Source organism: Tenrec ecaudatus, chromosome 1 (assembly GCF_050624435.1).
Source record: "Tenrec ecaudatus isolate mTenEca1 chromosome 1, mTenEca1.hap1, whole genome shotgun sequence".
In the NCBI taxonomy this organism is placed as follows: Eukaryota; Metazoa; Chordata; class Mammalia; order Afrosoricida; family Tenrecidae; genus Tenrec; species Tenrec ecaudatus.
In genome coordinates this window covers 313,759,153-313,892,716 of record NC_134530.1, presented here as the reverse complement: position 1 = coordinate 313,892,716, position 133,564 = coordinate 313,759,153, and the positions used below count along the sequence as shown (strand labels likewise).

The window sequence follows — 133,564 nt, the reverse complement described above, 5'->3', positions numbered from 1 at the left end:
GAAAAGCAGGTCTATAAAGGGTCAGTGAAGAAAGCATAATGCTGGGAAGGAGTGTACAACTCTGCTTGATACAAGTGAAGTTCTGAATCATATGACATGTGGATGATGTGCCAATAAAACTGTTAAAAAGCATAACGTTGCCCAGAAATATCTCATCATATTTAGATAGCATACAGTCATCTAAAACTACCCTAAAAAGGAAGCAAGATCAGTAATGAAGTAACATTAAATTTCAATTTTTCATTATATATTCGTGGGTTCTAACCTTTATGGCAACTTAATTTCATCAGTTTAAGGATCTATGATTTTAAAATGATGAACATAATAAAATAGTCAAAGGAGGAGGGAAGGATTGGCTCAGAGAGGTAGGACAGTGCCTTGGTTATGAGCATGAGCAATATTGCCTGAATTTCATATGAAGTTTGTATTACTTTTGTAACTATGACAATGTTGATGGTAGGGGATTTTATTTTCATTTTTTATTCATTTTATTGGGGACTCATACAACTCTCATCCATTGTGCTAAGCACATTTGTACATTTGTTGCCATCATCATTCTCAAAACATTTGCTTTCCAGATGGACATTGGGCCTCCACTCGAGCACTTACTCAATGCAAGTACACATTGTTCTATTAAATTGGCATCCCATGATGCACACCTTCCCAACATGATTGCGGAAGACAAAGCGGATGCATAAGGAAATGTGGTGAAGAAAGCTGATGGTGCCGCCTAACAAAAGATATAGCATCTGGGGTTTTAAAGGCTTGAAGATAAACAAGTGGCCATCTAGCTGAGAAGCATCAAAGCCCGCATGGAAGAAGCACACCAGCCTGTCTGAACATGAAGTATAGAAGGGACCAGTTATAAGACATCAAAGAACAAAAAGTTGTATCAGTGGGTGCCCACCTTCCTGATACAATCACTGAAGACAAACGTGTGCATAAGCAAATGTGAAGAAAGCGATGGTTCCCAGCTATCAAAAGATAGAGCATCTGGGGTCTTAAAAGCTTGAAGGTAAACAAGCAGCTCAGAAGCAACAAAGCCCACATGGAAGAAGCACATCAGCCTGTGTGACCATGAGCTGTCGAAGGGATCAGGTATCAAGCATCAAAGAACAAAAATAAATATATCATTGTAAATGAGGGTGAATGCAGAGTGGAGACTCAAAGCCCATCGGTAGGCAACTGGACACCCCCTTACTGAAGGGTTGTGGGGAGGAGATGAGCCAGTCAGGGTGCAGAGTAACAATGAATAAACATAATTTTCCTCCAGTTCTTAAATGTTTCTTCCCCCCCACTATCATGATCCAAATTCTACCTTACAAATCTGGCTAGACCAGAGGATGTACGTTGGTACAGATAAAAATTGGGAACACAGGGAATCCAGGACAGATGACCCCTTCAGGACCAGTGGTGAGAGTGGCTATGCCCGAATGGTGGAGGGAATGTGGGGTAGAAAGGGGGAACCACTTACAAAAATCTACATATAGTCTCTTCCTTGGGGGATGGACAGCAGAGAAGAGGGCAGGGAGGATATATCAAACAGTGTAACATATAACAAAATAATAGTAATTTATGAATTATGAAGGATTCATGAGATAGGGAGGTGGGAAGGAAGGGGAAAAATGAGGAACCGATATTACGGGCTCAAGTAGAAGGCACAAGTTTTGAGAATGATGATGGCAACAAATGTACATATGTGTTTGGCACAATGGATGTATATGTATGGATTGTGATAAGAATTGTACGAGCTCCCAATAAAATGATTTTTTTTAAACCCAAAACATTTTCTTTCTACTTAAGCCCTTGGTATCAGCTGCTCATTTTTCTTTTTTTTTCTTTTTTTACATTTTATTAGGGACCCATACAACTCTTATCACCATCCATACATATACATACATCAATTGTATAAAGCACATCCATACATTCCCTGCCCCAATCATTCTCAAAGCATTTGCTCTCCACTTAAGCCCCTTGCATCAGGTCCTCTTTTTTTTCCCCCCTCCCTCCCCTTTCCCCCTCCCTCATGTGCCCTTGGTAATTTATACCTCGTTATTTTGTCATATCTTGCCCTATCCGGAGTCTCCCTTCCCCCCTTCTCTGCTGTCCCTCTCCCAGGGAAGAGGTCACATGTGGATCCTTGTAATCAGTTCCCCCTTTCCAACCCACTCACCCTCCACTCTCCCAGCATCGCCCCTCACACCCTTGGTCCTGAAGGTATCATCCACCCTGGATTCCCTGTACCTCCAGCCCTCATATGTACCACAGCTGCTCATTTTTCACCTCCCTCCTCACCCTCTCCCTCATGAACCCTTGATAATTTATAAATTATTTTTATTTTGTCATGTCTTACTCTATCTGATGTCTCCCTTCACCCACTTTCCTGTTGTCCATCCCCCAGGGAGGGGGTTATATGTAGATCCTTGTGATCGGTTCCCCCTTTCCACCCCACCCTCCCTCCATCCTCCCAGTATCACCACTCGGACTACTGTTCCTGAGTGGATCATCTGTCCTGGAGTCCCTGTGTTCCCAGTTCCTATCTGTACCAGTGTGCATCCTCTGTCTAGCCGGATTTTTAAGGTAGAATTGGGATCATGATAGTGAGAGGGAGGAAGCATTAAAGAACTTAGAGGAAAGTTGAATGTTTCATCATTGCAATACTGCACCCTGACTGGCTTGTCTCTTCCCCACAACCCTTCTGAAAGGGGATGTCCAGTTGCCTAGAGATGGGCTTTGGGTTTCCTCTCATTCACACTGATATGATTTTTTGCTCTTTGATGCCTGATACCCGATCCCTTCCACAGGTCATGGTCACACAGGCTGGTGTGCTACCTCCATGTGGGTTTTGTTGCTTCTGAGCTAGATGACTGCTTGCTGATCTTCAAGGCTTTAAGACCCCAGACGCTCTATCTTTTGATAGCCAGGCGCCATCAGCTTTCTTCACCACATTTATTTATACACCCACGTTGTCTTCTGTAATCGTTTTGGGAAGGTGAGCATCATAGAATGCCAGTTTAATAAAATAAAATGTTCTTGCATTGAGGGAGTACTTGAGTGGAGGCTCAATGTCTATCTGCTGAAGGTAGGGGTTTTTTAATGCATGTTAAAATATACCTCACACCATTGCACAGATTATGATGAAAATGTGACCAATCACAAATGAATAGAAATATTTTTCATTCCACCCCAACCTTCACTTTCCTAACACACGTAGCTTCATTAGAAATGAGGCAGACAGCATGACTGGGAGGCTCCCAGGAAACAGAAAAATAAGTTAAGATGTTCACATGAAGAAGGAGGGAGGGATGTGGGCTGCCGAGCCAGAGAGCTTGTTTCCATTCCTCTTCTGCTGTCTTCTATCTCTACTGTGGGGTGAGTTTCTAACTGTCTCTATGGCCCAATTTCCTTATAAAATAAGGAAAATAGCACCCTCTATCTTTACAGAGAAGGAATAATACTGGGATAGTAATAATTCCCAACTTACAAGGTTGTTGGGGGCCCCTAGTGGTGCAGTGGTCACGCATTGGGGTGTGACCCACATGGTCGGCAGTTCGAAAAACCACCAGCAGCTCTGCAGGAGCTTCCTACTCTGGTAAGCAGTTAAAGTCTCAGAAACCCACAGCGGGTCACTAGGAGCAGTGAGTTTGCATTGACTGGATTGCAGTGTGTAAGCAATAAAGTTGCTTGTTATAAGGATCAAATGTAAAGTGCTTCCTTTAGAACACAAAGCATGCAACAAAACCATTCTTCCCTTTCCCCATAGAACTCCATTAAGTAATTATCTTCCTTATTGAACTTAAAAACAATTCGGGAATTTCCTTTACACTCAGGTATTCAGCAGCACGTCTTTGATCACATTTTAAAAATGAGGATTGTGTTACTCTGGGTAGACTAGAGAAACAAACCCATGGACACACATATGTGTATAAGAAAGAGTTATATACCAGAGCAATTGAACATTGAGAAAACATCCCAGCCCTGTCCAGATCAAGTCATAAGTCCAATATCAGCCCATATGTCCAATATTGATCTATGAAGTCCTCTTCAGACTCATGAAACACATGCAATGAAGCCAAATGCAGGACGATCACAAGCTAGTGGGTAGAAAATCTTTGGGTCCAGTGGTGTTGTAAGCATCTCAGCACTGGGAGGGGTCTCTCTGTGGCTTCTCCGGCTTCAGAGGTCCGGTTGCATCCATGTGGCTTGTCTTCTGCAGTGTCAACCAGGGAGTAGCAGAGAGAGAGAGAGAGAGAGAGGTGTCTTCCGCCTACAAGGAGGAAAAATCAGATTTCCCAGAATTCTCAGGAGAAGGCCATGCTCCCAGAAGTCTCATTGGCTATCTCCAGATTGACAGCCTAGGCTCCACCCCTACACTCTTAATCCTTAAATTGACACCAGATTAGGTGACTAACACAAGGATATAACAAGGTTTGATCACTACCATTGAGTCTATTTTGATATGACTGCCCCTGTGGTTTCCAAGACTATGACTCTGTACGGAATAAGAAGCTTCATCTTTCTCCTATAAAGCGGCTGGTGATTTTGAAGTGCTGACCTTTCAGTTTACAGTCCAACACCTAACCCACTATGCCACCAGGGCTCCTCATAGCAAGCTTAGGTGGGGCTTTTTAAGTGTTGAGGAACTTATGCCGATAAATAAAATACAATGTACATCTATAGAGATAGTAACTGGATTAAGGATCCCTTGGGGGTATAGCAGCAGAGGTTGGGGGGAAATGGGGAGCTGATAACAATGAATGCAGAAAGAAGGAAATGTTTATAGAGGTCTAAATACAGGTATGTACACATGTAAATGTACTTATCTATAAAGAGAGGGAAATAGATCTATGTACTTATGTTAAGAATTAAGGTTGCAGATTGACATTGGGCCTCAACTCAAGTACTCTCTCAATACAAGAGCACTCTGTTCTACTAATCCAGCATTCTGTGATGCTCACCTTCCCCACAAGATCACTGAAGACAAATGAGTGCAAAAGCAAACGTGAAGAAAGCTGATGGTGCCCGGCTATCAAAAGATGTAGCATCTGGGGTCTTAAAAGCTTGAAGATAAACAAGCAGCCATCTAGCTGAGAAGCAACAAGGCCCACATGGAAGAAGCACACCAGCCTGTGTGATCATGAGGTGTCGATGTGATCAGGTATCAGGCATCTAAGACCCAGAATAAAACCATACCCAAGATAAATTGGGGGTAGGGAGGCGGATGGAGTGGAGAGCCAAAGTCCATCTGTAGGCAATTGGACATCCCCTCACAGAAGGGTCACGAGGAAGAGATGAGCCAGGCAGGGTGCAGTGTAACACTGATGAAACACACAACTTTCCTCTAGCTCTTTGATGCTTCCTTCACCCCCACTATCATGATCTCAATTCTACCTTACAAATTGGATTAGATCAGAACATATACACTGCTCCAGATAAGAGCCAAAAATACAGGGAATCCAGGATAGATAAACTCCTCAGGACTAACAATGAGAATAGAGATACCAGGAGGATAAGGGGAAGGTGGGGGAGGAAGAGGGAATTCATCACAAGGATCAACATATAATCCCTTCCCAGGGGGACGAACAACAGAAAAGTGGGTGAAGGGCAACAGAGGATGACGTAAAATGAAAATAGTACTCTATAACCTATCAAGGGTTCATGAGAGAGAGTGGGCAGGGGAGGGAGGGGGAAATGAGGAGTTGATATAAAGGGCTCAAGTAGAAAGAAAATGTTTTGAGAATGATGGCAGCATGTGTACAAATGTGCTTGACACATTGGAGATATGTATGGATTGTGATAAGAGATGTAAGAGCACCCAATAAAAGTATTTAATTAAAAATTTTTTTAAATAGAAGGAAAGGTTCTGAAACTGATTGTAGTGATGATCGTACAACTTGATGTGATTGAACTATTGAATTGTATGATATATAAATTATATACCAATAAAACTGTTGGGGGAAAAAACAGAGAAAAAATACATGGAAGTGCTCAGGATAAAGCCAGAGTAAAGGAAAAAATTAGAAGTTGTCCCTGTTGGCTGCAGGTCTTATCCTTGCAGACCTCTGTGTGTTTTGATGGCCAACAGAGCCAAGAATTAACTCAGGATCCAGGGAGGAATCAGGACGTGGAGAGCACACAAAGAAGTGTGGGCCAAAGTTGTGAATTTCCTAGGTTCCAAGCATTTTTCCTTTGTTGGCCCCTACCTGTATTAAAATTTCTTTCAATAATATTTTGCATATGTTTTGGTAGATATATTGAAATTTGTCCTAAATGTTTAGATTTTCTTGTGCTGTTAGACAAAATAAAATACTTTTTATGAACTGCTAAAAGTACCATGGGCCCTACACATCATACCTATTATGGTTAACAGATGTGGTGTAGGGAATTGCTTAATGTGGCTCTTGTAGCCACAGTCTTGGTATCTCCCACCAAACTACTTTTTCTTGAAGGGTCTAGGTAAGAGAAGGTGTGGGAAGATGGTGATGGATGTTAGGATCCAGTTGTGATTTGTTAGCAGGGTTAATTGTGATTATAAAAACTTGCAATTCTAACATGGAGGTTAACCAGTTTTGCCATCCTGCTGGGTATAGAATGTGTCATCTTAGAAGCAAAAGGGGGGATGTCCCCTCACTGCCATCAAGAAAAAGCAGGAGTGAAGCACTTCCTTCGGACCCCAAGATTCCTGCATGCTGAACCTCATAGACATAGGCACTGAGAGCTGTGACACTGAGCCACAAAGAACCAAGAGCCAGAGAGTGAGACAGAGTGGACTTCCCAGCCCAAGGAGTGAGTCAAGCTCAGGACTTCCATCCGGAGGCTTTTGGGATGAGGTTCCTCTAGGAACTCAATTGGGAAATTAGGTTTTCTGACCCATGGAGCTGGAATTGAATCCCTTTGGCCTGAGGCTCATGGCTGGGTGACATGCCCTTTGGTTGTTTACTGAGGTTGCTAAGAGTTCTGAACACTGCCCAAACAGGGCAGAGACCTGGGGATCAAGACCAGAGGAGGTGTGCTTATGGGCACAGATGAGAAGAATTGTGACCGGGACATTTCTGATGCTGATTTGTAATCTGTTAACTTCCCTAATGAACCCCACAATTTTTTTATAACATGTTATTAGGGACTCATACAACTCTTGTCACAATCCATACATACATCAGTTGTGTAAAGCACATCTGTACATTCTTTGTCCTCATCATTTTCAAAGCATTTGCTCTCTACTTAAGCTCTTTGCATCAGGGCCTCTTTTTTCCCCCGCTTTTTTCCCTCCCCGCTTCCCCCTCCCTCATGAGCCCTTGATAATTTATAAATTACTATTTTGTCATATCTTGCCCTGTCCGACATCTCCCTTCAACCTCTTTTCTGTTGTCCTTCCCCCAGGGAGGAGGTCACATATAGATCTTTGTTATCGGTTCCCTCTTTCCAACCCACTCTCCCTCTACCCTCCCAGTATCACCACTCACACCCCTGGTCCTGAAGGTATCATCCGCCCTGGATTCCCTGTGACTCCAGCTCCTATCTGCACAGTGTACATCCTCTGGTCTAGCCAGACTTGCAAGGTAGAATTCGCATCCTGATAGTTGGGGGCGGGGGGGAACCCCGCAACTTTAAGTATGGTCTGTGAGTTCCGTGTGGCCTTTGCAATGAATCATTACATCCCACACAAAAGTAAAGTGTGCTGTGGGAGGGACACCGATATCAGAATTGGTAAAGGAAGTTGGAGGGCGGAGGTACCTCTAAGCTCTGCCTCACAGGACTCAGCCTTGGGCTGACACTAATGGGGATTCTCCTCCTTCCCCTTACATTGTCCTCCTCACCTTCTTACAAAGGCTAAGTCAGCCAGGAAGAGGAGTGAAGCTCATTATTTGAGATGGAAATTTTAAAGAAGTTAGAATAATCTCTGAGCCATGAGAACCACGGTTGGCTGAACCTTTCTGGGTCTTAGTTTCCTTCCCCATGTCGGTGGAAATCAGATACCAGTAGGACTTTGCTGCTCTTAACAGAGGTCAATGTATCAGCTCCCTACTTCAGTGTGTGATGACCAATGACAGCATCACTTTCAGGACATTCCCACCCTTTCTTTTCTCCCCAATTCCTTCACACACAAAAATCAGGAACCCAAGCAAAATGAAGCCCTGTTGTTTTCACTTCTCCCAGCTGTGAATATAACTCAAGGCTGGCTGGATCTGACTCAACAAAACAAGATCAAAAATTAAATTGCTGTCTTGGGATCTTGCAGTTTAAGAATCCAGTGCCCTTGAAGAAGGCCCTACAGGGGTCAAAATAGTCACCCCAAAGTACTTCATACTGTATAAATGGAGATAGTGAAATATGTTGGCAGTAAAATCCTGGAGTCCTCCAGTGGGTTCTGAATTACTGGGCCAGAGTAGAGCTGTACTCCCCTGCTCGGTTTTCTTTCTTTTTTTGATTTTTTTGTTTTAATTAATAAATCTTTTTATTGGGGCTCATACAACTCTTATCACAATCCATACATACATCAATTGAGCAAAGCACCCTTATACATTCGTTGCACTCGTCATTCTCAAAATCACCTTCCACTTGGGTTCCTGGAATCAGCTCAGTTTCCCTTTTTTCTCCCTCCGCTTCCCTCCCTGCTCCCCCCTTCCCCCTGGTCCCTTGATAGTTTATAAATAATTATTATATCTCATTTTACACTGCCCGGCGCAGTTTTCTCTCTTTTATTATCATTTTATTGGGGACTCGTACAACTCTTATTATAATTCACACAAACATCCGTTGTGTCAGGCACATTTGTACATATGTTGTCATCATTTTCAAAACTTTCTACTTGAACTGTTGGTATTGAGAGGTAAAAAACAGAGACACAGAAAGGAGATAGAATTCAGCCAGGAATGAGAAGGTGAGAAAGATTTTATTGAGAGAAAGAGCTCCCGGGAGGGAAGGGAGAGCACAGAAAGGGACTGGGGCATCTTGAGCCCCCAGGTGGATTCCAAAACCCAACAAGTTAGTCAGGGAAATCGCTCCTGGCAGCGAGGCAGTGGGACATATAGAGGGCTTGAGCCGAGGACGTATGTACTGATAAGGGGAAGGAGGCTTTCTGATGCTGTAGTTGCAGGACCCGAGTCAGGATATGGTCTTATTAATAAATCATCTTGTTTTTCACAGACTTGCTTCCTGGAATGTTGAGGGAAGGTGCTGTAAAGACTCGGCCGAGAGAGATAATCTTCCTGGCATGCTGGAGGCAGGGACTGCACAGTCCAGACATGGCTTTGAGAGGCAGGGGGAAGGGACCGCACAGTCCAGCAGGCTATCTTTCAGGAGAGCTGGGGGAAGCGGTTTCATGGTCCGGACCTGGCCCAATCATTCCAGATTCTTAGTGGTAATGTGGGCCAGGTTCTTGTCTTTAACTACTTCCTGCAGAGATAGGGCGATGAGGGGAGGAGTTAAGGGTTGGAAGGTTCAGGGCTTGGATCAGTTGGTAGCGGACTGTAGGGATGAAGCAAAAACTGGTTGACGGTCAGACTGGAAATGTCTTTCATCTGTTTCTGTAGCAATTTAAACACACAGGGAGCCAAAAGTAATAGATTATTTTCAGGGGCCTGACTAGGGGCATAATCCAGGCTATAATAGGATTTTGAAACCACAATGGAGCTCCATTGATCTTTTTAAATTTCATCAGCCATGATGTAGATGTGGGCATGTGGATGCATGAATGCAAGTGAACAAGTTGTTGTGTGAGTGGGAGAAACAATGTGTAAACTCCATGCAGAGAAAAGCCATCTTCATCCTGATTTGTGAAGTAACACAGATTAGCTGTGGTCAGGCATTGGGCAGTGACAAGGAGAGGATGGGATAGGCTGGTTTGAATTAATTAGGCTGCGGGCAACCTTGTCTGCTCTGTCACTTCCAGGTGTTCCTGAGGAACTATCAGCTTGATGTCCTTCACACTTCTCACACTGTAATCTTTCTTACCATGAACACATTCACTTCTTTCTCATCAACTTCTCGGCATACAGGTTTCCGTAACTTTCAAATTTCTTCACATTCTGGCACAGCCAGACATTCTATAATAAGTTATTCTTTTTCTGATTGTTTGCAACTTAGTCTGACCTTCTAAAACTTAACTGTTTCCATCTAGACTTAAAGATTCACCAAAATGAAAATTGTATTAACTAAGTGTCAGCAAAGGGTTAAAGGTATGTTGGGAGTCGCTTCTGCTGCTTTGCATAAATGCTTCTGCGACCACTCTCAGGGAGTTTAATAGCTTCTGGTGTCTTTTAGAGTTAAACTCTGAGTGGTGCGGGGTGGGCACAGGCCTAAAGAGATAGCAGCTGAAGGAGACAAGTGTGCTTTGGAGGGAGAAAGGTTAAAGAGTTGGTCTGTGTTTGCCTTAGAACTGTTTTTAAAGGCAAACGAATGCTGACAAGCTGGGTTAAGGGGATGGTGAAAAAGGCTTCATTAAATTAATGGTGGGGTGACTAAAGGTCTGGAGGGACGACCATCCATTCCCATAACCAAGATGGGGAAGGGGAAGTTGGGCCTGAGAAGGAGGGGAGGACTGAAAAGGCAGCTCTCTCGAGTCCACCACAAAGGAAGCAGGCTTACCAGCCGCCTTGATCACTACCCCAGGCTCAGCAAGAGTGGAGTGTGTGTGTCAGTCGTTGTTGGTGGCCAGGCTGAGAAGTGTTAATAGCGGTTCAAGGTTTGGAGGGACTGACCTTCCTCGGCTAGGTGCCAATGGGCAGTTGCTACCCCAGTGGCCCTGCTGACCGCACAATGGGTGGTTGGGGATGTGAGCAATGCTTATCCCAGTGTCCTTCCTGGTTGTATGTGAAGCAAGGTCCTGGTGGTGGGTGGTCAGTCGCTGTTGAAGTTCCTGCTTCCTGAAGTCTTCTGACTCCTCCCTCCAGTCGGCCTCAGGGCAGTAACCAAGGCTTGGGATTCGTAAACTGCCTCAGCCTGTTCCTCTCGGGTGTTAAAAACTTTAAATGCCATCTTTTATCAGGTCATGGATGGGGGGGCTGAGGGCCATCCTCAGTCTTTTTAGGTTTCTTTTTAATGTCGGTGTCTGACTGTGTTATAAAATGAGTAGCTAGCACAGTATCTCCTGCTGGAGAGGTAGGGTCTTGCCTACTGGCTCTTCCCTAGGAACTGCCTGAGGACCCGCGGGCATGGCAACATCTGTGAGATGGATCTGATCTGCATGTTGCTGAGCGGCTGTAAAAACTCCTTCTCACTTATCAGGCATGAGGTGGAAATGAGGGCTATAGATAGGTCATCCCAGGTTAAGTCATAAGCCTGGGTGAGATATCGGAACACTTTAATATATATAATATATATAGTGCAGTTGTTAGAAAACATTCCTAAGCATTTTTCTATTTGGGAGAGATCTGTGAGGGAAAATGGTGTATGGACCCTGATGGGGCCTTCAGTTCCAGCTACTTCACAGAGAGGACAAATGCGATGTGATCTGGTATGAGAAGAGACAAAGGAAGGGGGTTGAGGAGTCTAACTAGGTTCCGGTCTGAAGGGGGTGGAAAGGAGTAGGTGGAGGATGGGTTGGTGGGAAGGACAATGCTTCCAGGGAGTCAGAAGCGGTGAGATCGGGTTGCATGGTAGCAGGAGGTAATGGGAGTTTAGCAGGAGAGGCCTTGCGATGGACTTGAACCACCCTTTTGGTCAGCAGTCAATTGAATTAACCATTTGCACCTACCAAAGAATTTCAAGCTGAAATTACCATTGCCTTAGAGTCCATTCAAAGTAATATTTATTGATCCTGTAGGTTAGAGTAGAACTTTCCCATTGGGTTTCCAAGATTGTGATATCTTTTTTTTATTTAAAAATTTTTTTTACATTTTATTAGGGGCTCATACAACTCTTATCACAATCCATACATATACATACATCAATTGTATAAAGCACATCCATACATTCTTTTCCCTAATCATTTTCAAAGCATTTGCTCGCCACTGATTGTGATATCTTTGAGAGTAGTCTGCCACATCTTTCTCTGGCAGAGTGGCTAATGAAGTTACCAGTGGAATGATTAACCACCATTTTACTTTTCATGTTCATGAAAATTCAAGATTCCCTGCTATTTCTGAAGTTTTAGGACGAGTCTAAAGTCTGACACGATGAGGAGTGGTTATGAACAGTGATGTTGCTGTTCAGTGCCCTCCTCACAAGCATTGCTATAGTTGACCCCATTGTCCCAGCCACTGCATCTATCCGTCTGCTGAGTGTTCCTTTTGTTGTTGTCATTGACCCTCCAACTTGACTAAGCATGATGCCCTTCTCTAGGACTGGTCCCTTCTCTCCACCCTTGCTTTGAAGGAGCACTCTGGTGGTACTTCTCCCAAAGCAGATTAGTTGGCTCCTCTGGCAGCCCATGGTGTACTTGATATCCTTTGCGAACAACAAGATCCGAAGGCACTTATTCCTCTCTGGTCTTATTTATTGCCCAATTTTCACATGCATATGAGATCATTGAAAATACCATAGCCCAGGTGAGGTAGTTAGTTTTGTCAACCTGGCTGATACACCTGGGTTGATTGAAGGGCAGAGGGATAAATGCCGCAGTGAGCCTCATCACCTTTCTAGTTCTCAAGTCTCTTGCTTTCTGATGGTTAGACTTGATGACTGCTTTCTGATGGTTGCAGCTGCCTTAGCCAGTTCCCTGCTTCAGCTGGCAAGGCTCACTTCCTGCAAGACATCCCTGAGGAGAACCCATATGGACCTATCCTGATGCAGCCCTGGTGCTGGAGCACCCATGTGGAGACCCCCTGCCAGCGCTGAGATGCTTACACATTCACGGACTCAGCTTTCCTTCTGCAGTCTGCATCATTGCGTCTGTTTTGTGAGATGGAGGAGGACTTTGTGGATTGATGTTGGATAGATGGGTTAATGTTGGCCTTGTGGGCTTGGGCAGCACGGGGTTGGGATGTTTTCTTGATGCGCACTTAACCTTTCTCTCTCTCATACCTGAGTTTTTGTGGCTTTGTTTCTCTAAAGTACCCTGACTAACACACCAGGTCAAGTGAACCTTATTCCTCCAAGTGACATCATTGCTTTGTAACACTTTACAGAGGTCTTTTGCAGCAGTTTAGTCCGATGCACTACATCATTTGATTTCGTGACTGCTGCTTCCATGGGCCTTAATTATGGATCCCAGTCGAGTGATGAATTCTGCTCTGACTGTGTCTGTCTTTGCTTTGTCATGATGCTGCTTACCGGTCTATACAGCAGGCTGTTGTCTTTCATCCCCATCAGCAAGTGAGTGCTTCAAATCCTCTCTGCTTTCAGTAAGCGAGCTTATGTCACATATACATCATAAGCGGTAAGGAGTCTTATCCACTCCTGATGTGTTTTTCATGAATCCAGTTTCTCTTATTATTTGAAGCAAGCGGCATTAGTATTCACAGTCCCACACTTCAATTGATTCCATTTTGACAAATGGGCCCATTTGCTATTTGGCAACCTAACTTTTAATTTTCTCAGCGGCTGGACCAGGGCAGGTACTGTGACTGAACACGGCACTGAATTCAATGCAGGAACTGTAGGACACATCCATCACAGCAAATCTAGAGGACAACATGGCTGCATTTGACAAATGAGAGGATTGATTTGGCAAGGGGGGTGACTCATTGGATTGCTAACCACAGGATTCAAGGTTCAAATCCACCAGCTGCTCCAAAGGAGCAGGGTGGGGATTTCAGCTCTGGTAGATTTACAACCTCAAAAAAAACCCCACAGGGTGTGTTGTTCTCTGTCCTGTAAGGTCTCTGTCCATTGGAATGAACTCGAGGCAGTGAGTTACTATGCCTAAGGTCACACAGGTTGTCAGCAACAAGTAGTGGCTTTGGCTCCTAGGAGTTTTGTCTCTAAAACCCACTATTACATATCAGGAGCACCGCACTCAGAGCTAATGGAGAGATGAAATACCTAGACATACACTCAAAACACTTCCTGGAAGCAGAATGCAGAGAATCTTCACCTCAAATCCTGCAGCTGCAGCAATGGATGGAGAAAGGTCACCATGCCCTTGGAAGACTCGAGGGAGGAAGTGGGGAGGGGGTTAGTGTCAGCGCATCTACAGCCCAAGCACGGAGTCTTAGGGGGTGGGGGATGGTGTCGACTTTGGGGGGCCGGGTTTCCCAATCCCGTCCGCCCAGGTTGGGGGTAAGGAATAGTTACAGACCAATGAGCGGCCTCAGGTTGGTGAAGGAAGAAATGACCGCTGATCGCAAGTGCATCTCCCAGCGAGTCTGTCCCAGCATCTTGTCCCAAAACTACCCCTGATAAAGTCGTCCCACGATGCTTAAGAAGGTCCAAAGCCTGGGGAGGCCATGCAGCGCGAAGGCCGCGGGAGAAGGCGCTGCGATTTTCAGCGCCCGTCCTCCACCGCCCTCTCGCCTCCTCCCTCTTCCCTCCTCCCTGCGGCGCCGCGGACCCTGCGCTCGCGTGCGCGCGCTCACTTGCCTGCTTCCTGCCGCCGCCTCCACTGGCGCCCGGGCCATGGCGACCTGCCTTCGGCTTCGAACTTACGGCGCCCCGCGCCTTCTACCGGCGCCTCCCGGCCGCGGTCCCCGCCCCGGCCGCCTGGGGCCCTGCGCGCCACCCGCCCCGGGCCCGGGCCCGCGCCGCCACTATGCCGGGGGCCTGGCGGGCCTTCCCCAGGCGCTGCTGCGCACCGAGGGCTTCGTGGCTGGCCGCTGGCTCCCGGCCGCCGCCACCTTTCCCGTGCACGACCCGGCCAGCGGCGCCGCGCTGGGCAAAGTGGCCGACTGCGGGGCGCCCGAGGCCCGCGCCGCCGTGCGCGCTGCCTACGAGGCCTTCTGCAGCTGGAGGCGGGTCTCGGCCAAGGTGAGCGCTCTCGGGTGGGGAGGTGGGGCAGGCTGGCGGGGGGCTAAGTCAAACCAAGCGCACTGCTGCTCCCCATGTCTCCCGTACACGGTGCGACGTCGTGGACGCAAGGGAGGGGGAGACCAACGAATGAACCCATGGAGAGCTTCGGCTTTGAGCCAGTATTTGCGCCGGGCCCTGGGGCCATGCATGGCCTTTGCCCCCCAGCCTCGGGAGGCCTGCAGTCCAGTCTGGGACTCTGAACGGAAGCACGGATTTGCACGGGAGCCGAGAGTTACAGTGAGCAAAGTGGAAGAGCCAAGGCCGTGTGTGGGGTGGGAAGAAGACGTCTCCTAGGTTGTCCGGGGACCGAGCCCGAAGCTCCTCCGGGGGTCCTGAAAACCGCCGCCAGGGCTCTGGGCTAAACCGATGAATGAGAAAGCGGGTGGGACTGTAGAAAGAACCGGGTTTGTGATTGGCTGTGGAAGGGAAGCCAGGCCTCCAGGGTGGAACTCCCAGGCTTCAATAGGAATGGATAAACCAGGAGCCTAACTGGCACAGGGTTCAGTGTTAGGCAGCAAGCGGAGGAGAAAGTGGTTTTTATGTTTCTGAAGGATTATTCGTGGGAACCCCGTGCGGCAGGTCTACTCTGCACGATACAGCCCCAGTGAGCCGGAATCGACTCCCCGCAGTGGTTTTGATTTGAGTTTGGGAGAACCAAAAAACCCAAGTTCATGGCCACCCCACGTGCGCAGATTAGAACTGCACCCGCTTAGGTTTTCAAGGCCATGGTCTTTTGGAAACGGAGTGCCTCATCCGGGCCTTTCTCCCAACGTGCTACTGGGTATGTCCAAAGTGCCCACCTTCGGGTTAACAATCAAGCTCTTAACTATTTGTGCCACCCAACAACAACAGAAAAACAATACCACAGAGTCTATTCCAACTCATAATGTCCTTGTCATCCGCCCGCCCGCCCTGAGATTGACTTTAAGCCGTCGCATGAAATCATTTCCCACAGTCTCAAAGTGCTCCCTCTGAAGATAGCCCGATATTTATTCGCTCGTCACATTTACTGAGAACACTCACCACCATTGAGCCAATACCAATTTATACCGACTCTATATAGTGTTTCCAAGACTATAAATCTTCAGGAAAACGGACAGTCTCGCCTTTCTCTCTGGGAGAGGCTGGTGGAGCAGCTGGTGGGTTTGAATTGGCCTGCTATATGGAAGTCAATTTACAAAACACAACTTCCTGTCCTGTGGAGCTCTCTTGAGGGGGTAATGGGAGGTGAAGAAATAAAGACATGCAAACAGCTGTGTTGAAAGTAGTGAATGTTGTGAGAGAAAGAAGCTGAGCAAGAAAGGGGGCTAATGGGCCAGAGGGCAGGACAAGCGTTCAACATAGCAAAGAACTCATCATTCGTCTTGAGAAAAAGGTGATGGGTTGAATTATAGTTCTCAGAATTATGTATTCTAAATCTCAATCTCTGCCCAGAGTGAGTTATCCTATTTGGGAATGAGTTGTCTGTTAAGTTAATGAAGCAGGATTCCTGTAGGGTTTGTTGTGAGTCCGTCTTAAGATGTAAAGGCAACAAACAGGAGCAGAGCCAAGATGTGGGAGATGCCACAGCAGGTGACCATGGCTCTGGAGCTTTAGCACCAGGGGGATAAAGTCTTTCCAGAGCCAATGGAGAGAGCAAGCCTTCCTCCAGAACTAGCTTCCTGCCTTCAGACATCCAGCCTCCTAACCTGTGAGAAAACAAAGTTCTGTTTCTCAAAGCCATCAGGCTTGGGTGTGTTCATCTTTGGAAGGCCATTATTACACCTCCCACACGCGAGTACAGTACCTTGGGCTTTGCCAACTCATGGCCACCCAGTGTGTGTCAGAGTAGAACTGTGCCTCACAGGGTTCCCCACGGCTGGGTTGTATTTTTTGTGGTTTTTTTTTCTACGCTGGTTTTTCAAAGTTGATCAGCAGGATTTTCTCCTGAGACACTTCTGGGTAGGTTTGAACCAGCAACCATGACCATTAGCCTTTTGCATCACCCAGGGACGTCTTCTCGTATTTTGTGTGTGTCTTATTGAGCATGCACCAATCATCACGCCTGGTCAAGTGGAGCAGCTGAGGTTTGAACCCGGGACCCCCTCTACTGGGCAGCCTACCTACCAGGAACCCTCACATAGCCGCTCACATGGGCCTTGCACACCAAAGCTGATTTGGGAGCCTCCACGGGTTCCCGTGTGCGGCTTGGACATTGTGTTGTCTTTCTTCTCACCGCTCTCCTGCCGCTTCCTGCCCTTTTCTCATTTTCAAACTAAGTATGGTGCGACACAAGATTTGTTGAAATCCTAAACCCTGTTGCCATGAATGTGAGCTTGTTTGGAAATAGAATCTTTACAAATGTGATTAGTGAAGAGGAAGTTGTAGTAGATTAGGGCGGGCCCCAATCCAATGAATGGACCCAGTGCATTGAGAAAGATCAATGCTTCATTACTTACTGAAAGGATGACAGTTTGGACCCACCCAGAAGACAGGCCTGACGTTCCTGAAAGTGCATAGTTAAGAGAAAGAACCCTGAGAATGTGGTTCTTCCTTTCTATACAGATGGGGTCACCTGGAGCTGAATTGACTCAGTGGTACCTGCCTTGATTTTTTTTTCTTTTTTTTTTAATCCAATACGAGCGTTGAGTTTATGCAGAGAGGAGAAGAGACACGTGTGATACAGCAGCGCTGCCAGTCACAGAATGCCTGGGAACACCAGTAGCTAGAAGAGGCAAGGGTCCTCCGCTAGACCCTCAAAAAGACCATGGCCCTACTGACACCAGGCATTTAGACTTCCGGCCTCCAGAGCTATGAGTCAGAAGTTTGGGTGCAAAGCCACCTAGTTCGTGGTTCTGGTCCAGGAACCCCAGGAAAGGAGCACAGATGATCTCCCCAGGGCAGCCCACTCACTCGGATGTGTGATTTCTTTCTCCCTGCAAGGCCTTTAAGGTCTTAGTTCTTCCATCTTACACCAGAGGAACCCAAAAGGCACTAGCCTGTCATCCTCATATTCTGAACTGGCTTAGCTCAGGGCAAGGGTAAACAAAAAATGTTTACTATAAAGTGTTTGAAGGTACTAAAGAGATCCCATCTCAAGTAGAACTTAAGGAGAACATTTATTAAGCCTTAAAAGAGTCCAAGACAACATCCAGACAGACTCCCATCATCTGGATGAGGGAGGGTGTTAGCATGAAGTCCAAAAATGGTGTCCGAAGAGTCGTAGTCAGGAAGCCAGGTCAATGCAGCACGGGACAAAGGGAGCAGTCACAAATTCACGACTATACGTGGCAGATCTATACATCGCAGTTGAGCATGGATCTTCAAAAGCAGGAACAGAGTCATGGTTGGGATTCACATAGTTAAATAAAAGAGCTTACAGGATTGGTCCAGGGCCTTCCAATCAGCATAGTCAGAGTGAAACTGGGAGGCCATCACTCAGTACTATGTGGTCCCTTGTATTGTCCCAAGTACAGTAGCCTCCATCAAGTACAAACCCAGGCAAGCCCCTCAGAGACTGCCCCTCCTTGGGCTGGTTGGAGAGGGGTGGAGATCATTAACTTTGCAAGGCACTCTGCTGAGGGCAAGATGATCTACTTCCTAGGTTAAAGACCCCAAAGAATTCAGTGGAGGCTTCATCTCTGAGGGGGATCCTGCAAATGGATTGGGGGCTGTCCTTCCATCCACAGCCTTTTTTAACCTGGGGTGCTCAGAACTTCAGCTCTACTCCCAAAGATACCGAAATCACTTCCCTGGGGTTTGAGATTTAGAGGCCTTAGTAACAACAAGGCCTTGAGAGACTAGGACACACAGCTTGTTACCTGGAAGGAGAAGGAGAAATAATTAAACTCTCAAGGTCTGCTGAAGGAGAACAAGACAGGCGTGCACAAGTGTGGAAGCAGACACTCATTTGGACAGAACCGTATCTTTGTAATGAGATGAATCATGTGGCTCGGATTTATAGCCTGGTGCCTGAATGCACGTGAGCGTGAGTGGAGCAAAGAGTTCATGTTCTTGGCTGCTAGCCCCAAACTTGGTGGTTCCAGGACGCCTCAGAAGAAAGACTTGGTGACCTACTTTCAAAAAATGAGTCATTGAAAATCCTATGGAGTACGCTTGTTCTCCGACACACCTGGCGTCCCTAGGAGCCAACTGGACAGCACCAACAGGCCTGTAGGTGCAACTGAATGTGGGTCTTTTTGTCACTATTCCTCAAAGAGGTACTAAGGCATTTCCGCCCCAGAGTGAGGCCTTGCAACTAATAGTCAGTCTTACACTGAAGGAGCCCTCGTGGCATTGGGCTGCTAACCACAAGGTCGGAGGTTCAAACCCACCAGCCGCACCTCAAGAGAAAGATGAGACTGTCTGCTCTCTTAAAGATCCACAGCTTCGGAACCCTTTATCTGGTCGCTCTGAATCAGAATCGACTCAATGGCAATGAATGTGGGCTGGGTCTAACACTTGGTATTTTGTTCTTCTGCCCCTTTATGTCTGTTTCAGGAGAGAAGCTCGTTGCTACGGAGATGGTATGACTTAATGATGCAAAATAAAGACGACCTTGCCAAGATAATCACAGCTGAGAATGTACGTGCAGGAGCCTGGTTTGTAACCCTGAGCAAACTACCCAGGGATTCTTTGTCCAACGTCCGGCCAGATGTGCAGTTCCCTTGCCGAAGGCACTTTGGCTCCCATGTGTTCATGTAGCCGAACCCACACCTGAGCCTAGTGAGTGGGTGGACCAGATCAGGAGGGACTGAGGGCTGCACTCAGCCATTTCACGCTTCACCCTATTTGTCTCTTTCTACCCCTTTTGGTTTAACTAGAGCAGTCGCTGTAAGAAAGACACCGTGGTGGTGTGATGTTAAGTATAGGGCTGCTAGCCTTGAGGTTGGCAGTTCTAACCTACCAGCCACTTGTCAGGAGACAGATGAGCCAGTCGGTGCCTGTCAAGATTAACAAGCAGCCTTGGAAACACTAAGAGCAATTCTATACTCTTGTCTTTCAGGGTCACTGTGTGTTAGAATTGACTTTGATGGCAGGGCATGGTGGAGTGGGTGGGATAGTATTTTTTTTTAACACTTTAAAGTAGTATATCATTCTATACAGTTAATTCTTTATATTATCATTTTATTGGGGGGCTCATACAGCTCTTAGTATGATATGCTCTCTGTGATCTCCCCATGGATTAATGAACGCTCAGGAGCAGTGAGAGTGAACAGGCTGGTGTCTGCCTACTTGGCAGTCTGAAAGAAGGTGTCCCTGTCCCATGGGAACTCTGATCCAGCCTACAGTGGCTAGGGCTGAGAAACAGTGTCCAGTCATGCAGCTCTGTATGGCTGAGGCTGAGCAAGGATATGTCAGGGAACGCTTGGCTGCTAGACTGGTGAAGCGGAAAGCAAGGACTGACTCCATGTCCACCCTCAGAATAGGGCCCATGCCACCCCTTACTTGGCAGTGCAAGTAGGAGTTACCCACAGTGCCCAGGGCTTGGCACAGTTTCTTTCAGTGCTGCTCTGTGGCTACAGAAAATGAGTCTGGCTTGCCTGCAGGCTTGGATTTAAATGTGAACATCATTTTGAATTTAGACATTCACATCATCTGATATCATAATCAGCAGCCCCTTTGTAAATGTTTTCTTTCTGTGCGTGAAACATTTTTTCCTAAGTAACTGAGCCCAACCCTCAATCTTAACTAAAACAAAATCTATATGTTATAGTTTATTTAATAATGTAAAGAAAATAGGAGGGACCGTGTGACTGCTGTCATTTTACTTTTTTAATAAATAGTTTATTTATTCAAATTAGCTTTCTTACCTTATTCACAGTTGTGAGTTTAAAAAGAACTAAATAAAAAGGGTAGTACCGATTCTTGATCGACTGTCCCTTCAATAAAATCAGAGAGCCAACCTCTTGGGAACACAGGCCAGGTCCAGAAATTGCCTGGACCTGGCACACAGTGGGCAGAGTGCCTGGGGGTGTGGGCCCCGGAGGGGCTCTGCAGTTGGCAGGAGCACTGGAAGCCTCTGGAGACAGTGAAATCACTGCATCAACAGTCTCCTGGCGCTGCTATTTTAATGTTCCGGTTTTTCCCCTACATGATTGTTTGGGTTCATTTTTTATTGCCCCATTGACTCTTTCACATCAGTAATAAGGTTCATTGTACCATGGTCGCAGCGTGTAGAAGATACTGAAAGGAGAAAGATGTAGAAGGGCAGTTTGAGGTGTCTCCTTTTATTCTGTAAGCGTGTTGACATACAAGTCATTCTGTGGCACCAGGTAGTAATCACTCTCTGGGATGTCAGGTAGTAACCCCTGTGTCTCTCTGCCATCAAGTTGATGGCACCCTGTAGCACAGACAGAATGGTCCTGTGTAGATCTGCGCAGTCCTAAGCAAAGTCCAACATTGCTCAACAACCCCGTGGGTTTTCTCATGCTCTCCTCAGGAGTTGGGAGACTTTTCGACGCTGCTTGCAACCTTGAAGCATGTAGACAGCCAAGCCATGCTTTCTTTTCGTATTAAAAACCAAGCCGGTTGCCCCCAAGTCAGCGCCAATTCACGGTGACCCAGTGCGTGGCGGAAGAGAACTGTGCCCTGCAGGATTTCCAGGGATCGATTTTTCAGAAGTAGAACTCGGGCCTTTCTTCCAAGGTGCCTCTGGGTAGACTCACTCCCCTATTCTTTGAGTTAGGAGCCATGTGTGTCTCCCAGGGACTCCATTCGCTAGGTAATAAGATGATTTACAAGCACGTGCCCTGCTCTGATTTAATGTAGGGGAAGCCGCTCAAGGAAGCCCAGGGAGAAGTCCTGTATTCCGCCATGTTCCTTGAGTGGTTCTCCGAGGAAGCCCGTCGCATCTACGGAGACATCATCTATACGGCCGCGAAAGACAAGAGGGGGCTGGTCCTCAAGCAGCCTGTGGGCGTGGCTGCAGTCATCACTCCGGTGCGTGGCAGGATCTCCTGGCGGAGCAGATGCGGCTGCGACACAGGAAGCCCTCGTTCCTCCTTGTGAAGATATGTGTGCGCCTCCTGTTATCTCTGTCACCTGTTGCTGGGTTCCTGATTCCTTTGCTGGGCACAGCTGAGTTCCCTGGTCCTTTGGGATAATGAATGTTAGGTGTGGTGGCAGCAACTGGGCGTAAGAATTTCCAGTGGCTGCGGATGTGTGGTCACCCCACTTCTGGGCTTATCTGACTGGCACTACCCAACCCGTCTACGAAGATTCTCTAGTATTTATTGTTTTTCTAATGAGACTTAGATGTGATGATTGTTTTCATTCCAGAGCCTACTTTTCTAATTGTTTTGTTTATCTAGAGAGAGGAAATCCGTTGCCAAGGATTTTTACATGTACATGTCAGTGCCCTTAATGATATTTCCTATGGTATACAACCATCCCCATTGCTCATTTCCAAACGTCCCCACTGCCTTGAACAGAAACCCAGTGCCTCCCCACGCAAAGACTCCTTCTCTCTACCTAAGCAAGGGCACCAAGTATCTCTCTACCTCGCCTCCAAACAACTCTGTAAATGTGCATCTCTCTGCATGTACCTGTTCTGGCTAGGCATTTCATATTAGTGAGAACATAGACTATTGCCCTTTCAAGTCAGGCTTATTTCCCACATTTATCTTGGAGATCTATATATATATATATTTAATGGGAGGTAATCTGTAAGAGTGTATGCTTAATGTGTGGCCATCACCAATAGTTAAGCCAGGGGTCCTCAAACTACGGCCCGCGGGCCACATGCACCACCACTGAGGACATTTATCCAGCCTGCCAGGTGTTTTGCCACCGCTGCCTGTCCTACTTAGCAGCCGACTCATCTAGTGTGCATAGGAATTTGTTCATAGTTTTTTTTAAAAACTATAGTCCAGCCCTCCAATGATCTGAGGGACAGTGAACTGGCCCCCTGTTTAAAAAGTTTGAGGATCCCTGAGCTAAGCATTGGTACTCTGACCCAGCAGGCACTGGGCTGGGTTCTGTAGGTGGAATGAGCTGAGAGATAAGATCTTGGTTCGACAGGGAAGTACACTTCCAGTTCACTTGTGGGGAGCAGCTTGCTCTTTGACCACCCTCCTTGTACCTACCTGCCACTTGGTCTCATATTAACATCTCTGCATTCTCTGGCAGCTGGTCACTTGTCTTCCCCTTCTCAGGGTAGTTAGAAATGCCCTCCTTCCTCCCCCTTAGATGGACTAGGTGTGATTCAGAACTTTGGTTCTGGGGTCTCTGGCAAGTTACTGAACCAGCCTCAGTTTTCCCTAATCTGCGAATGAAAATGCACTTACCAAACTCATTGGCTTGTGATGAGGATTTTATTCATTACTGTTTTCAAGTGCTTAGAATGGTGCCCCAAACAGAATCAGCACTAAGTATTTGTTGTAATAAAATATTATTCATGTATATAAGAATATATACAAAATGTTTATATGATAGAGCATCAACAAGTTCGTGGGAAATTATCTTTTCATTCCATTTTGAAGCTCTCTCTCTCTCTCTCTCTCTCTCTCTCTCTCTATATATATATATATATATATATATATATATATATACACACACACACACATACACACAGACACACACATAGTAGAGAGGGAGCTCGTGCTATTTTTAGGATCGCCTTTGCCGTTTTGTTCTCCCAAGTACACAGCTCAGGTGACATCACGACGAGACAGCCCCCTGTCTGTTCAAATCCAGTCTGTTGCCTGTTTGTGCAAATACAGTTTCATCGGGATGTCGCCCGACCCATTTGTGTCTACTCCCACAGAATTTGAATCGTTGTGGCAGATACTGTGTACCCTAATGCTTTGGATATTTGCTCTCTGGCTCTTTCCAGAAGTTTTCTGATTCCCGGTAGAGATAACTTTGTACTGTGATAAGGTTTGAAAATATCTCCTGCCCTGATGAGCCTTTGTCTCCTAAGCCGCTCAACATGGCAGGAGGCAGGTGCTCAGAGAGCTCACTTGTACAAGAGCCAGAGGAGAGCTTTGCCAGTCAATTGGGCAGTGACTGTCTTGGCTGACTTCCTCCAGACTAGTGGGACAACCCTTCCTCTCTCAGTTTTCTCTGTCTATACCCCCAGTGGAATTTCCCCAGCGCCATGATCACGCGGAAGGTGGGGGCCGCCCTGGCAGCCGGCTGCACGGTTGTGGTGAAACCTGCCGAGGACACACCCCTCTCTGCCCTGGCCCTGGCTGAGGTGAGTCTTCCTCCCTGTTTGTGCAGGGATGGCAAAGTCTAAAGTTGGATATTTATTTGGTCAGCAAGAAGCCTTTTTGCTGCCTCCTGTTCTGTCTGCTTCTCAGACTGCATGGTCTTTTGTTTGCATACACTGAGGCGTTTTTCAGTCACACGTTGCTCCTTTGGGAGAAAGAGGTGCGGGGGAGTGTGCCTTGACAGCTGTAAGTAGCGTATGTTTAGGCCGAACAAGACAAGACCCCAGTAAGACGTCGGCCACAATGGATTCAAACAAGAGCAGTTGGTGAGGATGGCACCTGAATGGGCAGCGTTTTGTTCTTTTGTACGTTATAAGGGTCACTGTGAGCCAGCACCGAAACACCCTCCAGTGGCCTTCAATCTGCCTGCTCTAGTTCGGTGGAGATAGGGGCTTTTGTCTGCTTCTTTTTTTTTTCTTCACATTTCCATCTTTTTTTAAAAATCATTTTATTAGGGCCTCATACAACTCTTATCACAATCCATACATACATCAATTCTGTAAAGCACATTTGTACATTCACTGCCCTCATCATTCTCAAAACATTTGCTCTCCACCTAAGCTCCTGGCATCAGCTCCTCATTTTCCCCCATCCCTCCCCACCCCCCTCCCTCATGAATCCTTGATAATCTATAAATTATTACTTTGTCATATCTTGCACTGTTCAACGTCTCCCTTAACTCACTTTTCTGTTGTCTGTCCCCCAGGGAGGAGGTCCCATGTAGATCTTTATAATCCATAAAACAACAACAGCAAACCAATGACAAAAAAAAAAAATAACACAGCAAGAGAGAAAAGCTTGTAGTTAGTTCCAGGATTGTTTGTTGGCCTTTAGGAGGGTTTTCCAGTCCCGTCTGTTGGGGCACCACGCCCTGGCCCCAAAGTCCACCTTCGGCACTCGCTGGGGACCTCGCCGCTCCATTCCCTTGCTGTTCTGTTGCTCCCCCTTAGTGTTTTGCCTCGGTGTGGCGGGATCCGATCGGGTGCAGTTCCCACACCGTGTCTCCGGTGTGGTGCCCTGTAGGGCTCTGGGTCAGTGAGGGGCGTCATGAGACAGGGGGTTTCATCTGTTTTGTTCACTGCTGCCTTCCAGTGCCTCTCAAATAATGGCCACGCAGCGGATCCTTCCGCAGAGAATTTTTAGAAGTAAGGAGAGAAAACAGCTGACTACATGAAGAAAAGGAAGGGAGAAGAGACTCACAGTTGCAACCGACAGCCACTCATCAGATTGGGTACCGGTCTCTTGCTTCATGACCTCAGTCTTTGCTGTGTGAAGACCCTTTTCCACTATGCGCTCTCTGGGCTGCTGCGCTTCCTTTTGTTCTCTGCGATCAGATGCAGGAGCTGCCACACCATTAGTGGGACAGCTGTGGGAATCACTGCCATTGTTCTGCCCTGCTCTTGGGGACTTGGTGCAGCTCCAGACTTGGTGACTAGAAGTGTTTGTCCTTAAGAGGCACATCACTGAAAGACACCTTGTTTCAGAGGTCCATCATTCCTTCGAGTCATTCGGTAACATAAACGGAACGGAGGGGTGTTTTGTTTTGGTTTTCAGGTAAGCTGTGTAATGCTATGTGCACTGGTGATGTAGTTGGTTACCCATTGGACTGCTAACTGCAAGGTTGGCAGTTTGAAACCACCAGTCACTCCAAGGGAGAAAGATGAGACTTTCTACTCCCGTTCAGATTTATAGTCTTGGAAACCCACAGGGGCAGTTGGACTCTGTCCTATAGGGTCGATCTGACTCAGTGGCAGTACGTTTCAGTTCACATGAATGAAAAAGCAGGACAGCGGATCAGAAAGACCAGAGGAGACTTGATGCATTTGAATATGGTGTTGACTGCCAGAGGAACAAACAAATCTGTCTTGTAAGAACTACAGCTAGAACGAATGCTTCTTAGAAGCAGGATGGTGAGACTTTGTCTCATGTGTTTGACAGGTTAGCCACAGGGACCAATGCCTGGAGAAGACCATCACGATTATATAGAGGGCTAGTGAAAAAGAGGAAGCGCTTCCATTAGATGGATAGACATAGTGGCTGCAACAGTTGGCTCATGCAGAGTCAAGGTCAGGAGGAGGGGCAGAACCAAGCAGGGGTTTGTCTGTAGTATATACGGGAGGGTCACTGTAAGCCGGACCCCACTCAACAGCACCTAACAACCTCACCTGGCCCAGTCCGGTGGTCACTTTGAACCAGGCTGTTTCACTTTCTTCCTTCATCTTCTGAATAATCATAAGGTAGTTAGATTTTAACTAGTAATGCTTCTTTTTCCTTTTTGGAAATTGTAAATTAAAATAGGTACAGCAAAACCACATAAAACAAATTTCTAATTAAATTTTAATTTCTTGAGTAGTTTTGATTTTTTAAAAATAATTTTAAGTTAAACACTCTTGTAACTAATCAAGAAGTGTCATTTTGTTGTGGAGAAACTATGAACCCTGTTATCTCTACCCTCAGAAAGTAACCTCTGCCCTACTTTATTTATGAATCATTTCTTTTTTATAGTTTAAGTCTTTTTGTGGTAAAATATAGATATATATAATGGCATTTGCTATTTCAACTATTTTTAACTGTGGCAGTAATTACATCAATCAAGTTGATTAATTAATCAATCTTTCCTACTATCTGCTTCCAAACTTTCTTATCATCCTTGATTAAAAGTCTTTCAATCTGCAGTTTTCACTCCTTTCTTTTGCTCAGAGTTTCCTTTTGAGAAAACTGGAAATGATGCCGTAGGGTTTCCCACTGTCTGCAGGAGGGCTACCCGCTTGGTGCAATGTTCATTCTTTTTTTAATCCGTTTTTCAAAATAGTGAATCTAGTCCCATTATCTGTCGAAGGTTACCGGTGGACATCTCTTTGAACGCACAGATTTTAACATACTTGATGAATTCAATTCATTACAATGATTACCCTAAAACCCACAGTCACGGAGTCAACTCTGACTCATACTGACACTTTATAGAGTTCGCAAGATTATCAATCTTTATGGCAACAGACAGGCTCATTTTTCTCCCAGCAAGAGAATTTGAAAGTCAGATTTCCCCCTTTTCATCAATGGCAGCTCTTCAAGATCTCTCCAAAGGCTTTGAACATGACAGTAGTAGTTTTAGGAAGGAGCATGGTGGCATAATAGATTATACCTTGGGCTACTAACTGCAAAGGCAGCAGTTCAAAACCACCAGCCCACTCCTTGGGAGAAAGATGAGGCTTTCTGATCCCATGAAGATTTACAGTCTTGCAAACCACATGAGCAGTTTCACTCTGTGCTCTGGGGTTGCTATGAGTTAGAATCAACTCAGTGGCAGAGACTTTGGCTTAAGTCATTGTAGGTGGTCCTGGAAAGATGGAAATACCTTGCACGCTACTGCCAGCCTGAAGGTTGGTGGTTCCAATCCACGCAGCAGTCGAAAACACAAGAAAGGCTTGACACTCTGCTTCTGCAAAGACACTGGCAAGAAAACCCAGGGGAGCAGTTGTACTTTGTAACACACGGGGTTGCCACGAGCTGGGGTCAACTCAACAGCCACCAGTCGGTTTATTGTTATTTTTGTGTTGGATGAAGTGGTCATTGAGAATTTTCTTTTCAGCTGATAAGACAAATGTTCCCAACGTATATTTCCAGAAGTATCCATTTCTGTTAAAATCTCTAGTTTCCTTTTTTCCCCCCTATTGTAACACATTTTAATGGTTTGATTACAATTTGTGGAAACCTAGACTGAGATGACAGTATTAAGCTTAGTTTAAGGAGTCTTTTTTTAAAAATCATTTTACTGGGGGCTCATACAACTCTTATCACAATCCATAGATCCATCCATTGTGTCAAGCACATTTGTACATGTGTTGCCATCATCATTCGCAAAACATTTTCTTTTTGAGCCCTTGGTATCAGCTCCTCATTTTTCCCCTCCCTCCTTGCTCCCCACTAACCCCTTTCCTAGGAAATATTTTAAGACTACATTCAGGGGACTAGAGATGCTCATTGCTACTGGCTGGCCTTTGTTGCTAGGTCTTTCCATACAGACACGTACACAAAGTACTGCGTACAATCACACAGAAACTCCAGACTCTGATTTATTACAGGGTTTTATTTATCCCCTTCGATATTATATTTGCATCGCCTTCTTTCTTCATTCTTCAGGGGAGAATTGAATGGGAATATACCCCTCATCACTCCTTTGCTTTGCCCCACATTAGATGCAAAACAGTTTGGGGACATGCGTACAAATAATATCAACAGTACACTTACAGAAAATAGTTTAGTTGGTTGGTTTGGGCGCAGATAGCCCCATTCCCCTCATGTTTCTAAGTGTTCGCATTGTTTTTAATGTTAGAGTCATTTTAAATTTTCAGGAAAAAAAATTAAGGATGATACAGGGATTCTCCATCTGCCCAACACTCTCGGCCCTCTATTGTTAGCCCCTTGCACTAGGATGGTACATTTACTAGAATGAATGAGCTCATTCATAGCCCCACTGGGCCACCAGGTCCCTGCCTGATTCTGTAGGTGAACAAAATAACTTTTCTTTTTCCCAAGATTTCCTGTCCTTCTACTTGGGGAAGAAATCCAAGGGGTTAATCTTTTTTCGTTTTTTTTCCCCTTTTCTTCTTACTGGTAGTGTATAGGTTTGGGGCTTTTGCTTCAGGTTCTATCGTGATTCCATTGTGCTTTTAAATAAATGCCCACACACATAGCTCACAAACCCTTTGCCATTTTAACTATGTGAAGGGTACAATTTAGTGACATTAATTGCATCCACATGTTTTGCAATCATTACCTCAATCCACTTCCAAATATTTGCCCCCACCCCACACTGAACACTGATGCTGCCTGAGCAATCCGTCCCTCCTCCTCCTCTATCTAGCTTCTGGGAGCCACTAGTAAACGTTAGTCTCTCTGTACGGGCCGAGTCTCAATATTTCACTTAAGTAGCGTCCTGCAATATATGTCCGTTTGCGACTGACTTGGCTCACTCGGTATGTTTTCAAGGTTTATCCTTTCCAGCATAACATGTATCAGAATGTCATTTCTCTCTGTGGATGAATATTTAAATTTGTGCGTGTACCATATTTTGTAAGCATCTACTTTTCTGTTGGTGGACATTTGGACTGGTTCACCTTTGTATTGTTATGAAAAATGCCGCCGGGAGCATTCATCTAAAAGTATATTTGAGTTCCTGCTCTCACCTCTTTGGAGCATGTATCTCAGAGTAGAATTTCTGGGTCCTACGGTAACTGTAGGTTTTGTTCTCGACACTTCCCCCACGGAAGCTTGGTCTACTCTGACCGTAGGCTTAAAGGCACTTACTCTCCATTTCTCTGCTAATAGCCATCTCCATGGGGATGAAGTGGTATCTGTGGAGTTTTCGTTGTTGCTGATGTTTTACCTGAAGTGACATAGGAACTCACACTGTAAGAAATGTTATTTTAATACCGTCAACACAGAAATATTCATTTCTCTGTATTGCACATAGCAATCTTATTTCAGTCCCCTATTTCTGCCCACACCAGGTCAGCATAAAGTTTTCCCCATGACTTTTTTTTAATGTAAGTAATTTATGTATTTGAAGAGTTCTCTTGGCACTTCATCCACACGTCATACCATTCAAAAGTTCAATCACATAGGCATGGGTTGTACAATCTGTACCACAATCGATTTTAGAACATTTTCTTCTTCCTTGTGTCCATTGTTATTCATGCTTAATTTTCTTCTTTTTTTCCATTACTTTTTAGATCCACACTTCCATGTCTTCTTCCCCCTTTTGTGTTTAGTTTGATCATTTGCTGCCATGTATTTTCTGTGTCTCCTTCTAGCTTGCCAAGCAGGCTGGAATTCCTCCAGGTGTGTACAATGTCGTTCCCTGCTCTCAAAAGAAGGCCAAAGAGGTCGGGGAAGCTCTTTGTACTGATCCTCTGGTATCCAAAATTTCCTTCACCGGCTCAACAGCTACTGGGAAGGTATGTTACTTAAGTCTCAAAGGAAAATAAAAGTCCTCCGCATGATTCCTCTTTATACACCCCACTAAGAGCACACTACCATTGAGTCGTTTCTGACTCCGAGGGTTTCTCGGACTGTCAGTCTTTATGGGAGCAGACAGCCTCATCTGTCTCTTGTGGAGCAGATGGTGGGTTTGAACTGCCGATCTTGCAGTGAGTCCACTGCCTAACCTACAGTGCCAGTCGGACTCATTATAGGGTATAAACATGCGATTTCATGTTGACCACCCCTTTTAGCAAGCACAGTGTTAAGTGCTCGGTCCAGTAAATCCATGTACGGTCATCCCCTGGAGATGTTTTTTATGTGATTCCTCATTCTGACCAGACGTAGATTCTTATTTAAGGATTTTGTGGGAGGGGGAGGGTGGCTTGAGGGGCTGGAGGAAGGCTATGTTATGTGTTCTGTGTGAAGTGACTAAAAGCTAGCCATCGCATTTCGTTGACTGTGGAATGAACCCAGTGCTTTTCTTCTTGAATTTGCCATTCACAGCACTGTAAGCCGTACGACCGTCTGCCGCAGGTGGCCAATTCCAGGCCATTTCAGCTCACGATGCCTGGGATATCAATCTCCATGTATTCCGTTTCATTTTTCGCGGCTTCCAATTTTCCTAAATTTATCCCACAGCCCAATTACTAATAGATATTTGTCGCTTTTTCTTCTCATTTTTAGCCTTGCCCCTTCAGCAAATGAAGGTTCTGAAAACTAGTCTCCATCTATTTTGTTATGGTCAACTCTACTCAGAGAAAGCAGCTCTGCCTCCGTTGAATTTTGAGTACTATCCGACCTGCGGGACTCATCTTGCAGAAAAACTGTAACTCACCCTGCTTCACTTAGAATTCACAAGGTTTTTTATAGTATATCTGACAATGTTCTGCTGGTTTCTGTAAGGTTTTTCAATGACTGACACCTCAGAAATGGATAGGTTATTCCTTCTTCCTAGTCTGTTTAAAGAATTTTTTGATGAAACGTTGGGTGACACTGCTGGTATTTCAAATACTGGTCACATAGCATCCAGCATCACAGCGATACACAAGTCACCACAGAATGACAAATTGGAGACACGCGGTGGAAATCCAGCTTGGTATAACTATTCAAATGTACTCACCAACCACTAAAGCTAAAAATGAAGAAATTGAAGAATTCTACCAATTTGTGCAGTCTGAAATTGATTATACATGAAGGTACATTGATAATTATTGGCAATTAGAATGTGAAAGAGGAAGCAACAGTAATTGCAAAAATACGACCTTGCTGATAGAAACAAACGTGGAGATCATGTGAAAGAATTTTTCAAGACCAGCAACTTTTTCATTTCAAACATCTTTTTTTTCAGCAGCATAAACCAAAACTACCCACTTGGGCTTCACCCGATAGAGAACACAGAAATTAAATTTCTTTCTGTGGGAAAGAAATGATGAAGAAGCTAAAGAGCAGCAACCAAAATGTGGCCAGAGGTCAACTGTAAAATCAATCACTCATATGTAAGTTCAGAATAAAGTTGAAAAACATTTAAACAAGTCCACTGGAGCCAGAGTACCACCTGGACGATATCCCACCTGAATTTTGAGAACGTCTTAAGAGCAGATTTGACTCGTTGAATACCAATGACAGAAGACCTGCTGAGCTGTGGGATGCAATCAAGCACGTCATGCAGGAAAGCAACGGGTCATTGAAAAGACAGGAAAGAAAAATCAAGGTGGATGTCAGAAGAGATCCTGAAACTTGCTCTTGATCATTGAGTAACTAAAGCAAATGGAAGAAATAGTGAAATAAAAAAAAGCTGAACAGAACATTTCTGTTCAAGAAGACAAATTCTGGTTAAGAAGACAAAGTTCTATAATGTCCGCCCAAAGACTGGGAGCTAGCAAACCAAAAAAGGAAGACCATGTTCAGTATGTACCAAGGTGAAAGAATCGAAGAAAATATACAAGCTTTCATTTGCAATACTGAAACATTTGCTAGGCAAAGCATTGAACAGCGCAGAGAGTATCCAAAGAAGGTAAAAGGAACACACTGTACTAAAAGGCAGCATAAAGAAGAACCAATGGTATGAAGGAAGTAGACCGAGCTGCAATGAAGATATTAGTGAAAAATAAAGCCCCAGAAATGGACAGAGTACCAACGGAAATATTTCAGTTAGCTGATGAAACAATGGGAGTACTCACCCATGCATGCCAAGAAATTTAGTAGGCAGCTACCTGGCCAATTATGGGAAAGATCTGTACTTGTTCATGTTGCCACAGAAAGGTGAATGGGGAAATCATCCTCAACAGAATGGGGGAAATTATCTAACAATATCATTAATACCACATGCAAGTACGATTCTGCTGAAGAGAATTTAAAAACAAATGCAGCAGTGCATCCAAGGAAGCTACCAGGAATTCAAGCTGGATCCTGAGAAGGATGTGGCAAGAAGGATATCATTGCGGCATCCCGTGATCTGAGCTGAAAGCAGTGAATACCAGAAAGGTGTTTACTGGTGTTTTATTGACGCTGTAAAAGGCATTTGACTGTGTGGATCATCACAAACTCTGAATACCACTGAGGAGAAGGAGAATTCCAAAACATTCCAGGGTGCACATGTGGAACTGGAACACGGACCAGGAGGCAGTTATTCAAACAGAAGTAGAGGTTGCTGCGTGGTTTAAATCCTCCCTTCACCATATTTCTTCAGTCTGCTTGCATACGTGCAATTGTGAAGACGGCTCAGGACAGGGCAGTGTTTGTTCTGCTGTGGGTTGGAACCAACTCGATGGTACTGAACATCAATAATAACATACTGAACACCTAAGTCAAGAGGCTGGACTGTGTGAAGAAGATGGACGTACCAGGATCGGAGGAAGGCTTATTAACGACCTGAGCTATGCAGATGACACCACTTTACTTGCTTGAGGACTTGAACCACATGCTGATGAAAAGCGAGGATTGCCACCCTCAATATGGATTACCAGTCAATGTAATGAAATCCCAAATCCTCACAACTGGACCGATAGACAATCTCATGATAACCCAAGACAAGATTGTAATTGTCAAGGACTTCATTTTGTTCGGATCCACAATCCATGCTCTTGGAAGCCGCAGTTAGGAGATCAAATGGCACATTGTATTGGGCAAAGGTCCTGCACAAGATACTGTAAAGTGTTGAGCAGGGATGTCACTCGGAGGACTAAAAGTTTGCCTCACCCAAGGCAGGGTCTTTTCAATGCCCTCCTACTCATGTGAAAGTTGGACGTGGAATAAGGCAAAGCAAAGAATAGCCAACGCATTTGAATTACAGTGCGAGCAAAAACTACTGAAAAAGAACTAACCAGAATGCTTCTTAGAAGCTAGGATGGCTAGACCTCATGTCATGTACTTTGGACGTATCATTAGGAGAGGCCAGTCCCTGGAAAAGGACATCATGCTTGGTAAAGGAGAAAGTCGGCTGAGTAAAGGGAGACCCTTTGGATGGATGGATGGATGGAGGGAGGGAGTAGCTGCAGCAGTGACGGCCCACATAACAGTTTGTGGGTGGCCCAGGACCAGGCAGTGCTTCCTTCTGGCCTACAGAGGGTTGCTGTGAGCGAACCCATTCAACAACAACACCCTCACCTTTATCCCTGGCTCCCTCCTCCTCACCTTCTGAGGAATTCTTTTTGGCTCCTCGGGCTCCCTTTACACAAATACTAAGCCAACATGAATACACGGGGGCTTCAAACTTTTAGAAAAATTCCATAATTTTTTAATCCATTTTCTATGAATATTTTGAATCCCTGTGTGCATATATATGTTTTTTTAAAGAAGCTATGAATGTTTGAATGTTACTGCGACCCTAATAGCAACTTTTTCACCTATGCTTATGTGTGTATATTTACCGTCATGTGCATGTGTGTGCATACGCACACAAACAATGGTAAATTAAAAAGTATTCCAGTTCATACATGCACAGGGTCATTCCAAACAAAACATGTCTAAATATGTACATACAAGAGGCCCTCAAAAAGTCCCTGAGAAAATGGAATTAGTCCATGTAATTGAGCAGCCCCTCTGCTGGGTTTATATCCTAGAGAAGAATCATAACACGAACAGACTGTGCACACCTGTTCTCTGCAGCACTGTGCACAGTACAAGAAGATGGAAACAACCTAAATGGCCATCGGGAGGGAAACTTTGGCACGTACACACGATGAAATTCTATGCATCGCCAAACAATGGTGAAACCACGAAGCTCCTCATGACATGGTTGGACCTGGAGAACGTGATGCTGAGTGAAATTAGCCGATCATGAAAGGACAAGTCTTATGTGTCACTAATAGAAGGGGGACAGGGAGCAACAAAATAAAAGAACTTCCATACCAGTCTTTGGAAATTGCGGGGAAGGTGGGGAGGGGGGCGCTGCTGTAAGGTTGACAAAGAAGGATAAGTTAAAACAACTAGAGTATTAAAACAGGTGTTAACTTGGGTGAAATGGAAGATAGTCGTCCATGAGAGGGAGAAATCAGGGATCGGGTGAGGAGTAAATGATTGGGGCTTTGATTAGTAATTTAAATTGCTGAATACGAAATTGATGATATGAAATTAAACCCTCATTCACAATAAAAACATTTTTTAAAAAACCTATAAATCTATAAGAAAAAGACAGATGCTATAGTTTAAAAATGGACAAGAAGAAGACTAGGAAAATATGGACACAGGATTTGATAAATGTTTAACTAGAGAAGAAAAAATTATCAATAAACATTTGAAAGGGCGCTTGCAAACAAAATGGAACGAAAAGATACTGGAATTTTCCACGAATTTTAAAATGCTTCCTTGTGTTCTTATATCCTTTTCTTTTGTTGTTGTTTTCTGGTGTGTTTTTTTCCTGTTTACTGGAGGGTTTTTTTTGTTTTTGTTTTTACAGTTTATTGGCACTTAATTTACATATCATAAGACTGAATCGTTCAAACACGCCAAGGGGGAGTTGTACAATCACCCTCACATCCGTCCTAGGGGTACATTCCCTCCCCCACATGGTTGATTAGCCCGCCCTTCATGCCTTCGTTATTTACTCCACACTCCCCTTTCCCTGCCTTTACCCTTTTCTTAAGAAAGAATCCTTTTATATGTGGTTCTACGCCTGCTCTTTTCCCTGGGAATAAAATGTCAACACAAAGGTGCCGTCGTCCTACGTCCTTCGTTCCAGCGCTCACGGCATCCTCTCCTCCGTTCATAGATCCTGCTGCGCTACGCTGCGGACTCGGTGAAGCGAGTCTCCATGGAGCTTGGCGGCCATGCCCCTTTCATTGTGTTCGACAGTGCCAACGTGGACAGGGCTGTCGCCGGCGCCATGGCATCCAAATTTAGGAACTCTGGCCAGGTGAGTCAGCGAGGGTGTTCCATGAGCTGGGTGTCTGTGCGCATGTGTGTGTTTTTACAAAAATTCTCCCACTTCCAATCCTCACTCGTCTTCTAGAAGGATACTCTAGGTTGGATTCATGTCACCGTGAATTCCTTTTTTTTTTTCTAATTGTGCATTAAAAAAGAAAAACAAACGCACTGCCATCACATTAATTCTGACATAAAGAGACCCTAATACAGTGGTTCTCAACCTCCCTAATGAGGCGATGCTTTCATACAGTTCCCTATGCTGTGGTGACCCCCCAACCATAACATTATTTGCGTTGTTACTTCATAACTGTGATTTTTCCACTGTTATGAATCGGATGACCCCTGTGAAAGGGTCATTTGACCCCTCAAAAGGGTCGTGACCCACAGGTTGAGAACTGCTTCCCTAATAGGGTGGGGTAGAATTGCCCCTTTAGGTTTCTAAGACATTAAATCATTACAGGGACTAGACAGCCTCAGTTTTTCGACTTAGAGTGACTAGTAGATTCGAAATGCTGGTCCTGTGATTAGCAGCTTCACCCACGAGAGCTCCTTAGTGTAATAGTTGAAGGTTTACAGAGCAGATCAGTTGCACGTTCAATTCATGCACATAGTGTTTCATCTCATTGATGGCCATCCCACAATGTAACTTCAGTTCTCATTTATCCCACTTCCTCCCAGTGTTTCTTGTTTCCATTCCCCCATTTCTTCACTCTCTCAGGAAATATTTAGCAAGGCTTTCTTGGGAGACTATGCTAGACTCTAAGGAGCTAAAGAAAAGTAAGGTGAACTCCTTGGCTGTGAGGAGGTTTCTAAGTAGCCAATACCTGTTAGTCCACTGTTGACTCTTCTTTCTCCTGCCCTTTGAACCTGTTATTTTCTGTTTTGCTTCCTTGAGCATTTCTCCATTGAACAAGTCTAGCCATTCTCTTGACACAGCACCCCCTTGACCAGGTAAAGTCTGAGACCCACAGTCTGGAAGGAAGGGAAACCTTGAGGTTGACTCTTTGGAAAACTGAAAACCCTATTCCCTCCCAAGACCTACCTGGGTGTCCTTCCTCCCGAGGTTGGAGATGCACTGAAGGTGCACACCCAAGTGTGTGAAGTATTCCAGGTTGTCCCCAGGGAAAAGCTGGCCTAAGTCAAGATCTTAGAAAACCTTGGAATATTCTATATGGCAGGGAGGCTTAAGTTTATTCAATGCAACCTCGCATTTTACAAATGAGGAAAAGAAACTCTAGACAGGGTCATTGGTTTACTTAAGGTTATATATCTCTGGGTCACAGTCTTCTCGCTGCTGAGGAACTTGGGCTGTGAGCCAAGGGCCCTGCTTCCTGGCTTCTCTCCAAGCTGCTGCTGGAATCCTGGCTTATTCACAGGCACTTCATCCTAATGTGCCGTCAATAAGCCAAAAGGAAACCCATTGCTATCAAGTGGATTCCAATGCATGGCAGCCTCACATTTGTTCAGAGTAGCTCTGTGCTCTACGGAGTTTTCGATGCCTCTACTTTGGTGGAAAAGCGCCCTGGTGGTGGAGTGGGTAAGTGGTTAGTTGCTAAGCAGAACAGGTCAGCAGTTCAAACATACCCCTATTCCACAGGAAGAGATGTGGCAGCCTCGCTCTGATAAGATTTAGAGCCTTGGAAGCCCTGTGGGCATCTCTGCTCTGTCCTACAGGGTTGGCTAAGAGTTGTGATCACCTCAACTGAAGAGGGGTTTTTGTGTGGGCAGGGGCTAATCTTGTGGAAGTAGATTGCTAGGCCCTTCTTCTGAACTGCTAACCTTTTGTTTAACAAACAAGAAACAAACCCACTGCCGTTGAGTCCATTCCAAATCATAGCAACCTTGCCTAGGACAGAGTAGCACTGCTCCTTGTGGTTTCCGAGATGGTAAATCTTTATGAGAGCGGACAGTCTCAGAGCTGCAAATGGGTTTGAACCACCTACCTTGAACTTGGTAGCCCCAAACAACCCACTGTACTACCATGGTTCTTTGTGGTTAGAACCAGAGTGCAAATTATTTGTGCCACCCCCAAAACTCCAAATTTTCTGCCGGCAAGGCAATTTCGACTCAGGTTGACCCAGTGTTTCTGAATCTCTAATTCTTCACAATAGTGGAAAGCGTCATGTTTCGCCCATAGGGCAGTTGGTGGTGTTGGCATGCTGACCTTGTGATTAGTAGCTCCACGTGGGACCCATTCTGCTCCTTGGGCTCCTTTTGTGCCACCCGAGACCTCTAGATGTACTCCAGAGCAGATTAATACTATCATTGCTTTACCCCTATGGGGCCCAAATAAGGCTCTTTTATTTTATTTATTTCAGAAATAAATGTATTTCCTTTTACAAACACAAAACATTTCAGGATCACACTATAAAATTCTAGTTTTGGTGCATATTTCTTTAAGGCAATAAAGCCATACATTGAAATGTATAGAGCACAAAATGGTATGTAGACTTGTTTTCAGCTAGGAAGATATGTAATTAAGGAAGAAGGAAAAAATGTATCAGCAATAACCACACTTCCTGTGATGTGGTTTTCTTTTATAATTGAAAATAGGTCTAATTTTAAAAACACAAGCAGATGTTCCTAAATGATTCTTCCCCCTCCCCCTCAGTACCCCTCCCCCCCACCCCACACTCTCATGATCTGAATCCTACCTTGCAATCCTGGCTAGACCAGAGGATGTACACTGGTACAGATAGGGACTGGAAACATGGGAATCCAGGGCGCATGATCCCTTCAGGACCAGTGGTGTGAGTGGTGATACTGGTAAAGTAGAGGGAGGGTGGGTTGGAAAGGGGAAACCGATTACAAGGATCTACATGTGACCTCCTCCCTGGGGGACAGACAACAGAAAAGTGGGTGAAGGGAGACACCGGACAGGGCAAGATATGACAAAATAATAATTTATTAATTATCAGGGTTTCGTGAGGGAGGGGGGAGCGGGAAGGAAGGGGAAAAAATGAGGACCTGACGCCAGGGGCTTAAGTGGAGAGCAAATGTTTTGAGAATGTTGAGGGCAATGAATGTACATATGTGCTTTACACAACTGATGTGTGTATGGATTGTGATATGAGTTGTATGAGCCCCTAATAAAATGATTTAAAGAAATACAAGCAGAAATATTTTGAATAATATTGGTTCAAATGGAACAGTCATCTTGTGCCCATTTTCAAAATGTCAGCATCAGCTCAGAAGGTTTAACTTAAGCTAAGGACATACATTAGCATGTGACCTCATTCCTTGTAACCTCTTTCCCTGATGTCACAGCATTGCTGTCTCGGGGTTTATAGTTTTGGTCTGTTTTGACTTATAATGGTTTGTCCAAAGACTGAAGGAAAACAATACCAAGAAATCTGATTCCATGGCCCTTTGTTCTTCATTCACAGATATTCACAGTTGCTAATTGTGTAACCACTGAGGTGTAAGAGCTGCCACAGGGGGGGTTGGCGGGGAATGGGCTCTCTTTTGGTGCAGATATCGTTCAGATCAAGCCCACATGGGGGAAAAAGAGATAGCATGTCAGAAGCATGGTGAGAACCACCTGGGTCTAAGTCTTCATGCTTCGGAAGGGAATGGCGGTCACAAATGTTTTGATTGATACTCAGTGACCCGGAACTACCATATCCTTAATGTTGGAATGCCCTCCTTGCTTTATTATGACAGGTATTAATCTGCTAGCCATGGTTGTGACTTTTTTTGGTGGGGGGGAGGTGTGACTTTGTGAATGAATGTTATTGAAAGTTTTGCCCTACCACCAACCCCCACTGTTTGTGTAAACAGTGTCCAGTCACTTAAGAGTTGAACTTGTCCAAGTCAACAGTTCATGTATTGTGGTCCATAACTGGCCTATACTCATGTAATTTCATTTTCAATGAGTGTTTTAAATTCTATGTCATTGGCTAAACTAACAACACTCTTAGTGCGTAGTGCTTAAGCATGGGGCTGCTAACCGAACGACGATGCTTTAAAACCGCCAGCCAAAAACAAACAAACAAATAAATTTTTTAAAAGAAAGAAAGATACATAAATAGACCGCCAGCCCACTCTGGGATAAAGATGAGGCTTCTGCTGTCCTGTACAGATTCCAGTCACCCTGTCCTATAAAGTAAGTGGCTGTGAGTCAGCATTGACTTGAAGCTCCCGGGGGGTGATTGACAGTGTTCTCTAACATAAAATGACAATGGTTTCTCTAAGGTGAACCAGAGACATATCTACGCCTGAGATATGTTCCTGAATTGGGGGCTTGCCCTTAATTCTAGCCCCAGTCTGAGAGCAATTCGTTCTTACGACATGGCCCTGCTTGGTGCTCACCCTCATGAAGAGATCCCCGAAGGGAGGTGTGGTAGCAAAGTGTGGTGAAGGAACTAGATGGTGCCCGGCTATGAGAAGGAAGTGTCTGGGGGGCTTCAAGATTTGTCTGCAAACAAGCAGCCATCTAAGGGAGGCATCAACTAAGCCCACATGGAAGAAGCAGCCTGTGTGACGCAAGGATTGTAAATAATTAAATCTAAATCTGAAGGCAGGCATGGCTTTCAGCAGGCTGTGGATGACAGTGGATGCCCCAGATCCAGTTTCAGGGTCCACACCTGGATTAAACTTCCTGTAAATCCCCTCTGATCATAGTTGAGGAATGTGGATAGACATGGAAAATTGTAAAGCCTATGATGGCAGGCATAATTAGGTTAAGATGTAACAGCTGATCATTTGATCTCACGTTTGACACATTTTAAAGTTGCTTCCGTTTGTTTATTTTAATGTGAAGGAGAAATACACGTGAATTATGGTTCTAGTGACTAGACATGGGGTGTGAAGAGCCTTGCTATCATGGAGAAGCATTGGAAAGAGGATTACTACAGATGCAGCTACATTAAAATTTAACAACTTATTGTTTGATCTTTTTGATCTGTTTAAAATTTATTCTGGTTTTTAATATTTTTGGCTTTTTTTTCTATTGAAGTTTGTATCTATTTTATTTTGTTATTGTTAAGTTTTTTTTGTTTATTGATTTCTGTATATGAAATCCAGTACAGGTAAATCTATAGCAACAGTAACTGGATGGGTGATTCCTTAGAAGTGTAGCAGGGTGGAGACCCAGGGCCTATTTGTTGGCCACTGGAGATCCCCTCACACAGGGGTCTAGGGGAGGAGATGAGTCAGTCAGGGTGCGACGTAGCACCGATGAAGAATACAGCTTTCCTCCAGTTCCTAAATGCTCCCCCCCCCCCCTACACACACACCATGATCCGAATTCTACCTTGCAAGACTGGATAGAGTAGAGGTTGTGCACTGGTGCAGATAGGAGCTGGAGGCACAGGGAATCCAGGGTGGATGATACCTTCAGGACCAGGGGTGTGAGTGGCGATACTGGTACGGTAGAGGGAGGGTGGGTTGGAAAGGGGAAACCGATTACAAGGATCTACATGTGACCTCCTCCCTGGGGGACAGACAACAGAAAAGGGGGTGAAGGGAGATGCCGGATAGGGCAAGATATGACAAAATAATAGTTTATAAATTATCAAGGGCTCATGAGAGAGGGGGGAGCAGGGAGGGAGGGGGAAAAAGAGGACTTGATGCCAAGGGCTTAAGTGGAGAGCAAATGCTTTGAAAATGATTAGGGCAAAGAATGTACAGATGTGCTTTATACAATGGATGGATGTATATATATGGATTGTGATCAGAGTTGTATGAGTCCCTAATAAAATGTTAAAAGAAAAAAGAATAAGAGACCAAGCGGGGCGTGTGGGGAAGAAGTGTAGCAGGGGGGTTGGGGGTAGTGGGGAACTAGTAATGACGAGTAATGAACAAGCAAAATGTTCTGAAACTGATTGTGGTGATGATTGCCCAACTTTTACTGGCGTGATTGAACTGTTGAATCGTATGACATGCGAATTACACGCTAATAGAACTTTATAAAAATGTATTGGTTGAGATGCACGCTTTTGGCCAGCTATGTGAGTTCTTTGTTGTTTTTGTTTTCTCCTTGTATCTAGACCTGTGTCTGCTCAAACCGTTTCTTGGTGCAAAAAGGCATCCACGATTCCTTTGTGAGAAAATTTGTGGAAGCAATCAAGAGAGACCTGCGTGTAGGCAATGGTTTCGAGGAGGGAACCACTCAAGGCCCGTTAATTAATGAAAAAGCCATCGAAAAGGTAAGTTAGTTGCATTATCTGATTGAGTAAGCTTCATGGTTTTGAAATCAAAACTTAACTAGCCAAAAAAAAAAACCCAACAAGTTTGCTGAGATGCCCAGCAAGGTGATTTGGGAAGCCATAGAGAGAGCTGAAAAAGTGAATGTCTGTCGATTTGAATGAATTGAGGGACATCATGTGGTCCTAGACTTTTCCAGGTGCTGTTACTCACAGTCTGTGAGGTTTGTCCCTGTAGGCCTCCTACCTCCTCCCGTCCTCCCTGTTCTCCTGGTGATCACTGGGCGTCTGTCTCTCTCTGCCGCAGAAAGTAAGTTCTTGGAATACAGTGTTTTTAGATACAGTCCTTTTTGGGGGGATGGTGGGTGGACATCCAAAAGGAAAGGAAACCTGACTTGTTTTTCAGATAGTTGATATTTCGGTGGACATACTACCTTGGATTTGTTGCTTCTGTGCTTCCCCACAAAACATTCGTCCAAACAATCTTCCAAGAACACGTCCCAGCAGAAAGATATGTCATCACGTATTCCGTGCTCAGGATTAAGGGATGGCAGGAAGGGCTCTTAGGATCAGGAAGAAATTCTTTGTCCCCAAAATATCACAATTTAGATTTCTAGGTAGGATGTCTCTCTCTGCTCTACTATTAAAAACAAAACTATTTTAGTAATGTATACAAAGACTTTTCTTATAAGACTGAACATCCAGTATAGACCTTGGGTAAGACTCTACAGATAGAAAGGATTTTAGTGGAGTGAGTTAAGTCTGGCAGAACATGGAGACTGGGGGGTGAGTGTTGGAATGAAGAAAGGACAGAGGAACCAAGACACCTCTCAAGTGGCAACCACAGCCTGACCCCTGTTCAGTGACCCTGGAGAGCCTGGGATCAGACCTTGGGATGGCTTCCCTGACACAGTGGACGGTCAGTGCAGCAGACTGCGCATTCCTTACTTCACCCAGGGAAGCCAGGTGATGCTTCGGAGGCTGACGGAACTCTGATCAACTTCTAGTTACTGCCCTGAGGCTCCTATTTTAAGAACACTGCCATCAAGTTGATTCCAACTCAGAGTGACCCCACAGGACAGAGTAGAACTCACCCTGTGGATTTCTAAGACCAAATCTGTACATTGGCAGACCCCCTCATCTTTCTTCCGAGGAGCGACAAGTGGTGTGGGGCCGCTGACCTTCCCATCAGTAATCCGACACTAGCCCCATGGAGCCACCAGGGCTTCATGTAGATAGATCCAATATCTTAATGTCTACCCTGATGCTTGCCAGCATTCTTAGGGTGACTTTGCACCCTGGGAAGAGTCTAGCTCGCTCGCTCTGTATTTTGGGTTTGTTTCAGCTACAGTTCAAGACCAGAGTGTTGGTTGTTAAACTGTTCTGAGCAGATTGTCTAGCCTGGGGCAGGCCATTGCTGCTTTGAAGCCTCCCAGATGATGCTGGTGTGCAGCCAGGTTGGGAAACTACTGTTCTAGGAGATTGTTGTTTTAAGCCCAAATAAAGGTGAGACCACTGCTATGTAGGCGGCACTGTTTGCTGGGCCTTCAAGCTCCTACCATAAGGTAGGATTTATTTATTCATTTATTTTTGTTAGGTAGAGAAAGCTTTCTGATACGGGCACTAAAACAAAGTGTGATGAAGAAATGAGGTGGTACACAACTATCAGGAAGAATAGCATCTGGGGTCTTAAAACAAGGGGCCATCCAAGTGGGGTGTCAGTTTAGTACACATGAAAGGAACACACCAGCCTGTATGATCCATGGCTTATAAATAATAAAATTCAAAATTAGCGGAGGGAATTGTATTGGAGCATAAATTCTGAGCATCCAGTTTGCAGAAGGTGATGGATAAAGACAGTGAAAACCTAAAATCCACTTGGAGGGTCTCCTTTGTGATAAAGCCTCCATTGAATTCTTTTGGACCATTGATTGACCAGGGATGTGAATAATCTTGCCCTCAGAGTACTTCCAAAAGTGAATGAATACAAATATAGATAGTCCCCCCCCCTTTTTTTAACCCATTTTTAATTTGTACTGTGTTTTATTATTTTCGGCTTTCTTTTGGATTGAAGTTTTTCTGTGTTTGACTTTGCTATTGTTGGGGTTTTATTTATATGGGTTTTTACAGGGAATCCAGATAGGTAAATCTGTTGATATAGTAAGTGGATTAATAGTTTATAAGGATTGTGGCATAGAAGGGAAATAGGGAGCTAATAACAATGAGTACAAAAATGTTCTAAATTGATTGTGGTGTTCCCACATTCCAACCTTCCGTGGGTAGCATATGGTCTAAAACACATGGCATTGGAGGAAGAGGTCCAAGCAATTCTGAAGGCATTGGCCAAGAACACAAGGCTCCTGGAATTGATGCAATGCCAATTGAGATGTTTCCACATACTGACACAAGGCTGGAAGTGCTCAGTCTTCAATCTGGAAGATAAAGGTCAGGACAACAGACCGGAAGAGATTCATGTTGGTATATGTCCCATAGAAAGATGAGCCGAGAGTGCAGAAATTATCAACAATATCATTAATATCATATCCAGACAAGATGTTCTTGAAGATACTTCAAAAATGGTTGCAGCAGTACATCAACTAGTATTGCCAGATGCAGTATAGCACCGATGAAACATAACTTTCTTCTAGTTCTTTTTTAAAATTGTTTTATTAGGGGCTCAGACAACTCTTATCACAATCCCTACATACATTAATAGTGTAAAGCCCATTTGTACATTCATTGTCCTCATCATTCTCAAAACATTTGCTCTCCACCTAAGCTCCTGGCATCAGCTCCTCATTTCTTTCTACTTCTTCCCTGCTCCCCCCTCCTTAATGAACCCTGATAATTTATAAATTATTATTTTGTCATACCTTGTCCTGTTCGACGTCTCCCTTCACCCACTTTTCTGTTGTCCGTCTCCCAGGGAGGAGGTCACATGTAGATTCTTGTAATCAGTTCCCCCTTGCCAACCCACCCTCCCTCTACCCTCCCAGTATTGCCACTCACACCACTGGTCTTGAAGGAATCATCCACCCTAGATTCGCTGTGTTTCTGGTTCCCATCTGTACCAGTGTACATCCTCTGGTCTAGCCAGATTTGTAAGGTAGAATTGAGATCTTGATAGTGTGGGAGGAGAACGCATTTAGGAACTAGATGAAAGTTGCATGTTTCATAGTTGCTACATTACACCCTGAATGGCTCGACTCCTCCCCGAGACCCTTCTGTAAGGGGATGACCAGTGGCCTGCAAATGGGCTTTGTGTCTCCACTCCACACTCCCCACCTCATTCACTGTGATAAGATTTTTTGTTCTGATGATGCCTGATACTTGATCCCTTCGACACCACATGATCGCATAGGCTGGTGTGCTTCTTCCATGTGGGCTTTGTTGAGCTAGATGGCTGCTTGTTTGCCTTTCTTCTAGTTCTTTAATGCTTCCTCCCCCCACTATCATGACCCCAATCTTACCTTACAAATCTGGCTAGATCAGAGCATGTACACTGGAACAGATAAGAGCTGGAAACACAGGGGATCCAGGACAGATACCCCTTCAGCACCAATATTGAGAGTAGCCTTACCAGGAGAAGAAGGTGAAGGTAGAGGGAGAAAGGGGGAACCGATCACAATGATCTACACCAGGGGTCCTCAAATTACAGCCCATGGGCCACATGCGGCCTGCTGAGGACATTTATCCGGCCTGCCAGATGTTTTCCCCATTTTGTTTTTTTACTTTAGAATAAGGTATGTGCGGTGTGCATAGGAATTTGTTCATAGTTGGTTTTTTTTTAACCATATTCCAGCCCTCCAATGGTCTGAGGGACAGTGAACTGGCCCGCTGTTTAAAAAGTTTGAGGACCCCTGATCTACATATAACCTCCTCCCAAGGGAGATAGACAACAGAAAAGTGGGTGAAGGGAGACATTGGTCAGTGAAAGACATGAAAAAGTAATAGTAATATACAAATAATCAAGGGTTCAGGAGGGAGGGAGAGAGGAGGGAATGAAAAACTGATGCCAAGGGTTCAAGTAGAAAGAAAATATTTTGAAAATGACAGCCAATGTATAAATGTGTTTGACACTATGGACAGGTGGATTGTGATAAGAGTTGTCTGAGCCCCAAATAAAATTATTTAAACATACAGCAACAATCTAGGACTGCCAGAAAGTCAAGGTGGATTTGGAAGAAGAGGTGCATGAGGTCTATTGTTGCTGGTGTCAGGCGGGTCTGAACCGAGATGGAGAATCCCGGCAATATTCACCTCTGTGTTTATTAACGATGCAAAGATTTGACTGGATCATAACAAATTATGGACGACCTTGCGAAGAATGGGATTTTCAGAAAGCTTCCTCGTGCTCATGAGGAACCCGCGTCAGTCAAAGAGATGAAAAGGATCATGAATAATTTGAAATTAAGAAAGACGTGTGGCTTTGTTTTCGTTTTTCCCTTTCACCCTATGTCTTTAATCCGTATGCTATTGAAATAACCCAAGATGCTGAACTCTCTAAAGAGGAACATGACATCAGGAGTGGAGGAAAATTCATTCACAACCTGGTGTGCAGGTGACGCAACCTGGCTCGCTGCAAGCAAAGTGGACTCGAAGCAGTTACTGATGAAAATCAGACTGCAGCCTCAGTACGGATTACACCGCAGCATAAAGAAAACAGAAAGCCTCGCCACTGGACCAGACACCCTTTGCAGTGCACCTCTTTCATAAGCGCCGCTAGAGGAGTGGATTAGAAACAGTGACACCAAAGTCCAGCAAAGAGCAGCCCAGGGAGCTGGGAAACGGCGAGACCAGCCCAGGAGTGCATTGGGAATGAATCCCAGGAAGCCTCTGGAGCTACAGGTCTAGAAAGAATTGGGTGCATTCTACAAAGAGCAGGATGAAGAAGGCTTTGTTCAGACCTGCACAAAGGGTCCCTGCATCCCCAGAAAGAACTGGGGAGCTTTGTTTGTGTCTTGCTTTCTTTTTAATGAAAGGAAAAGAAAACAGTTACAGTTTTCTGCAGTGTGAGATTGCGCCCTTTGGACAGTGTTCTCAGCCACCTTTCTTAAGGACTCCTGTTTTTTTGTCTTTACACAGGTAGAGAAACACATCAGTGACGCAGTTTCCAAGGGGGCCACCATTGAGACAGGAGGGAAGCGACATCAGTTTGGGGAAAATTTCTTTGAGCCCACACTGCTCAGCAACGTCACCCGGGACATGCTTTGCACCCATGAGGAAACGTTTGGGCCTCTGGTGCCTGTTCTCAAGTAAGAATCACAGGGTGACAGCACCAGCTACGAAGCCAAGCTTGGTAGTGTCAGATAACCATTGTCAGTAGAGACAAGAAGAAGGAGAGACAAGAAAAAAGAAACAGAGAGAGAGATTCCATTCATGGTTCTCTGGAGAAAGGACAGGGTGAGGGATAGGGAAGGAGGGGTGAGAGAAATAGAGAACTGTGCTCAATTTGTAACTTTTAAAAACCACATACTGAGACAGTTTTTTTATTTCAGAATCACAAGGAAGCACTAATTTTCTTGGATAGAGTTGTAGGATCAGCATTTTGAAGTGACACTGTTATTTACATTTTTAAAATTATATAGCTTTATTGACCTATTTTACCAATCTAACATATCCATTCACACATGATTCTGTTGTTCCATCCCATCCAGTGGAGGTGTACAATCACCCATGCTATCAGCTCCCCACCACCGCTCTCTTCCCGTACCATCAGGGAACCATTACTCCTGGTACTGTTTCTGCAGGGCTGTCTATCTTGACTTTCTTTTACCGAACAGTCTTACATATACAAATGAACACATGAAAAGCTAACATGATTCATGAGGTAAAACAACTCACAGCCTTAAAGTGTGGGGAGGAAATATTAAAACACTCGCTGACAAGTATGTGGCTCATCAGTGCCACGCCTCACCCTGCATTTATCATCCTTTCCGTGCTCACTCTTGTTAATGAAAAATCCAGATTTCTGATTCTTCCTCCTCTTTCCTCTTTGGAAACTTCTAGAATTGTGCTGGATCTTTGAGTTCTTCAGTATCCTGGGATATTTCTGGCGTGGCCCTCAGCCAGGAGTGGTTTCTGTGAGGGTTTAAAGTCTGAGGCATTCATGGTTCGGTGGTGGAGTGATCACTTTCCATGTGGAACCTGACGGTGCCCTTCGGTACAGCCACCCACCATCTCTCAGTGGACGTTTGTCGGTTGCCCTGTTGCTGAACATGTTTTAGCAGACCTTCCAGAATAAGATGGATTAGCAGGGAAAGGTCTGACAATCTCTCCAAATAACATCCAGTGGAAAAATCTTTGAATGGTTGGGATCCCTGACTCACCGTAGGGATGACGCAGGACGGAGCGGTTACACATTGGGTATGAGGCTGCTGGGCTTTGAGGCCAGCTCATGGCAGCTAACAACAAACAGTGATATTGAAGTAGTTAGTGCTGGGTAAATCCTATGCATTATTTCTGCATACATATAGTTTCTCCCGTTTATCCTTTTCCAAAGATTTTTCAAAGATGTCTGTTCCATTGATAGTGCTTACTTCCGTCTTCCATATCTTCTTCATCCTTGTCTTGTTCCATCCTTCTCTGCGTGTGCCCCTGGTGCCATTGGGGAGGTAAGGGCCTCCCCTGCATCTGCCGTTGATTCGCTCTTCAGATGCACCCGTTGTGCTGTCCAACCCACCCACCTAGTTCCTTATCTCACCATGATCTTTTTCATCCCTGATTTCTTGGGTTGGTTCTTCCCCATAATTAATTCTTCTGTTTCATTACCATTCATTCATTTAGTTACTAATCAGTTTATTGGGAACTCTTACAGATATCATATCGTTCCATAGTTCAATCACATCTAGCAGTTGTGCAGTTGCTACCACCATCAGTTTCAAAACATTTTCTTTCTTCTTGAACTCCTCAAGATCAGCTCTGTTTTATCCCCTCCCTCTCCTACCTTACCCTCCAGGAACCCCTTATGTTTTTTCTCCTAGAGTAGATTTTCTTTTGCCCCATATCTTGCAAAATCTAACACGCCCATTTACATATAATTCTGTTATTCATTCATTCCTTGAGAGTGGGGTTATACAACCATCAATGCTATTGGCTCCCTATTCCCCACTTCGACCCTACCACCCACCTTCCCGTAGCCTCAGGGAACCTTACTCCTGTGACTGTTTCTGAAGGGTTATCTATCTTGGCTTTCATGTACTGAACAATCTTAAATATACAAATGGACATGCTCAAATCTAACATGATTAATGAGGTAAAGCAAATAAAAACTATAATAGTAACGGGAGGCTCCATTAAAGAGCTAGAGGATAGTTATGTGGTTCCATCTTTTCATAGTCGGGTACCATAAGCTCTCTTCACATTTGCTTATGTGTCCTGTTTGTCTTCAGTGATCGTGTCAGGAGGTGAGTATCAAAAAATGCCACGTGATTAGAACAAACCATTCTTATACTGAGATAAGATTTAAGTAGAGGCCCAAAGTCCATCTGCTTCCTTGTTGCATTTGCATATATATACATATGTCAACAAATACAATATAGTTATATATTTACATATATACATTGATATATAGTCTTTCCTATTTTTCTTTTTTTTCCTTCTGCGCCACTAACATGTTTACCCATCATTCACCTCTCAGTAATTCCTCTTAGATACTATTCGATTGATCAAACGACCAGAAAAGCTACCCCCTCCTTGCCATCAATTTGGGAACAATTATTATCCCCTGTACTCATCATTGTTGGCTCCCCGCTCACCCCACCCCCACCCCACCTTTTAAAAATTTTGCTCTGGAACTTATTACCCCATTTCTTAAATGTTTTGTTCTGTTTCATTATTTCTTTGTCCCCTGGGGTTAGGGGCTTATTTTATTCTTTTTCTTAGTCTTGGGGATCCCTCACACATCTTAAAGTCTTCCATGTGAGTGTATCTTTATCTCCTTGACCTTCAGGCTGCCTTGACTCTTACCTCTATCTCGAAGATGAAGAAAAAGCTTAGAGCCATGCACCTGCTGATACATTTGGAGGACTGAGCCTCCGGAAGGGAACCTCTAGTCTTAAAATTTAAGCTTAATGCCATGCCAGCCCACTAGGTATATTTTGTGCCCTGAGGCTCTTTCAAGTTAAAACTAGTTTCTACCAGTCAGCTCCACCTCATGACAACCCATGTGAATCGGAGCTATACCCTGTAGGGTGGCCGAAGCTGATTTCGGTGAAGTAAATTGGGCCTTTCTTTCATGGCACCTATTGGTGGACTTGGTTAGCAACTGAGCATGTTAACCATTTGCACCACCCATGCCACCTGCCATCCCATAATTCCAAGTCGCCATGGGTTAGAGGGGAGAACTGGAATCCAGAATTGTCTTCAGTGTTATTCTTACGGAAGCAGATCGATAGGCCTTTCTCTGTGGCACTTACTGCTGGGCAAGTTTGGGTTGCTAACTTTTACTAAGTCGCCAGGTGCACACCAGGGAATTTTACACGTTCACGGCACTCCATTTTCCAGGTACACCATTGGTAGCGTGTTTCCACCGAGCAGATAATGTCTGATAGGAGGCCCCTGGTTCAGGCTGCTCTGACACTTGTGTGAAATAGGGCTCTCCGCCAGCAGCTGAGCCCTGCCTGGTCTCCCTACTGCCTCAAAGTGGCCTGACTTCTTCCCTGCCCTGGGGCAACACAACATGGACCTGGGGACCCAGGTTCACAAGGAAGAGCACCTAACAAACACAAATGTGATGGGAGAGGTGTCCCCAGCCCCCACAGACTCCATGGAGCACCCCCACCCCACCCTCTTCACCCACTTCTGACCATCCTTCTCCTCTGGGATCCAGCCACGCTCTGCTTGCAGGAGTGTCTTGTACATCTGATGATAGTTGCTGATTGGGGCTTTGTGAGCCACACTGCTCCCTCTCTGCCCTCTGGCTTCTCCAGCACTGGCTTCAGGGAGTAGCAGGCAGCCCGTGTTACCGGGACCGTGCGGCTCAGACCAGAAATCTTTGCTGTCGTGTATCTTGCTAGCTTTGTTATCATCCGGACAGTGATGTGGATACATCATTCCACCATCAGCCCAAACGATCCCTTGAAGAGCTTTTATACTTTTTCTCTTAATAAAAAGATCCCCCGAGAACATGCACTTCACATTTCACAGGCAACAGGAAGGATGCAGTAGTTAAAAATGCAGGCTTTGGAATTGAACTGGGTTGTAAATTCAGACTCTGAAACGCTGCATAGCCTTGGGCCACTTAACTTCTCTGAGCTTCAAGTTCCTCATGGAAAGGGGATTAAAAAGCATATCTACCTCACAGGGCAATGGCGGTGGTTACTGTTGTTGTTGTTGTTGTTGTTAGGTGCCATCAAGTCAGCTCTGGCCCTGTGCACAACACACTGAAACACGCTGCGGTGTCTATCTATCTCATCATGGGCCTTCCCCGCCTTCGGTGCCCCTCTGCTTTACCTAGCTCTACTTTACCTACATGATGCCCTTCTTCAGGAACTGGTCTTTCCTGACAACATCTCCAAAGTATGCAAGACGAAGTCTCACCATCCTTGCCCCTAAGGAGCACTCTGCCTTACTTCTGCCAACACAGATGGGTTTGTCCTTTTAGCAGTCCATGGTACTTTCAATATCCTTCTCCAGCACCATGATTCAAATGCACCGATGTGCGGTGGCTGTTAGCAGCCGTCAGGTCTGTACCAGCTCATGGCAACATAGTGCATGCACTACCCAACAGCATGTAGCTTGGTCCAGTACCAGCTTCAAGATCTGTCGTTTACTCAAGTCCGTTGTTGGAGCCACTCATTCCAACCTAAGGGGCCCATCTTCCAACCTTGCTTCAGACAGTGCTCTGTTCTCATCCATAGGGTTTTCACTGACTAATTTTCCAAAGTAGATCTCCACCACCCAGTCATCTGTCAGTTTGTCTTACTGTAGAGATTTGCATGTTGCTATCATTTCAAATAGCAGTAGCAGTATCCGTGGAGGATAATTTTCAGTGGAGCCTCCAGACTAAGACAGACCAAGAAGAAAGGCCCTTCTGAGAATTAGCCAGTGAAAGCCCTCATAGAGTGGTAATACGGGCTGCATGATTTAATGTGCACGAAGCACTTGGCGTCATATGGTGGTTACTGTTATTGTGTAAATAAGAGGTGGAGACGAGTCTGAGACTAGCAGACTAGTCCCTGACACCTTTCCTTCTGCTGGTACACGAACATGGGACCACAGCTCTGATGTTCATGTATTTCTTCCCAAATGGAAAATGTCTGCAACAGCCACAACTGAAGATGCACTGCCGTGTGTTAGCGGGATAGCTGGGGAGTCCAGGGCATTGGTGATGCCGTGTTTCTCGGCCCATCATCAGATAGAGTGGCTTACTCACGACAAGTGGGGACAGAGCCCCTTTCAGGTTGTTTTAGGCTGGTTTTTCTAGAGAAGTAAAACCAATGAAGTGTATGTGTAAATATAGAGAGGGATTGATATCAAGGAGATGGTTGACAAATCCAAGATCTGTGGGTCCGGTGTCAGGCTAGAGGCTTCTTCTAACTCAGGTGTTTGCAGATGTTGACAAACCCAAAAGATGCAGATCAGACAGCAAGCTGAAGGCTTCTCGTGTTCCAAGAACTGAACGTCAGATGATGATGCAGCAAAGGATTGAGAGCTTGAGATTTGCCAGAACAACCATGTATATTAGATGCAGGCCACACCCCCAAAGAACTTCTCCTTTCCACTGATTGGCTGCTCACGTCAGATCACACAATGGGGCGTGATTGTGTAATGCCTGGGCCAAACCACTGAGAGCCATGGCCTAGCCAAGATGACACCTAACATTGACCATCACAGCGGGACATCCTCTGAACTTGACAAGTACTTCTCTTGGGTCTCCCATCAGGGACTTGTATTAGAGGCAAATGTGGTGCTCCTTCAGCCAAAGCTGCCTCCTCCTCTTCCAGTTTGACACTTACATTGATTGAGGCAAGGGGAAGCCAGCTCTGCCAAGACCTCAGCTTTAAGGCCTGCACAGAGGTGGCAGGCTCCATCTGCTGGCAGGACTGTGAACTTACTCATTGGAATATTCAGAGTTTTTGCCCTAGTTACAGACTCTGGGGCAGCAGGAAAATGCTTCTCAATATCTTCATCCAGGAATACAACCATAAAGCTGGAGGAAATCACACTTCAGAGAGGAGCAAAGCGACGCCAAGCACCAGTACCCTACTAAGCAGTAGCAAGTAGTCCACCTGGTATCAGAACCCCAGCCCCTGCTCCCTTTACAGCAGTGCTTCTCAACCTCCCGAATCCCGCGACCCTTTAATACAGTTCCTCATGTTGTGGTGACCCCAACCATTGGAAATCTGTGTTTTCCGAAGGTCTTAGGCGACTCCTCTGAAAGGTTCGTGCGACCCCCAAAGTCCCCGCAACCGCAGGTTGTCGTTCGACCCCCAAAAGGGTGTCAACCACAGGATGAGAACCACTGCTTTAAAGGAACTTCCTTCCCCCAATAAAATGATTAAATATCTAAAAATAAATAAATAAAGGAACTTCCTTCTAAGGCAGCGTGGCTTTTCCAAAGTAGTTTTCTGGCTGCGCTGTATTTCTCCAAAAAGCAAACAGCGCCATCTAGTGGATGCTGACTCATAGCATTACCGTGTGGGTTTCTGAACCTGTAACTATATGATAGCAGTAGAAAGCCTCGTCTCTCTCCCTCGGAGTGGCTGGTGATCTTGAACTACTGGCCTCAAAGTTAGCAGGACGGCGGTTAACCAGTACTCCACCTGTAGGAAGGAAAGTAGCAGGCCTTTTCTGAGGCCTTCTGTGTGGCATTCTAAAGATGCCACAGTTCCTTCCAGGGGGGCCTGTTTTTCTCCCATTCTGTCGGAAATCAGATACAATGGAAAAGTCGGCAGTCGGCTCCAGTAAGATTAAAGGCAAGGAAGCCCTGTGCGGTCTGTGGTGCACCTACCAATAACAAATTAGAAGAGAGGAAACCAGTATGAGTTTACTGGGCTAGCCTTGCTTGCTAAGGTGTACATGTTGGGCTGGGATCTGAGTAATCGGAAGTTCGAAACCACCAGCAGCTCCGCGGGAGGAAGACTGGGCTTTCTCCTCCCATCAATGGTTACAGCCTGGGAAGCCCATGGGGCATCTCTACAAATCAGCACTGACTCGATGGCAGCGAGTTTGCTGTTTGGGTTGGAGCCTTGAATGCTGAGTCACCATGGTGAAGGATGCTGCTTTCTTTCGTTTGCAAAACTCGGGCGCCCCTAACTCTCCCTAATCAGGAGGAAGGGAAGTTGGCTTCCTTTGCTCTTCTCTGCAAATGTGCTGATGATGCTCTTTCCTTGTGCAGGTTCGACACAGAGGAGGAGGCCGTAGCGATCGCGAATGCCGCTGACGTTGGGCTCGCAGGTAAGCGTTTCTCTTACTGAACGACCTCCAGAATCCTTTTCTCAGATTAATACAGAGAGTTGTCTTTTAAATGACTTCCACCCTACCCCCTGTTCGTGTTGCTTTTTAAGCAGTATTTTGGGGGACCTGTAGGGCAGTGGAGGAGCCCTTGTAGTGTAGTAGTTGTGCCTTAGGCTGCGATCTGAAAAGTTGGCGGGTCAAAACCCCCAGCTGCTCCTCAGGAGAAAGATGAGGCTTTCTATTCACGTGAGCAGATACAGTCTTGGAAACTCACAGGGTCAGTTCTACCCTGAGCTACAGAGTCACCAAGGGTTGGTATCAATTCAATGGCCATGAGTTTGGTTCTTTGGTTTGGTCTTAGTAGGGGAGTGAGTGGGACTTTCTATTCCCGTAAAAAATTACATGCTCAGAAACCCCCAGGGGCAGTTCTACCATGAGTGAGAATCTATTCAATGGCAGCAGCATGCTTCGTCTGCATTTGGTGGTGGGCGGGCGGGGGTGAGTGGGACCAGGAACTCTGGTGTTGGAGTGGGTTACAGTGGAGGAATGGGTTACGCTGCGTCACATGTTGAACTGCTAACCACAAGGTCAGCAGTCATTAAGCCACATGCCTCTCCTCGGGAGAACGATGAGACACTCTGCTCCCATAGGGTCCCTGTCTTGGAACCTCTCGGGAGCAGTACTTCTCTGTCTTGTGGGCTCTCTGTCACGTGGAATGGACACGCTGGCAGTGGATTTGGTGGGGGAGTGAAGTCCCTAAGGGATGCCTGGGTGGTTTTGATGGGCATTTTCCTATGGTCTGACAGCGTTCACAGCTGATCCATATGCTTGATCGCCACTGGTCTTGACAGGACGTCTTCACGTCACACGTGTCCCTTATCCCGTCAACAGGTTACTTTTACTCTCAAGACCCGGCCCAGATCTGGCGAGTGGCAGAGCAGCTGGAAGTTGGCATGGTCGGAGTCAACGAAGGGCTGATCTCCACTGTGGAGTGCCCCTTCGGGGGCGTGAAGCAATCTGGCCTTGGACGAGAAGGGTCCAAGTACGGCATTGATGAGTATCTGGAACTCAAGTATGTGTGTGTTGGAGGCTTGTAGGATGCTTCCGCTCTCCACAAGATGGAAAGGAAAGAGAACACTTACGTCCGGACATGGGAACATACCATCCATTACCTTAAGTACACTTACAGAGCTCTCCTAGGTTTTCTGCACTGTGGATTTTAATGCTCATTCGGTCCTTGGAACTGTAAAGAGATGCCCGTTCTGCTCCTCCCATCACCCAACTTGGGACCAACATGCGCCACAGGGTCCCCACCGCCGCAGACTCCGGGAGAACCAGCACTGGGTTGGTAGATGGAAATCCAGGGAACCCTCGCTGAGTCAGGCAGCCCCTTCCACCCTCGTCATGAAGGCTCGACCACTGACTGCGTTGCCCCCAGGGAGGGCGGGAAAGCCCGCCTTTGACTAATGGGCGGCTGAGGGGGCACAGCACCCCCTTTCCCGGCCACCATCCAGTCACCCATAAAGGCTCATTGTGTATCCAGGGTTCTAGAATTTCTTGATTTCCCACGCCTACCACTGGATACATCTGGGGTGTGTGTGTGTGTGTGTGTGTGTGTGTGTGTGTGTGTGTGTGTGTGTGTGTGACAAAGTAGCTGTCCCATCTGCATTTTTTTTAGATCCATCGTTCCTTTATTGGTAATCCGAGGTTACAAGTATAGGCGTCCTTCATTGAATTGCCCTCACCTTCATGCGGCTTGCAGCTCTTGTGCTTGCTTATACAGGGAAAGTGTGCGATCACCTGCATTTACAAGGCTCTTGGTGCATTTCTTCAACAGCATGAGCACATCGTGTCTGCTTCACATTTTGGCGAGGCAATAACTTTAACTTTTTATTTTTACTTGGGGCCTCCTACAGCTCTTATAAAAATCCATCCATCAATGGTATCAAGCCTATTTATACATGTGCTGCCATCACTATTTTCTAAACATGTTCTTTCTATTGAGCCCTCAGTATCAGCTCCTCTTCCACCCCCTCCCCATGTTTTTACATGTCTCATTGAATGTGAGTAACTATATTCACCATGTTAGGCATCCACCGCCCCTGCCCCGTTCCCCATCACTCGGGGGACCTCTGGAATCACACAGAATGGCCGTGCTTCTCTGAGGAGTGAAGGGGGAGCACTGACTTCGGTCCCTGCCTGGGCAACCTTGTAAACTGTGGCCTCAGCATCCCAAATGTACTGATGGAAGATCTTCCTGTGGGCTCTGGTGCCCATTTCATTTCACTTCCTCCAGGAAACGCACTGCACCGTAAGGGCAAACGGATGGCAGAGGCAGCCAGTTAGTTATAGAATGCCCATCGTAGCCCAGCTGGGCTCCTGCCCTGAGGAGCTTGCTCTCCATCAAGGTCTAGGTCCTTCATGCCACCACTGTGATACGATCTAATGACTCTAGGGAAAAGAGAATGTGCTTTGTAAAAAAAAATAATAATAAAAAAGAATATGCTGTGTAAGTTCTTATTCCCAGCACCACCCAACCCTTGGCACTGGACAATCGCAGTGGTAGTGTACGTGGCCTGGCCCAGGTGAACCCACCTACCTGCCCGCCCAGCTAAGTAAGTGGCTGTCGTATGTAGCCTGCACTTCCCATCTTCATGCATGGCTGCCCCTTCACCTCCAAGACAAAAAAGCACGCCTGCAAATTATGCCATGAGCAAGAAGAATGTCCACAGTCGCCAGTTCTGCTGAAGCTCAAATCTCAGGCACCTTTTGCTGGAGACGTTCCAACCCGCCCACTACTGCCACCGAGTTGATTCCAACTCACAGGGACCCTGTTCCCTGGGCGTTCCTAGACTTCTCAGCATCAAAAAGCCTCCTCATTCTCCTTTGGGGTAACTGGTGGGTTTAAACTGCAGGGTAACAGCACAACCCTCTAGATCATCAGTTCTCAACCTGTGGGTCACGACCCCTTTGAGGTCAAACGACCTTTTCACATGGGTCGCCCGATTCATAATAATAACAAAATTACAGTTATGAAGCCGCAACGAAAATAATTTCAAGGTTGGGGGTCACCACCACGTCAGGCACTGTATTAAGGATCGAGGCGTTGGGAAGGCTGAGGAACACTGCTCTAGACTGCCAGGCAGCACTCTCAGAACATTGTCTGCGGTCCTCACACAAAGGCGCTCAGCGCAGAAGAGAGAAAGTGAGCAACAGCAGTGCGGACTTTCTGGACTTGCCTGTCCTCCCATCTGTCCCAACCTGTCAAAGAGCAGGAAAGAAGGCCGGCTGAGCTCAACAGACCATGGCCATTCCTTCCGGTCTTCTTTCTGCATGCATCCAGCCCCCGACCAGGGCAATACGAGGGAAACCGCAATGGATGCAGTTCCTCCTGAGTCTCATTCAGTACTTAGGATCCCTCATTGACCTTTTGGGGGATCTGGGGTTGAATAAAGGGTCTAAAAGCCCATGTGCACCTGGGAATGGCTGCCAACCCTGCAGCTACTTGGTTTCCCTAGCCACATCCCAAGGCCCAGAAGAGAAGAGGTGAACTGGAACTAGCTGCCCGATAACACTGCCCAAAGATCTCTGGGTGCCACACTTCATTTGACTACTTACTGAAAGGCTGGTAGTTCGAACCCACCTGACAATACCAAGAAATGCCCTGCCAACGTGCTTCCATACAGGTGACAGCCAAGAACCCCTAAGAGAGCAGTTCCACTCAGTAACACAGGGGGCGCTGGAGGGTCAGAACTGACGCCTGGCCTTGGGAACTGCTGCCCAAGCCCCAAGCATCACATGCTTAGCACACTGACCATTAGTTTCTACTCTAGTTTTCCTTGTCTTTAGGTTTTATGTGACATTATAATCTAACTGTACTTTAGAAATCTGGTATACCGATGGTAGAAACTGGAGAAGCGCTTCCAAAGACACCTTCAAGCTTGTGAGGCAGTACATTCCCTGAACGGATGCCAAATCTGAGTTGGTTTAGTTCACTGGGTCCCTAATCTGAGGACCAGCATTGCAGTATCTTTAACAGCTTTTGTAAATGAAGTTAATATTGTTTGGTTCCTTTTGGGGTAATATAGTCTTATGTGACTTGGGTTTTGTTTGTTTTTTTTTAGTATGCTTTATACCAAGAAACAGGAAGGGCCGTTAGAGTACGGATGGGAACCTGGCTAAGAATGGCTTTTACATTTTCAGATGGCCAGGCAAGACTCAAAAGAACAGTATTCCATGACACCTGAAAGGGATAGTAAAAGTAGATTTTAAAATGTCAAGTTGTTGTTTTTTTTAATTTTACTCATTTTATTGGGGGCTTGTACAATTCGTATCACAATCCATACGTTCATCCATTGTGTCAAGTACATTTGTGCATTTGTTGCCACGATCATACTCAAAATATTTGCTTTCTGCTTCAGCCCTTGGTATCAGCTCCTCATTTCCCCTTCCCATCCCGCTCCCCCTTCCCTCATGAACCCTTGATAATTTATAAATTATTATTATTTTGTCATCTCTTACACTGTCCAATGTCTCCCTTCACCCATTTTTCTGTTGTCCATCCCCCAGGGAGGAGGTTATATGTAGATCCTTGTAATCGGTTCCTCCTTTCCAACCCACCTTCTCTCTACCCTCCCAGTATCGTCACTCACACCACTGGTCCTGGAGGGATCATCTGCCCTGGATTCCTTGTGTTTCCAGTTCCTATCTGTACCAGTGTACATCCTCTGGTCTAGCCAGATTTGTAAGGTAGAATTCGGATCATGATAGTGAGGGTGGGTGGTGGGAGCATTTATGAAATAGATGAAAGTTGTATGTTTCATCATCGTCCCCGCCACACAACCCTTCTGTAAGTTGCCTACAGATGGGTCGTGGGTCCCCAATCTGCACACACCCTTATTCACAATGATTTGATTTTTGTTCTTTGCTGCCTGGTACCTAATCCCTTCGACACCTCATGATCACACAGGCCACTGTACTTCTTTCATGTGGGCTTTGTTGCTTCTGAGCTAGATGGTCACTTGTTTATCTTGAAGTCTTGAAGACCCCAGATGCTATATCTTTTGATAGCCGGACTCCATCAACTTTCTTCACCACATTTGCTTATACACCAGCTTTGTCTTCAACCAGTTTAATAGAACAAACTATTCTTGCATAGAGGGAGTACTTGAGTGGAGGCCCAATGTCCATCTCCTACATTAGTACTAAACATATGCACATAGATATATTTCCCCATCATCAGATGTAAATATACTTGCACATGTACATGCCTTTATGTAGACCTCTATAAATGCCCATTTGCCTCCTAGTTCTTTCCTCTATTTCCTTTTACTTTCCTCTTCTCCCACTATCACGCTCAGCCTTCATTTGGGTTTCAATAATTCCTCTCTGCCACATTCCCCTTGATCAGTCCCTACCAGGTCTCCTACATCCTCCTCACCACCGATTTGGATAACTTGTTCTCTTGTCCCTGGGTTTGTTAAAACCGCTTCCGTTCTCCCCATGCCCTTCTCTCTCTTGTCCCCCCAGAACCGTTGGCCTGTTGTTTTCTCCTACAGATTGTTCATCCATCCTATCTTATTTAGACAGACCTGCCGAGATAATAACATACACAAAAACAAGACAGAAAAAGAAAGCAACAAAATAAAACAAAACATCAACAACAACAAAAAGCCAATGACAAAAAAAAAAAAAAAGAAAGAAAAGCCTGTAGTTAGTCCAAGGACTGTTTGTTGGCCTTTAGGAGTTTTTTCCGGTCGAGTCTGATGGGGTGCCAAGCCTTGGCCCCAAAGTCTATATTTGGTATTCCCTGGGGACTTTGTTGCTCTGCTCCCCTTGCTGTTCTGTTGCACGCCCTTAGTGTTTAGCCTCGGTGAGGTGGGGAGTGTCAAGTTCTTACTGACCCGCAGCCTCACCTGTTCATTCACAGCATTATTGGGGTGGCGGTTTTTGTGGTTGAGTTGGGTGGCTCCAGGGACAGCTTGAGCCAGAACACCTGAAGTGTTTGCTATGTAGTTTGTCCCCCCCCAAAAAGCATGTTGACCCCTGATCCTAGGTCAAGAGGGAGCCAGTGACCCTCCCATGTTTTTCATAAGCAGTGAAAAGTAGCTCTAGATGCTGCTGAAGTGAGTCCCTCACAGGAACTTTCAACCCATGTCACATCACTCAAATGAACAACCCAGTGTCCAGAGGGGGCTCAGGGTCTGGGTGTCTGGGTGGGGGGAAGGGGTCCCCTCCATTTGCTTCCTCCATCTATGTGGGATGCTCTCATGTAAAGACTGACCTGCACTTGAGGTCTTTCATCCTTTTGAGGGGCTTATAAATATAATTTGGTGTGAAATGCTTTTCCCTTTGTCCTCTGTCTACCTTTATGTTTAGGAAAAGACTCAGTGAAAAAGACCAGAAGTACAATATAAACAGACCCATTTTACTGTTGATTGTACTCACTGTGAGTCGTGCCACTTGGTAACCCTCTCAGGAAGCTGATAGCGGTGTTGCAGTGACTCTGGGGCAGCTATTTTCACATAGTATTTTCATTGAAGATTTATGCTGTGATTCCTGCCCCCACCTCCACCAACGTTATACATATGGGATAAAACCTGGGTAGTAAGTGTTATGGGAAATGGATAAGGGTTTTGCTTTTTAAATGTGTGCATAACTCATGTCTTCAGTTGTTCATGATTGCGCCTCAGCACGTTATCAGCAGAGTATGTGAGCTGTGTATATCAGTATAAGAGTACATCAGTCTGTGTATGTGAACAACCAATACATGTTGAGCTCACTTGACAGAATAACCTATTTCTGCAGCAAGGGTTCTGTTGTGGCTTTTTTTTCCCTTCCCCATCAATTACTCCCCTCCCCAGAGCACTTTTGGGCAGGGAGCTTGTGTGGAATGTCACAACTTTCAACACACAGGGGAAGGCCAGCGCTGTGGGAGCTCATATTCCGGTCCCAGGGGTGCTGTAATAATGAGGCGCAAAGCGGGCGGCTTCAAACACAGGAAGCTACTCGCTTACAGTTCTGGAGGTCCAATGTCCAAATTCAGGGAGGCAGCAATGCCACCTTTTTTTTCTGAAGGCTGCTGGGGAAGGTCAGCCCTCTCTCTTCCAGTGTGCTGGCTGCTGGCGATTTGGTGTTCCTTGACTTGTGGTACATCTCTCCAGGCTCTGCTCCACCTTCCTGAGATTGGCTCTCCCTCTGGCTGTGAGTCTGCTCAGAAGAACACCAGTCCATGGGTTGGGCCCCATTTAGTCTTGTATGATCTCAAAATAACCCATTACGTTTTTAAAGTGCCTATTTCCAGGTAAGGCCATCTCAAAATAGCCCGTTAACATTTTCAAAGATCCTATTTCCAGGTAAGTCCACATCTACAGGTCTTAGGAGCTCCGTGTATCTTGGTGTCAGAGGGGGATGCATAGAGTACTCCTTATATGCTGAACTGAGCAAGGGATTTGCTCGGTTTGCAAATGCAGCTACCAAAGAAAGGTAAGTGGCCTCCTAGGACCAGTTTTTGCAAGTGAGTTAACCTCTGCTTTCTGTATCCATACTAGACTCTGTTAAAGGATATATTTTAAATGCAGAAAAGTATAGGGAAGCACCTTTCTGGAGTCGTCCTATGCAGATACAATCAGTGATCTTTATTTTAACAATGTCTCTTGTTATTTTCATCCAGTGTTCACGTACAGTTTAAGGCGTCTCAGGTGACTTCACAGAACTGGCTTCTGTAGGCCTAGGAACAAAGTAAGGTTTGCACTAGAAGAAAGAACAATGTCACCAGATTCCATCCCTCCATTGCTCCATTTACTCTGCACATTTGTTATAATCTGCTTTTGATTTTTAAAATTACATTGTTACCAAGAGAAACTATCCACTTATCTCTCAGTTGGTATTTTTTCCATACTGGGCCTAGTTCTCTGCTTACTTACATATTCTAGGAAGATGCTAAGGTGGTATAATAAATAATGAAAGAGGAATATATGCATTGTTTTTTTTAAATCGTTTTATTAGGGGCTCATACAACTCTTACCACAATCCATACATACATCAATTGTGTAAAGCTCATCTGTACATTAATTGCCCTCATCATTCTCAAAATATTTGCTCTTCACTTAAGCCCCTGGCATCAGGTCCTCATTTTTCCCACTCGCTCCCCCATCCCTCGTGAGCCCTTGAAAATTAATAAATTATTCTTTTGTCATATCTTGCCTTGTCCAACGTCTCTCTTCACCCACTTTCTGTTGTCGTTTGTAATCCTTGTAATTGGTTCCCCCTTTCCAACCCACTCTCCCTCTACCCTTCCAGTATCGCCACTCATACCACTGGTCCTGGAGGGATCATCTGCCCTGGATTCTCTGTGTTTCCAGTTCCTATCTGTACCAGTGTACATTCTCTGGTCTAGCCAGACTTGTAAGGTAGAATTGGGATCATGGTAGTTGAGGGAGGGGAGTCAGGAAAAATTTAGGAACTAGAGGAAAGTTGTATTTTTCATCGTTGCTACATCGCACCTTGACTCGCTCATCTCCTTATGCATTGGTTTTAATTGAAGTTATTTTGCAACTGGTTAAAAAATTTAAACCACATCAATAAGCCAATATTATTTACCAGAGTCTGAGGGTAGAGGGTATTGTAAATAAGAATATAGAAGTATCAATTTAGTTAAAAGTCGGCATTTTAAAAAACTGCATAATAATGTAAATATTTTTCTAAGTTTACTTAATGGTCTTTATATGGTATCGTGACTAAATTGTACCTGATTTGCATCCTAGATTCTTTTAAAACCTTAAATTACTTGAATATTAAAAAGAAGCCGTATTTAGCTTCACTGACGAGACCCTCCTGTAAAGGGATGTCCAATTGCCTACAGATGGGCTTTGGGTCTCCACTCAGCACTCCCCCTTATTCACATGGTATTTTGTTCTGATGATGCCTGCTACCTGATCCATTTGACACCTTGTGATCGCACAGGCTGGCGTACTTCTTCCATGTGGGCTTTGCTTCTGAGCTTGATGGCCACTTGTTTACCTTCAAGCCCTTAAGACCCCAGATGGTATATTTTTGATAACCAGGCAACATCAGCCTTTTTCACATTTCCCTTGCACACTTTTTGATGGAATCATTTCTTTTTTTCTCTTTCAGGCATTTCAGCATTCTATTTATTTTAGAGATGAATCCTTCACCCATTGTTTCTCCTGAAGATGTTTGCCCAGTTTGTGAGTTCTTTTTACTTTTCGATGAAGTAGTTTGATGCATTTAATGTCTTCCATTGAATAGAAGCCTTCTGCTTCCTGTATTATCATTGATGGCATGTCTATGTTCTGTAATAGGGCCCTAAGTTTGCCCATTTTTTCTGTTTCTTTCTTTGTGATCCTTCAGGTATTGGATCTACCTTCAGTTTGCTGCTGTGCATGGAGTAATATATAGGTCCTGTTTCTTCTGTTGCAAACGAAGATCCTATTTTCTCAGTACTTTTTGTCGAAGAGACTCTTCCAGAACTTTTTCCAATTTTTGCTGTAGATGGATGCTTTAATTTCTGGGTTTTCTATTCTTTCTTTTGTTTTCTGTATCGATCCCTGTGCTGTATCTATCCCTGTGTTGTTTTGACTACTCTGGCTGTGAAAGAGTAATTGAAATCTTTTTAAGGAGTGTCTTCTATTGTGTTGTATTGTATTGTATTGTATTGTATTGTATTGTATTGAAGGCATTGATCAAAAACAGGTTCCAGGAATTGACGGAATACACATCGAAATGTTTCACAAAGCTGAAGAAGCCCTGGAAGTACTCACTCATCTAAGCTAGGAAATTCGGAAGACAGCTAGCTACCTGGCCAACCGACTGGAGTGTGTCCATTCCAAAAAAGATTACCCAACAGAATGGTCAAGCTATGGAATGATATCATTGATATGCCCACAATTAAAATTTTACCGAGGATCATCCAACAACGGTTACAGGAGTACACTGTCAGGGAACTGCCAGAAGTTCAGGACAGATTCAGAAGAGGACGGAGGTGGAACAAGGAATATCATTCCTGATGCCAGACCAATCTCCACTCAAAGCAGAGAAGACCAGACATATGTTTACTTGTATTTCATTTACTAAGCAAAGGAATTCACCTGTGGAGACCAAAATATACTGTGGATAAACTTGAGAAACTGGGACTTCTGGAAGACGACATTGTGCTCATATTTGGGCTCTCAAGCACATGGTTGAATATCTTCAGCTTCCATCTGATCTTGCTCATGAGAAATTGATGGTTTGTTCCACAGTTGGCCCCTGACCTGCTGTAGCTGTTGATATTGAGCTCCATGACCTCTTCCAGCGATGTGGTCAAGTTGATTTCTCTGTGTTGCATCTGGACAAGCCCACGCACGCAGTCAGCATTTGTGTTGTTGGAAACAGGGATTGGCGATGAAGACCTTGAACAATTCTATCGAGCAAACTCCAGGTTCCTTTCTATCACCACGTTCCTATTTTCCAACTACTGTCCTTCCTCTTCACTTCCAACTTTTTCATTCCAATCATCAATAATTCTCAATGCATCTTGATTGCATGTTGATCATTTTCCAACTAAAGACTTTCATATAGTTCTTCAATTTCTGCATCACTGCTTTTAGTGGCTGGTGCACAAGTTTGAATAATAGTTATATTGACAGGATAACCTTGCATGTGGACAGATACAATCCTATCACAGACAACGTTTGTACAGCGATGGTAAGTGCAGTCATTTATCTTGAGTCACTCATTCCTGGCATAGTAAACCATAGGATCTTTTTATTCAGAGGACCACTACCAGTCTATTCAGTTCACCAAGCTCTAGAATAGCAGTCTTTATGCATTGCATTTTTGATGACCTCAAATTTTCATAGATTCATGCTGTGTATACTCAGAGTTCCACTTATGGATAGGTACTTGTAGCTGCATCTTTGCATTTGGAGTCAGGCCTCATCGCTGATGGAGGGGTCAAAGACTATGCCTGCAGCCTTGCCTCCATCTGCATCATCGTGGGTGTCTCTACTTTGAGAAGGCAGCTCTTCCTAAATCATATTTTGAGTGTCTTCTGACCTCAGGAGCCCATCTTGGGGCAATATCCCTGAGGCTGTTCTGCTGCTGTTCACTAAGCTCTCGGCATCTGATGATGTTTCCATTTCATTCGCAGGGTCTTCAGTGGCTAAGTTCTCTGGAATGGACAGCCTGTTTCTTCTTTGTAGCCTATTCTTAGTCTGGAAGCTCTGCTGAAATCTGTGAATTTCTGGTGAACGTGCTAGAATCTGAAAAGAGCAGTGACATAGCTTCCAGCATCATAGCCACATGCAAGCACCACAGTACAACAAACGGACTGACAACTAAGGGAAAAGATTGAATAAATGTTATAAAATATGGAACTTGCTAATGAAAAAAAGACCCAGAACAGTATCAAGATAAAACAGGTTGTTTTAAAGCTAGAATGATAAAAATGAGCTAAAGGCTAATCACAAACTTATTAATACACGTCTAATCAAAATATGAAAGAAGAAACAATGACAGTAAATATCAGCAACAACAGAGAAAATCAGATAAAAGGGGCTCAGCACAGACAAAACACGGAACAAAGAAGACATCAGTTTTACAACTAAAGAAAAAAGAATATAAGCAAGAAGTTCATAAAATCAATATCCACTGCCACTAGTCAATTCTGTCTTATAATGACCCTAAGGGACACAGAGGAGCCCTGTAGGCTTAATGGTTACATGTTGGGATGCTAACCACAGGCCAGAAGTTCAAAACTAGCAGCTGGTCTGAGGGAGAACAATGAGGCTTTTAAATTCCATAAAGTTGAGGCTTTTCACACCAGCCTGTGTGATCACGAGATGCCAAAGGGATCAGTTATGAGGCATCAAAGAACAAAAAATAATATCAATGTGTGCTCACCTCCATGATAACGATCACGGAAGACAAATGGGTGCATAAGAAATATGGGGAAGAAAGCTGATGGTGCTCCGCTATCAAAAGATACAGTGTCTGGGGTCTTAAAGGCTTGAAGGTAAACAAGTGGCCATCTAGCTGGGAAGCAACAAAGCCCACATGGAAGAAGCACACCAGCCTCTGCGATCAGCAGGTGTTAAGGGATCAGGTATCAGGCATCATCAGAACAAAAACTCTTACCATAGTGAATGAGGCGGGGAGTGTAGAGTGATGATCCAAAGCCCATTTGTAGGCCCCTGGAGATCCCATTGCAGATGGGTCTCAAGAAGGAGATGAGCCAGATAGGGTGTGATGTAGCAATGATGAAACCTACAACTTTCCGCTAGTTCCTAAATGCTTCCCTCCCTTCCCCCTCCCCCCCAGACCCCCTTCGGCCCCCCACTATCATGATCCCAATTCTACCTTGCAAGTCTGGCTAGACCAGAGGATAGACACTGGTATAGATAGGAACCAGAAACACAAGGAATCCAGGGCGAATGATCTCTTAAGGACCAGTGGTATGAGCGGCGATACTTGGAACGTAGAGGGAGGGTGGATTGGAAACGGGGAACTGATTACAAGGATCTGCATGTGACCTCCTGCCTGGGGGACGGACAACAGAAAAGTGGGTGAAGGGAGATATTGGACAGGTCAAGATAGGACAAAATAATAATTTATAAATTGTCAAGGGTTCTTGAGGGAGGGGGGAGCTGGGAGGGAGGGGAAAAATGAGGACCTGATGCCAGGAGCTTAAGTGGAGAGCAAATGTTTTGAGAATGATGAGGGTTATGAATGCACAGATGTGCTTTACACAATTGATGTGTGTATGGATTGGGATAAGAGTTGTATGAGCCCTTAATAAAAAAATGTTGGGGCTCAAATATAAAGAAAATGTTTTGAAACTGATAATGGCACCATGTACCAATGTGCTTGATACCATTGTTGTATGGATTGTTATAAGAGCCCCTAATAAAATTATTTATTAAAAACAAAAAAAATGTCAAGGCTCTTTACTTCCAAGACTCTTCTTGGAAACTCAGAAAGATAGTTCTGATCGGTGACATAGAGTCACTAGGATTCATAATTGATTCAATGGAAGTGATTATTTTTATGAGACACAATAGAGCATCTTCATAGGATTTCTGAGACTGTAAATCTTTCAGAATCACAGTCTGTTTTTCTGGTGAAGCTTCTGATGGGTTTAAACTGCCAACTTTGTGAGCAGCAGCCCAAAATTTACGTCTTATTAATTCACAGAACAGAAAAATGTGACTCGTACCACCAACGAGAATAAGATTGGGAGAAAGGATAAGAAAATAGGGTCCGTTGATATGCTACCTACAAGATAGCTTATCACCGTACAGACCCGTCCTAAACAGGAACAGTAATGACTGAATAGGGAATTGTCTTTCAACAAAACTGAAAAGCAAGAAGACACGGATCAATTTTGGGGAACCATGACTTAACTAAACTAATGAAGACCCAGGTAGTAAATTAATTAATTCAAAAATTGTTTTATTGGGGGCTCATACAACTCTTATCTTAATCCATCCAACCATTGTGTCAAGCATATTTGTACATTTGTTGCTATCATCGTTCTCAAAACATTTGCTTTCTACTTGACCCCTTGCTATCAGCTCTTCATATTTTCCTCTCCCTTCCCCCTCCCCCCTTCCCCCTCCCCCATGAACCCTTGATAATTTATAAATGATTATTATTTTGTCATATCTTACACCATCCAACGTCTCTCTTCACCCACTTCTCCGTTGTACATCCCTCAGAGAGGAGGTTATATGTAGATACTTGTAATCTGTTCCCCCTTTTTCCCTCACCTTCCCTCCACCCTCCTGGTGTCGCCTCTCTCACCACTGGTCTTAAAGGGGTCATCTGTCCTGGATTCCCTGTGTTTCTAGTTCCTATCTGTGCCAGTGTACATCCTCCTGTTCATCCAGATTTTCAAGGTAGAATTGTGATTGTGATAGTAGGGGAGACGAAGCATTCAATAACTTGAGGGAAATTTGTATGTTTCATCATGCTATACTCCACCCTGATTAGCTCATCTCCTCCTAATGGCACTTCTGCGAGGGAATTTCCAATTTCCCAAAGATGGGATTTCGGTCCCCACTCTTCACTCCTCCTCAGTCACAATGCTATAATATATATTTTTTTGTCTTTGATGCCTGATCCTTGATCCCTTCAATACCTTGTGATCTCACAGGCCAGTATGCTTCTTCCATGTGGGCTTTGTTCTTTGTCAGCTAGGTGGCTATCTGTTTATCTTTATGCCTTTAAGACACCAGATGCTTTATCTTTTGATAGCCAGAAACCATCAGCTATATTTGCCACATATGTTTATGCATCCACTTTGTCCTCAGCGATCAAGTCAGGACAGGCTGATTTGCTTCTTCAATGTGGGTTTTGTTGTTTCTCAGCTAGATGGCCCATGTTTATCTTCAGGTCAGGTAGTAAATTTATACAGATCCATAACCAATGAAAAAATTCAACGCTCATATAAAAATTTCCCCCCAAAAGTCCCACCAACATAGCTTCATTGAAAATATTGACCAGACATTCAGGGAAGAGTTGACACCAATTCTATTCACTCTAATCCAGAACATAGAAAATGATGGGCTACTTCCAAATTTGTTCTAAGAAGCAAGCATAACCTGATATCCAAACCAGTCAAAGACCACATTAGAAGAGAAAATGACCTATTGATACCTCATGAACATCGATGCAAAAATTCTCAGTAAGATCCTAGCAACAGAATCAAGCACCATATGTAAAAAACAGCACATCATGACTAAGGGATCCATACCAGGTATGCAGAGAGGATCCTGTTTCTGGAGCTACACATCATGCTTAGAAAAAAAGAGGATCAGCAAAAAAAGAGAAAGAGCCTCAGTGAGCTGCACTGTCCCACTGGCTGCAGGAATGTGTTCAAATACAACAAGCATTGTGGGGATGGTGTTGGGCTGTGCATGCTTTGCTTGTGTTGTGCATAAGGTTACCATGAGTTCAAACTCGCCTAATGGTGCTTGATAACAACAATATGCAAGGATGAGTCAACAGCAGAAGAACAACCAATACACTCTACTATGTAAACAACTAAAGCAAAGGAAAGAGCCACATGGTCACATCAGTTGATAAAGAAAAGGCATTTGGTAATATCCATCACCCTACCCTGATTAAAAAAAAAAAACTCTCAGCAAAATACAAATAGCGGAGAAATTCCTGCATGAGGGTCTATAGACGAAACCAATAGGAACCCTGATGGCATCGTGGTCATAGATTGGGCTGCTGACCACAAGGTCAGTAGGTGGAAACCACCAGCATTGCTATGTGAGACAGAGGAGCCTGTCTATTCCTGTAGTTACAATCCCAGAAACCCTCAGGGGCAGTTCTACCTTTTCCTTGAGGGTCGCTATGACTTGGAATGCACTCCACGACAGTGCATTGGTTTGTTTGTTTATTTTGTTTTGTATTTGAGACAAAACCAGCAGCCACCATTTTCTAAATGGTGTTAGACTGAAAATATTCCAATGTAGTGTGGAAGCAGACAAGGAAGGATACACTCTATCACCACTCCTATTTGGAGACGGCATAAGAATTCCAGCCGGGCAATAAGGCAAGAAGAGAAGTGTTTTCACACCAATAGGCAAGGAGGAACAAAACTCTCGCTATTTTCAGATTATGTGGTCTTATATGTAGGGAATCCCAAAGACTCAGTAAGAAAATTTCTGGAACTAATGGAGATAGTGTCTGGGGTCTTAAAGACTTGAAGGTGAACAAGTGGGCATCCAGCTCAGAAGCAACAAAGCCCACATGGAAGAAGTACACCAGCCTGTGCGATCACGAGGAACAAAGGGATCAAGTATAAGGCATCATCCAAAATATATATATACCATAGTGAATGAAGGGGGAAGTGCAGAGTGGAGACCCAAAGCCCATTTGTCGGCCACTGGAAATCCCCTCACCGAGGGCTTTAGGGGAGGAGATGAGTCAGTCAGGGTGCGATGTAGCACCGATGAAGAATACAGCTTTCCCCCAGATCCTGGATGCTTCCTCCCCCCAACTACCATGATCCGAATTCCACCTTGCAAGACTGGATAGAGCAGAGGTTGCACACTGGTGCATATAGGATCTAGAGGCACAAGGAATCCAGGGTGGATGATACCTTCAGGACCAGGGGTGTGAGGGGTGATACTGGGAGGGTAGAGGGTGAGTGGGTTGGAAGGGGGGAACCAATTTCAAGGATCTACATGTGACCTCCTCCCTGGGAGAAGGAGAGCAGAGAAGGGGGGAAAGAGAGACTCCGGATAGGACAAGATATGACAAAATAACAATCTATAAATTATCAAGGGCTCATGAGGGAGGGGAGAGCGGGGAGGTAGGGAAACAAAAAGAGGACCTGATGGAAAGGGCTTAAGTGGAGAGCAAATGCTTTGAAAATGATTAGGGCAAAGAATGTACAGATGTGCTTTATACAATTGATGTATGTATGTGTATGGATTGTGATAAGAGTTGTGTGAGCCCCTAATAAAATGTTTTAAAAAATCAATCATGTGATAAGGCTACAAAGCAATATTCAAAAATCAGCTGAATCCTTTTGTACCAAAAAGTGGATTTTGAAAAGGAAATAAGGGGGGAAAGTTTTATTTACAATAAGGCATAAAAGAAAATATTTATGAGTAAATATAATCAAACATAGAAAAGATTACACAAAGAAAATATAAAATATGACTAACAAACTTAGAGACATACCCATGGTCATAGATAGGAAGCGTTATCATTGTAAAACTGTCACTATTTCTCAAAGCAGTCTCTCTCTATATAATGCAATCTTGATCCAACTATCATCAATATTTTTTAAGGAGTTGGTTGGGGTGGGATCCCACAAAATTAGTTACAACAATCATTATTTTATATGGAAAGGAGAGAAACTCTGGGTATATGAAGCAATACAGGAGAAGAACAAGAAAGAAGGCAGTCTCACTCTTCCAGATCTCAAAACCTACTATATGGCTATGATGCTCAAAAGCACTTGGTACTAGTCCATCGACAGACTCACACACCATTGGATCAGAATCAAGAACATAGAACTTAATCCATGTACCCTTAGCAGTTCCCCTTTGACAAAAGCAGGACATCCATTCAATGGGGGTGGGTGGAGTGGAGAGAGTCTCTTTAACAACGGATGCTGGCAAATAGAATAGCCATTGGAAGAGAGATGAAAAACAGATGCAAACCTAACATCATACAGAACAACTAAATCAAATGGGACAAAGATGTAAATATAAAACCCCAAGCTATAAATGTGATCAAAGAAAATGTAGGAACACGTTGTGGGATAATGGAATAAACCCATCCATCACATATAAACAAAAATACACAAATCACCAAAGATAAACTAGATAACTCAGACCTCAAAAAATCTAAATAAATATGAGCATCAGATGACATCATCTAAGATTAAAGGGGAAACACATACATTGTGAGAACATATTTTACAACATGCTACTGACAATACACGGACCCAACAATTTTATAGAAAACTTGAAATTCTCAACAATAATGAGAAAAACAATCCAATTTTAAAGTGAGAAGAGGAGTAGACTGCTTACTAAATAATATTTACTACATAAATAATATACTATAATATATTTACTATATAAATAAGATATCTCAGTGGTAAATAAACACATGGAAAAAGCACACCTGTGTTTGCCATTGGAGAAATGCAAATCAGAACACTATGAGAGATCCTTAAACCCCAGAACTAATGGAAAATTCAACAGGCCAGAAAACAACAAGTCCTGGGGAGGACGTGGAGAAGTGGAACCCCAATACACTGCTGGTGAGACTGTTATGCGATGCAACTACTGTGGACAAGCGTGTGGTGCTCCCTTTAAAAATGTAGATAAAGTATTTCACCCTGGTATCCCACTTCCAGATATATGAGGACTCTGAACGTTCAAGGAAAAAGGAAACAAAATATAATGAAATATTTCCATGAAGCTTTGAATGTCCCCATACGTTCTAAAGAAATAAGAAATAGGATTCAGACAGATACACGCACACCCATGTTCATTTCAGCATCATTCTCAATAGCACAGGGATGAAAACACCTCAGTGGTCATCAGCAGATGTGGGATACACAAACTGTGGTACAGACACACAACAGAATAGCGTATAACGTTAAAGAATAAAAAGGAATCCATGCAACAGTTCATTACATGGTGACCCTGGAGGATATTGTACTGAGTAAACTAAATCAGTCACCATGGACAGCCATAGTACAGTAAATCATCTTATGTGCATGTGAAAGTTGGACATGGAATAAGGAAGACCTAGTGCATTTGAATTGTGCTGCTGGAGAAAAACACTGAAAGTACCATGACAAACCCATCTGTCTAGGAGGAAGGACAATCAGAGTGCTCCTTCCAGGCAAGGATGGCAAGCCTTTGTCTTACTTACTGTGGACATATTGTCAGGAGAGATCAGACTCTGGGGAAGGATATCATGCTTGTTAAAACGAAGGGGCAGCAAATAAGAGGAAGGCCTTCAACGAATGGATTGACAAAGTGGCTCCAACAATACACTTGTGCATTGGAACAACTGTGTGTCAGGCTGGGTTGACCGGAGAAACATATCCAGGAACACTCAGATATATATATATGTGTAAGAGAGAACTTTATATTAAGAAGTAATTCTCTATCAAGCGATCATCCCAGCCTCATGCAGATAAAGTCTGTGAGTCCACTGCTAGTCCCTAAATCTGATTCTATTCCATCAGTCCCTATTCAGACTCATGCAGCCAAACCCAATGACGCAGAATGCAGAAACATCACTGGTCAGTGGGCGCAAAGTCTTCTGGATTCAATGGTGATGGCGTCATCACAGGGTTCTACTTGCCATCCGTGTGGCTTGAAGTGGCTCCTTACCAGGAAGGTGAAGCACAGAGAGCGAGGAACTTCCTAGATTCCCACTTATGAGAAGACCACGCTCAGCAGGCTGTGACCTCTACTCCCTCCCTGTATTTATCAGGTTGACATGAGATTATGTAACTTTCACAAATTGTGAGGATGACCCAGGGCCTGGGAGTGTTGTTTCTTCCTGGTGTGCTCAGGGTCCCTGTGGCTCTGAACTGACTCGATGGCACCTAGCAGCAGCATCATAGGGGAAATATTGAACAATGCAGAAAACATCCACCCGAGATGGAAAGAACACTGTACCAGAACTAATCGACAACTCACCATTTCAGCAGGTAGCCTATGAGCAAGAACCCATGGTGCTGAAGGAAGATTTTCTAATTGTACTGAATGCATTAACTGAAACAAAGCTCCAGGAATTTATGGAACACCACGTAAAGTGTTTCCACCAGCTGGTGAGGCACTATAAGCATTCCCTGGCCTATGCCAAGAAATTTGGATGACATATAGGTGGCCAGCTGACTAAGTCTGTATTTATAATGATTCCAAAGAAAAGTGACTCAACAGAATGTGTAAAATAGAGAACAATATCATTAATATCACATGCAAGATACATTTTGCTGAAAATCATCCAACACCAGTATCTTGACAGGGAACTGCCAGAAATCCAGGCTGGATTCAAAAGATGCCAAGGGACAAAGGCTATCCTTGCAGATGTCAGACAGATCTTGTCTGAAAGCAGAGACTACCAGAAAGATGTGTATTTGTACATTATTGACAATGCACAGGCATTCCCCTGTGTGGCTCCTAACCGACTGGGGATGACCTCGGAAAGAATGGTAGCTCCAGAGCCTCTCCTCGTGCTCATGGGGAACGTGGACATGGATCAAGAAGCAGCTAGAAACACAGAACAAGTGTACACTGTGGAATTATAAAGACACCGACTATTCTTATACTTTGTGCAGCCGGGGATCCTGCAGAGAGTCACCATGGTCCAAATCCATCTGATGACAGTGGGTTAGGTAAGCTTGTCATAAATGAATAACACCAATATTTTCTATGAAATACAAATAGAAATTGAACATTTGTAATCTTGAGGGGATTGATCATGTTTTGGTTAATGTCTTTACAAGCTACTTAAATAAGTACCTTTTAATTTTTGATGGATACTTTTTATTTTAAGGATATGCCTAAGATCCTCAAAAGAAATCCCATGGCTTTTCAATAAGTTTAATATACTCAAATTAATACATCATACAGTATCTTTTTGGGGAAAGTTGGAAAATTCAGAACACTCTAGATAATGTTGAATATGGTACCTAATATTTGGGTGTGGGCATTTGAATGAATATATAAATTGAACATTCTATTGTACTTTTTTGGGAGGGGGACCACAAAAAATATATATCTATATTTTTATATTGGGGGGTACAAAAGCCAGCAGCCCCTATAGTGTGCCCTATTCGGTGGCAGCTTCTTGTTGCACAGGGTTAAGGAAGACTTTGAGGAAATAAAAGTTGTTTGGAAAGCTCCAGGCATAGTTGCTTTGTATGTTGTGATGGGTAGAAGGGATGAAGTGAAGGGTGAGGGCAGTCCCTCACACCCTCCATCTTGCCTCAGACTAGGTCCTGGAACCCTGGGGCTGAGAAAGCGCCACTCTCAGTCCGGCCACGTAGTGATAGAGAACGACAAGCAAGAAGAGTGACACGCCCAGCATGTTGGCGAAGATGGCGAGCTGCACGTCCGTGATCATTCTGCAGAGCAGAGGGCGCACTGAGGCTCCGGCTGGCACCCTCCTCGCCTGCGCCAAGGCCGGTCCTCGCCCCCACCGACCAGCCAGCCACCCGGCAGGCGGACCCGGGAGGGTCTCTATTGTACTTTTACACCAGCCATATTTCAAATGCTCCACATTCACTCAGGGCCAGGGGCAACTCTACTGGACAGCCCAGATATACAATCTCTCTGTCACCGAAAGCTCTATTGACAGCCTTGCTCTTAATGGACTATGGACCTCATGTCAGGTGCCAAAGAACAATTTATAATGAAGCTGCCTTTATGATTTTTCCCACAGAGACCATCAGATTTCCAACCATCTGAAATATGGATGTACATTGAGCTAGTGTGTAATCACATGAAAACACGTGGTAAATGAAAACACAGCCCTGTGTGGTGGATCAGGTATAAATATTTCCAGTTCCAAAAGGATACGTTGTTTCCCGCATATCAGATGTCTGGTTGTGCATACGCTTTGGCATTAAATTTCCAGGTAGCAAATTCTTGTTTAGAAGAGCACAAGGGAAAAGGACTGTGGTAGTTACATAATCTCTTGTCAATTTGAGACATGAGTGAAGGGGTGGAGTTTTGCCTGTCAATCAGTTCACAGCTTGATGATCTCATTTGGAGGCGCTAAGGAGACACATAGCTCTCTGGAGGCCGGACACATACTCGCTACCTGCCCGACATGCTGGCTGACAAGACACCTGGAGCTAAGCTAGAGCCCTGGAGCTGAAGGAGCCATTTGGGGACCCCTGCCAGTGCTGAGATGCCTCTACCGCCACTGGATCCACAAGACTGTCCACTCACTGGCCTGTGAGCTTCTGTATTCAGCATCATTGCCTGTGTTTCGTGAGTATGAAGAGTAATTTATAGGTTGGTATTGGACTTATGGGCTAATATCAGACTTGTGGACTTGACCTGAACTGGGTTGGGTGCATGTTCTCAATATTCAACTGCTCTTGAATATAAACCCCTTTCTTATACACATATGGGTCTCAGTGAATTTGTTTCTATAGTCTACCCAGACTAACACAAGGACTAAGCTAAGCATTGGGGGTGGGGGTGGGGGTGGCTCACAAAGGAAGCAGGGAGTCCAGTTCAGGGAGAGGAATTCTGGGAAGTGAAGAAGAGGCAGAAGCCAGGCAGCGGACTTCTGGGTTTAGTCAGAACAGCAGTTCTCAGAGTGTCATCTGTGGAACTTGGAGTCACAGATATTCTTCCACAAGATCAGTGAAGTCAAAGGTGTTTGCACAGCACTCATGGAGGTGATCAGTGTTTCTCCATGTGTGGACAGTTGCAGAGGAAAGTCAGCTGGAACTGAGCAGGACTCCAGCTGTGCCGTCAGACTGCAGTAGTCAGTGTCCTGTGCCATCTCATCTCTCCCTTGTCGGGAAAGGAACCGAACCAGCTGCACTTACAGGTCACTTACGGAAGCCTGGACATTTCTTACTCTCATTACATTCTCAAATAGAGAATCCATACCTCTTAATTGCATCTCTGAAATCAAAGTAAATGTAAACACTTTTGTATTCTTAAATGTGACATTTATCTCAAGGAAAATAATTTGTATGACCTGAACTAGCCACTTTTTAAAAAAGGAAGATGCTTTTTTATTTGGAGGAAGGAATGACAGAGGAACTATCTTGACTATTTGACACTTTCTCAGGAATTAACAAATCTAGGGGGGGTGGGGAGTGGGGGGGAGTTGGGGGGGAGGAAATATACTAAGAGCATTATTGCCAATGATAAAATGTAACCTTTAAGAATGGAAAACTTGTATGGAGCAGAATGTGAGAGCTTTTCAAAATGAAACACTTCTTCCTGGGGGTGGAGTGTGGGGAGGGGGCTTGGATCAGTGGTGATACTAACAAAGGTGGTTTTTTAATGTGATATTTCCTAATGGAATGTGCCCAAACTGGAATATTTGTATTCTCAATAGACTAACGCAGCACTTCAGAGAAACTTCATCCATTAGTACACGAGTCATGCGGAGTGCAAGATGGATCTCTGGGTTTAATGAACAGACTATGAAATCTTCAACAACAGTTTTCCAACTGCAACTAACCTTTAAGGAACTCCCTCTTCTGTGGCAGCAGTGCAATGTGAAGGATGGGCTTTCACAGGTACTTGGAGAGCCTGTTGAAAGACTCCCTTCTCCAACATTGTACCTGTGAGATGCTGGATGCTCTACAGCACGAGCAGGATGGCACAGTGGATGCAGAAGCTGATATGAAAATCCAGAGGTCTCCAACTGACACACAAAAGAGACCTATAAAGTGATTTCCTCTTTTCATGATTGTTTTATTTTGAAACACATTTCTTTTTCCTGAAAACATATGATCTGCTACCGTTAAGGGGTTATCAGTAGTATTTTACCCTACTTTACAATGTTAATTGTTTCCCTTTCCCATGGGCTTACTCTCAGTAGACAGAACCCACTGAAGTAAAATCCCTTGGGTTCTTCAATTTGTGTGACTGTGACCAGAACCTCTAAGGTGCTCCTATCGGCTCATCAAAATGGCTGGGCAGGAGAAAAGACTGGCGATGGGCTTCTTTGAAGTAGTATAATGTAGGAAAGAAATACCAAGAACAGTTGTCCATCCTACAGGTGGCTTTGAATGCACCCCAGGATCTAGACAACGGAAATTCTGAGAGTCAAAAAGCCTTTGTCTGCAGCAAGCCGGGCCCAGGGCTCAAGGAGACAGTGTGGAAAGAAGGCTCCGTGCAGGAGGAGACCCCTCTCAGCGTCCCAGGGCGCCCACTTGGCCCTCAGGCCCGGATTGGGGGTGTCAGGGGGCGGGGAGACGCAGCGCTGGGGATTCCCCTTCTGTGGAGTTTCACTTCTCCCTCGCACAACTTGTGTCAGCTCCTTCTGCCCGGATACCCGAGACGCGGATCCGTTTCTCACCCTTATTGGGTCTCCGATTCCTGGAGCAGCCAATCCCCGTCCCCGCGGTTCCAGGTTATAAGGTCTCCTCAGTGGCACCAGCGTCAGACTCTCTGAGGAACCCAGGTTTCCCAGGGTCATGGCGCCCCGGATCCTCCTCCTGCTGCTCCCGCGGGTGCTGCTTCTGACCCAGACCCGGGCGGGTGAGTGCGGGGTCGGGGGCGCGGGACCCTCGGGGGCGCGGGGCGGGCGGGGGTCGGGGTCTCAGCCGCTCTGGTCCCCTCCCCACAGGCTCGCACTCGCTGAGGTATTTCCACACCGCCGTGTCCCGGCCCGGCGGGGATTCCCGCTTCATCTCCGTCGGCTACGTGGACGACACGCAGTTCGTGCGCTTCGACAGCGACGCCCCGGACCCGAGGATGGAGCCGCGCGCGCCCTGGGTGCAGCGGGAGGGGCCCGAGTACTGGGAGCGAAACACCGCGATCTGCAGGAGCAACGCGCAGACCTACCGAGTGGACCTGCGGACCCTGCGCGGCTACTACAACCAGAGCGAGGCCGGTGAGGGACCCGGCCCGGGGCGCAGGGCTCGAGCCCCCGACCCCACGACCCCACGCGCGGTCGCCCTCCCTCAGCCTCCCACCGCGTCTCCCGCCCAATGTCACCCCGAGTCCCCGGGACCCCCTGCCCTTCGCCCTTCGCGGCGCGGGATCCGCCCGCTTTCGTTTTCGGTTTCGCTGAGCGGGCTCTGCGGGCGGGTCAGGGTCTCACACCCTCCAGAGCATGTATGGCTGCGACCTGGGCCCCGACGGGCGCCTGCTCCGCGGGTACGAACAGTACGCCTACGATGGCGCCGACTACATCGCCCTGAACGAGGACCTGCGCTCCTGGACGGCGGCGGACACGGCCGCGCTCATCTCCCAGCGCAAGTGTGAGGAGGCCGGGGAGGCGGAGCGCGTGAGGGCCTACCTGGAGGGCAGGTGTGTGCAATATCTCCGCAGATACCTGGAGAACGGGAAGGAGACCCTGCAGCGCGCAGGTAACAGAGACCCTGGACACCTCCCCAACTCCCTTGGACCCTGGTCCGTGTGTCCGCCCTGCTGGCCTCTCAGGGGGGAGGGAAATGGGACAGACTCCAGAAGACCCCTGCTGGGTGTGGAGAGGGAGGGGTTCCCCTGCACCCCCAGGTCCTGTAGGACAGTGACTTGCCCAGAGCAGCCCTCCTCTCCCTGAGACAATGAGGGACCAGGTCTCCCTGTGAGAGGAGGGGACACGATTCCTGACTGATCAGCACTGCCCTTTGACCCGGGAATTGACGTTTGGCCCCCAGAGGACTTGCTCTCTCATATCTTGTTCTCCGTACACTCCCCAATGGATTTACAGATGTGATTTCGCTTTATTTCCGTTTCTGAGTCTCCACCCAAGTCTAAAGTAGAAGTCCATGTTTTTTCTCTCAGGCAGCTATAAACCAGGCCTGTGGGCTGCCTCAGGCTGATTCTAGAACTTTCCGTTCATGAGTAGGCGATGGAGCACCTGGACTCCAGGCTGGTGTCTGGGTGTTGGCCTTCCTCTCCGACCCCACTGCCCAGTCCATCCTCAGGGTGATCACAGGAGCCCTGCTGACTGACCCCAGGGAGGTCAGGCAGAGTTCCTCAGCTCTCTGACCCTCCCTCCAGAGCCTCCAAAGACCCAGGTGACCCACCACCACGAACACCATGTCCCTGAGGGAGAGGTGACCCTGAGGTGCTGGGCCCGGGGCTTCTACCCGGCGGACATCGCCCTGACCTGGCAGCGGGACGGCGAGGACCAGCCCCAGGACACGGAGCTGGTGGAGACCAGGCCTGCGGGGGACGGCACTTTCCAGAAGTGGGCGGCTGTGGTGGTGCCCGCTGGGGAAGAGCAGAGATACACGTGCCAAGTGCAGCACGAGGGGCTGCCTGAGCCCCTGACCCTGAGATGGGGTGAGGACGGGCATGGGGTGGGGCCCCCTCTCAGGGAAAGCAGGGGCCCCTCTGAGCATCAACAGGGACAGGGTTCTTCACCATCCGTTCTCTTTCCAGAACCGTCTTCCCAGCCCACCATCCTCATCGTGGGAATAGTTGTTGGCCTGCTTCTCCTCACAGCTGCGCTCATTGGAGCTGTGGTTGGATTTGTGATCCGGAGGAATAAGTGCTCAGGTAGACATGCGTGTGTGTAGACGTGTGTGTGTGTGTGTGTGTGTGTGTGTGTGTGTGTGTAGAAGCGTGTGTGTGTGTCCCAGGTTCTTGTCCCACGGAAGGATTCACGTCCCTGGTAAGGGGTTGGCAGTCTTTTGCCTCCTTCATAAAAGCACCATCAGTCTATGTGCAGCCTCCGTGCGGCGCCCTGTGTGCTAACCATTACTCTTCTGTGTGTACATGCACATCCCTTTGTGTGCGTGTCAGAAGGGAGCACCTTTATGGTACCAGTGATGGAGACCTGATTCCCAGGAGTCCCAGGTCCCAGGGAAATGTTCCTGCTATGGACAATCTTCAAGCAGGATGGCGGTCCAATCTCTGCACATCCATCCCTCTCCTGCCCTGCCCTGCAGTTCAGGAAACCTAACTGGAGCCCAGCACTAACCAGCTCTTAAAGGACCTAATGGTCCAGTCTCGTCCCCAGTCCCTCACGGAATGCTTTGTTCCCACAGGTGGGAAAGGAGGGAGCTACTCTCAAGCTGCAAGTGAGTATGGGGGAGGGGGCTGAGATGAGACCCTTGGGAGGGTGTAGATGGAGCCCAGGGAGGAGTCCCTCACTCATAATCCTTGTTCTCCGGGTCTCATCTCCTGTGTGCTCTGACCACATCCTGTTTCTGTCTTCTCCAGGCAATGATGGTAGCCAGGGCTCGGATGTGTCTCTCACAGCTTCAAAAGGTAAGAGCCTGTATCCCTGACACGGAATAGAGAAGACAGAGGGGACAAGACTATGTGATAGGAACTCTTGGATTGGGACATTCTGAGAGTGCAGTGGACTCCTTCCTCAGAGTGACTGACCTGAATTTGTCTGTGGTTCTTTTTTTCTGCAGCCTGAGTTCTTCTTGTGCTTGGTAGAGTGACACAGGAGTTGTTCACTGCCTGCTTTGTGATTAAAGAGCCCTGGACTTCTCTCTCTACAACGGGGGTCTAAAGGTGTCTGCCCTCCTGTCAGCATGACGTGAGGATGTGGTGGGACAAACCCATCCCACCAGGATCCCCAACGGCCCGCTGACCTGTGTCCCTTCACTGATCAGTTTTCCCCAGCTCTGCTGTATGATTTCCCTCCCTCTCACCTGCTTAGTCTCTCTTCTCTATTAAAAAAAAAATAGTGCCTCATAATGAATTTGGTTACTAAATTTTGTCATGAGATGGGCATATGAGTTAATTAAATTGGGAAAATGCTGAAATTTCAAAAGAAGAAATAATAAAAACAAGCCCATTCCAGAGTCTGTGTGTAATTTTTTTTTTGGCTAAGATAAAATGGGACAGATTGAGGAGAAGGTGGGGGAGGAGCTAGAATGGGTGGGGCCTGCACTCAGCCAGTGCTCAGGACAAGGTGATTTTGGTGAACACTTCTCAGCCGGGTCATCTTCACATCTCTCTTGTCTTTATTCCTTCAGTAGCACCTTGTCCCATTAGCATCTCTGACCACAGGCCCTCAGACATCATCCGGGCTCTCCTGTGTTGGTGCTGTGGGCATGAAGGGCTTGGGGTGGCCAGGTCAGCCTGGCTCAGGTTTAAGTTTGGGCCTCGGTTCCTGCCGTTTGTTTTATATTTGTGTGTTTGTTTTCATAGACACTGTACCTGCTCCTGTTTTGTGTATGCATCTGATCTCATTTTCTCTTAATCCACTCATAGGGGGACAGACAACAGAAAAGTTGGTGAAGCTAGACAGTGGTCACTGTAAAACATGAAAAAAATATATAAATTTTCAAGTATGTTGAGGGAGGGTGGGGAAGGGACAAAAATGAACTGATATCAGGGTCTCAAGTAGAAAGAAAATGTTTTGAAAATGATAGCAGATGCCGGCCCCAATTCCAACTACATGGACACCTGCCCCTCCCCCCAGAAGAATTTATTTCAGAGGATGAACCTCCAGCTCAGGGAGAGGGACATGTCTGATCAGAGCACATGGGAGCAAATGAACAGGTAGGAAGAGAGAGTGGAGCACATCCTGGCCCACCAGTCTTGAAGACAGGATTCCCACTCAGAGCAGCCGATCCACAGAGAAGACCACATGGCCCGCCCCACTAGGAGACACAACATCCCTCACTGACCCATATAGCCCTAAGGTGACAACACTGGAGACAGTGTGGTAATTGCGCCTGATCTGAACCCGCTACACAGGCAAAACACTAAAAGTGTGCAACAGAACAGCAAGGGGAACAGAGCAATGAAGTCCCGATGGAATACTAAAAATAAACTTTGGGGCCAGGTCTTGGCACCCCTTCTGACTCGACTGGAAAACATTCCTAAAGGCCAAAAAAAAATGGTCCTTGAAGTAACTACAGGCTTTTCTTTTTGGTTGTTGTTATTTTTGTGTGTGTCATTGGATTTTCGTTTTGTTTTCTTCTTTTGCTTTGTTTTGCTCTGTCTTGTGTTTGTGTATGTTATTATCTCCGCAGGTCTATCTAAATAAGGTAGGTTTGATGAACAATCTGGAGGAGAAAACAAAGGGACCTATGGTTCTAGGGGGAAATGAAAGTGGGGGAGGTGGGGAAAAGGAAATGGTGTTAACAAACCCAGGGACAAGGGATCTACAAGTGATCCAAATTGGTGCTGAGGAGGGAGTAGGAGGCCTGGTAGGGCATGACCAAGGGTAATGTAACCGAGAGGAATTACTGAAACCCAAATGAAGGCTGAGCATGACAGTGGGACCAGAGGAAATAAAAGGAAATAGAGGAAAGAGCTAGGAACAGAGGGCATTTATAGAGGTCAAATAAATGCATGTACATATGTAAATATATTTATATATGAGGATGGGAAGTAGATCTACGTGCATATATTTATAGGTTTAGTATTAAGGAAGCAGATGGACATTGGGCCTCCACTCAAGCACTCCCTCAATTCAAGTACACTTTGTTCTATTAAACTGGCATTCCATGATGGTCACCTTCTCAAAACAATCGCTGAAGAAAAAGTGGGTTCATAAGCAAATATGGTGAAGAAAGCTGATGGTGCCCAGATATCAAAAGATACAAAGTCTGGGGTCTTAATGGCTTGAAGGTAAACAAGTGGCCATCTAGCCCTGAAGCAACCAAGCCCACATGGAAGAAGCACATCAGCCTGTGTGATCACGAGGTGCTGAAGGAATCAGTTATCAGGCATCAAAGAACAAAAAAAAAACCCATATCATTGAGTGCTCACCTCCCCAATACAATCACTGAAGACAAATGGGTGCATAAGCAAATGTGGTGAAGAAGGCTGTTGGAGCCTGGCTATCAAAAGATATAGCGTCTGGGGTCTTACAGGCTTCAAGGTAAACAAGAGGCCATCTAGCTCAGAAGCAACAAAGCCCACATGGGAAAAGCACACCAGACTGTGTGATCATGAGGTGTCAAAGGGATCCGTTCTTAGGCATCAAAGAACAAAAGGTCTTATCATTGTGAATGAGGGGGAATGCTGAGTGAGTACCAAAAGCACTTCTGTCAGCTACTGGACATCCCCTTCCACAAGAGTAGTGGGGGAGAAGTGGAGCTAGGCAGGGTGAAGTGTAGCAACAATGAAACATAAAATTTTCCTCTAGTTCCTAAGTGCTTCCTCCCTCCTCCCACTCCGAACACACACTATCATGATCCCAATTCGACCTTACAAATCTGGCTAGACCATAGGATGTACACTGTACAGATAGAACCTGGAAGTGCAGGGAATCCAGGATAGATGGTCCCCTAAGGACCAGTGGTGAGAGTGGTTATACCTGGAGAGTGGAGGGAGTGTTGGGTGGAATGGGCAAACGAATTACACGAATCTACATATTACCTCCTCCCTGGGGGATGGACAACAGAAAAGTGGATGAAGGTAGACTTCAGATGAAATAATAATTTATAAATTAACGAGGGTTCATAAAGGATGGAGGAGTGGGGAGGGATTGGGGAAAATGAGGAGATTATGCCAAGGGTTTAAATGGAGAGCAAATGTTTTGAGAATGATGAGGGCAACGAATGTACAAATGTGCTTTCCACAATGATGAATGTTAATAAGAGTTGTATGAGGCCCCACTAAAATGATTAAAAAATAAATTAAAATAAAAAAGAAAATGATGATGGCAACATAATGTACAAAGGTGCCTGACACAATGGATGTATGCATGGACAGTGATGAGTTGAAGGAGCCCCCAATTTTTATTAAAGTGCAGAGACAATAATTATGTATAAAGAAAATTCACTGTACGTGAGAGAATAAATGCCAAATAATTAAAAATTAATATTAATACACATCTACTATCTTATAGTTTCTGCAGTTCAGAAGTTTAACCTGGACCCACAGCGCTGTGCTCCACATAGATGCTAGGGGAACATCAGTTTTCAGGACTCTTCCATCGTGCGGAGCCTGACCGCCTGCATTGGTTGTAGGCCCTTCTTCCATCCTCAAAGCCAGTAGTTTAGAGTCTCCTTTGACACTTGATTCTGTCCTTACATCTTTCAGTGTCTGCCCCCCATCCCCGCCCCCCATAGACAAAGATTCTTGAGACCAAATCCCCAGGGAACCTAGGCAATGTGAGATAATTACCCAATTCCAAATCCTACGAAAGCCCCATACCTTTACAAGTTTCTTTTACATATAATGTAATATTTTCACAGGTTCCAAGGATTCAAGTGTGGTCCTGTTTGGTGATTATTTCAGGTTACCCTGGAGAAATAGTAAGGACTTGCTTTTGTTGACAGCGGCACATGCTACGAGGAAGGGGATCAGAGTGTGAGTGTGTGGACGGCGGGAAGACACCATTTGAACTCAGGTAGCAGGATGGGACCCGTGGAAAAGGTGGCTGTTAAGGAAAGATGTGGAGAGATTGAAGGCATTGGCCAGGAGGACCGCAGGAGAAGTTGCAGGCAGGGCACTGTCCAGGGCAAGGCCAGCAGGGCCGGCCAGTCTGTACTGGGAGCAGCCAGGAACCCAGTGTGGCTGCAGTAGTCACTGAGATGAGGTCAGAGGTGAGGCCAGACCATGTGGGGACTGAGGACACTGGCAGGGTGTTGACTTTTCCTCTGGCTGAGAGTGAGATGGGGTGTTTCACACAGCAGTGAGGAGAAGAGAGAGATGGGAGATGGTTCAAAAGGACATCTGGCTCTGCAGGTTGTCAGTGACTAGAACTGAGAGGGGAGGGGTGAGCAAGGTGGCTGAAAGCACAGTATGCAGCATGTTTGCTTTCCCAAAGGGGAGCAAAAAGATTGTGGGAAGTGACTGGATTCTGGATTTATTTTGAAGGTGGAATTTATAATGTTTCCTGATGGATCAAATTTGAGTTTTATAAAGACACAATGTACACCCTTTGGCCTGCTGAGCCGCATCAGTGGAGATGGGAAGGCCCTGGAAGGGGCATGGTGAGGAGAGGCAATCACTAGCCCACAGTTCAGACAAGACGGAGTCTGAGATGTACAACAGAAATGCCAGTGCAGTGATCAGGGTGGCAAGTGGACATGTCCTAATCCATGTTAGTAAAGATGCTAATTAGAGAAATAGATGGGAGAGGGGACCGGATATGAACATTTAAAGTCTTGAGAATGGATTGAATTAGCTAATCATGTCCTAAAAAATGTCATGTCCTAGTCATTACCTATAGGAAAAAAAGAAACAAAATTACCAGGCTGCTCAAATGCTGAGTGATGTGACCAGACCACACACCTGAAGCAGAGTGCAATGCATTCAGCTCCTCCCCCACCGCACCCAGGAAGTCTCCACCTTTCTGTGCAAAGAACCTGCAGGAAATCTCTTTAAGACGCATGTGTTCTGGAGGAGAGCATGGGACTCTGTGTTTGTAAGGAGGTTGGTGCTGGGCTGCTGGACTTCAGATCACAAGAACGCAGAGCAGGGAGGCCCACATCGCTGTGCATCAGCCTCACCTGGAGGGCTGGCGAAGTGAGTGCAGTCTGGGCTCTGGTCCTAATAGCTAGAAATCTGAGGGGAGGGCTGAGGCTGTGGTAACAAGTCCACACGCACTCCTGATGCTCAGCCAGTGAAATTACTGAGAGCACTAATGGTGTGTTTTCCCTGGAAAGGATGAGGGCAAGTCTGAGTGGGGATGTGATGCTGAGAGACACCGGCCACTTCTGTCCCAGACAGTGCAGCCAGGTGAGGGTGTGGAAAGCGGCTCTGAGCTCCGCAGGAACCACTTGAAAGCTCGCTGTCTGAACACTCCCCACACGGATTCCTTTCCACCCTCGGGTGCATACAGTGGCATCCAACACTGTGTAATGAAACAGAAAACCTTTCACAGATCTGCAGGATATTGGGGCTCATTTCTTCTGGGACAAGCCTCAGCACTGGGCTCGAAGCTACACAGACAGGAACAGTTTCTCCTCTCCAAGAAGTGACCTGGACTTCTAAGGAGCCCTGGTGGTACAATCCTGAAGCTGCTGGTGCTTCCCTCAAGCTGCTCCACAGGAGAGAAGCCTGGGGAGTGCTCCTGGAGGGAGTAACCAAAGACAGAAACCCTGTGGGCAGCTGTCCATCCTATTAGGGTCTTTGAATCCACCTCTGGGCACACAATTTTGAAACTCAAAGAACCTTTGCAGGGGGCCCAGGACTCAAGCAGACAGGGCACAAAGAAGGGTCCTTGCAGGAGGCAAGGGGCCAGGCCAGAGTCCCAGCTCCTAGGCTTGGTTCAGGGACCTTATGGCTTCCTCAGAGGCCACGTTGTCAAGCAATGGGGATTGGGAGCTCCCCAGTTTCACTTTTTCCTAACAACCTGTGTCTGCTCCTTCTGTCTGGATACACGTGACGCTGGGTTATTTCTCATTCCTGTTGGGCTAGTGATTCACGGAAAAGCCAATCACCGTCAAGGCAGTTCCAAGTTAGAAGACTGGATCTGGCTGCCAGAAGTCTCCCTAGAAGTGGCTCCCAAATCAAGTCCCTGCAGACATTCCAAATGTTGCTCTCAGGGATCCTTATCCTGAACCAGGCCTGGCTCCTGAGTGCGGGTCTGGAAGGAGGAGTCAGGGCCCTGGCAGGAGGGGGCGCAGGACCCTCGGGGGCGCTCGAGATGGACAGGGCTGTGGGTCTCAACCGTCCCCTCCTGCTCAGGCACCCACTCACTGAGATGTTTCCACCCCGCGAGTCCTGACCCGGCTGCGGGGGGAGCCCAGCTTTGTCCCTGTCTTCGTGGACGGCACGCAGTTCGCGCGCTGTGACAGCGACGCCCCCACCCCGAGGATGGAATGCTGGCGCCCTGGGAGGCGCGAGGGCGGGGTTCCGGGAAGGATGGACTGAGTGCACAGGGCAACACGAGGACTCACCAAAGAAACCTGGGCCCCTTGAGCGGCTGCTGCCACCAGAGCGAGGCCGGGAGGGACCCCGGGCGGGGCTCAGGGTAAGAGCCCCCGGGTCCGACTGATGGCCGAACCCCACCTCCGGGTCGAACATCACCGGAGTCTCAGGGACCGGCGTGGCTCTTCCTCCTTCAGGGGCCACAGGATTCAGACTCAAAATGGGCCGGGGCGGGTCAGGGTCCCACACCCTCCAGCAGATGTCAGGCTACCTCCTGGGTCTCAGCAGGCGCCTCCTCCATGGTTACAAACAGGTCGCCTATGATCCCGCCCACTATCTCCCCCTGAAGGGGGGACCCGCATTCCTGGATGGAGGCTGACTCTTGGGCTCTGTTCTCTCAGCACAAGTGGGAGAAGGACAGGGCAGCGGGACACTGAAGGCCTATGGGGAGATACCTGGAGACCCTGCAGAGAGCAGGTAAAAGGAGGTCCCCTAAGGTCTCCCTGAACTCCCTTGGTCTTGGATCTGTGTGTCCTCCCTGCTGGCCTCTCAGGAAGGGAGGGAAATGGGACAGATGCCAGAAGACCCCTGCTTGGGTGTGGAGAGGGTGGGGTTTGCCTGCAATCCCAGGTCCTCCAGGACAGTGACTTGCCCAGAACAGTCCTTCTTTCCCTGAGAAAGTAAGAGACCGGGTCTCCCTGGGAGAGGAGGGGACATGATTCCTGACTGATCAGTTCCCTTTGACCCTAGAATAGACCTTGGGACCCACTGGGGACTTCTCTCCATCCAAATCTGAACTAAATCCCCACGTCTTCCACCTCAGACAGCTGCAGCCTTCACCTCTGCACTACCTCACTGATACTAGAACTTTCCAAGGCACAGGAGGTTATGGAGCACCTGTGTTCCAGGCTGTCCTAGGTGTTGCACTTTCTCTCCCACCCCAACTGCCCAGCCCATCCTCAGGATGGTCACAGGAGCCCTGCTCACGTGACCCTGGGAGGTCAGGCAGAGTTCATGCATCAGTGAGCTCAGACACTGGAACAATTGTGAGGATGCCACAGGACTGTGCAGTGTTTCCTCGTGTTCTGCACCGCGTCGCTCTAGGTTGGGGCCAACTCCATGGCACCTGACAGCGATGGCAATAACAGGATTCCATTGTGTGTATGTGTTTGGGCCGGGTCTGGCCCAGGCAGCCCCATCTCCTCTCTGGCTCCTCAGGAAGATAGAACTTCAAGGCCCCCATTTCCAGCCTCTCAGGAGGAGGTATGACCCATTGAAGTCTGCATTTTCTATCCCAACATTCCAAGGAGCTTATCTCTCCAGACCATGATTGTGCAGCCCCTGGTCCAGCACTCCAGGCAGTAGGTTGGCAAACAACAAAGGCACTTCCCCTGGATCGCATCCTGACTCAAGGTCCTGCAGCTGCAAGCAAAAAATCTCCCTTCTTGTTGTCAGTGTACACCTCCCTAGCTAGAGCCCCGTATATCTCCCACCGCCTCCCCGACAAGCTGCGACTTCCCTGACCTAATTCATTGGGTTGCGGAACTAGTCTGCAAGTTTCCCTTGCCTTAAGAAAGCCTCTCTATACTTCTCCTTCCTTATTGAGCCTTATCTCCATCTGTGCCTCTGTCTCCAACCTCTCATCATGGCGGGAAGACCAGGGACGGGCAGGAGGGGCCTCTGTGCAACTCTGGCCTCTCTCTGTGGGAGATTTCATTGTGCTTGTTTGAAATTTGCTCATGGCACTAATGTAAACGGATTAAGGGAATACTGCTAGTTATAGAATCTGGAAAGGTGTGTGTCCGGGTTGTATCCTGTCATCACACTGTTCAATGTATATGCTGAGCAAATAATCAGAGCAGCTGGATTATATGAAGAAGATGGTGGCATCAGGATTAGAGGAAGGCTTATTAACAACCTGAAATATGCAGATGATGCAACCTTGTTTGCTAAATTGAGGAGGATTTGAATCACTCGCTGATGAAGATCAATGACTGTAGCCTTCAGTATGGATTTCAACTCAGTGTAAGGAAGACCAAATTCCTCAAGTGGACCAATAGGTAACAAAAGATAAACAGAGAAAAGGACGTTGTCAAGGATTTTGTCTTACTTAGATCCACAATCAATACCGAATATATTGCATTAAATTAATCTGCGTCACAAGATCTCTATAATGCATTGAAGAGCAAGGTTGTTCATTTGAGCAAGAGGGTACCCCTAACCCAAGCCATGGTATGCTCCATTGCATGATAGAAATGCGAAAGTTGGAGTTTTGATTAAGGAAGACTGTGGAAGCATAGATGCATTTGAATTATGGTGCTGGAGAAGATACCATGAACTGCTACAAGGACAAGCTGATCTGTACTGGAGGAAGTAAGGACAGATACAAGTTCCAAACAAGCACAGTGAGGTGTTCTGGAATTCCCATTTTATCAAGGTTATCCATAGTGTGGTATGGTCCACACCCTTGATTGCCTTGACATAGTCAATAAGACAAATGGAAACATCACTCTAGTATTCTCTACTTTCAGACAAGATCCATCTGACATCAGCAATGATATTCCTTGTTCCACATCATCTTACAAATCTAGCCTGAATTACTGGAAGCTCCCTGTCAATGTACTGCTGCAATCATTGTTGGATGATCTTCAGCAACATTTTCCTTGCATGTAATATCATTGAGATTTTTGCCATAGAATATTTCAATATTGCAACTCAAGACGCTATTTATTTTCTTTAGCTGATTTAGTTTAAGATATGCTGAGAGTGTTCTTCCTTTTTGGATTTCAAAATCTCGGTTTTTGCACATGTCCTTATAATATTTTACTTTGTCTCCTTGAGCTGCTCTATGATCTCTTCCCAGGTTTGTGCTCCATTTGACTTCTTTTTATTACATCTGGAAAAACCGCACATATTCAGCCAGCAAGTATTATCGATGAAGAAGTTATTGGGCTGGCAAAATTCTATCACACAATCTTCAGCTTCATTTCTATCACAAAGTTCATATTTTCCAATTACTGTTCATTCCTCTTTGTTTCCAACTTTTGCATTCCAATCATCAATCATTCTCAATGCATCTTTTTAGAAATCATTTTATGGGGGGGGGTTGTACAACTCTTATCACAATCCATGCAATCATCCATTGTGTCAAGCACATTTGCACATTTGTCGCCATCATGATTCTCAAAACCTTTTGTCTTTGCTTGAGCTCTTGGTACGAACTCCTCATTTTTCCCCTCCCTCCATCACCTTCCCTCTTTCCCTCACCTTTGATAATTTATAAATTATTATTATTTTTTCATGTCTTACACTGTCCTATGTCTCCATTCACCCACTTTTTCACAAACTATTCTGTTGGCAGTCCCCCAGGAAGGGGCTATATGTAGATCATTGTGATTGGTTTCCCCTTTCGCCCCCTACCTTCCCCTTCCCTTTATGGTCTCTGCACTCTCATTATTGGTCCTGAGGGGTTTATCTGTTCTGGATTCCCCGTGTTTCAGCTCTGATCTGTACCAGTGTACCTGCTCTGGTCTAGAGGATTTATAAGGCAGAATTGGGATCATGATAGTGGGGAGTGGTGGGTGTGGGGAGAGGAAGCATTAAAGGACTAGAAGAAAGTCTTAGGTTTCATCAGTGCTAAACTGCACCATGACTGGCTCATCTCCTCCCTGAGACACTTCTGCAAGGGGTTGTCCCCTTGCCTACAGATGGGCGTTGGGTCTCCCCTCCACACTCTCCCTCATTCACAACAATATGATTGTTTTATTCTTTGATGCCTGATACCTAATCCTATTGACACCTCATGATCATAGACTGGTGTGCTTATCCATGTGGACTTTGTGGCTTCTCAGCTAGATGGCCACTTGTTCAGCCTCAAGCTTTAAGACCCTAACACTGTATCTTTTGATAGCCGGGCACCATCATCTTTCTTCACCATTTTTGCTTTTGCACCTGCTTTTTCTTAAGCGATAATGTCTGGAAGGTGAGCATCATGGAATGCCTGTTTAATAGATGAAAGTGTTCTTGCATTGAGGGAGTACTTTTGTGGAGGACCAATGTCCATCTCCTACCTTAATACTAAACCTATAAATATATGTGAGAGGTGAAAAACGGAGGCGCAGATCGCAGATAGAATGTAACCAGGAATGTGAAGTTGAGAAAGATTTTATTGAGGCAGGGAAAGAACTCCCAGGAGGGAAGGGAGAGGAGCATCTTGAGTTCCCTGGTGAGAAGGAGTTAGGTCAGGGAAATCGTGCCTGGTACTGAAGCGGTGGGACATATATAGAGCTTGAGCCGAGGAGGTATGTCCTGATAAGGGGAAGGAGGCTTTCTGATGCTGTAGTTTCCGGGTCTGAGTCAGGATGTGGTCTGTGAGTAAATCATCTTGTTTTTCACAGACCTGCTACCTGGAACACTGAGGGAAGGTGCTGTACCGATTCAGCCCAGAGAAATGAGCTCCCTGGAATGCTGGAGGCAGGGACTGCACTGTCCAACTCTGGCCTTGAGGGGCAGAGGTGGGGTGGGTGGTGGGATGGTGGTGGAAAGGGACTGCACAGTCCTGCAGGCTATCGTTCAGGAGAGCCGAGGGAAGCAGCTGCATGGTCCGTACCTGGCCCAAACAATATGCACATCATAATCTATTTTCCCATCGTCATATATAAATATATTTATGTATGTACATGCCAGTGTCACACATTTGTACATGCCCTTTGCCTCCTAGTTCCTTGCTCCATTTCTTTTTACTTTCCTCTTGTCCCACTGTCATGTCAGCCTTCATTTGGGTTTCAGTAATTCAAACATTGACAGGCCTGCTACACCCTCCTTGCCATCGATTTTGGATCACTTGTTGTTCCTTTGTCCCTGGGTTTGTTAACACCCAGTTCCGCTTCCCCCACATCGCCCTCTCCCATGTCCTCCTCGGAACTGTGACTCCCATTGTTTTTTCCTCCAGAGTGTTTATCCAGCCTATCTTATCTAGATAGACCTGTAGACATAAGAAGATGCACAAAAAATGAGACAGAGCATAACAAAGCAACAAAAGAAAACAACAACAAAGAAAAGCCTGTACAGTTCAAGTTGACCTTTAGGTGTGGTTTCCAGTCGAATTTGATGCAATACCATGCCATGGGCCCAAAGTCTATTTTTATTATTACCTGGGACTCTGTTGCTCTGTTCCCCATCCTTAGTGTTTCACCTCTGTGTGGAGGGGTCAGTGGGCACAGTTCCCTCACTGTATGTCTAGTGTTGTCCTCCGTAGCGCTATGGGTCAGTTAGGGATGTCGTGTCTGGTAGGGGGCAGGGCCTCTTGTCCTCTCCGTGCTTTGGATGCTCTGAGCAGGACTATTGTCCTCAGGATTTGGTGGGCCAGGATGTGCTCCACTGTCTCTTCCTCTCTCTTCACTTGCTCCCGTGTGCTCTGATCAGACATGTCCATCTCCCTCTCAATGCATCTTGATTGCATATTTGATCAATTTTCAAATAAGACTGATATGATCATTCAACTTCTGCATCACTGTCTTTAGTGGCTGGTGCATACGTTTGCAAATAGTTGTATTGATTGGATTTCCTTGAACGTGGACAGGTAGAGTCCCTTCACAGACAGTGTTTGTACATGGATAAGTGCAATGTCTGTTCTCTTGACTCTGTCATATCTGGCATAGTAAATCATAGATTTTTTTTATTCAAAGTGACCACGGCCCAGTCCATGTCAGTTCACTAAGTCATAGAATATCGATGACCTCAAATTTTCATGGATTCCTACTTTGTTCATTCCAAGTTCCAATTACTAACAGGTGCTTGCTGCTATGTTTTTGCATTTTGAGTCAGGCCTCATCAGCTGATGGAGGTCTCAGAGACTATGCCTACAACCTTTCCTCCATCCACATCATCGTGGTGACTCTACTTTGAGAAGGCAGCTCTTCTTAAATCATGCTTTGAGTGCCTTCTGACTTCAGGAGCTCATCTTGGCGCAATGTTCCTGAGGATGCTCTGCTGCTGTTCACTAGGCTTTCAGCATCCGATGATGTTTACGTTTCATTCACAGGGTCTTCAGTGGCTAAGTCCTCTGGAGTGGACAGCCTATTTCTTCTTTGCAGCCTATTTGTACTCTGCAAGCTCCGTTGCAATCTGTTCATTTTTGGTGAACCTGCTGGAATTTGAAAATACCAGTGACATAGCTGCTGGCATCCTAGCAACATGCAAGCCACCACAGTATAACAAATGGACAAATAACTAAGATAGAATAAATGTTATGAAATACAGAACTTTCTAATGGGGGAAAACACCCAAGAAGAATATTAACACAGAAGAGGCTGTTTAAACCTAGGATGATAAAAATGAGTTAAACACTAAACCACCAAAATATTAATAAACTTCTAGCCAATATATGAAATAAGAAATGACAGTAAATATCAGCGAGAACAAGGAAAATGAACTTAACCCAAACAAGTGCACCAAATAAAGAAGACATCAAGTTCACAATTAAACAAAAAGTATAATAATAAGTTCATAAAATAAAAATCCACTCCCATTGGGTCGGTTCTGACTTATAATTACCCTGAAGAAATCAGGTATAGGTATAGTGTTTATATGTTGGGCTGCTAACCACAAGGCCAGCAGTTCAAAACTAGCAGCTGCTCTGAGGGGAACAATGAAGTTTTTACTTACATAAGGAGGAGGCTTTTGGGTGCACGGCTATTAAAAGATATAGCATCTGTGATCTTAATGGTTTGAAGTCAAACAAGTGACCAAATAGCAGGGAAACAACCAAGCCCACGTGAAAGAAGCACACCAGCCTGTGTGATCATGATATATCAACAGGATCAGGTGTCAGACCACATCAATGTGAAGGAGAGGGTCAGAGTGGAGACGCAAATCCCATCTGTTGATAATTGGATATTCCGTCACAGAAGGGACACATGAAAGAGATGATTCAGGGGGCAGTATAGCACCAACAAAACACACAAGGTTCAAATTGTTCTTTAATCCTCCTTCCTTCCACTATTATAATCTCCGTTCTACATCACAAATTGTGCTAGATCGGTATGTGTACCTGAGTACAGATGAGATACACGGAATCCAAGATAGACACCCTCTCAGAAACAGTAATGGGCGTAACAATACCGTGAGGGTATGTGAAGCGAAGCGGGGTTGGGGGGTGCGTGTGTGTATCGGGGTAACTGATAGCAATGATGGCAGCATAAACTCCCTCGAGGGGACTTGTTTCAGAATTTTAGATGAAGGGATAGTTCGGATGGTGCAAGATATGTATAAAAATATATCTAATTATTACCACCAGGATGGTGGTAGGGCGGGGGAGGGAGGAAATAAAGATCAATAGCAGAGGGCTCAAAAAGAAAGAAAATGTTTTGAAATTGCTGATGGCAACATCTGTAGATGTTCGCTTCATATAATTGATTAAAGGATTGTAAAATGATTATTTTTTTTAAAGACGAGGTTTTTACTTCCAATACTGTTCTTGGAAACCCACAAGGACAGTTCTGCCCAGTCATAAAGAATCCCTATGGATTCATAATGGATTCAATGGCAGTGAGCTTTTATATTTTTATTTTGTTTGAAGTGAACTTTTTTTTTTTTTTTCCGTTCCACACTTTTATTGCCACCCTTTCCCCGAATCACAAGTGCTAAAATATGGAACGCTTCACGAATTTGCGTGTCATCCTTGCGCAGGGGCCATGCTAATCTTCTCTGTATCGTTCCAATTTTACTATATGTGCTGCCGAAGCGAGCACTGGAGTGAACTTTTTTATATGACACCATAGAACAGCTCCACAGGATTTCTGAGACTGTAAATCTTACAGAAGCAACAGATTCAATTATTCCCATGGAACCGCAGGTGAGTTTGAACTACCAACCTTGTGATCAGCAACCCAAAGCTGACATGTGATCAATCACACTGAATGTGAACAAATGATTGTCCTGGAGAGGAAGAGATTAGCAGAATGGAAAAGAAAATAGGATGCAATGATATGATGCCTTTAAGAGGCTTATCTTACAGAACCAACCTAAATAGAAATAATATTAACGGAATAGTATAGGGAATTAGATCTCAACAAAGTTGAAAACTTAGAAGACATAGATGAATTTCTAAAAACGACGATTTAACTGAACTAATGAAGACCACGATATAAAATTTATACATACCCACAATAAAAGAAGAAATTTAGTACTCATTAATAAAAAACCTCCCAACAAAAGTCCTTACCAAGATGGCTTCATTGAACATGTTGACAGGCCTTCAGGGAAGATTTGACATCAATTCTATTCAAACTAATCCAGACCATAGAAGATGATGGGATACTTCCAAATTCGTTCATAACCCTGATATACAAACCAGTCAGACTGCAGTAGAAGAGAAACCAACTTACTGATACTTCATGAACATAGATGAAAAATTCTCAATAAGACCCTAGGCAATAGAATCAAACACAATATGTAAAAAATAACACATCATGACTAAGTAGGATCCATACCAGGTGTGCAGAGAGGATCCTGTTTCTGGAGATGGACTTTATGCTTAGAAAAATACAGTATCAGCAAAAAAGAGAGAGAAGGAGTCTCAATGAGCTGCGATGACACAGAAGCTACATGAATGGGTTCAAACCCAACAAGCATTGTGAGGATGGTGTCGGACTGGGCAGGTTGGGTTGGGTTGTGCATAAGGTTACCATGTGTTGAAAGTACAAATGGAGCTTGATAATAACAACAATATGCCAGGATGAGTCAACAGCAGAAAAACAGCCAACAGAACACTCTACATTAATTATGAAAACAAAGGAAAAGAGGCATATGATTGTATCAAGAGATCAAGAAAGGCATTTGGTAATATCCATCACCCAACCCTGATTGGAAAAAAAATTTTTTTTTAATGAAGAAAAATAAAAATAGAAGGGAAATTCCTCAACTAAGGGTTTATAGACAAAACCAATAAGGAGGGGATCACTAAAGAAAAGGCAGCCACTTAGGTCAAAAGCATTAGGCAACAAAGACCGAATCTTATACAGAATTCTGCCTCTTGATCCATGGAGAAGTTTCTCATGAGCACAATGAAGTGCTCTGGAATTCCCATTCTTCTCAAGTTTACTGAGAGTTTGTTATGATCCTCACAGTCGAATGCCTTTGAACAGTCAATAAAATACAAGTCAACAGCCAGAGACTACTGCATGGTTTAAAGTCAGGAAAGGTATGTGTCTGGGTTGCATCATCTCACCTAATTTAGTCAATCTTTATGGTGAGCAAATCATTAGAGAAACTGGATTATATGAAGAAGAATCAGGATTGAAAGAAGACTTACTAACACTGAGCGATATGCAGATAATATAACATTGTGGTTGAAAGTAAGGACTTAATAATTTGCTGATCAAGATCAAGGATTGTAGTCCACAGTATGGATTATAACTAAGGGTAAAAAAGATCAAAATGCAACAACAGGACCAATAGCTAACATCATGTAAAACAGAGAAAATGTTGAAGTTGTCAAGGATTTGTTCTTCTTTTGATCCACAACTAATGCTAACGGAAGGAGCAGAGAGAGTTCAAAAGATGACTTGCATTGAGTAAATCTGCTGCACAAGATCTCTTCAGGGCATTGAACAGCCAAGAAGTTCTTTTTAGGACTAAAGTTTGCCTGATGCATTTGAATTGTGGTGCTGGAGATAAATAGTCAAAGTACCATAGACGGCCGAAAGTATAACCCATCTGTCTAGGAGGAAGGACAATCAGAGTGCTCCTTCCAGGCAAGGATGGCAAGACTTTGTCTCACTTACTGTGGACATATTGTCAGGAGAGATCAGACTCTGGGGAAGGATATCATGCTTCGTAAAACGGAGGGGCAGCAAATAAGAGGAAAGCCTTCAACGAATGGATTGACACAGTGGCTCCAACAATACACTTGTGCATAGGAACAACTGTGTGTCAGGATGGGTTGATTGGAGAAACATATCCAGGAACACTCATATATATGTGGGTAAGGGAGAGCTTTATATTAAGAAGTAATTCCATATCAAGCAAACATCCCAGCCCCATCCAGATCAAGTCTGTAAGTCCAATGCTAGTCCCTAAGTCTGATACTATTTCATCAGTTCTTATCCTGACTGGTGCTGACAAACCTAATGATGCAAAATGTAGAAACATCACTGGCCAGTGGGCGCAACATCACATCTTGTGGATTCAATGGTGATGGCGGCATCACAGGGCTCTGCTTGACATCTGTGTGGCTTGAAGTGGCTCCTTCACAGGAAGGAAAAGCACAGAGAGCGAGGAAGTACCTAGGTTCCTACTTATGAGAAGGCCACGCTCAGCAGGCTGTGACCTGACTGACAGGCAGACTCTACCCCTTCCCTGTATTTATCAGGTTGACATGAGATTATGTAACTTTCACAGATTGTGAGGATGGTTCCAGGACTGGGAGTGTTGTTTCCTCCTGGTGTGCTCAGGGTCCCTATGGCTCTGAACTGACTCGATGGCACCTAGCAGCATCAACACAGGGGAAATATTGAACAATGCAGAAAACATCCACCAAAGATGGAGAGAACACAAAGAGTTTCTATACCAGTTTAAAAAAAAAAGGATGATGGCAACATATGTACAAGTGTGCTTGATACAATGGATGCATGGATTGGTTTAGAGCTGTAAGGGCCCCCAATAAAATGATTTATTAAAATAAAAATAAATTAAAAGTAAAAAATTATGTACAAAAAAAAGAGAGAGGGAGAGTTACTGTACCATAAAGACTTTGTCGACAATTCCCCATTTCAGCAGGTAGCCTCTGAGCAAGAACCCATGGTGCTGAGGGAAGATTTTCAAATTGTACTGAAAGCATTGGCTGAAACAAAGCTCCAGGAATTGATGGAAGACCAAGCGAAATGTTTCCACCAGCTGATGAAGCACTGGAAGCATTCCCTGACCTATGCCAAGAAATTTGGATGACAGCTATGTGGCCAGCTGACTGATAAAGTCCATATTTATACCGATTCCAAAGAAAGGTGATTTAACAGAATGTGCAAATAGAGAAAAATATCAATATCACACGCAAGAAAAAATTTTGCTGAAGATCATCCAACAATGACTGCAGCAGTAGATTGACAGGGAACTGCCAGAAATCCAGGCTGGATTCAAAAGAGGACTAGGGACCAAGGCTATCCTTGCAGATGTCAGACGGATCTTGTCTGAAAGCAGAGACTATCAGAAAGATGTGTATTTGTACGTTATTGACAATGCAAAGGCATTCACCCGTGTGGCACCTAATGAACTAGGGATGACCTTGAATAGAATGGTAGCTCCAGAACCTCTCTTTGTGCTCATTGGGAATGTGGACATGGATCAAGAAGCAGTTGTGAAAACACAACAAGCGTACACTGCCTGGTTTCATTTCCAGGAAGGTGTGTGTCAGAGTTGTATCTTGTCCACATACTTATTCATTCTGTGTGCTGAGCCGATCATCGGAGAATCTGGATTGTCTGAGGAAGAACATGGTTTCAGGAATGCAAAGCTTGTTGTCAACTGCGATATGCAGACAACACCCCTTGCTTGCTGAAAGTGAGGACGACTTGAAGCAATTGTTGATAAAGGGGAAGAATTGCAGCCTTTAGTATGAATTAAAGCTCAATGTAAAGAAAAACCACAGTCCTCACAACTAGACCAACAGGTAACATCATGATAAACAGGGAAAAGATTGAAGTTATCAAAGATTTCAACAGGATTGTATCACAATTAGTGCTCATGGAAGCAGTGGTCAAGAGCTCAAAAGTTGGGCACTGAATGAGGCAGACTAAAGAAGAATCAATGCGTGTGAGTGATGGCTCTCGCAAAGAACATTGGAAGGACAGTGAACTGCTCCGCGGGATAGAGATGAGGCTTGCTCTTCCCATAGAGACTTACTTCTTCAGAAAACCAAAGCTCCTGTTCTAATCGGCTTGATGGGTCGCTCTAGGGTTGTCATGCGTGAGAATTGATTCGGTGATAGTGAGTTCAGTTTTTGATTTACAATGAAGGAGCCCTGGTGTATGCAGAATGCAGTACAAGTTGGTGTGCGAACCACAAGGTCTGCAGTTTGAAACACCGGACAGTCTTTTGAAGAAAACGGAAATTTTCTGCTCTCATAAATTTACCTCTGCATAAACCCAAAGGGGAGGATCTCCTCTATCCTACATGGCTGATACGACTTAGAATTGAATTGATGACAGTGAATCTCAGGTGCACTGTCAGTAAGTGCTAGGCTGATACCTTCGAGGTCAGCAGTTCAAATGGCACAGCTAGTCATGGGGAAGAAGATGAGACTGACTATTCTTATACTTCGTGCAGTCATGGATTCTGTAGAGAGTCACCATGGGGCCAAATCCGTCTGATAACAGTGGGTTAGGTAAGCTTGTCATAAATGAATAACACCAATATTTTCTATGAAAAGCAAAATTGAACATTTGTAATCTTGAGGTGATTGATCGTGTTTTGGATAATGTCTCTACAAGCTAGTTAAATAAGCACCTTTTGAACTTTGATGGATACTCTTTATTTTAAGGATATGTCTAAGACCCTCAAAGGCAATTCCATGGCTTTTTAATAAGTCTAATATACTCAAATTTACAAATCATTCAGTATATTTTGGGGGAAAGTTGGGAAATTCAAAGCACTCCAGAAAATGTCCAATATGGTACTTAATATTTGGTTTTGGGCATTTGTATGAATAAATAAATTGAACATTCAATTGTTCCATTGCTCCAGCCATATTTCAAATGCTCCACATTCACTCAGGGCCAGGGGCGACTCTACTGGACAGACCAGATAGACAGACCCTCTGTCACAGAAAGCTCTATTGACAGCCTTACTCTTAATGGTCTATGGACTTCATGTCAGTTGCCAAAGAACAATTTATAATGAAGCTGCCTTTATGAATTTTCCCACAGAGACCATCAGATTTCCAACCGTCTGAAATATGGATGTACATTCCGCTAGTGTGTAATGGAATGAATCCATTTGATGAATGAGAACAGAGCTCTGTGTGGTGGATCAGGTATAAATATTTCCAGTTCCAAAAGGATACGTTGCTTCCCACATGTCAGATGTCTGACTGTGTATACTCTCCTATTACATTCCAGGTAGTATATTCTTTTCTAGAAGAATATGGGCAAAGGACTGTGATAGTTACATAATCTGTTGTCAATTTGAGACTTAAGAATGAAGGGTCGATTTTGCTAGTCAATCAGTTCACAGTTTGATGATCTCATTTGGTGGTGCTATGGAGATAAATAACTCTCTGGAGGCAGGACACATACTACCTGCCAAACATGCTTGCTGACAAGACACCTGGAGCTACGCTAGATCCCTGGAGCTGAAGGAGCCACGTGGGCACCCCTGCCAGTGCTGAGATGCCTCTACCGCCACTGGATCCAAAAGACTGTCCACTCACTGGCCTGTGATCTTTCTGCAGATCTTCCTGCATTCAGTGTCATTGCCTGTGTTTCGTGAGTCTGAAGAGGAATTTATAGGTTGGTATTGGACATATGGGCTAATATCAGACTTATGGACTTGATCTGGATAGGGTTGGGATATATTCTCAATATTCAACTGTTCTTGAATATAAACCCCTTTCTTATACACATAACGGTCTCAGTGAATTTGTTTCTATAGTCTACCCAGACTAACACAAGGACTAAGCTAAGCATTGGGGGTGGGGATGGGGGTGGCTCACAAAGGGAGCAGGTAGTCCAGTTCAGGGAGAGGAATTCTGGGAAGTGAAGAAGAGGCAGAAGCCAGGCAGCGGACTTCTGGGTTTAGTCAGAACAGCAGTTCTCAGAGTGTCATCTGTGGAACTCTGGGAGTCACAGAGATTCTTCCACAAGATCCGTGAAGTCAAAGGTGTTTGCACAGCACTCATGGAGGTGATCCGTGTTTCTCAATGTGTGGACAGTTGCAGAGGAAAGTCAGCTGGAACTGAGCAGGACTCCAGCTGTGCCGTCAGACTGCAGTAGTCAGTGTCCTGCGCCATCTCTCCCTTGTCGGGAAATGGAAACGAACCAGCTGCACTTACAGGTCACTTATGGAAGCCTGGACATTTCTTACAGTCATTACATTCTCAAATAGAAGGTTGCCCTGAATCCACGTCTCTTAACTGTATGTCAGAAATGGGAAGTAAACATAAACCCGTCTGCATTCTAAAATATGACATTTATCTCAAGGAAAATAGTTTGTCTGACCTGAGCTAACCACCTTAAAAATATTTTTTTTTAAAGGAATTGTTTGGGCTGGTCTGGACCAGGCAGCCCCTAGGTCCTCTCTGGCTCCTCAGGAAGATGAATCTTCACAGCCCCCATTCCCACATTCCCAGCTTGGGTGGGTGAGGGGATGATGGATAAGGTATTGAAGTATGCAACTCCAGCCCCAGCACCCCAGGAAGTTTACCATATAGCCCCTTTCCAAGCACTTCAAAGAGCAGGTTTGTAAACAACAGGATGACCTCCCACAGGTAGCATCTTGACTCAAGGCCCTGTAGCTGCAAGCAATAAAAATTCTCCCTTCTGTCAACATATACTCCCTTAGCTCAAACCCTATGTATCTCAGACTGCCTCACTGACTAAATGAGACTTCCCTGACCTAACTTATCAGGTCATGGACCTCATCCGGGAGTTTTCCCTCACCTTAATAAAGCCTCTCTATACTTCCCATTCCTGATTTATTCCTCATCTCCTTCTGCGCCTCTGTCTCCAACCTCTCAGGAATATCCTTTTTAATTGAAGAAACTAATGACCCAGGACCTATCTTGAATATTTGACACTTTCTCAAAAATTACCAAACTGTAGGCCAGTAAAAGGAAATGTTCTAAGAGCATTATTGCCAATGCTAAAATGTAACCTTTAAGAATGGAAAACTTGTATCCAGCAGAAGTGTGAGAGCTTTTCAAAATGTAACATTTTTTCCTGGGGGTGGGGTGAGGGGAGGTGTGGGGTAAAGGCCAGCCACCCACAATTAATCGCTGGTTCGATAGGCACAATTGTACGATATTGTGCCCATCGAACCAGCGATTAATCAATACATTCATAGAGAATAAGGAGAGATAGAAGAGAGATTGAAATAATGGAGTCAGACACATTTTATGGTAGCATGCTCACCTCAGCCCTGCTTGGTAGTCCCTGTGGCCATGGGAGATCTCAGGGCAGGGGAGAGGGGTAGGGGAAGGGGAATAAAGGGAAAGGGAACAGGGGAGGGAGGACAGGGGAGAGGAAGGGGGAGTGAGCAAGAGAGCTCTTTATTGCTAACCCAGGCTTACATATCTTTGGGGGGCATGCAAGCCCTGTAATTCCATGTAAAGACATACATCACAGGAAGGGGTGCACTATAGGTTATGCAGTAGTGAGAGTGGGACAATGTAGGGATATGTGTGCAATAGGAAGGGGAGGGATTGGGGGTACACATGTGACAAGATGGGCTGATCCTAGATTCAGGGAGAAAGCCTAACTTTGTATGTTCCTGAGCAGGTTTGACCTTTTCTCTGGCTTTCTATGGAAACCATTAGCAGTAGGGTGTGAACCCCATCTATAGGGGACCAGATGCCTTCAGGGAGAATATCTCTAAGCATCTGACCTCCCACCATGTGCTGGCAAACAGCCTCTAATGTTTGGCATATCTTTGGGTAAGACAAAGCTGAGAAAAAGTCTCTTTATAATTCCCCAGGGAGGGGGCTTGGATCAGTGGTGATACTAACAAAGGTGGCTTTTTAATGTGATATTTCCTAATGGAATGTGCCCGAACTGGAAGATTTATATTCTCAATAGACTAATGCAGCACTTCAGAGAAACTTCATCCATTACTACAAGAGTCAAGCTGCGTGCAAGATGGATCTATGGGTTTAATGAATAGACTGTGAAATATTCCACAAGAGTTTTCCAACAGCCACTAACCATTAAGAAACTACCTCTTCGACAGAAGACAGGAGCCGGAGCCTGAAGGGGTCCATTCCCGCTCGCTGCCGTCACACTTGCAAGCAGAAGGACACACGGACTCGTCCCACTCGTCGCTGATGGGGAGGCAGCCAGCGGTGCGGGCTGGGCCGCGCGCCATCCCGGGAGGGTTACAACTCTTTGGGGCGGGGGCGGGGGCGCCCCCCCCCCCCCCGCTGCGGACACTTGGCCGATGTGCGCTAGGCAGCTGCGCTCTGGGTAGTGAAGCGCCGCACGTCCCACTGGAAGAGGCAGCGCGTGCTCAGCACGGTCCAAAAAAAACCCAAAACTACCTCTTCTGTAGCAGTAGTGAAAAATGAAGGATGGACTTTCACAGTTACTTGGAGAGCCTATTTGAAGACTCCCTTCTCCAACATTGTACCTGTGAGATGCTGGATACTGTGGTATGCACCACACGCAGAATGACAGATTGGCTGCAGAAGCAGAAAAGAAAATCCAAAAGTCTCCTACTGACACAGAAAAGAGACCTCTTTTCACGATTGTTTTATTTTGAAACCCATTTCTTTTTCCTGAGAACATATTATCTGTTACCGTTAATAGGTTATTGATAGTATTTTTACACTAGTCTTACACTGTGAATTGTGTCCATTTCCCAGGGGCTTGCTTACTCGCGGTAGACAGAACCCACAGAAGTAAAATCCCTTGGGTTCTTCATGATGTGTGACAGTGAACAGAACCTCTAAGGCGCCCTGTGGCAGAATAATTAAGCTCCTATGGGCTAATCCAAGTGGCTAGGCAGGAGAAAAGATTGGCGATGGGCTTCTTGAAGTATTATAATCTAGGAAAGAAATCCCCAGAGCTGTTGTCCATCCTACAGGGTGGCTTTGAATTCACCCCAGGATCTAGACAACGGAAATTCTGAGTCAAAAAGCCTTTGTCTGCAGCAGGCCCGGTCCAGGGCTCAAGAAGACAGTGTGGAAAGAAGGCTCACTGCAGGAGGAGACCCCTCTCATCGTTCCAGGGCGCCCACTTGGCTCTCAGGCCCGGATTGGGGGTGTCGGGGGGGCAGAGGATTCCCCTTCTGTGGAGTTTCACTTCTCCCTCCCACAACCTGTGTCAGCTCCTTCTGGCTGGATACCCGTGACGCGAGGTCGCTTCTCACGTTTATTGGGTCTGGATTCCTGGAGAAGCCAATCACCGTCAAGGAGGTTCCCGGTTGTAACTGCCTCCAGGCGCTGAGAGTCTAAGGGACCCGGGTCATGGAGCCCCGGATCCTCCTCCTGTTGCTCCTAGGGGTCCTGCTTTTGACCCAAACCCGGGCGGGTGAGTGCGGGGTCGGGGGCGCAGGACCCTCGGGGGCGCGCGGGGCGGGCGGGGTTCTGGGTCTCAGCCACTCCTCACGGCACCCCCCTCCCCACAGGCTCGCACTCGCTGAGATATTTCGAGACCTCCGTGTCCCGGCCCGGCGGGGATTCCCGCTATATCGCCGTCGGCTACGTGGACGACACGCAGTTCGTGCGCTTCGACAGCGACGCCCCGGACCCGAGGATGGAGCCGCGCGCGCCCTGGGTGCAGCGGGAGGGGCCCGAGTACTGGGAGCAGGAGACCGCGAGCTGCAGGAGAAACGCGCAGACCGACCGAGTGAACCTGCGGACCCTGCGCGGCTACTACAACCAGAGCGAGGCCGGTGAGGGGCCCGGGCCTGGGGCGCAGGGCACGAGCCCCCAGTCTCCATGGAAGGTCACCCCTCTCTCAGCCCTTGCCTCCTGTCCTGAGTCCTGGGACCCCGCTGCCCTTCGCCTTGCTTGGCATTGGGATTTAGCCTTTGGTTTCACTTTCAATTTCCATTGACCTTGCTCTAAGCTCCCCCTTCGGGCGGGTCAGGGTCTCACACCTTCCAGAGGATGGCCGGCTGCGACCTGGGCCCCGACGGGCGCCTGCTCCGCGGGTACGAACAGCACGCCTACGATGGCGCCGACTACCTCGCCCTGAAGGAGGACCTGCGCTCCTGGATGGCGGCGGACACAGCCGCGCTCATCACCCAGCGCAAGTGGGAGGAGACCGGGTGGGCGGAGCGCGTGAGGGCCTACCTGGAGGGCAGGTGTGTGGAGTCACTCCGCAGATACCTGGAGAAAAGGGAAGGAGACCATGCAGCGCGCAGGTAATGGGCTCCTGGACACCCCTGTACCCGAGTCTGTGTGTCCGCCCTGCTGGCCTCTCAGGGGGGAGGGAAATGGGACAGACTCCAGAAGACCTCTGCTGGGTGTGGAGAGGGAGGGCTTCCCCTGCACCCCCAGGTCCTGTAGGACAGTGACTTGCCCAGAGCAGTCCTCCTCTCCCTGAGACAGTGAGCGACCTGGTCTCCCTGGGAGAGGAGAGGACATGATTCCGGACTGATCAGCCACTACCTTTGACCCTGGAATAGACCATGGGACCCACAGGGGACTTGCTCTCTAATATCTTGTTCTCATTTCACACCCAATGGATTTACAGTTCTGATGCAGTTTATTTCCGTTTCGGAGTCTCCAACCCAAGACTAAACTGGAAGTCCCTGTTTTTTCGCTCAGGCAGCTATACCCCACTCCAGTGGGTTGCCTCAGGCTGATTCTAGAACTTTCTCATAACGAGGAAGTGATGGAGCACGGGGGCTCCAGACTGGTGTGTGGATGTTGGCCTTCCTCTCTGACCCCAACTTCCCAGTCCATCCTCAGGGTAATCACAGGACCCCTCCTGATGTGACCCCAGGGAGGTGAGGCAGAGTTCCTCCACTCTCTGATCTTCCCTCCAGAGCCTCCAAAGACCCAGGTGACCCACCACCATGAACACCATGTCCCTGAGGAAGAGGTCACACTGAGGTGCTGGGCCCGGGGCTTCTACCCGGCGGACATCGCCCTGACCTGGCAGCGGGACGGCGAGGACCAGCCCCAGGACACGGAGCTGGTGGAGACCAGGCCTGCGGGGACGGCACCTTCCAGAAGTGGGCGGCTGTGGTGGTGCCCGCTGGGGAAGAGCAGAGATACACGTGCCAAGTGCAGCACGAGGGGCTGCCTGAGCCCCTCACCCTGAGATGGCGTGAGGATGTGCATCAGAGAGAGGCCTTCTTTCAGGGCTTTCAGGGAATGCTGGAGCCTTTGAAGCGCACCATCCCTGTGGGATGGGTTGTTGGCCTGGTTCTCCTGGCAGCTGCACTCACTGGAGCTGTGATTGGATTTGTGATATGGAGGAAGAAATGCTCAGGTAGACTTTGTGTGTGTATCCCCGGTTCTTGTTCCACTTCGTTGTGTGTGTGTGTGTGTGTGTGTGTGTGTGTGGTGTGTGTGTGTGTTCACATCCCAGGTAGGTAGGAGGTTGGCAGTCTTCTGCCTCCTTAAGGAAAGCAATATCCATATGTGCTGCCCCATGTGGCGCCCTGTGTGCTACAAGTACTCTCCTGCGTGTACGTTCACATTCCTCTACGTGTGAAAAGGAAACACCTTTATGGTTCCAGTGATGGAGACCCGATTCCCAGTAGCTCCATTTCCCAGGGAAAGTTCCTGCTGCAGACACACTTCCAGCAGGATGTGGTCCAATCTGTGCACATGCATCCCTCTCCTGCCCTGCCCTGCAGTTCAGGAAACCTAACTGGAGCCCAGCACTAACCAGCTCTTAAAGGACCTGATGGTCCAGTCTTGTCCCCAGTCCCTCATGGAATGCTTTCTTCCCACAGGTGGGAAAGGAGGGAGCTACTCTCAAGCTGCAAGTGAGTATGGGGGAGGGGGCTGAGATGAGACCCTTGGGAGGGTGTAGATGGAGCCCAGGGAGGAGCTCCTCACTCATAATCCTTGTTCTCCGGGTCTCATCTCCTGTGTGCTCTGACCACATCCTGTTTCTGTCTTCTCCAGGCAATGACAGTAGCCAGGGCTGGGATGTGTCTCTCACAGTTTCAAAAGGTGAGAGCCTGCGGCCCTGACATGGAATAGGGGTGGGACAAAGTAGGCAAGACTATGTGATAGAAATTCTTAGATGGGGACATTCTGAGAGTGCAGTCGATTCTTCAGAATGTCAATAATTACTCTGACGGACCTGAATTTGTGTGTGGTTCTTTTTTTCTGCAGCTGAGTCCCTCTCGTGTGTGGCAGAATGATACAGGGGTTGTTCACGGCCTGCTTTGTGATAGAAGAACCTTGTGCTTCTGTATCTGCAACCGGGGTCTAAAGGTGTCTGCCCTCCTGTCAGCATGATGGGAGGATGTGGTGGAACAAACCAATCCCACTAGGATGCCCAAGCCCCTACTGACCCATGTCCCTTCCCTGATCAGTATTTGCCATCTCTGCTAGAGCATCTCCCTCCGTAGGTAACTTTCCTCCCTCTCAACTGGTTAGTCTCCGTTCTCTATTGAAAAATAGGACCTGATAATGAATTTGGTTACTAATTTTTGTCATGAGATGGGCATACGGGTTAATTAAATTGAGAAAATGCTGAAATTCCAAAAGAAGAAATAATAAAAATTTAAGCCTCTTCCATATTCTGTGTGTATTTTCAGCTGGCTCTTGGGGTAGAGCCAGGAGAAGGTGGGGAGGAGCTAGAATGGGTGGGGCCTGAACTCAGCCAGTGCTCAGGGCATTGTGATTTTCGTGGACACTTCTCAGCTGGGTCATCTTCATATCTCTGTTGTCTTTATTCCACTCTGGTCATTTCTCATTCCTATTGGGCTAGTGATTCCCGGAGAAGCCAATCACTGTCAAGGCAGTTCCAAGTTAGAAGACTGGATCTGGCTGCCAGAAGTCTCACTAGAAGTGGCTCCCAATTCAAGTCCCTGCAGACATTCCAACTCTTGCTTTCAGGGATCCTGATCCTGACCCAGGCCAGGCTTGTGAGTGAGGGTCTGGAAGGAGGACCCAGGGCCCTAGCGGGAGGAGACGCAGGACCTTCAGGGGCGTGTGAGGTGGCTGGGGTTCGGGGGTTTCAACCGTCCCCTCCCGCCCAGGCTCCCACTCACTGAGATGTTTCCACACCGCGGGTCCCAGCCCGGCTGAGGGGGAGCCCCGCTTTGTCCCTGTCTTCTATGTGGAGAACATGCAGGTCCCGTGCTGCGACAGCGACACCCCCACCCCAAGGATGGATCATGGGCGCTATGGGGGGTGCGAGGGCAGGGTTCCGCGAAGGATGGACCCAGCACGCAGGGCAACACAAGGACTCACGAGGACTCACGGAAACCTGCGCCCCTTGAGCGGCTGCTGCCACCAGAGCGGGGCCTGGAAGGACCCCAGGCGGGCCCCAAGGATGGCCGAACCCCACCTCCGGGTCGAACACCACCGGAGTCTCCAGGACCGGCATGACGCTTAAGTCCTTCAGGGCAGGATTCAAACCCAAAATGGGCCTGGGCGGGCCAGGGTCCCACACTGTCCAGCAGATGTCAGGCTGCTGCCTGGGTCTCAGCAGGCACCTCCTCCATGGTTACAAAAAGTTCACCTATGATCCCGCCCACTACCTCCCTTTGAAGGGTGACCGCGCTTCTGGATGGAGGCTGACTCTTGGGCTCTGATCTCCCAGCACAAGTGGGAGGAGGACAGGGCAGCGGGACACTGAAGGCCTATGTGGAGGGCAGTGTGTGGATGCACTCTGCAGATATCTGGAGACCCTGCAGAGAGCAGGTAAAAGGAGGTCCCCTGAGGTCTCCCTGAACTCCCTTAGACCTGGATCTGTTTGTCCTCCCTGCTGGCCTCTCAGGAAGGGAGGGAAATGGGACAGATGCCACAAGACCCCTCCCTGCCTGAGTGTGGAGAGGGAGGGGTTCCCTGCAATTCCAGGTCCTGCAGGACAGTGACTTGCTTAAACATCCCTTCTTTACCTGAGAAAGTAAGGGACACAGTCACCCTGGGAGAGGAGGGGACATAACCCTGGAATAGACCTTGGGACCCACTGTGGACATCTCTCTCATATCTTGTTCTCTGTTCCACATTCAATGAGTTTGGAGGTCTCATTCCAGTTTTTAACATTTCTTCACCTCCATCCAAATCTGAACTAAATCCCCATGACCTCCACCTCAGACAGCTGCAGCCCTCACATCTGCACTGGCTGACAGATACTAGAACTTTCCAAGGCACAGGAGGTTATGGAGCACCTGTGTTCCCGGCTGTCTCTAGGTGTTGCACTTTCTCTCCCACCCCAACTGCCCAGCCCATCCTCAGGATGGTCACAGGAGCCCTGCTCACGTGACCCTGGGAGGTCAGGCAGAGTTCGTGCATCAGTGAGCTCAGACACTGGAACAATTGTGAGGATGCCACAGGACTGTGCAGTGTTTCCTCGTGTTGTGCACCGCGTCGCTCTAGGTTGGGGCCAACTCCATGGCACCTGACAGCAATGGCAATAACAGGATTCCATTGTGTGTATGTGTTTGGGCCGGGTCTGGCCCAGGCAGCCCCATCTCCTCTCTGGCTCCTCAGGAAGATAGAACTTCAAGGCCCCCATTTCCAGCCTCTCAGGAGGATGAATGACCCATTGAAGTCTGCATTTTCTATCCCAACATTCCAAGGAGCTTATCTCTCCAGATCAAGGTTGTGCAGCCACTGTGCTTGCAGTGCAGGGAGCAGGTTGACAAACAACAAAGGCACTTCCCCTGGATCGCATCCTGACTCAAGGTCCTGCAGCTGCAAGCAAAAAATCTCCCTTCTTGTTGTCAGTGTACACCTCCCTAGCTAGAGCCCCGTATATCTCCCACCACCTCACCGACAAGCTGCGACTTCCCTGACCTAACTCATTGGGTTGTGGAACTTGTCCGTGAGTTTCCCTTGCCTTAAGAAAGCCTCTCTATACTTCTCCTTCCTGATTGAGCCTTATTTCCTGTGCCTCTGTCTCCAACCTCTCATCATGGCGCGAGGACCCAGGACCGGCAGGAGCGGCCTCTGTGCTGCCCTGGCCTCTCTCTGGCCGGTGCACAGCCCAGTTCTCTGCTTCCACGGACCTCTGAGGCCTGTCTGCGCAGGCACTACTCTATTTCTGTGCACGTTCCTCTGTCTTATTTGTCTCTCCAGACACTGAGGACCAGTAAACTCATACGGGAACTTAGTGTCCACAAAAGGCTGAAAAGCAAGTAAGATCGGAAGCTGGACATGGCTCCACTGGAGGGATTTGTACACCTACCCTAGTATCCAGAGGAGCTGGAAATAACTGCCTTTCCCCGCAAGAGGTATGACGATAAAGTCAGATTCTCATATCCACCTTTCCTTTGTATCTGTCCTCCTTCCCTTCATGTGGCCTTCAGCCCTTTGTCTCTGTGTCTACTTCCTGGGATTCCTGCCACTGACTGGCACTGGGCCTGGCAGTCACGGGACCTTCCGACCGGACTAGAACACAGAGGGTGAATCTAAGCGTCTATTTATTTGTGTGCTTTGTATTTGCTGTTCTGCTGTGCCTGCTCTAAAAATCTACTTCCTCCTTTCCACCCTGAGCAAAACCTTGGACCAGGACCGCCCTCTATTCAGCAGGCCACAAAGCCAGGCCCCTCCCTCTCTCTAGCTTCCTGCTGTTTCTTTCACTGTCACTCACCCAAGGTCCCTGTCTACTGGTTAAAGCCGCAGGCCTGAGCCAGGGAACTTCCTGTCCGGGGAGTCCAGGACTCTCCCACTGGGCCCATACCTCTGACCAGGACACCTCTCAGGGTTACCCGGCCACCTCCTGATGGGTGTGGATGGGGACCAGGAGCCGTCCTCCTCTGCCCGAACTCCCTGCAATTTAGGATGCCATGGGAAGCACTCTCTCTAGGCCTCCCAGGGACAGTCCCTTGGAATGCCTCCTGGCTAATCTCCCTAAAAGGCCTGGCTCCAGACATTCCCCCTACATGTCTGGTCTTTTTCTGTAACCAAGTGTGGCCACAACGCAAGTTGGACAATGGATCACGTGGCCAGAAAACGGTACTTTCCATTTCAATTGAAATTGAAACTTCTTGGCAACTTCCGTCACCAAACCCCAAAATGGTCTGAGGTTCCCTTCCATTCAGGTGTTCGTCCTCTGCTCTTGCCCTTCTTTGTGTACCTCCTGCCACCCAGCCCAAGTCCTCCTGGCCCAATCACCTGCAGCGGCCTTTCCAAATTCCTGTTACCTCCCACCGCTGCACAGACCAACCTCGCCCCTTCTGACTCCCTGGAGGCTTTATCCCTCCCTCCCACCCATCCTCAGGCCTACTCCCTAGAGTCTCTTGTAATTTCAGTGCCTACTCCGACCCCTCCCAAGCCCTGGCAACTCCCTCACCTCCAGCCTCCCTCACTCCCCCAAGCCCTTGAGCCTCAGCCTCCCCAACCCTCTCCTGGCCCCCTATCCTCCCCTGTTGCTTCCCACACCAGGTCGCATCATGTTTGCCCACTCTCTTTTTCAGTGGACCCGGGGGCTGTCTTCTCAGTCCTTCCTTCCTTCCTTCTCAGGACCCACTTCTTCCCTGGTCATGGTTATGGGTATAGATGGCAAGCCCTCAAGCCTTTAGTAACCCCTCCTTTGTTCCTAGACATAGAACACTCTCCTCTTTCTCACTCCTTTTTAATAATGCCTTCATGCCCAGCGCTATTACTAAGTAGGGATCTCCTTTCCAAGCTGGGAGTTAGTCTTCAGTGGAACCGTTTACTACCCACTTCTCCCTCCCCAATATCATTCTTGCTGACACTTTCCACCATTGAACATCCATCCACACCCTCCTCCACTCTGCTGCTACACTACATTAACCCAGAAATGTGGAACACTTCCCGACCAATTGTGGCAAAATATTACCAGCCTGTTTCTATTTGCCTTAAAGACCCTACCACTTTTCAGTCTCGCCCACAATTTCCAATCTCCCTTGCTCACTGCAAAGGCCTGAAACCTATCATTCAGCACTTCCAATCACTAGTCAACCCATTGTACCTGTTCACTCTCCATGCAACACCCCTATTGTACCTATATTAAAAAAGCAGATGGGTCCTATCACCTAGGCAGAACTTATGCCTTATCAATGAAGCCGTAGTCCCCATTCACCCTGTAGTTCCTAACCCCTGTATTCTTCTGTCTCGCATTCCCCCTAATACCACCCATTTTACCGTACTTGACCTAAAAGATGCTTTCTTTACAATCCCACTGGACCCCAGCTGTCAGTTCCTCTTTGCCTTCACCTGGGAAGACCCAGACAAAGGGAACGCCTCCAAGTACACTTGGTCCATTTTGCCCCAGCGTTACCAAAGTTCACCTCAGTTGTTCAGCCAAGCAGTAACCACTGACCTACATCGTCCCCTTTCACTGTCCACCCTGTTGCAATATGTAGATGACCTGCTGCTGTGTAGCCCATCCGAAACCAGCTCACTGCAACACACAGCCCATCTCTTAAACTTCCTAGCTTCCAAAGGCTATCGTGTGCCACAAGCTAAAGCCCAGCTCTCTCGTGCAACCGTCACCTACTTGGAGCTGCAGCTTACTCCCACCACCCGGGGACTAACTACTGACCGGCGCCCAGCAGTAAGAGATCTCCAAGCTCCAGAATCAGCTGAACTAATACTCTCCTTCTTACGCTTTGTAGGATTTTTCAGACACCAGATACCTAACTTGTCCTTATTAGCTAAGCCCCTTTACGGAGCTGCAAAGGCCACTCCTGTTGGCCCGCTGGACTCTCCCCAGTTAGTCAAAGCTGCCTTTAACAGACTCCAACATGCGCCCCTTCACTCCCCGCCCCTGCGCCTACTGAACCCTACCAAGCCTTTTCTACTTCACACAGATGAAAAACAAGGTATAGCAGTTGGAGTCCTGACTCAGCCTCTAGGGCCCGCTCTATCCCCTGTAGCTTATCTGTCCAAGCAACTAGATATGACAGTCAGGGGTTGGTTTCTGTGACTCCAGGCCCTGGCGGCAGCTGCCACTCTCACCAAGGAAGCTCTAAGGCTAACGCTGGGAGAGCCCATCCAGACACTGTCCACCCACAGGTTACAGGATCTCCTCTCACACCGAGTCTTGTCTCTACTATCTCCAAACCGCCTACAAGAAATTCACCTCATGTTTATTGAAACCTTAAAAATGACCCTGCACCAGGTTCCCTCCCTTACCTCTGTCCCTAAATTCACCAGAGCTTCGCGGTCACTCCTGCCCCCAGATCATTGAGGAGCGGACACTCTGCCCCGACCTGAACTCTCTGGTCAACCGATGGCAGTTCTGTTGTAGATGTCCAGGGGCAACGGCAGGCTGCACATGTGGTGGTCTTACTTGACCGAGTGTGGGAAGCTACATGCCTCCCAGTGGGGACTTCTTCTCAAAGGGCGGAATGTATTGCTCTCACTCGGGCTCTCCATTTAGCCAAAGGAAAGACGGCTAATATATATTCTGATTCTAAGTATGCGTTCCTCATAGCTCACTGTCACGCCACCATCTGGAAGGAGCAGGGATTTCTGACTACCAAAGGGTCCCCCATTGTAAATGTAAATTAATAGCCAATCTCTTACAGGCTCCTCAGTTGCCGGCAAAGGGAGCCGTCATCCATTGCAGAGGACATCAAACCGATAACTCGCTCATCATACAGGGCACCAATAAGGCAAACGCTACTGCCAGGAACGTCACCGCTAACCCTGCCAGCCCGGCTCCAATTCTCCACTTCACTATCCCTGAAGCACAGCCCTTTTACACACCCCAAGAGGAAGCCATCCTCACCCAAAAGGGAGGAAAGAAAAATCCTGAAGGGTGGATAGTTCTCCATAGCCAAATAGCATTACCCACGCAGCAAACCGAAGGCATCATACATCAAATACATTCCTCCTTACATGTGGGGTCTCATGCCCTATCACAGTTCCTACAAGCAATATTTTACCACCCTAAGCTGACTCAGCTCATTCAGAATGTTAGTTCCTCCTGTTCCACATGTAAAGCTGTAAATACCCAAGGAGTCCTCAAATCGAGAATCTCCACACACCAACTACACGGTCACCTGCCCGGCCAGGACTAGCATGTTGACTTCACTCATAGACCTAAACACAAAAGTTTCAAATTCCTCCTCACACTAGTAAATACCTTTACAGGTTGGGTCACAGCCTTCCCCACCAAGCGAGAAACAGCGGACACGGTCACCGACACGCTACTAACCCAAATCATTCCCAGGTTTGGCCTCCCCACCTCCATACAATCGGATAACGGGCCTTGTTTCATATCCCAGATCACACAGCAAGTCTCATTCTCCTTAAACATCAAATGGCATCCACATATCCTGTACAGGAAAGGTTGAGAAAATGAATGGGATCATAAAATATCATCTGTCTAAGCTGTCCCTGGAAGTTCGCTGCTCATGGGTAGGCTTTCTTCCCTTTGCCTTAACTCAGATGCGAGCCGCCTCTCACTCTCCTTCCTTTTTAAGCCTTTTTGAACTTCTATATGGCAGGCCCTTTCTGATCCATCACCACCTACCAACCCAAACCAATCCACTGGCAAACTATTTATCTTTTCTTTCTCTTTTACAGAAACTGCTCCAGGAGCATGCAGACCGGTGCCTGCCCACCCCTGATCCTGCACAACCTAACCTGCCAGTGATCAAGCTGGGGGATTCCATCCTGCTGAAGGAACTCCACCCACAGCCTTTACAGCCCAAGTGGACAGGACCAAACACTGTCGTCCTCATGACTCCCAGCACAAAGTCCTTGGGGATCCTAACTGGCACCACCTTACCAGAGTAAAGCTATCCCCACGTGCCAATCATACTCAATATGCAACTCAAGTTGTGGGGCCCACTACCCTACTCTTTCTTAGGGTACCTCCTACTTCCCATAGCTAAGGTACTCTCAGACACCCTCTGGTGTCATCCCACCCACACACCCTCTGCCCATCCTACATCACCCGCAGATCTTATGTGTGGCAGTTTTCCCCCCTCATGTCCACTATGGCCAAAACCCATGTAATTGACACAGCCCACAGTGACCAAAGCAAACATCAACAGCCTGTTTGTCTTAGTGCTCGTCTTAGCTTAATGACACCCACCTCTTCCCCTTAACCAAGTACACCTATCACGACAGTGACCCAGTTCTCAGCTATCTTCAGGATCAAACCCAACCACGATGCAAAAATTGGCCAGACGCATACTTTGGATGTGCATACTCTTCATGTGAATGTCACCTGTGTAATAGCAAATGGGACTATTACTCCTGAAAGGTTGCCAGAAACTCTTTAAGCAATGTCTTGTCCCCCAGTGCACGTGGGGATTTCCAAATATATATCGCAGACCCTTGGGATTTGAGATGGGAAAAGGGAGTTAAGGGAGGCCTTTACCAGCATGACATGAAGTCCACTCTCCCCATCTCAATAACAATTCATAGGCAATATCTCTTAGTCCCTCACCCACCAAAAAGTATTGATGAAGTGGCTAAAGAAATCCAGAATAGTGAACTCAACCTGTTAACCAAGCTCAGCGGGGGAGGGACATGGCTCTTACCCTTTCAAATGAGTAAAACCAATTCAAGAAGCAGATTCATTGCTAAATGCTTCCAGAATAGAACATTCCTCCTGCTTTATCTGCGCCTCTCCCCAATGTCCACTATTGGCAGCGGTGCCATGGAGCTCCCTTCTCCCTGGTAATCTTAGCAATCCTTGTCCCATGCCCGTTCATAATATACCATAATTTGTTCCAGAAGGCCACGGCAACACCAACTACCCCGTATGCTATTTGCCATCCACAGCAAAAACCAAAGACCTATTCAGCTGCAGCCATACCCCAAAAGTTACAAGCTCACTTAAAGCTCCCTTGGAAATCAACTTCTGGTGCAATGGAACATTGACACAGTGCCTCAATACCTCCGGCCACACCCTGGGCCTCCCAGTCATTGTAGCCCAACTTACAATGTATAATCAGGGGGAATTCTGGTGGCTGTGGAACTTAAACACCCACCCCAGCTCTCTGACCAAATGAGCAGTTTTTCTCCTGGTGCTGGTGGGACTTAGCTTTGCCTCCTCCAGAGCCACAGCTGGGATATCCAGGGGAGCAATAGGGCAAACCATGGTTCAGGTTCAAGCTTTCAATGATAAAATACAATCTATGATGTACTCCACTTCTAACTCACTCATTTCTCTCCAGAAACAGCTGACGTCCTTAGCCCAAGTAACCCTGCGAAACCACCAAGTCATTGATTTGCTTACAGCAGAGAAAGGGAGAACATGTATGTTTTTAAATGAAGGATGTTGCTATTATATTGATGAATCAGGTATAGTTGAACAAAATGTGAATAAACTGCACCATGGCCAATGAAATTAAGAGAGGTAGGTGGGGCACCACCAGCCCTTCCTCGTGGTTTCAAAGTCCTGTCTTGACCTGGATCATGCCCCTCATAGAACCTCCGATAATAATCTGTGTACTATAACTTTTAGCTCCATGTGTGTTTAAATTTTTGGAGGAATTAATGAAAGATCTCTCCAACCTGACCAGCTTCTTTACCCTTGCAGTCCACTGCCAAAGGCCTGGCCCTGAACCGTACAACTCTTAATCCCCTGATTCTTCGCCTTATCTCAGCAGGAAGTAGTTAAAACAGAATATGTCGCCCATTACCACTTTTAAGGAATTTGGGATGTTTGGGCCTGGTTCAGATTAGGCAGCCCCCTATCTCCTGTCCAGACTATGCAGCCCCCATCTCCTCTCTGGTTCCTTGGGAAGATAGAACTTCAAGGGCCCCATTTCCAGCCTCTTAGAGGATAAATGACCCATTGAAGTCTGCATCTTCTGCCCCAACAATCCAAGGAGCTTATCTCTCCAGACCAAGGTTGTGCAGCCCCTGTCCCAGCACTCCAGGGAGTAGGTTGGCAAACAACAAAGGCACTTCCCACAGATCGCGTCCTGACTCCAGGTCCTGCAACTGCAAGCGAAATATCTCCCTTCTTGTTGCCAACGTACACCTCCCTAGCTCGAGCCCTATATATCTCCCACTGCCTCACCGACAAGCTGTGACTTCCCTAACCTAACTCATTGAGTTTCGGAACTCATCCATGAGTTTTCCCTTGTCTTAATAAAGCCTCTCTATACTTCTAATTCCTGATTGAGCCTTATCTCCTTCTGCACCTCTGTCTCCAACCTCTCAGTATGGACCATAGTGTCTTTATCCATTCATCCACTGCATGGAATTTGAGCTACTTCCAGTTCCTTGCTTTGGCGAATTGTGCTGCTATAAATATGGAAGAGCATTCATCCCTTCCTGTTTTGTCTCTTTTTCCTTTGGGGTGTATGCTAATTCTGGTACTGATGAATAGTATGAGATTTCAATCCTCAGTTCCTTTAAGTATTGCTGTATCATTTTTCAAAGTAGCTGTATGTAATTATAAGTCCACCAACAGTATATACAAGTTCCATTCTTTCCACAACCTCTCCAGCATTTATTTTCTGTGTTGTTAAATTTGGCTAGGATTTGGGGTGTAGGGTGGTTTCTCATTGTGATTTTAATTCACATGTCCCAGATGGCTAGGTATCAGGAGCATTTTTTAATATGTATTTGTGAGCCATTTGTACTTCATTTTTGGTGACCTGTCTGTTCGTGTCGTCTTGCCACTTGTTAATTGGGTCGTGTGTTATATTCTTATTGTACTATTGTAGAATTTTGTGTATTTTGGTAATTAGACCCTCATCCGATGTATCTTTAGTAAAGATCCCCCCCCCCCCATTCTGTGGGCTTTCCTTTTATTCTTTTGATGGAATATTTTGATGTGTATAAGTGATGTATTTTCAACATGTCCCAGTCATCTATTTTGTCTAACACTCTGTGTGCTTCCTTTATTATACTTGGTAGGCTGTGTGTTTGTCCTTTAAATTATTTTGTATATTTCTTTGTTCTTGTAAATTTATCTAAGGAAGTGAGACACACACTGAAAAAGACAATAATATAGGCAGTTAGACATAATGTTATTCAATTGTGGATCACAAAGATGACAAGTTTGAAAATACCAGTAGAATATTAGAAATTAAAAACCGTCTAGTTGAATATTTAAAATAAATATTTAAAAATAAACAACACAACAATTTGTCTTAAATATGACACCGAAAGTATCACTTATAGCATAGTACCATTATTCATAATAGTCAAATGATGAAAACATCCCAAATGTCCTTCAACAGATAATGGACTCACAGAATATACTGTAGCTATGCAAGGGACTTTATTCATCCATGAGAAGGAATGGCGCTATGAGGCATGCTACAGTGGGAGGAACCTGAGAGCATATGTTAGTGGAAGACACGTCACAAAGATATACATAGTGTTAATTCTACTTCTAAGAAATGTCAGGAATAAGTAAAGCACTAGAGATGGGAAGTAGACTTGGGGTTGCCTACCGTTAGGGGCTTCCAGGATAAATGGGGAGCGATTAGTAATGGGCTGAAATCCCCTCTTTGGATGATGAAAAAGATCTCAAACTAATTTTGCTTACCTATAAATCTACTAAAAATCATTGGGCTGGAGGAGCTAAGGTGGAGGATGACCCAGTAAGACACACTGCACCATCCCCCTCCAACAATGTGTTCATCAACCAAGTGACACTGATGGAGCTGATCCCTCTGGAATCCTGAGAATCAAGTGAAAAGTTGAAGAATTAGATCCAACAGTGTGTGGAAGAAGAAGCTGTAGGAAAGCTGTGGATGGAGATAGAGGCTTAGAGGAGGTGCCCAGCCATGGTACCCAGCACAGGGTGATGGTGTGAATCAAAGCAAGCAATGAGAAGCAGAGGAAGGCAACTTCAGGGCAGCCCATAAGGTAAAAATGTAGCTCAAACAAACATGGATTAAAGAGGATTAAAATATAAACTAGGTTCCAGGAAAGAAAGTGAAGGAAACCAGGCAAGAACTTGAGATTCAGGCCACCACAGAGCAGGGAGGGGACCTATATAAAGAGAACCATCGACCAGGAGGAGTCATTGGCCATTTGGATGAGGGACCCACATGGAGAGAAAGATCCCTGGGGAAATTACTAGAGATACTAAACTCTAGGTTCCCCCTCACTTGTACTGAATTGGCTGGAATCACCCAGAAGTGCCCTGATGCCCAAGCTGGTGACAGAAACTAGAGTGTGCTTTCTCTTCTTCCCACCATCATCTTCCTGGTGAGCAGAGATGTGGGCATTGCCCCATCTCCTTCACTGCCTATGATGCCCTCTGCTGCCTCCGTCCCATGCCAGGAAGTCCATCTGACCCTTCAACATCACCACTGCCACCATGGAAATGAGTGTTGCATCACCCCATGTACAACTGCTGCAGGCCACTGTCCCCAGGTTAGAGGGGAGTGCTCATGCAGAGAGTGTGTGCATGCTTGTCATCTCCAGAGTTAGCAGCCGATGCTGGAGCATGACTCAGGCACAGATCTGTAGAGCCTAGTGCCAAGGTTCAGCTACCAGCTGTACGCTCCTGTCCACTGACACAGCAGCACAGCACTTGTATGCTTGGTCATGCTGGACTGTCATCAAGTCCCTTCTTCTCCCCAGACTGGCTAAACTTAAGGCCCTTCCTCCTGACTCTCTGGCTCACGGACTTGGTCAAGCAACACCCCACACACACCTGGTGAGTGGAATTTTCTGTCCCCTCTTCCCCCTTTCAGTTGTCAAGGAAACTGTCTAGTCCTGAACCTCCTCACCATGGTTGGTATGTGTGAGCTCACTGTTATAATCTGTGTGCCAACTCATCTCATGGAAGTGTTCCTCCTTCTCTCTGACCCTGTAGCAAGAGTCATGCTTTCAACTACCAAAAATATTTGCTAAATTAGAAGGAATGGCTTAAATTTCTCACTGGTTTACATCAACTTTTGACCCGTGAGCTTTTCAGCTAACCCAGGAGCACACAACGTTGTTACCACTTGTGCTGTACAGAATGTTGTCAATCTAATATCATTCTTCTAGCTTCTTTGCTGCAGAAGAGAAGCAAAGAGATACATGTCAAGAATCCCCTTGTCTCTATAGTTGTCAGTACTCATTTTCCAATAGGAGGAAGCGCCATGCTCATAGATCCATAACCAACCAACCAGCATCTCCTGTGACGACCATTCAACTTTCCCTCCGAATAACAGAATATTGGTTGACTAGGGAAAGAGTGAAGCCACAGGAATATAAATCCATAGGTCAATTCCATAGTGATATTAGCTGCAGGCAGTATTAAGAAGCATTCTATGAATCTCCCTGAAAGAGCCCTGTGCTCTTCAGCTCTCTTGACAATGGCACCTGGCTCCTCTAAAACAATGCAACACACACACAAAATTCAGCTCCAATAACCTCAATGAAAAAACTAGAGAAACAAAAGGCAATGACAGAAGATGTCCTAATCCAAACAACGTGTTTAGAAGAAGTATATATTGATCTGCCACAGAAAGAAATTTTCAGAATGCTGCTTGGAAGTCATACAGGATATGAGGGAAACAATACAGAGAAAGGATGAAATTCTAGAAGACATAAAGTCTATACACCAAAGGGAAATACAAGTGCTTAGGGAGGAGATAACAGAAACTAGTAGCAGAGTCACAGACTTGGCCAACTGACTGGAAGAGGCAGAAAACCACACCGGTGACTTAGAAATCAGCCAAGCAGTATTTAACAAACATGAACAAAAGTCTGATAAGATCATTAGTGAAGACGAAGAAAACCTAAGAGCTATGTCTGATGTAATTAAGAAGAATAACATAAGAATAACTGGAATACAGGAAGAAGACACAACAAAGACTTCATCTGCAAAAAAACAGTGAGAGAATTCTTGGAGGATGCTATAATTTATTGTGCCAGCCTGGCTGATAAACACAAGTAGGATTCACTGAAGGGCAGTGGGATAAATGGCTCGGTGAGCCTCACCTTAGTTGTTCTGTGCCTCAGTTTAAAGGGGTACACTACCTGTGGGATGCCTGGCCTGTGGACTGTGTCGCTGTAAGTTGAGGTCCCTTTAAGCCCACACGATTGGAATGTTCATCTCTGGAGCTGGGGACTGACAGTTGATGACAGTTGGGGACCTGCCTTGCTGTTTGCTGCCTGGGTATATATAGCCCAGCTCTCTCTACAGAAGGGGACTGGCAACTGGCAGCTTTAAAAACTTGAAGGACGGCTAGTGTCTCACTGCTTTATAATTTAACTGTTAATTTCTTGTATTATCCATCTGTATATTATTTAACGGTTTATTTCTTGAATTATATATCTATCTTTATAAATATATTTATATATAATTACTAGCAATCTAGTTTGTCTCTCTAGAGAACCCTGTCCAATACAGAGGAAAATTTCCACAGCTTAATGAATGAAAACCAGGAAACCATTCAGGAGGCTAAAGAACACCAGCTAGACTGAATCCCAAAAGAAGCCACCAAGGCACATAATACTTAAACTATCCAACTTTGCGGAAAAGGAGAAAATCATGAGAGCAGCTAGAGAAAAATGACCAATCACAATTAAAATTCCCAAATAAGAATGCGTTCAGACATATCAGCAGGCACTATGAAGAAGAGGGAATAGTGGAGTGACATATTCCAAAAATTGAAGTAAACAAACGTAAACTCAAGAATAATCTATCCAGCCAAGTTATCTATCAAGATAGATGGAGAAGTAAGAGTCTTCACAGACAGGTAAAAACTCAAAGAATACATTAGAAGAAACCCAACTTTATGAAAGAAGCTGTACACTGGTACATATGAGGGCTGGAGGTACAGGGAATCCAGGGTGGATGATACCTTCAGGACCAAGGGTGTGAGGGACGATGCTGGGAGAGTGGAGGGTGAGTGGGTTGGAAAGGGGGAACTGATTACAAGGATCCACATGTGACCTCTTCCCTGGGAGAGGGACAGCAGAGAAGGGGGGAAGGGAGACTCCAGATAGGGCAAGATATGACAAAATAACGATGTATAAATTACCAAGGGCACATGAGGGAGGGGGGAAAGGGGAGGGAGGGGGAAAAAAAAGAGGACCTGATGCAAGGGGCTTAAGTGGAGAGCAAATGCCTTGAGAATGATTGGGGCAGGGAATGTATGGATGTGCTTTATACAATTGATGTATGTATATGTATGAATGGTGATAAGAGTTGTATGAGTCCCTAATAAAATGTAAAAAAAGAAAAGAGGAGAAAAAAATGATTAGGGAAAAGACTGTACAGATGTGCTTTATACAATTGATGTATGTATATGTATGAACTGTGATAAGAATTTTATGAGCCCCAATAAATTGTTTTAAAAAAAGTGTAAACCATAAAAAGAGATAAGAGGGATATTATATAATGCTCAAGGGAACAGTAGACAAAGAACCGCTAAGTATTTGAAATATATATTCCCAGAACAAGATACTCACTGATTTTCAAAAACAAAACAAAACAAAAAAACCCCAAACAAACAACTCCAAAAATGAAATAAGAAACCACAGACTCAACAATTACCAAAGGTAACTTCAATACACCACTCTCTGAGAAAGATAGATTACAGGGAAAGAAACTCAACAAGGAGGCTAGAGATCTAAACACAATTAGACCATTTGACCTGATAAATATTTACAGAGCTCTTCATCCAAATGCAAAATAATCACTTTCTTTTCAAGCCCATATGGCACATATCCTAAGATAGACCACATATGGAGCTTAAGTTGAATCTGCATAAATTGAAGCACATTGATATCATACAGACCACTTTCTCTGACCACTGTACCATAAGGCTGGAAAACAACAAAACGAAAATGAAAACAAGGGCAAGCAACTGGAGTATGAATAATTCTCTTTTGCAAAAGGAATTTGTGTATTGGCACAGATTGGAGATAAAATTAGGAAATTTCTAGAAACCAATGAGAATGAGACCAGGACGCACTATAATGTATGGGCCACAGCAAATGCAATTATCAGAGTAAGTTTCATAGCAATACCTGCACACCCGAGAAAGTAAGAGAGACTCATGATTGATATGCTGCACAAAATTTACAACAACTAGAGCAGAGTCAACAGGACAACCCTTCTAATAGCAAAAGAAAAGCAATAATAAAAATCAGAGCTGAGATTCTGAAGAGGGAAAATAAGAAAACTATGGATATAATTAATCCTGTTAAAGTTGTTTCTTTGAAAGGATAAACAGAATTGAGAGACTATTGGCAAACCTAACCAAATAAAGGAAGGAACAAATTTCAATAACAAGGATGAAGGATGAGAGAGGGGACATTAAAACAGACCCTAATGAAATCAAAAGACTAATTACACAGTACTACGAATCACTGTACTCCAGTGAATTCAACAATTTGGAAGACATGGACAAATACTTGGAAATCAATCCCTCTATAGACTATACCTAATGGACATGAAGAATCTCAACAGACCCATAGAAATAGAAGAAAAAGACGAGGTTATCAAGGGATTACCAACAAAAAGATCTTCTGAACCACATGGTTTCACCTGAGAATTCTACCAAGCATTCAGGGAAGAATTGACACCAAGCCTACACTTTTCCAGATCATGGAAAAAGTTGGCAAACTCCTGAACTCTTTCTATGTATCTAATATAACTCTACCGAAACCAGGCAAGTGTCCCACAAGAATGGAAAACTACAGACTAATATCCCTAATGAACCTCGATGCAAAAATCCTTAACGAAATGCTTGCTAATAGAATGCAAACGTATATAAAACAAATCATTCACCATGACTAAATGGGATTCATACCAGTGATGCAGGGATGGTTCAACATACGAAAGACCACTAGTATCATTTGCCATATTGACATAAAAAACTATAAGAAACAATGGTGCTGGAAAAAATTGATATCTACCTGCCAAAAAACTAATCAAGGCCCTCACCTCACTCTATGCACAAGACTAAAGTCAAGGTGGATCACAGATCTCAAAGTAAAACCCCAAACTCATATGGCCACCAATGAGGGAATTGGAAAAAACCTAAGAACTCTGGCGTAGGGAATATGCAGGCTATCAGAAATAGATTAGGACATAAACACAGCACAAAGGAGGCACAAATTTACAAGGGGGATATACTGAAGATAATACATCTGTGCACATTGAAAGAGTTTGCCAAGAGAGTAATAAGAGAGCCCACAGGCTGGAAAAACATCTTTAGCAATGACACATCAGAGAAAGGCCTTGTTACTAAAATGTACCATACTCTGCAAGCCTACAACGAGAAAACAAAACCCAAAAAGCTCACTGAGGAAATGGACAAAAGACCTGAACAGAAGTTTTACAAGGGTGAAAATCTAAATGGCCAATAAATACATGGGAAAATGTTCCCGATCATTAGCCATAAGGGAAATGTAAATTAAAGCAGCAATGAGTTGCCACCCACCATGCTCAAAGATAGCCCAACTCAAAAAAGCCAGAAAGTGACAAATGCTTGACAGGGTGTGGCGAGATAGGAATTATCATCCACTTCTGTTGGTCCTGTAGATATGTGCAACCACTATGGAAATCGATCTGGCAATATCTAGAACAACTGGAAATGGAGCTACCATATGATCCAGCAATTCTCCTACTGGGCTTATACCCAGAAGAAGTTAGAAACAGACCATGGTCATGCATCTGTGCTCCAATGTCCATCGCTGTGCAGTTACAATTGCAAAGCCTTGGAAACAGTCTAAATTTCCATCAACTGATGAATGGATTTAAAAATTCTGGTATATACATACAATGGAGTACTATATAGCCCTAAAAATCAGCGGCAAATGCATGAAGCACATTTCCTCATGGGAAGAGTTGGTGGAAATTATGCTAAGCGAAGTTAGCTAAGCGCAAAGGGGCACGTAAAACATGAGCCCACTGAGGTAAGCTCAAAATTTTAAATGGGCATAAAAGATAACGTATTTAATGCATAAATCCCAGGTCGAGGTCCAGACATTTTGGCAGGGGTCTGACTCAACTCAGACATGCAAAGGGCAGCCAACTAAAAAGGAGGGTAAAGAGAGAGGGAAAGAAATAAAAGGGGAAAAAAGAAAAGAGAAAATAAGGAAGGATATTATTTACGTCTCCACAGGAAAGAGAGTTACCAGACTCCATCCCTGAGTGCCAAACCTTGAGGGTAATACACTGGCTTGGAGCAGCAAACTAACAGAGAGGACAATGGGGCCAGGCCCAAGCTGAGCTATGTTGACTGCCGCCCCCAGCCCCCACCCCAGAAGAAGGAAATGCAGAGGAAAACACTGAAGATATAGCCCAGGGAGAGAGGCGGGTCTGTCCAGACCATATGGGAGAAAACTAAGAAGGAGAGAGAGAGAGAGAGAGAGAGAGAGAAAGAGAGAGAGAGAGAGAGAGAGAGAGAGAGAGAGAGAGAGAGAGAGAGAGAGAGAGAGAGAGAGAGAGAGAGAACCTCATCATGGCCCACTAAACTCCAGGGACAACATCTCTGCTCAAAGCAGCCAGTGCATAGAGAGGACCAGAGGGCCAGCTCCACCACAGGGGAGCTGGAGACATTATACCCAGTCTGCCCCATGCACAGCGGGGTGAAATATAAAAGGAGTGCAAATGGGTAGCAAGGGGAGCAAAGTAACCAAGTCCCCAAAGAATCCTGAAAAGATTTCTGACTTGGAGGACAGGGCTTGACACCTCATCAGACTTGCTTGGAAAACATTAGGGTCAGGAGGCAGACCTGGAACGATCTATTGGCTTTTGTTTGTTTGTTTTTTCTCTTGTTCTGTTTTATTAAGTTTTGCTTTTGTTTATCTTTTGCCCTGTGTCTATCTATATAAGATAGGCAGGATGAGCAATACCGAGGAGAACACTATAGGACTGGCAGTTCTGGGGGACATGAGAGAAGAGGGAGCAGGAAGGAGGAGTGGGGAACTAACAAACTCAGAGATAAAGGGAAAACAAGAGATCCAAAATTGATGGCGAGGAGGATGTATAATGCTTTGTGGGACTTGATCAAGAGTAATGTATACCAGAGGAAAATACTGAGAGCTGAATGGAGGTTGAGCATGATAGTGGGAGAGAAGGAAGGTTGAAAGGAAATAGAGGAAGGAAATGGGAGGCAAAAGCTATTTATAGAGGTAAAACTATAGGCATTTATATATGTAAATATATTAATTTATAATGACCGGGATAGAGGCCAATGTACATATATTTATATAAGTATTAAGATAGCAGATGGACTTTGGGCCTCTACTCAAATACTCCCTTAACACAAGAACACTTTGGTCTGATAACCTGGCACTCTTTGATATTCACCTTCCTGACACAATCGCTGAAGACAAAATGGGTACATAAGCAAATGTGGTGAAGAAAGCTGATGGTTTCTGGATATCAAAACATATAGTGTCTGGGGTCTTAAAGGCTTGAAGACAAAATAAATGGTCATCTAGCTGAGAAGCAACAAAGTCTATATGGAAGAAGTACACCAGCCTGTGTGATCATGAGGTGTCGATGGGATCAGGTATCAGGCATCAAAAACCCGGAACGAAAAAAATCATATCAATGTGATTGAGGGGGAGTGCAGCATGGAGACCAAAGCCCGCCCCCAGGCAACAGAAGGGGCATAGGGAGGAGAGAAGCCAGTCAGGGTGCAGTAGAGCAACAATTAAATATAACAACTTTCCTCTAGTTCTCTAATGCTTCCCCCTCCTTTCTGGCCCCGCCTCCCATCGTCATCCCAATTATACCTTACAAATCCGGCTAGACCAGAGGATGTACACTGGTACAGACAGGAACTGGAAACACAGGGAATCCAGGACAGATAAACATCTCAGGATCAATAATGCGAGTGGCGATACCAGGAGGGGAAGGGGAAGGTGGCGTAGAAAGGGGGAACTGATCACAAGGATCTAAATATAACCCCCTCCCTGGGGGATGGACAACAGAAAAGTGGGTGAAGGGAGATGTCAGACAGTGTAAGACATGACAAAATAATAATAATTTATAAATTATCAAGGGTGAGGGAAGGGATCAGGGAAAGAGGGGGGAAATGAGGAGCTGATACCAAGGGCTCAAGTAGAAAGAAAATATCTCTGAATGGGTTTTTCGACCCCCAAAGGGGTTGTGAACCACACGTTAAGAACCACTGAGTTAGGGTATTGATTTTTTGGATTATTCCTACTTTTTCATGTGTTCGTTGATCACTATAAATTGTTTTTTTAAATTAAATTTGTCTTTGTTTGCTGTCTTTGTTATGTCCCAAGGAACTTTTAAATTTCTTCCCTTATTTGTAATATAAGCCAAACTTTTTTTAGTATTATCTTGTTCAATCTGCATGTGTTTCTCTATGCTTCTGTTCATTTTATTGTTGATTTCTAGTTTTATGGCATTGCTCTCTGAAATGGTTAGTTGTAGGATTTCAATTTTGAAACAAAAATTTGAGGTATGCTTTGTGGTCTACACTTGAGAATGTTCCACTGCGTTGGAAAAGAACTTCTACTGTGTTTTTGTTGGACAGAAAATTCTATATATGCCTATGAGGTCGATTTAGTTGATTGGGTAGTTGAGCTCTTTAGTACCTTTTTTAAGTTTCATTTTTGATGTTCTGTCTTTCCTTGAGAGTGGCATATTGAAGTCTACTGTTATTACTGTTTGAGTGTCTATTTTTGCCCCCAACTCTGTGATGATTTGATTGATATATTTGGAGAGTCTTTTAAGGGTACATATATATATTTATTAGACTTATGTCAATTGACCTATTCTTTCCTTGATCATTATATGCCTGTTCTTGTCTCTTTTTATATTGTTTATTTAGATATCTATTTTCAGAAAGATTAATATTGCTACCCCTGCTCTTCTTTGATTGCAGTTTGCCTGTACCCCTTTGTCCAGCTTTGAACTTTTAGTGTGTTCATGACTGTGTTTCTGAGGTGTGTTTTGGTTGCCAGCATGTGGATGGATTTTGTTTTCTTTTCCATTCTGCAATTCTCTGTCTCTTTACTGGTGTGTTAGATCCCTTAACCTTCAGTGAAATTATTGATATGTATATATTTGTTACTGTTATTTTGCTCTGTATTTGTGCATGATGTGTGTGAGTGTATACATTTGTTGTGTTTCATATCTTTGTTTTTCCTGTATTACATTGTTGCTTTGGATATTGCTCTGTGTGAGGGTTTATATGAAAATTATCTGGTATGTTGGTTTCAGTTTGTGTGCTGTTGTTGATTTTTTGCCATAATATGTCATTGAGTACTTTTTATAGTTGTGTTCTTGTTAATTATTTTCTCCGTGAGTTACAATAGTTTTCTTTCTCCGTAATATTTGAGGGATATTTTTGTTGATTACAAAAGTCTAGGTTGACATTTTTTTTTTGGTTGGTGGTGGTTTGTTTCCCTTCAGGGCTCTGTAACCGTCACTCTGTTGTCTTCTGGCCTCCATGGTTTCTGCTGAGAAATACGAGGTTATTCTAATTGCTGACCCTTTCTACATAATTGTTCTCTTTTCTCTGGCTGCTCTTAAAATATTTTTTCTTGTCCTGATGTTAGATCTCCTGACTACAATGTGCTGTGGAATTTTCCTTTGGGGAATCTCTTCCAGTTGGTGTCCTTTTGGCTTCTTGAGTAATTCTCTTTTCATCCTTTTGGTAGTGATCAACCTTCCTAATGCTGCGACCCTTTAATACAGCTCCTCATGTTGTGGTGATTCCCAACTATAAAATTATTTTCTTTGCTACCTGTAACTGAAATTCTGAAGCTGTTATGAATTGTAATGTAAATATCAGATATGCAGGCTATATTTTTGTTGTTACAAATTGAACATAATTAAACATCATTAAGGCATAGTGACCGCTGCTTTAGGCATTGAAGAAAGGTTTGTTTTTTTTTCAGGAATTCTTGGACTATTCTCTGTGTGGATTTTTGTTTCTTCCTGTTCTGAAGTTCCTATAAGATGTAGATTGTGTCACTTTATTGTGTCCCACATTATTTGCAATCTTTTCTCAGAGTCTTTTGCATTTATAAAAACTTAATTAAAAAATCATTTTATTGGGGGCTCATACAACTCTTATCACAATCCATATATCCTTCCATTGTGTCAAGCACATTTGTACATTTGTTGTCATCATCATTCTCAAAACATTTGCTTTCTACTTGAGCCCTTGGTATCAGCTCCTCATTTTCCCCTCCCTCCCCCATCCTCCCTCCTTCAGCCTCAATAATTTATAAATTATTATTATTTGGTCATGTCTTACACTGTCCAACATCCCCCTTCACCCACTTTCCTGTTGTCCATGCCCCAGGGAGTGGGTTATATGTAGATCGGTTCCTCCACCCTCCCGGTATCACCACTCTCACCACTGGTCCTATCACACTCTACTCTTAGTATAAAAAAGAAAAAGGACGTTATCTCTACTAAACATTTCAACGTCACTAAATATTCTGCTAAATTCCATCATGATGCTACTAAAATTAAATTTAGCAGGATAAAATTTGGTAGAGAAAAAGCTTATGAAATAACAGTAGAGGTAAAGGTATTGGGAAAACATTACTAAGTTCAATTCTAATATTTCAAAATTATTTTTATCTGTATAATGTATATTTTCAAGTAAAAATCCTTCATGCACTGATTCGTATATTAGGTAATTGTGGAATTTTTTCGTTGTAAATTATTGTATTTTCTACAAAGAGATTTCTTTTTCACCAATGACAACGAAACTTAGGGACTGGGTCAGATATAGCCTTGATGGGCTTGTCAGTCCGTTTCCCATCTCTCTTTTCGTTTTGCCACATAAGCTGAATAAAATTCTGTTTATCCTCACTTTTGCGTCCTATGAAGATGTTCTCTTTTTTTCAATCATTTTATTGGGAGTTTGTACAGCTCTTATCCATACATACATCCATTGTGTCAAGCACATTTGTATATTTGTTGCTGTTAGTCTGGGTAGACTAGAGAAACAAATTCATAAACACGAATATGTGCATAAGAGAGAGTTTTCTATAAAGGGCAATTTTACATTAAGAAAGCATCCCAACCCATTCCAGTCCAAACCCATAAGTCCAAATTAGCCCATATATTTGATACCAATCTATAGAAAGTCCTTTTTAGACTCATGAAACACATGCAATGATGCCAAATGCAGGATGATCACAGGTAGAAAGTCCTTTAGATCCAGTGGCATTATAAGCATCTCAGCGCTGGCAGGGGTCTCCACGTGACTTCTCCAGGTCCAGGGCTCTGGTTGCGTCTGGGTAGGTCCATGTGAGTGCTCCAGCTTCTCCAGCTCAGGATACTAGTAAAGTTCCGTGTGTCTTATCAGCTGCAAAGTCTCCCACCTCCAAGGAGGAAAAAACAGATTTCCCAGAACTCTCAGGAGAAAGCCATGCCCACACAGAGGCCTCATTCAATATGATCCGATTGACAGACTAGACTCCACCCCTTCACTCTGAATCTTCTTAAGTCCCAAATTGACACCAGATTATATAACAACTACAGTTGCCATAATTGTTTTCAAAACATTTTCTTTTGACTTGAGCCCTTGGTATCAGCTCCTCATTTTCCCTTCCTCCCTTCTCTGCCTTCCCTCCCCCATGAACCCTTGATAATATATAGATTATTTTTTCATGTCTAACACTTGTGGGGAGAGATCAACCGCTTACAGACATCCTCCCCAGGGCAGTTAGTCAACCAGACTATATGGCAGGCCTCACTCCCTGCTACTGGGGACAATAGACTATTCCTCCTTGAAGCTTGAGACCAAGCATTCACACCCTACTGATAATGGTTCCTATGGAGATCTAGGGAATAGGTCAAAGTTAGGCCACCATCCTGAACCTAGGATCTGCCCATCTTGTCACATGTATAACCCTAATCTCTCCCCTTTCTATTGCGTGTATGTCCCTAGACCACCCCTTCTGATTACTGTATTGCCTATAGTACAGCCCCTTCCTGTGACGTATGTCCTCACCTGTAATTAGGGGGCTTGCACATCCCCAGAGAAGATAAAAGGAGCCGGGGCTACCATTAAACTCGCTCTCTCCCTCCACGTAGACCATCGAGTGGGGATGAGGTGAGCATGCTACCATGAAACTTGTCTGACTCCCATTTATTTAAATATTTCACTTCTATCTCTCATGCTCTCTATGACTTTACTATGATCTTTACTTATTATCGCTGTACAATTGCGCCTACCGGACCCGTAATGATGTGTTAGGGGCTGGCTTCCCCTGACAAACACTGTGTAATGTATCCCTTCACCCACTTTTCGGTTGTCCATCCCCCTGGGAGGGGGTTATATGTAGTCACTGCAATCGGTTCACCCTTTCTTCCCCCACCTTACCCTTACCCTCGTGGTATTGCTACTCTCAATATTGGTCCTGAAGGGTTTATCTGCCCTGGATTTTCTGTGTTTCCAGCTCTTATCTGTACCAGTGTACATCCCCTGGTATAGCTGGAGTTATAAGGTAGAATTGGGATCATGATAGTGGGTGGGGACAGGAAGCATTAAAGAACTAGAGGAAAGTTGTGTGTTTCATTGGTGCTACAATGCACCCTAACTGGCTCATCTCCTCTCCATGACCCTTCTGTAAGGGTATGTCCAGTTGCCTACAGATGAGCTTTGGGTCTCCAATCTGCACTCCCCCTCATTCACATTGATACGATTTTTTGGTTCTTGGTCTTTGATGCCTGGTATCTGATCCCACCCACCCCTCATGATCACACAGGCTGGTGTGCTTCCTCCATGTGAACTTTGCTGCTTCTCATCGAGATGGCTGGTGTTTATCTTCAAGCCTTTGAGACCCCAGACACTATATCGTTTGATAGCCAGACGCCGTCAGCTTTTATCACCACATTTGCTTATGCACTCATTTTTGTCTTCAGTGATCGTGTAGGGAAGGTGAGCATCACGGAATTACAGGTTATTAGAACAAAGTGTTATTGCATTGAGGGAGTACTTGAGAAAAGGCCCAATGTCCATCTGCTACCTTAATACTGAACCTATAAGTATATCAACATAGATTTATTTCCCTATTGTTCGTTTGTTTGTTTTAAACATTTTATTAGGGGCTCATACAACTCTTATCACAATCCATACATATACATACATCAATTGTATAAAGCACCTCTGTACCTTCTTTGCCCTAATCAATCTCAAAGCATTTGCTCTCCACTTAAGCCCTCTGCATCAGGTCGTCTTTTTTTTTTCCCTCCCTCCCCGCTCCCCCCTCCCTCATGAGCCCTTGATAATCCGAGATTGTTATTTTGTCATATCTTACCCTATCCGGAGTCTCCCTTCCCCGCCTTCTCTGCCGTCCATCTCCCAGGGAGGAGGTCACATGTGGATCCTTGTAATCAGTTCCCCCTTTTCAACCCACTCACCCTCCACTTTCCCTATTGTTATATGTAAATATATTTGCATATGTACATGCCTGTATTTAGATCTCTATAAATGTCCTTTGCCTCCTAGTTCTTTCCTTTTAATTTCCTCTTGTCCGACGATCATGTTAGGCTTTCATTCGGGTTTCAGTAATTCCTCTCCGTTACATTGCCCTGATCAAGCCCTACCAGGCATCCCATGCCATGCTCGACATCAATTTATATCACTTATCATTCCCATGTCACTGAATTTATTGGCACCCCTCTCTTTTCCCCACCGCCCCCTCTCCCATGTCCCCCCAACCTGTTGGTCCCATTGTTTTCACCTCTGTATTGTTTATCCTGCCTATCTTATCTAGATAGGCATTCAGAAACAATAATAAGCAGAAAACCAACAGCAAACAAAACAACAAAAGAAAACAAAAAACTAGACAAACAACAACAAAACTCAACAACAAAAAAGTCTATAAATAGTTATGTCTGTTTTATTTGTACATAAATATATGTTTACAGATAATATATACATTTATATAAAAATATAAATAGGTCAATTTTTTGTTTTGTTAAATCTTTAGGAGTGTTTTCCAACCCATGTGTTGTAGTACCATGCCCTGGCTCCAAAGTCTAGTTTTGGTACTCCCTGGGAACTTCACTGCTTATGAAGAATTTCATTGGTGTAGCGTTGCAGGGTTTTCTTAAGCAAAGAGCCCACTTTGAGTTCAAGGAGGCCTACACCACAAATCAAAGTCGGCAAAGGGGGGTCGGGGACTTCTGGACTCCACTCATTCACTCTCCAAATCCCTTCAAGAATGAGGCCTTTAAGAGTCCTCCCGGGTACTCACTGGAGCCCTGTGTCAGCCTGGAGCAGAATCACGAGGAGGCCCTACGGTTTAGAGAACACAAGCAGAAGCTACAGGAGCTGGCGGATGAGTTGTTCACCTTCATCAACATGCTGGGTGTTGTCAGGGCTTTGTGGCTGCCAGAGGAAGTGGTGGATTTCCTGTTCCAGTACTGAAGTTGAAGAGGAAGGGCAACGTTAACAAACCCTGACTCCTCCAAGCATAGAGGGCAGTCTAGCGAAGCGTAGCAGGATGTCTTGTTTAGGAGCCTGCTATTGTTCATTCACTTGTGACTGACCCCTTATAGTGACTTAGACCAGCAGATCACAATGAGTCAAATGCTTGCTCAGAGCAAAAAATGAAACAATAGCCAGCTTCATTTAATCTCCAACCGTTATACATGCAGCAGCATGCAGTTGTGTCCATTGCATGTAACTATGGGTTGGTCAACTCAGCTGTACTTATGTGCAAGACTACCACAGGGGGGAGTTTCTCTGTTTTTTTGTTTTGTTTTTGTTTGTTAACTTCCCTCAATAAATCTTTAGTATTCTTCTGCTAAATTAAATGGGATTCTAGAGCTAGAGGGAACTGAGTTTAGCGAAAAGTCATTGGCTCAACATTGTTTACAAGCTGAATTAGAAAATTGGAGTAGTTTTAACATATGGGAGACAGATGTAGGAAAATCTCTGGTTCCATTGTGGGAAATACTTTCTAGGTGCTGGCACTGGGCTCCTTACACTGAGAAAG

At 45.5% G+C, this 133,564-nt stretch overlaps 3 protein-coding genes, 1 non-coding gene and 1 pseudogene across 4 annotated transcripts; 3 read left to right on the top strand and 2 right to left on the bottom strand.

Annotated features, from left to right (window-relative positions):
• Positions 1-14,466: 14,466 nt before the first annotated feature.
• ALDH5A1 (aldehyde dehydrogenase 5 family member A1) lies at positions 14,467-55,509 on the top strand. The gene is made up of 10 exons (XM_075533300.1): positions 14,467-14,844; positions 19,366-19,449; positions 21,637-21,807; positions 23,948-24,064; positions 29,894-30,037; positions 35,272-35,415; positions 41,417-41,575; positions 46,658-46,827; positions 53,913-53,971; positions 54,863-55,509. The coding sequence occupies exons 1-10, from the start codon at positions 14,497-14,499 to the stop codon at positions 55,066-55,068; spliced, it is 1,602 nt and encodes a 533-aa protein (XP_075389415.1). The 5' UTR covers positions 14,467-14,496; the 3' UTR covers positions 55,069-55,509.
• An 18,952-nt stretch (positions 55,510-74,461) lies between these two features.
• LOC142442284 (dolichyl-diphosphooligosaccharide--protein glycosyltransferase subunit 4-like) lies at positions 74,462-74,593 on the bottom strand. Its single transcript, XM_075543529.1, has one exon. It carries the CDS (start codon positions 74,591-74,593, stop codon positions 74,462-74,464), a length of 132 nt encoding a protein of 43 aa, XP_075399644.1.
• Positions 74,594-77,549: 2,956 nt separating this feature from the next.
• On the top strand, positions 77,550-80,939 carry LOC142428417 (HLA class I histocompatibility antigen, B alpha chain-like). The gene is made up of 8 exons (XM_075533299.1): positions 77,550-77,706; positions 77,795-78,061; positions 78,264-78,539; positions 79,177-79,461; positions 79,561-79,677; positions 80,169-80,201; positions 80,344-80,391; positions 80,544-80,939. The coding sequence occupies exons 1-8, from the start codon at positions 77,643-77,645 to the stop codon at positions 80,546-80,548; spliced, it is 1,095 nt and encodes a 364-aa protein (XP_075389414.1). The 5' UTR covers positions 77,550-77,642; the 3' UTR covers positions 80,549-80,939.
• A 13,621-nt stretch (positions 80,940-94,560) lies between these two features.
• Positions 94,561-94,667, bottom strand: LOC142438141 (U6 spliceosomal RNA). Its single transcript, XR_012782571.1, has one exon. It is a non-coding gene; the product is annotated as a U6 spliceosomal RNA (small nuclear RNA).
• Positions 94,668-104,048: 9,381 nt separating this feature from the next.
• On the top strand, positions 104,049-107,312 carry LOC142428401 (popy Class I histocompatibility antigen, A-1 alpha chain-like; annotated as a pseudogene).
• The last annotated feature ends 26,252 nt before the right edge of the window (positions 107,313-133,564 follow it).

Bases quoted from the DNA above. Each gene is read 5' to 3' on its own strand.
- ALDH5A1 (XM_075533300.1), top strand. From the start codon at position 14,497: ATGGCGACCTGCCTTCGGCTTCGAACTTACGGCGCCCCGCGCCTTCTA. The intron at 30,038-35,271 runs GTATGTTACTTA...CTCCGTTCATAG, and splicing joins GCTCAACAGCTACTGGGAAG to ATCCTGCTGCGCTACGCTGC. The intron at 41,576-46,657 runs GTAAGTTAGTTG...GTCTTTACACAG, and splicing joins ATGAAAAAGCCATCGAAAAG to GTAGAGAAACACATCAGTGA.
- LOC142442284 (XM_075543529.1), bottom strand. From the start codon at position 74,593: ATGATCACGGACGTGCAGCTCGCCATCTTCGCCAACATGCTGGGCGTG.
- LOC142428417 (XM_075533299.1), top strand. From the start codon at position 77,643: ATGGCGCCCCGGATCCTCCTCCTGCTGCTCCCGCGGGTGCTGCTTCTG. The intron at 78,062-78,263 runs GTGAGGGACCCG...CGGGCGGGTCAG, and splicing joins CTACAACCAGAGCGAGGCCG to GGTCTCACACCCTCCAGAGC. The intron at 79,678-80,168 runs GTAGACATGCGT...TTGTTCCCACAG, and splicing joins CCGGAGGAATAAGTGCTCAG to GTGGGAAAGGAGGGAGCTAC.